Here is a 144,179-nt window from a genome sequence, read left to right as displayed (position 1 = left end):
CGTATGGGAATTTTGTAGCAGGCAAAAGAAGCTTTCGCCGTTGCTTTCGCCATTAAAATAGGGTTAACCAGAGCTAATACACAACTAATTTTTTTCAAGGTCAGTTGCAAGACATAACAAAACAAAATCGCGCCAAGCAACTGATGAAGCAACGTTCAATTGTTTCAGGCATATCATAAAGGCGGCGGTTCACAAATTACACAAAAATGTCCTTTTTGTAAGGCTAAGTTTTTACCTAAAATATTTCCAGTTGTAACATAGAAGAAAGTCTGAGCGTAAGGAAAAAATAAGGGTTTTCGTACTAGCGAGCTTTGGTGTCCTTTCAAACCACTTATACATCGAGCTAGAAAGGGAAGGATTGAAAAATATCGAAATTATGTCTTTACGAGCGCTTTCGTAACACAGAAAACAACAACTGTGTTCAAAAATGCCCTGTCGGAAAGAATACAGCCCATAAAAAAGGACGACGAGCGAACTTAAAGGGCATCATGAATATGAGCAAAGCATTGATTAAATTTATCTGCAGAAAACCTCGAAATACTGGGTGGGGTATACCACGAAAACCATAAAGCGGGCAACTATCTCCAACGCATAAAGGTGAACTAAACGTATCCCGCCGGCACTGACAGGTCGGAAAATGAAATCGCGTTGCATGGGTTCTATGGAGGAGGCCCCACAAAAGGGGAAAAATCTGCAGGAAAGCGCTGATTTGAAGTGCTGGCGCAATGCATGATCTGCAAACGATAATTTTGTTGCCAAAACAGGATACATGCTTACATTTGGCAAATATTGAGAGACTATATGGTACATACGTCTGACAATAGCCCTATAGAGCCGATGCCCACAATTTCAAAACGGTTGCAATGCGCGTGTGTGCTTTTAATGGCACGCCAATGTACTGCACGGTACACGCCCGCATATTGTCACGTAGGGATGACAAGCCCGGTAGGCAGAAAGGAAGGCACTGGCGTTACACTTTTATGAAACTCTTTATTGGGCTGACTTGCGCTCGCAAAAAGCTAAGCGAATTGGCGGCGGCGACAACAGCACACGCGTTCATCGGTCGGCGAACTAAGAATGCCAGCTTCACGCGCCAACGCTCGATTTAAAGGCTGCAAAGAAAGCACAACCTGGAACATTGCAGAAATATACGCGAGAAGCCGAAATCTTCAAGAAACATCTCGGAGCATCTTGCGTGACAAAGAAACGGGTAAACCTGCGTCTCACGACAACGAACAAGATCAAATAAAGAACACAGAATTGATACGCATGCCAGAATCAGAATGATTAAGCCGCATGCATGTGGCTGTCAAAAGAGAACAAATACAGATTTGAATGTTTTGCGGCAATATTCAGCTACCACGCGACATTTAGTTGCCATGCCCGCATAGTCAGCTGGTGTAGATCTCGAAAATCTAAACCACATACCGCGAATATGGAACGATTCAGCTAGGCACCAGAAACTATTCAAACGCCTCCTAATGTGAACAGCTTAATCTACAATAGGCTTGCCTGCGCAGAAGGAAAGCTAGGTCCTCTGCATAAGCCAGTACTTTCAGCTCACTATGTAGGGTGCGGAAGCTACGAGATGCACTACTTTGCAGAATAGTGATATATAGCCGTTGTATCCATAGTGCAAACAGACGTGGCTATAATGGACACCCCTATTTGTCAGACGAAGACAAGGGCATAGTTCGCAAAAGAGAAGCTGATAGGAACGTTGCAACCAGGGCATTGAGGAAGGTGTCGGAGCGCATGTTTTGTATTAGCGTTCAAAAAGGTTCCCACGCATCGGACAGCCGATAGAGCATTTTTTGCGGCTATAAAAAAACATTATGAATAATCACTGCAAGTAAATTCAATTTCTGCGTTGACGATGCGGTGAAGGCGCTAGCTCGTTTTAACCAAACTGCATCAAGGAAAAATTATACGAGGCACTTAAAACGTTTCAGGTGCTGCGTGGCGGAAGGCTTTTTCTGTAGTTTTATTTTTCATTTCAAAATTTTTCTTTTTTATTTATATCTTTTATTTCCGTTTTAAAGTTTATTTTCGTTTTATCTTTTTCTTATTTATTTTTTGCACAACTTTTCGCTATAAATTCCCAAATAATTAATTCTTCAAACAACATAGCCAATGTTGCATTTTTATGTGGTTACCGTTGGATTGGCTATTGATCTGTCTTCGACACATTCATCGTTAAGGTATATAGCCAGGTAGTCATGACTGAATTCGGCGATTTGTCTTTTTAACTTATCTGGATTGTTTCCAATTAGCTTTGGATGTGTCTTCTGGACACACCTTCCGCGGACAGTCACTTTGTTGATGAGCCTAGGCCTCTGCCTCAAAATCAGGCGTCGGTATTGCAATACTCAACTTAAGTAAAGAATCGTGAGCACGATTTTTGCAGGCGGCAGTTTATTTATTTATTTATTTTGCCCATAAGGCCCGAGGAAATTACAGAGGGGAGTGGGATACATCAAACCACAAAACCACAGTAATGACAAAGAGAAAACAATGCTGGTATATAGAAGAATATTCGAAGTGCAGCAGAGATAAGTGCAATACATTTTCAGAGAGTGAAACGCAGATATTCATATGGTTACAAGCATAAAGACATTCAAAGGTTAACGATAGCCTTGGGACATAATTTATAATCAGAGATACAAACAAAATTGTGGGGAACGCAATTTCCAGCTGACACAAATTCTGAGCATGAATGAATCATGAAAACATTTTGTGTGACAAGATGAAACCAAACTTTATGGCGGTGATCAAGCATGTCAATATGTAAGATGAGTAGGCAGGTAACTCGGCCAGGAATGACCTGTCGGCTAGATGCGTGAGGCCACGCCACCTCATGACGTGGCCGCGGTGGAGAAAACTCCTAACTCGGGGAACTGCTATGATGTGGGAAATGCAAAGAAAATTTAATCCTCTGGGATCCTTGGCTCCCAGGCAATGTATGCGGCCCCGAGGCCAGCACCAACATTCCAATGACTTCGTCACAGAGGTGCTTTGCATATACGTCGCCGGGTCTGCCACGTTACATCGTAGCTTTAGAATATATTCCATTGAATCTGAAATAATTAGGTTGGTTGGTTGGTTGGTTGGTTGGTTTTTGGGGTTTTACGTCTCAAAGCGACTCAGGCTATGACGGTGTAATGTAGGACTCCGGAAATTTCGACCACCTGGGGTTCCTTAACGTGCACTGACATCGCACAACACACGGGTGCCTTGCTTTTCGCCTCCATCGAAGTGGCCGGCGAAGTCTGGATTTGATACCGCATCTTTGGGAGCAGTAGTCGAGCGCCGGAACAACTGTGCCACCCCGGCGTTGCAATCTGAAATAATTAAAAGCACCCAGTAAGGTATTTGTAATTATGTCCATTACAAACTTATGAATGAGAAAACGCTAAGAAGCCCTAGGGCTGGGCCCTCCTAACTCAGAAGCGTTGGCGCCGCAGTACAGGTGGTGCCGCCGACGCTTCTGAGTTGGGAGGGCCTGATTTGGCCCAGATCCGTCACCGCCGACGTGTGCCGTTGACAACGCGGCAGCAGGACTCCTTTAAGGCCTCGTTTCGAGCAAGCCCTCAATGTGCACGCGGGGTCGCAGCACGCGATGCGCCGACCAAAGCCGGGAGCCCGGAGAGCAAAACATATGCACCTGCTGCTGCCCGCGTCCGTGGCGATCTCCTCGTTTGCCTCCCGCGCGCGGCCCGCGTCGAAACACGAGCTTATTACGTTAGTAAGAAGTGGCCCATTGGGGAGGCGAGACCAAAACGGGAAAAATGGAACGGATGTTGTGATAACAGTTATCGGATGAGCTCTCTTCGAGAGGGGTCAGCAGCGCGGCTTCCCTCCCTCCCTCTCTCAGTGACACCACGGGGGGTCTCTAGCTTTAGGAGCAACGGCTGCATGCTTCGCGTCGCTCCGGGAACACAATCCCCACAAAATAAAAGAGAAACCGCAATAAAGGTGATAAAGTTTTACTACCATTTGATAAACTGCTTATGAATAGACAAGTCTACGTTTGGGGTGATGAGAAGAGCGACAAGTTCCCACTGAAGAAAAAAACTATCGCAAAAATAAGCACGTTCGTGCGCGCCTTCATGGGCTCGGTCAAAACATTGGGCCACAAACTTTTATGCAGTCAGAATGCTTGTGCTCCTCAAAACCGATTTTCCCAACATAAACGCATTTGTGGTTATAAGGTGAGAGCTGCGAAGGATAAGCAGCTCCGAATATTTAACTATAACGGCCGATGCATTACTAATTAGACTGAGCAGATTGAAGTCCTCGTTCTTGACCATGATCCTCACCTCTCGATTACAGCGGAACTGTGGCTGCAAAGCGAAATTCCTGAGGGCATTGTTGTCCCCCTCGACCATACAGTGCATTTTATAAATATTGGGATTGTGGAGAAGGCGTGATTATTAAAGACAACATACAGGCTGATTTGCTGGAAAAAATGCCTTTGCCTGAAGCTGTTTTCGTGGGAACATTCCTTTATTCTGTATGCAGGCTAAGGTTTACGTCACACACGATTGTCTAACAGCGCTAACACTGCACGCGTTCAAATATAAAAAGGAAAAAAAAATCTTATTTAGTGACTTCAACTTGCCCGAAGTTGACTGGGAGCGGCTGCAGTCGCGGCGAGGTAAAACAAATATGTGGAATCCTGTTGTATATAAATGCTTACGCACAACTTGTGTAAAGTAGTTTGTGAGCCGGAGTGTGAGTTTCGTACAAGAATCTCCGGTCTAGGTTTAGCATTTGTGTCATCTGTCATGTCTTCTATGATCGTACTGTGTTTGTTAAAAATGGGCTTTCCTATCATCTAGTTATCGCGTCTATACCGATAAACCCGCTTACCAGTCCAAAAGCTAATAAGGTGCACTACGCCGCGTCTTGGGATTCAAACTCGCGGATGACGCCTAAATTATCTAAGATTTTAAAACATACTTGCCGAATTTGATAGCCCTGACGCATGCGCAAGGTGGAGTCAATTTAGGAACACGTATCACTACTGCCTAGGCAATTTGGTGCTTGAAAGATACGAATTCATTCGCAAGAGACGCCTCGGATGACTCGGAATATAACTTGCCTAAAACGCAGATTTAATGGACTAAAACACATATGCAAAGCAGTGAATAATCGATCAGGTATGAGAAAGTCTTGTATATTCTGTACTCCGATAAAGAGATAATCTTTTGAGGACAACGTTGCCAAGTAACGTACGAAATTACCCCAGTAACCTTTGGCGGCACGATAGTGCAAAAACACACACACACATATCTCAAACGTCCTTCAACAATACAATAGTTACCAATCAGAATATCCCTGTTCGGAATTTTAACAGTTACTTCAGCAGCGTGTTTTACAAAGCCAAATGATGATTTAAGCCCGACAGCAGCATATTCATCACAGGTTAACTTTATCTAGTATAACGGTGGGGTTTCCATGTTTATATACCTCAAAACTAAACCTTTTCACGGTTCTGAAGATATCCCACACTCATTTCTTCCTGGGTACGCGGAATCACTGACCAAATATCTCCTCATCATTTTCTTGTTTCTTTGTTGACAGGGAGGCTACCTGATCATTTGACAATAGTCCTAGTTGTGCCTGTGTATAAAAACATCGCCCGCCGTAATGTAAAAGCTATCGACCCATATCCTTAGCATTCTCTTTTGCTAATTGCTAAGAACATTATATCGCTATTAGCACTAATGAATTTTTGAATCGCAACAGTATTCTGACAAACATCCAGCATTGCTTCCACAAAGCACTTTGACTGAACTACTAGCCGTTATTCATCCTTTTGCAGCAGCCCTTGACAATAACAGCGAAATTGACGCAATGCTTCTAGATTTACGTAAAGCATTTGGTTAAGTTGGGCACCACTGCCTAATTTTAACCCTAAAATTATTGGTTTTTCTGGCATCCATATTTCGTGAATAAATTGTTATTTAAAAATACAGCAATCAATATGTCGCACTTGGCCGACATCACTATGCTTGTCTCGCAGCCACATCGGGTAGGCCTCAAGGAAGCCTTTGGGCCGCTGCCATGCCTTGTATGTATAAATAATATTGTGAGTGAGGTTCGCCCCAGTGAACAAATTTGACTGTATGGAGATGACTGTGGTTTATTTCTGGAAGTTATTATTATTACAAAGACTAATCTGACATCCGAGACCTCCTAATGATATTTACACTGATCCAATATGATATCCGTGCACTAAGTCTAACATCAAGAGGCTCGAAAGAATAAACAAAGAAGTTAGGCTTATATATTCAAAGTTTCCCCGCACCTACTCCCCATCCGTAATTGCCCTAGCTTGCCCGAGCCTGCCAATGCTTGCCCATGCTTGCCCATGGTATTGAACTACTGCAGATAAGAAGGCAAACGTTTGCGAAATTTAATCTCCTTATGAAGCATAAAGAAAGGCTTTACCCTTCGCTTCAGCTTTCCCCGATGCTAGCAACAAATATACGACATAATGACAACGTTTGATCAACACAATTGTTTTTTAAACCAGTTTTTTTTTTTACATTTTCCTCTTTGTCTCGCATTACTAAAGAGACTGGAACTCTATACTCGAACCATCACGGGCTTCTTTAGCCATGTTTGAAGTTACTCTGTTATGTATTTTCGCTTTTAATATTTGATTCCACAAATCAAGTTTGCCTACGTTGTATGTCATTGTAGTATATTTTTTTATTATTCGCTGATGTCGCCTTTCCTTCTTGGTCTTGCCAATGGCGTACAATGTTCACGCAAACAAAAAATACTGTAGAGTGCCGCTTAGAGGCAACGCTTGCCGGCAACTGTGGGCCAGCGCCGTACTCATGTGAATTACCAGTACCTCTCGACTCGAGTATATACTCTTCACATGGCTGTTCAGTGCAGATTTGTGCCAGGCGCCTAGCAACTTTTAATTTCAGTACATGATGATCACAGCGACACAAACCTTGGCTGCGTCATTTTCTGCATATTTGCCACGACCGAAGTACAACCATCAGCTTTATAAATGTACTCATACCTTCGCTATAACGTTTTGCATTAAGGAGGTGACATTTAGTAAAGATGACTAATGCCGCAGTCTTTCTCATGGGACGCCACATGCATTTTGGCTTCCTTTGTGACTTGCATGCGATTGAACTCTAAACAGGCTTTTCAATGCAAGGAGCACGTGATCAAGGGCAGCTGCAGTCGCAAAACGATGGACGTAACAGGGTGGTAATTATTTCCTAAATTGTTTGGCAAATCCACTAAAATATTCAGAGCAGAATGGGTGGTTCATGCGTTTTATAAACATTTCATGAAAAGGTGGCGTTTCAACTGTCTTTTTTTTTAATTTTAATCTTACAAAGTACGATGGTGTGGTCATCTGCGTCTCTTTTTTTTTTTTTTTGCAGAAAGCCTCTGAACCAGTATCCCGCAGATGTCAGAGAAGTTATTGAAAAATGCGGTCTTGTAAAGGTAGGTGATCCTTGTAGAATGCATGTATCCATCACGTGAGCCTCTGCGACGTTCTTTTTGCATAAATGTGAAAACTGACTGGCATAAGCACACCTAGTCATTGATGTTCAGCTCACAATCTGCACTATTGGCTGAACCCCAACAGATCAGTAAAGAACGCTGCCATGGGGTCATCCCTAGAAATGAGCGCCTTCTAGCGTTTGCTTGTGAACACTGGTTCTGGGCGACCAGTCTCCTAAAATGATACCCTCTCCTACCACATATCCTACACCATTGAAGGGAAGGCACCACCAGATCCCCCCTCTACGTACTCATCTGCAACCTTCACATGACAGATATCTCATTCTTCGGGCCCACTTATTTACCTTCCTCTAATTTTGCAATTTTCTGCACTAGATATCATAGGCTGACTGTTGTATACCTGTAACACAGTCGGCTGTCTTCTATCTGCTGCTAAACCTCGTAATTCTGAAGCCTAATCTCTGCAATACATAATCAGTGCCACATCCAAAAGCCCTGGGAGACCATATTCTGAGCACAAACAATCATTCTCTATCCCATAATTCACAATAAATGTACTCATGGATTAGAGTCCCTACCAGCAGTGTACTCTCATTAGGCTTCATTCCTCGACCTAAGTAAGCCAGCCGCCATAATTCGAAATAGCCCCGCAGCAATGACACGTTGGTTTCCTTTGAGACGAAGCCAAGAGGGACGCAGTGCACCCTGGTCCACATTGTCCCTACGTGTAGCGGCACACAATATGAGACTCGGGTTTATTGAATAGATTCCTGCTACAAAGCTCTGCATCCATGCTTTTGTGCAGGAACACACAGCTTAGTAGCAGGACTCTATAAACCCGCATCTAGAAACAGTATCGGGATAGCCATACACACACGGCGTCATCTGAGCCCCAGCACATGCGGGACTAGAAAGAAAGGAGGCCGCAGGCGCTTAATTCCGCATGTCTAACCACCGGGCACCGCCTCAAACCCAGCCGCTTGAGTAACTAGAACCTAATCCAGCCCTTACTTAAAAAGAAATCGCTACTTGTACAAAACCCCATACTGCCTTTATCAACCCCTCTTCCCTCGCAAAAGGGCAAAACAAAATCGAGGAGCGTTGTCGCCTTCGTTTTTACATCAGTGCAGCACTGTGCCTGGCAATAACACAATATTTGAAACCCGGCTTTTGATGAGCAATACACGCAATATGGGTGCGCGTTTTTTATTGGTACCGTATGGTCGAGGTTCGCCCCTCTAACCGCGCTTACTGCCATTGCCCTTCACTTGCCAATGAGAGATACAAGGCGGGCCTGCTTGGTTGCTCTACATTGGAGAGCCATCGTGCTCTAACCAAGAGTCATGGTCTCTGGAACCAAACTATACTTTGTAAGGGGCTGGCCTTTGGGGCCTGCCCCCCCCCCCCCCCCCCACCGTGTTTTTCTCTCGCATGTAGGTATTATCTAATAAATGTTTTAACCACCACCGCCTGCTGACAGGGGAGTCAGAAACATTTGAGGACGCGAAATGCTAAACGCTTTTGAGCTCTCCGGTAAACAGTCGTATATGTGAAAGGTGTAATAAAGCATATGAACCTCAATGAGATCGAATCACTTTTTTGCCTGTTAAAAAACGTTAACATAGAGACTATTTAATAGGAAGTAGATACCAGGCAATTCGCATGTGCCGATTTAGGATCCCAAAGGCAGCATATGGGGGTTGCGTTTTACTTTGTAATCTATTATATTTGAGGTTACATAATTATTTCATATTCTTGCACACTAATATCATATATCATTTAATTTAGGATAGTTATCATTTTCCCTCTTCGTATTTCTCTCGTAATGATCCCCTCATTTTACTAATGTAACTTAGATACCTGCACACAAAGAGTGGATGTATTTTACAGATATTTAAGAGGGGTAGCTGACGAACAAAGGCCAGCGGCGGCGCCCAGCACGAGCCACATAGACCTACTTCGTCGTCCTCGCGTTCCACACGAGCATAGAATTCGTTGTTTCTCGTTGTTTCTTGATATAACTCTCGGCAGCGAAAGCACCATCCCGGTGCTAAGTGGGAAATGGAGCAGGTGCATGGTACAGCTTGAGGCGAAAGAGCTGAACAACATCAGTGGCAGGGCGGATGGATGAAGCCGGAGAATTGAGGCGGGCAACCTCATATGTCACGTCTTTTCTACCGATGGAGCACACGGTAAGGGTTGTTCTACTGACGAAGGAGTTTCTCGGAAAGACCGACACGGCGAGGAGGCGGCCAAACGAGAACGAGAGGCCGTGGGGCATAGCATACAGGGCAATAATGGCGGTCGTAGACAGACTTCTGGTAGGTCTTGGAGGTCGTGAGACAATCACGGGCGATTTCGCGGGCCATAGTTGCTACGGTGATGGCGTCACGTGCGTACTCCGTGGTCGAGGCCAGAGAAAGCGGCAGCAGTGTATCAATATGCCTGGTTGCGCTCCGCCCGCCAGTACCCAGCACAGTCCTGCTCTGACGGTGTCGATAGTTGATGTCAAGCGCAGACAGCATCCTACGTCATGCTCAGGAAAGAGCAACATATATTTCAGAACCCCTGACAATTGTTTTCTCTAACCTGGTTTCTGTTTCGCACAGTCCGGCGTGCACAAACGTGGTCGAGTGTAGTTGCCTGTGCATGCGTGTGTGCGTACCTGCGGTTATATAGTTTAATTAACACCCATGAGCGACTCATGTTATGGGGACAGTTTAGTGATCGATAGACTAAGCAATATTTCTCACAACCTTGAGATCAACGTGAACCCACATTACGCTGCACAAGGGCGTCTTGCGTTTAGCACCGTTGAAAAGGGCTCCCAGAACTTGAATTTCATATTTTGTGTGTGTGTGTGTGTGTGTGTGTGTGTGTGTGTGTGTGTGTGTGTGTGTGTGTGTGTGTGTGTGTGTGTGTGTGTGTGTGTGTGTGTGTGTGTGTGTGTGTGTGTGTCTGTGTGTGTGTGTGTGTGTGTGTGTGTGTGTGTGTGTGTGTGTGTGTGTGTGTGTGTGTGTGTGTGTGTGTGTGTGTGTGTGTGTGTGTGTGTGTGTGTGTGTGTGTGTGTGTGTGTGTGTGTGTGTGTGTGTGTGTGTGTGTGTGTGTGTGTGTGTGTGTGTGTGTGTGTGTGTGTGTGTGTGTGTGTGTGTGTGTGTGTGTGTGTGTGTGTGTGTGTGTGTGTGTGTGTGTGTGTGTGTGTGTGTGTGTGTGTGTGTGTGTGTGTGTGTGTGTGTGTGTGTGTGTGTGTGTGTGTGTGTGTGTGTGTGTGTGTGTGTGTGTGTGTGTGTGTGTGTGTGTGTGTGTGTGTGTGTGTGTGTGTGTGTGTGTGTGTGTGTGTGTGTGTGTGTGTGTGTGTGTGTGTGTGTGTGTGTGTGTGTGTGTGTGTGTGTGTGTGTGTGTGTGTGTGTGTGTGTGTGTGTGTGTGTGTGTGTGTGTGTGTGTGTGTGTGTGTGTGTGTGTGTGTGTGTGTGTGTGTGTGTGTGTGTGTGTGTGTGTGTGTGTGTGTGTGTGTGTGTGTGTGTGTGTGTGTGTGTGTGTGTGTGTGTGTGTGTGTGTGTGTGTGTGTGTGTGTGTGTGTGTGTGTGTGTGTGTGTGTGTGTGTGTGTGTGTGAGAGGCATAACGTCACAAAGCGACTCAAGCTATGACAGACGCCGTACTGGAGGGCTCCGGAAATTTTGGCCACTTGTAGTTCTTCAGCATGCACTGATATCGCACAGCACATGAGCGCCTTGCTTTTCGCCTCCATTGAAAAGCTGCTGCAACGACCGGGATTCAATCCCGCTTCCCTGGGCACAGTTGCCGAGCGCCCTAACCACTGCGGGCTTGTGAAAGGGTGGAGGGGAGGGGGGCACGGCACTTTAACTTTTGGGACTTTTGCGTGGACTTGAGTTTTACCGTCTGCATCATCAACAGACAATTTTTCCTAACTCTCCATTACTAATATCATTTTGCTTCCTGAGAAGTTGGCGACTAAACATTTGAAAAATACGGACCGCCAATGTTTGTGAATTTTGCTGCGATGCGTTGCTCAACAATAGCATCTACAAGTTTTCTGCATTTCCTATACACGTTTTAACGAACAGACGCGTAATTTGCGGAATTTATGGCATCGGGAAGCTTCTGGAGATTCTAGGATGGTCGTCAGCTTTTCCTCACTGGAGATTAGGTGGAGATGAATTGAAGTTTGTGAAAAGTGGGAGAAGGTATGTGGGTGCCGGCTGTACGTTCTTAGAATACAGCTGAAGTTTGAGTTTAGTGAGTGCCCGCAATGTAGACGTTACACACCCATGCCGATGTTAGACAATTTTTGAGTAGTGGGGTATCAACTGATAATGTAATATAAAGATAGCAATAGACGACACGCATGGAGAATGAACCTAATCGTTCAGAATGAACATTACTCAAACGAATAAATGTAGACCTGAGAAAGGAATCTTCAGGCGTACTATCTTACTCAAAGTTTTACAACGCCGTACAGTGCATTCAAATGAAGACGTAAAATGAAGGTCAAGTTGAAAGTGCTATTTTCCTGTGTCTCTGTTTCACTTCTAATACATGAGTGCGTTGCAGTACTTCGATAAAGGAAATATTATATTTAAGAAAGCAAAAGCAAAAAAAGCGCCCGGGGAAAAAGCGCCAGTAATTACTGTTCATGCTTTTTGTCATACTGAATTCCATTATTAAGGCGCAACCCTTTCTTGCATTACGTGTGGCGTGTACAGAAATAGTCAGCACAAAACGTACTTCTCACTTGCACTTCAAGGAAAAATATTGGTCTTATTGCAAATCGAAGCGTTAACCCACCCTTGCCAACTGCGCAAACCACTACTCAACGCCGGGCTCGCAGGAACAGATCACAATTCATGACAAATACGATGCAGTTAAAGATAATGATAATGATTACAGTATTATTCTTAATGATGGTGAATTTATTTGATAATTATGATAGTTGCTATGATAACTCCGATGCAATTATTTAGATTTAACTAAAAGAACGACAGATCAAATATTATGCAGAAAGTATTTGAATAGCATTAAAACTCACAACAGAGGAGTTTGCAGATCAGGCTGTAGTCCTTTTCTTCCTGAAACATGCTCAATGTCCCGCTCGTCCACCGACGAAGGACATGGTTGATAAAGGCAATAATATCGCCATTTACCAAATTGGAGTTATTGGCTGCTATCAAAGAAGCAAATGGTAAAACTGCACATGGGCATGAGAATGTCCCTCATAAGGTATTCAAGAGTTTAGAAAGAGACGCATTTGGGAGATTGCTTTATGTGATAAATGAGGTATGGTAAGGAGGAGAAATTCCAGTCGGCTGGAAACATTCGGTGATGGTACCAATACCAAAGTTTGGAAACCTCCTACAAGCCTACAATCTTTGCAGCCAATATCGCTAACGCCCAGAATTTGAAAGATTTATGAAATAAAATGATGATAGCCACCCGCTTCTCATGGTGGCTGGCAAGGCAGCAAAAATACCATTCTCGGCAATTTCGATTCCGCGCACAAGCCTTGACACAGGAACTGGCTCTGCTATACTAGCACAGGAGGTCGTACATGTGTCGCTTCATTGCCACCTTGTACACACTGTGGTTGTTACCGACGTGGCAAAGGCACACGATAACATGTTACATGCCAAGGTATTTAACAACATGTAAAGTATGGACAGTTTCCTTCAGGCCATAAAGATTTTCTGTCCGGATAAATGACAACAAATCGGTGATTTCACCTTAGTAAGAGACGTGCCACAAGGATCAAAACGGCATTGTTGTTTAATATCGCACTCATTCCATGGCGTTGAAATTAGCTAAAATACCAGAGGTGCAGTTCATTATTTACAAGACGATGTCACAATATGGTCTACTCATAAACGCCTTGAGACACAATACATTATTTACAGAAGGCTGTAAATACAGTAGATGAGTGCATACGCGATGCAGTGTCACACCAAAAGTCCAGCTATACATGTTGCAAATAAGAATTGAATAAAACTATTGGTAACGAAAAGAGCACCTCTGAAACTGGAAATTAGTCTATATAAGAGGTGGACAAGCTGAGTTCTTGGCCTAGAGATTCATAAATATGGCAAAGGAACACAATGGCTCCATGTGATCAAAAAAGCAGCTGCGCCTTCCTTACACCTAAAAAACGAATTTCGTCAAGGAGAGCAGAAGGCCGAATGGAGATGGCAAGACATCTTGTACAATCGGTGCTTCAGCCTAGGATACAATACCATGCCCTCTTCTAAAGATTCACAAGGCGACAGTGGGCGGAGTTCGAAACAATAAATAGGAACGCAATGCGCACAATAACTGCCTTACCAAAACTTACCCCCATCCCTATTCATCAGAATTAGGCGCCGCTCAACACACTGACAGAGCTCATTGATCAGCGCGATGCCGCAAGATATATGAAACGAAAATATGTTATACCAATGGCATCCTTGATCAATGCGGTGACAAAGCAAATACCGAAAATGGCTGACCTTCCTCCATGGGAGTTCACGACTATTACTGCGAACAAAACGACTAAGCTACGTTGTAAGAATAAGCCGGCGTCTCGACCTGTGGTTGATGTACTCCCAGGAACTTGTATTACATAAACAGACGCATCGGTTATAGAGAATGGCTGCAGAGCATCAGCTACCAGCCCTACTCACGAAGAGCTAAACGTACACAATGAATACAAAACAGAACATTCGGACGCGGTTCTGATGGAACTTTATGCAATTCACGATGCTATAACGGCCTGAACAAAATAGAGTCCATAACAGAAGCGAACATCTATACAGACGGCTAAGCTGCCATAAAAAAATAACTGATAGTGACAAAGACACTACATGTAACCCAGAGGATTCATGCACTTAATAAGGAAACAAATATATGCTTCCAGGTGCACTGGACACAAGTTATTACTGAGAACGCTGAGCAGAGAAAAGTTGCGACCTCACACGCCAAGTTGTAAACACTATTGCACTCCCTCACCAACCTACCCTTCGATGCCCACTCCGTTATCCCCATCGTAGCATCCTCTTTGCGGAAACGTACACGTACCCTCATCCTACCGTGTACTTACCGCCTCCCTAAAGACTTAAGTAGACTGGAGGAGGTATCCCTTAAACGGATAAGGGCTGGGGCGGCCTTACCCCGTCGGTCAAGTGTCGATGGGACTCAAGACATAGGACCGACCACCTGCCCGAAATGTTCAACACCGGCTGCAGAGGTGGATGTTCATGTTGGCCACCTCCTGTGGACTTGTGCAGGGAGGAGGGCGTCTAGCACACGAATTCTTCAGGAAATAACACTGTCGGCGACGAGGGAGGATGATTTCTCCAAGAGGAAAACAGATAACATTAAAGCAAAAGCCTTCTTTAGTGTCTGGTAGAAAACGAGTTGCATGACTTACTATAGTATGCCTTATGAGAAGTTAGCGAAATAAACTAACTAGCATTGTAAAGTGGCTTTTGCCATTTTTGCTCTTAATGAGAATTAAATGCAGTCCTGTAAGGTTTTGTTTTCTGTCAGAAGAATGGCGACAGTGCTTTAGAAAAATGTCAGTCTTCACGGATATATTCTTAGTGGTCGAGGTGCTTGTCGTTGCTTCTTGTATCTAATCTGGAGATCTTAATGCTCTCGCCAATATAATAATTTGGTAGCCACTTCGCAAATATTATAGTTCTGATACAGCCGAGTGTCTAGCGCACGTGCGACTTGAAATACTGCCCCTTTATTATTCTTTGGATGACGTTCCAACGTCCCAAATGATCCATTTTAAAGATGCCGGAAAACATGCTTTTTATGTTCTGGATAGCCTTGGACATAACGACATGACAGCCTTGCGAAAATGACAGCAGCTGTGGGATGAAGCAAACGAAAAGTTCAATTGAATATACTCCTGTATATCGCGCTCATAATTTTATTTTCTCTGCAAACTTCTGCAAAAATGGCAATATACATTGTACCTAAAATGATTTCCGGCTTACGCTCTAACATGTTTGTTCATTTTGCTTTGTTGGCTGGCATAACGATTATTGTCTTAAAAATGGAGGAAGTGATGGCGATTTCCTGAAGGGCCAAATACGTGAATAGCGAGACGTATTTGTTCTTTTGCTAAACGCATGCAACTTTTTTCAGTGCCACGATCCCTATAATGGAGGTGGATGCAAGAAAGGCTGCAAATGCTCACCAAAACCAAATTACGCTACAATAGGAATGTGCACTATAGCGGGCAAGAAGGCACCAAGCTCTCTATATGACGAATACCAGCATCTCACATTGAGATAGTTCTTATACGAGAAGTTCGCACTGGCTTTAAATCACTTTTCAGCTATTCACGCAATAAAAGTTATTCGACAACTGTATGGTCATGGCGATAAATGAATGAAAGAAAATAAGGCCCTGTTTGTTTGGCAAAAACAACACCATTCAAGTTGCAGAAACGAAGCTTCTGCAAGCAGTGTTGGCAAACGTATAACACTTTCCAGAGGAAATCTCTATCCCGGAAAAAAGAGCAAGATAATGCGCACAAACCGCAAGGTAATAACGTGATTGGTTGTATGTGAATCATTTCGAAGGTACTCTAGGAAATATACTTTTCTGTTAAAGTAACTCACAATAAAACGATAAAAGACAACTTGCCTCTCCGCTGAAAAAAAAACGTTGATTCTTTTGCTAAGAGGCAATCGTAGAGTTCATTTTGTATGCCCTTTGTATGCACTGCCATTGTGACATGAAATAAAGGCGATATGTTCAGATCTTGAAGCAAACAAAATTGGTGTGTGAGGGGTGGTGACATATTTCTTGCGAAATGTTGCAATCTGGATTGTCCTACACCTACAGTGCCACACTCCAGGCAACCATGCAAGTTACTCGGTGTTTTCATTTGACTGGGGAAGAAAAGTCTGGCCTCGCCGTTGTGAGCGAAAAAACACAGGCATAGCTAAGGCAGGTGCTCGTTGGTGACTGGCATGGCCGAGCACCGATTGAAGGTAAGGTTGCCTGACGTAACGAGACCACATGGCATGTCTGATTTGACAGGAGCTGGCAACTCAGGCCTCCCCTTTCTGATGGAATGGTGAGCTATCAATCAACCTCCAGGACCTCTGGATTCCGAGGTACACAACCTATCCTAGATCACGCAGGCACACTCATACAGCTTGATTAAGTGCAACGTTATATCCACGTTGGTTGGCCGTTCACATAATTCACATAAAACAGTGTGATAAAATGTATGTGTGAGATGGTGGATGAAGAAATAAAGGATTTAGTAATCGAGCAAATAGCAAAATCGATGTACACAAGGACATGCATGGAAACTTCGAAAATGGGAGTCATTCCCGTTATCACGTCTCATCCTTGAGGTTAAGTCTAAATTCTTCTCCAGATTTTTATTCGCTCTCTGTGCTATTTCTTTAGTATAATATGAGATTAACGGTTGCCATTGGTTAATGAGGACTTCTCATTATGTGCATATAAATGCAGATAAAATAACGAAGTTCGAAATTGATACCTGGTTTCTAAGCGAGATCTCGAGTTGAACACATTGTTGGAGCGCCATGTTTGATAGAAAAATATGACTCTATGCAAATGTTAGTAACTAAATGCACTAAAGTACTATCCATCGACACGTACGGTTTGTCCTGTCCTCTCTATAATCTCCGTCCCTTAGCAAAAATTTAGTAATCTCCGTTCCTTAGCAAACATTTATATATACAGAAAACGTGCATTTCAAGAAGGTAGTCTTCTGTCTCTCACTCTCCTATGACCACCTCGTCAACATTAAGAAGTTGACCTAACTACAAAGCTAAATTCATACTGGCCACACTTTACAGTTATAAAAAGGTTTGCTCTTCACTTGAGCTTGAACCTGCTTTGTTCTTCTTGTGGGCGAACATAGCAATGCCAATAACTGGGAACCCATCCTAGTGTCCTTGATCTAATCGTCAATAAATTTCTCATCTCGGTTAAAATTTACCACAGCCTATGCGGGGCTCCAAGCAACATGCCGATAGGCCACCAATAGGAAACTTTTATACCAGGTGTGATTCCTGTTATAATTTTAAAGTTTACCTTTGGCAGTTTTATGAAGCAGTCTCTCACAACTAAGCCCCTCACAAGGAAACTCAGCGCAGGAAAAAGAAGGCACAGAAAATACCTGGCCGCAGTGTCGGGTGATTTCCAGGCTAACGAGGAAGCCACGTGGAAAGCTTAGTACATATTAAAGAACACTGCTTTCTGTGTGAAGTAAAATTAACGGCAGTATAAAAGAGGGCCGGGAAGTGGAGCAAAATGATTTGATGCTTTCCTGCGACTCATTTTCTTTATTTTCAATAACCTCAAATGTATAGAAACGACAAACCTGACTTCTTAACCTCCGCGATAATATTGTTACTTAGCTGTATTCGTGATGAGGATGAAGAAATGCAACAGAAAGACGACGACGCTGAGTCTTGTGAAATCGGTGCCCTCATCAACTTAAGCTGTGTGGAGAGCTTTCGGATGTAGATCTTCCACGTAACGGTAAAGGTGAATCTTTTCGATCCCCTGTCTCAAGCTGGACCTCCGCAGCGGCCGCACGTCGGAACCACTACAATGACTACAGACGCCTCTACCTCTAAAGCCGCCGCACCGGCTGTTGTAATGGCCCACCCCCGTGACCCCGGAACCTTCTGCGGGACCGACGACGTCGATGTATACGACTGGCTAGCCCGATACGAGCGCGTGAGTAAGCACAACCGGTGGGATCCCACACTCATGCTCGCGAATGCAATCTTCTACTTGGCTGGAACCGCGCGGGTGTGGTTTGAAACCTACGAAGACGACCTAACATCATGGGATATCTGCAAACAGAAGCTACACGACCTGTTTGGAAGGCCTATTGGCCGCCAAATCGCCGCCAAGAAAGCGCTCGCCTCTCGCGCCCAAACGTCTACGGAGTCTTATCTCACTTACATTCAAGACGTCCTGTCTCTATGCCGCTTAGTCGACCAAGGCATGCCTGAGGAGGATAAAGTTGGCCATATAGTGAAAGGCATTGCCGACGATGCCTTCAACCTCCTGTTGTGCAGGGATTGATCCACTGTGACCTCGTGCTGCAGGTGCGCCGACGTTTCGAACAGGCGAAACAGAGGCGCATATCTCACCGTTTCGACCGGCTGCCGAACACGGCTGCTAGCTCCTCCTGTATCGATCTCCCGACTCTTCGACCGCCTGCTATCGACAGCACTTTGACAGGCATTGTGCGCCAAGAGCTTGAGGCAATGACTCCGACGGCCTCACTGTCGCATAGACCGGACAACACCCTGGCTACTATATCACTTATTAAGGCTGTTGTTCGCCAAGAAGTTGCGAATATGGGCCTCCTTTGTGCCAACGCCACCGACATCGTGGATTCAGGACGTGCCCCTCCAGTGATTGCTGCTGCTTCATCGAGCGCCGGTTTCTCGCCCCGATATCGGTACCGCAGCATAAATGAATGGCGTACCCATGACAATCGCCCCATCTGATTTACTGTTCTCGCGTAGGCAACATTTCCCCTCACTGCCATAGCCGCTGATATACGCCATCTCGTCAGGTCACCTACGTCGACCGCCGCGGAAACTATGCCCCTCGCTATTCCTCACCTCGCCTCGACCAGACCCATGCTGAACCCGGTTCCACTGTCCGTGCTGCCAACCGTTCACCATCCCTGCAAGCACGACGTTCGCGTTCTCCTCTTCCTCGCCGCAGTTCGCCACAGTCCTATTCTGGCCACTTACCGGAAAACTAGCCAATGCAAATCGCGGAGGTGACGCTGCATTTGCGACCCGGACCGAAAAACCTCTGTTGACCCTTGCCCTACAAAATAACCGTATCGTCGTCTTTGTGGATGCAGTTCCCGTTTCTGCTCTAATTGATAGAGGCGCCCAACTGTCCGTTCTCAGCCCCTCATTTCCCGTCGCCTCAAGAAAGTCCTTACGCCAGCCGTCTCGTGCACAGTTCGCGTCGCCAATGACAGCACTTCTGCCGCGGTTAGCATGTGTGCGGCGTGAGTTACAATTGCTGACCGTCATGCCCCAGTGTTGTTCACCGTCCTACATGAATTCCCCCACGACGTTATCCTTGGCATTGACTTCTTAACAGCCCACTCTGCCCTTATTGACTGCTCTAGCAGCCTACTTCGCTTGGACCTTCCGCTCTGCTCTGAAGACCCCTCCTGCTCACCCCGCCTTCGATCAGCACAGTTTAGCCGCCTTCCTCCTGAAACTGCCGTTTACATCCCTATGTCGCCATTTCCACCCGTCCCAGATGGCGACTATCTCGCTTGTCCCATTACTGATGTCATGCTGCAGCGGCACGTCACCCTTCCTCATCTAATTGTGCACATCTCCCAGAACCGCACCACTCTCCCTGTCCTTAACTTCAACTTTTCAACTCAAGTTCTGCCCGAGGGAATTTCATTAGCTGCGCTGTCCCCGACGACCGATTCTGCCAATTCAGCTCTGTCTACAGATCATACAACTGCCATCCCTGCCAACACCCCCTGGTCGTCCACATCGCGCCCTGATCCGCTTAACAGCATGATTGCAGCTGATCTGCAACCTGAATTTGCCCCTGAGTTACACAAGCTTTTGTTTACCTACAGTGACCTTTTTGCCTTCGGTACCCGCCCATTGGGTCAAACGACAGCTGCCACCCACCGCATTGACAACGGGGACGCCAGTCCTATTCGCAGGCAGCCCTATCGTGTTTCGCTTGCCGAGCGACGCGTCATTCAAACGGAGGTCGAAAAGATGTTAGCGAACGACATCGTCGAGCCTTCCAGAAGCCCTTGGGCATCTCCTGTCGTGTTGGTCAAAAAGAAGGATAACAGTTGGAGATTCTGCGTTGACTACCATTATTTGAATAAGATAACCAAAAAATGTATATCCTCTTCCGCGCATCGACGACGCGCTTGATGGTTTGCACGGAGCCAGCTACTTTAATACATCGACCTTCGTTTCGGCTACTGGCAGATTTCAGTCAACGAGAGAGACCGTGAAAAAACAGCGTTCATCACCCCTGACGGCCTCTATCAATTTAAAGTCATGCCTTTTGGCCTATGTAATGCCCCTGCAACTTTCGAACGGATGATGGACTCGTTGCTCCGCGGCTTCAAGTGGACGACTTGCCTTTGTTACTTAGACGACGTCATTGTTTTCTCGTCCACTTTTGGCAGCCACCTCTCTCGCCTTTCTACCATTCTCTAGCTATTCCGCAGCGCCAGTCTTCTCAACTCAAAGAAATGCAGTTTCGGCCATTGGGAAATCAAAGTCCTTGGTCACTTGGTTAATGCTTCCGGCGTTCAGCCTGACCCTGACAAGATACGTGCCGTTAGAGATTTTCCCACTCCGCGTTCATCCAGCGATGTCGGAAGCTTTATTGGCCTATGTTCCTATTTCCGGCGATTCGTCCCGAACTTCGCAGTCCTTGCTCGTCCGCTCACCCAACTCCTCAAGAAAGACGTTTCATTCTATTGGGGGCTTGAACAAGTTGCAGCTTTCTCAGAGCTTATTGCTGCTCTAACTACTCCACCAGTCTTGGACCACTTCAACCTTTCCGCCGATACTGAACTCCGTACCGACGCAAGTGGCCGTGGAATAGGAGCTATACTCGCTCAGCGACAACACGGCCGTAGAAGGGTGATTGCGCATGCCAGCCGCCTCCTCTCAAGACCCGAACAAAATTATTCTATCACAGAGCGAGAGTGCCTGGCGCTTGTCTGGGCTATTACGAAATTCCGCCCTTATTTGTTTGGTCGCCCTTTTACTGTGATAACAGACCATCAAGCCTTGTGCTGGATTTCCTCTCTGAAATATCCAACTGGCCGTTTGGGGCGCTGGGCGCTACGATTACAAGAATACATATTTTTCGTCGTCTACAAGTCCGGCTGGCTTCACCAAGATGCAGACTGTTTGTCACGTCATCTCGTCGACTCCCCTAGTCCTACAGACTCTGACGATTATGCATGTGTCTTGTCTGTCTTGGCCTTTGCTAACATTGCCAAGGAACAGCACTTAGATCCTCCTCTGCACTCCATTATCCTCCGTCTTACCTCCGACCACCCTGGCCCATCTCTCGCCTTATTTGTGCTCCACGATAACACCCTATACCGACGTAACATGCGACCAGATCGCACAGACCTTTTGCTGGTCGTTCCCCAACACCTGCGTTCCCCCATCCTTGAACAGTTCCATGATGGTCCCACGGCTGGCCACCTGGGTGTCTCTCGCACATACGACAGCCTACGCCGACGTTTCTACTGACTGGGGCTCTACCTCTCTGTCCAGCAGTACATTGCCGCATGTGAACTGTGTCAGCGTCGGAAAAAGCCAACAATTTTGCCTTCAGGTCATATGCAGCCGATACCCATACCAACTGACCCGTTTTCCCGTATAGGCGTTGACCTCCTTGACCCCTTTCCAGTTTCCGCCTTGGGGAACAAATGGATCGCCGTCGCCACCGATTACGCTACTCGGTATGATATTACGCGAGCCATCCCGACCAGCTGCGCCACAGCGTCGCTGACTTCCTTCTAGAAAACGTGATTCTTCATCATGGTGCTCCTCGTGAACTACTAACTGACAGTGGCCGCTGTTTCCTTTCGCGAGTGGTTGAAGAAATCCTCCGTTCGTGTTCTGTCCGTCACAAATTCACCACCGCCTATCACCCCCAGACCAACGGCCTCACGGAACGCCTAAACCGTACACTCACAGACATCCTAGCCATGTATGTGTCTGACGACCATTGAGATTGGGACGTTCATCTCCCCTTTGTGACATTCGCCTACAATTCATCTGTCCATTCTACCGCAGGATACTCCCCATTTGACACTTGTTACTACGCTTCGACACCTCCCTACCCGCGGCAGACGCCACCAGTACTTAAGCCAGTGATGCCGTGGCCCGCGCTCTTGGTGCCCGCCGGATAGCTCATGCCAGGCTGTCTGCATCCCAAGACTCCCAAAAGTTCCAGTACGACAGCCGCCAGCGTGATGTCCACTACACTCCTGGATCTCTCGTTTTGCTGTGGCTCCCGTGCCGTCGAGTGGGCTTGTGTGAAAAACTTTTGCCCCGTTACACTGACCCTTACCGTGTTTTGCGCCCCGTGACCGATGTCACCTACGAAGTTGAATCTGTGTTTCCGAAGTACCTGTCCACAGCTCCAACCTCCGAAATAGTGCATGTGTCCTGTCTAAAGCCCTATCAACAACGTTCTGTTTCGCTAACATAGACCTCATCGGGACGGTGCTTTTCCAGCGGGGTGGTAGCGTTACTTAGCTGTTTTCGCTGTAAGGGATGAGGATGAAGAAGTGCAACAGATTCCGAGAAGACGACGACGCTGAGTGCTGTGAAATCGGTGCCATAATCAACGTTAGCTGTGCGGAGAGCTTTCGGACTCCAGATCTTCCACGTAACAATATTACCATTTGGTATATTACTATCAGCTGTCAGCCAGGAGTATTAGGTTTAAACTGACCACCGTGATCACAATTTTAAAGCGAAAGCCTTACTTAGCTCATTAATGGCTGGACGGAAGTTCTGGACTAAGACGACATACCACGTCCGCAAAAGTCCGCACGAAGTGTCGGCCAATCGTTGTATGTAACAATAACTCATTTGGTAACCATTATATTTGGAGCACGGTCATTTCAAAGGCAACCGTCAAATAAGAATGGGCCAGCCCCAACATTTAGCCGCCTGGACCTCCAAAATTTCACCGCGGGATAATTGGATGAATATCGCTGTCTAACCTAATTCGAGTATGGTCAATTCAATAGTGATTTTCAAATTTGGATGGGCCGCCTCCGAAGTTTACCCTCCCTGGAAATCTGAAATTTGACTTAATCGTCCGGATATGAGCGAAATCAGTCATTCAGCTACTTTCAGTGTTGCAAATCAGTAGCGACACCCACATTTTAGAGGTAGGAATGCGCAGTTCCGTGATCTACCACCGGCATCGAACAGTACCGGGACACCGCCTCTCCCTTCCAGCCCGTGCCGGTCTTCGTCACCTGGAGCCGTTCTAGTTGCCAGAGAGTCAGTGGGCCCGACAGATGGAGACGTGGTCACTGGACAATGTGCACTGGTGCCTCGCATTTCTCCTCTATTTACACGAAGAAGAACAAAGTTAACGTGCTTGTCGACGGATGCTCTAAAATGGCGTTAGTAGACCTGGTATTACCTTTTCATTAATGAATACAAGCTTTTAACAACTTTTGGGGAAGAAAGTTAAATTTGCGCGGGAAAAAGCTCCTTTTTATGAAGTGAGTGAGAAGTTGTTTCCGGTCAGGGTGCGTAGCGTTAGCGTTTCTTGGGCGGCACAATATTTCCGGCAGCTTTCACGGTACTGTCTTTCTCTACACAGGACACGATCTTGGGAATTCACTTTCTGCCTATGTGCGGCGCTACAGTTATTGTCAAACGCGATTGTTAATTGTTAGCGATTCTTCTGTGAAAGAGGGCTGTGCCAAACTGTGAACTATACATTCACCATCGAAATTTTTTTCGGTGGTCTCGAAACTTGCCTTAGGTAGAGTAGCTATGCCAAACAATGCGACTTTCATTACTCTTCACTTTACAAACCCGCTGCTCACTTTAATGCTGAGCAGGAACTTCCTCCAATGATCAGCTCACCGCTGAGCCCATCGCAATGCCAGACCTTGATGAACATCTCGTCCCAGCACGCCTGCCTCTTCAATTTTGAGCAGTTCGACGGCTCCCAACGTTTTCTGCCGTCTCGAGTCCGCCATAGGATTGGCACTGGATCTGCGCACCCGATCCACCTAAAGCTTTACCCCGTGTGGCCTTCAGAGTACAAGGTCATTATCAAGCAAGACCAAGACATGTTGAAGAAGGCGTTAAGGCGGAACATAGATGTTCTGCATCGACTACCATTGCCTCGACTCTATCAATAAAAACAATGTTTATCCTTTCCCTCGCATCGAAAATTCTCATCTTTCTCATCTTTCGATTTGCAATCGGGAAATAGGCAGATTCTGGTTGACTGCATGGACAAGCAAAAAGAGCATTTATTACGATAGACGGCCAGCCTGTATAAATTTAACCTAATGCCCTTCGATGTGTGTAATGTGCAGGCTAGATTCGAAATATTTATGGACAGAATACTCCATGGCCTGCAATGAGAAATGTGCATGTGTCACTTATACGGCTTTATTTTTGCAGCTGGCTATGACTGCTTGCAGAAGGCTGGGATTGTCCTGAATTTTAAATAGTACCATTTTGGCGAACGCCAAGTGCTGGTACTCGAACATGTCGTCTACAGCGAAGGCGTTTTACCCTATCCACAGAGGACTAGTGAAGTTGAATCATTCCAATGACCGCGGACCCGAAATGAGCTCCAGTTGTTTTCAGGATTGCATTCTTATTTCCGACCGCTCGTCTTGCGATTTTCCGATTTCGCCTATACCCTCTGCTTACCACCCTGGGTTAAAAATCTAATAGCGGTAAATGAATTTGAAAACAAAATTGCATCTAAAAAACCCACATTTGAGGAGCATCCTTGCCGAATTCAGCGTCATTTGGACTCTTCCCCAGGTCGTTTGCTTTGTCTAATGCAGTGTGTTTAAAATAGCCGCGCCAGATCATATGGTTGCGACGCCATGATCCTGCCGGCCCCAGAATGTTTTTGGGAGGCCGTTTATGATGCGACCAATTCTCAAACCAATGTCAAGATACCCCAACAGTGGCGACTTTTCGAAAGAACGCGGTGTTTAGGCTATCGCATATCACCTTTTTACATCATCCGAGACGGCTGGGTTTGTCGATTTCCTTAACCTAAAACTTTGTTAATATTATATGTTAGGGAAGCCAGGAATCAGAGGCAGCATAACCAGCGCCGCAGAAGCGGACGAAGACATGTCCACTTGTCGAAACGTTGGCTCATCTGCGACCTGAGGCTTACCCTATTTACCCTTGTTCAGTTCTTCTTTTTTTTTACCGTGCAAACAATCTTCTTCATTTCGTTCTACCTCAATCCAGCGCCGCACAGGGCACGCAAGAGTTGTATGTGCGGCCAGTTTCACCTCGCTAGCTCGTACCGGTGGTATCAAACTGCTCGAGATCTCCCTGTGCCCCGCCCCGAGTTCATACACACACAAAAAAAAAAGATTAACAGCAAATCAGATTGCGACTGTCGTTGTTTAGAGTAACCGCCGGAGCAAGGTTCGTTGTTACAGGAGTGCTTAATTTGAGTTCCACCGCATGTTTAGTTGCATCGCGTAGTTAGAAGCAGACGACACCCGTATTCCGCCGCCGGCGCCGACACCTCGCGCTCAGACAAGCATTGATGTAGAGACCCGTGACAGCAAGCAGCCTGGGCCGCACCTTACTGGTGTGTTGTGAGGCTTGCCTCACTCCCAGCCCGTCCACCCTCCTGGTACGGCGCGAGCCTACTGCATACCGTGTGCCATATACGGTAGGCGCTGCATGTGCTGTCGCTTTGTATATTCAATTCTATACGAGCCCTTTTGAAAAAGAATTGGACCCAAGCAGCTCCAGGGCACACCAAGAGGAGAGAGGAGGCGTGGTTGTAAAGACATTTTTACCACAATTCTATCGTTAGTTGGTTTGGTTTATGAGGTTTCACGTCCAAAAGCATCTCAGGCTATGAGAGACTCTGTTGTGGAGGACTTCAGAAATTTCGACCACCTGAGATTCTTTAACATGCACTGACATCGGACAGTACACGGGTGCCTAGCTTTTCACCTGCAACGAAAAGCGGCCGCCGAGGCCGGGATTCGATTCCGCATCCTTGGGCATAGTAGTCGAACGCTGTAACCGCTGCGCCACCCCGGCGGGATCTATCGTTAGTGTTGAGCGAGGAAGAGACATATGAGGTCATACATTTCCTAAATGTGCTAAACACCAAACAGTGTGCATATGTGTGTCGCAGCGTTGGAAAGAAATCTTCCAGTCCAATTTTCTTTTCGATGCCATTTTAGCCCACTGCAACTGCGAAGCAAACTTTTATTTGTGGCATGACATGGAGCTGAAAGCGCCTGAAGCATAATGCTACATTAAAAAGCCCGAGAAGAATGACAGCCGCCCCTTCACAAAGGGAGGAACTGAGAAGAAAATTGCATCTTCCATACAGAAGGAACAGAATGCATTGTAAAAAAAATATTGCACTGCGTAACTTATGTTGAACTCAAGCAGTTTTCATGGAACATATAGCATTAAAGAACAAGAACAGTTCTAATATATCAATTCCCTTTTGAACTAATGCTTTGGTGTATTCATATCATTTTGAGTATTTTTATTGGAAATAAAAAAAAATGATAGAGTTATCACTCATTGCCATTCAGCTGAGCGTAGCAATACCGCTAAAGGGGAGAGCTTTGCAGCTCTTTCGGAAGCGTCGAACTTAAGAAAAATTGACATAACTTCCAACGAAATATTATCTCGAAGGCGAACCGGGGGGTAACTAATTTGGAAGCACACCCGTCTTGCTTATTCCGAATTTGCCGCTCATTTAGCAAAACGGCCTTCAAGCCGCATATTACGCCTAACACTGACAGACAAATTAATGCGTCACTTATTAAACTTATCATGCCAGCATGCAGGAATATGGCGGAAACAGCCCAGAGCTTCATTAGTGACACGTGATCGAAATGCTACATTTGCAGTGCGTTTTGTTAAGCAACAATTGAAATTTAATAACAATGCATATGCCCCAAAGGAAAGCGCTTACAGGTCCCGTTGCCAGCAAGTAGGAACAGCGCTCCTGAGCTTCCCGTTTTTTTTTTTTTGTTTTACATTTCCAGCAGTTACGGAGGAGCGATTTGAACGATTCCAACTCGAGTGCAAATGGCCTAAATCGCGTCACAATGCAAATAATGCTGTGGATTCGCCGAAGGGGGGGGGGGGGGGGGGGAGGGGGTAGTATGTGCTATGCTGAAGAAAACAACAGCAGGGGCAGTACAGCGAAGAGTTAATACTACAGTCCGTTCAGGGGGAGGGGAGCCATGGAGAATTCTCGCGGCAGCAGCTGTTTGGAAGGAAAATCACGAGTGTAAATAAACACGGTCACAGCCCAGCTAAGTTCGCCTACGGGCAACGGCTCAAGAGGAAACCGACCATGGGCCGTGCTGCGGGCCCGCTGGCATCTCTCAGCTATCACTCTGCTCCCTGTGTACGTTAGCGAAGAAACCTCGTGTAGCTGTAGAGCGCCTTGCTCCAATTTTAGTGCGGTTGCATGGCACGGAAACATCTAAGCGGTGAATATTTGAGTATAGGAGGCGCTCGAAGAAGTGCTGACACGCAACGCTTTCCATGAATTTATCATAAGGTGTCAGAAATACAACAAAAAATTTCGACCTCTTGTAGTGCACATGAACTCCCTGAATAGACGGCGGTGATAGCAGCATGCTTTCTCGGTGGTCGTTGAACTACCACTGCCCGCTCCACTTCTCAGCGCTCAATTTATATTCTCCGCAGAAACATCTAGATAACGCTGCTAATTGTGACTAGAACAGCCGGAATCAATTTCTAAGTAGACGCGAGCGGCTGCAATCATTCGACATGAATCTCGGCGCCTGTTTCGCTGTAGAGAAAGTGATAGATCCGCGTCTTTGGTTACACTCAGCATAACAAACAATAAGCACACGATCCTTTTGAACGCTGAAAGCAAACTGATTAGGCTGCATTTCAGCGGGCTGTACGACAAAACAAATAAAGGTTAGAACGGCTAGCGGCCGTATTTCTGCAAGAACGTTCGTTGCCCATAGTTGTTTTCGGCATGTGGTACCAAATGCAGGCCGTTTCAGCAGAGGCCGGCCTTATCTTCGTTTTTAAAGAATACTGGATTGCGGCTTGTCCTCGACCAAGTTGCGTTGCTTAAAATGAATGTAAGTAAACGCACAGTGGATTGCAGAGTTTGGAACAATTTATTTATTTGCGAAAGCAAAGATGGCGCTATATTTTCTATTCCTAACTGCTTCAGCTGGGTGATTTATATTTTATCTACAAAAATCAGTGACCTGTCGGCAGTCTTCAGGAGTATCAGGACCAACTTTATTTCCAGCAGTAGTATGAGGCAGAGCACGAGGCGTGCGACTGTTTCCGCTTTCTATTCCTGGCATCGTACCGCTTGGTAGAAAGAGAAGGACAATGCCTGAGTTCGCGTGCCTAAAACTAACATCCTTATTTCATACCCCATCCTGCACTTCCGCTTGCTCACTACATCCTCTCTTACCTTTTCTCGATGGAGGGTTGCCAAACAGACGCTCTCTCTCCTTTTCTCTCCTCTCGCTCTCTCTACAGGATTGCATGCAACAAATGCAAGAGTAGCGTTGCCAAATAAATGACGTGAGCACCCTTCTTGATAAGTGACGTCATTCTAGCTCAAATATTATCTACTAGAAATTATGTACGGAGTGTTTATTAGGATTACTACGTTATGTCAGAAAGACCGCGTGTACAAAGCGTGGCCGCAGCCGTTGTATCGTTCTCAGAAGAGTTAGGATCGAACATGTGGTTGTGATCGATAGAGGATGATACGAGGGCGCTGCAGAAAAAACCAGCATGCTAATGGGATGATTAGTAAATAATTAGAGCCAGAGAACTAAAATGTAAATGTAAAATCAAAAAGAAGTTGCAATAACAATTCGAGTAATGTCGACGTTGAAGGGATGTGACGTCACAATAATCAGAAGTGGATGTGTTTCTGACTTAATCAGCCAAATAAATGCGTGATAGTGATCACAGGTGTGTTATAAACGTCAATTAATCAGATAAAAATATAACTGGCGCGTAACAGAGCGAGACCACTGCAGAGATTCCGCGAGTGATAAGTCAACTTCAGAGTTAACGTCAGCTCAGGTGCCACAACAGATTGAGTCTAATCCCTCTAAAAGTACTCTTGCTGTAATGTCGCAGACAGTGTCACATGCCAAGGATCAGACAGAGGCTGTTGTGTTACCTACCGCCTCTGATGCTGAGTGGCCAGCTCTACCATCAAAGGCCAACGCCAGGCCTAATCCCAGTTTGGTTGCCACACGTACTGAAAATTCCGACAACCCCGACAGCCAGCAGGTAGAAGAAATGCTGAAACAGCTGGTTCGTTCGATGCGGGTGCTGCTCTCCAGCATCAACACGCAAACAGCAAAGTTTGCTGTTCAGTTTTTGGACGCATTTGAGCCGCTCTTGGCGGCATTGCAATAATTCACAATGGCGCAACAAACTAACCCCACCTCTGTGACGATGCACTTGCGCCGCAGTGTTGTGATGCAATGGAATGCCCGAGGCCTGTGTGGTCGGCTGAGTGACTTCCGACAGCGGGTACAGAAGTACCGCTTTCCTGTGATTGTGATCTGTGAGCCCAACATGCCGGCTGCTTTCCGCCTTTCTGGATATGTTCTGCTATGGTCTAGAGAAGCAAACGAAACAAGCAAAGTGCTGGTATGTGTACGCCAAGACATTGCGCACGTCCGCCATGCTCTGCAGCCCCACAACACGAACCACTACATTTGTTTGACGTTAACCCTGAAAGGACGAGTATGTTCTGTAATTGGCGCTTATATTCCACCGAGGGATGGCTTGGACAAATCATATCTATTTTCAACAATCCAGTGTTGTGCAGCTCCTCGTATTATTGTGGGGGACTTTAATGCTCACCACCCTCAGTGGGGTAGTGCAATAATGAGCAATAGAGGAAGAGACCTGGCAGACTTTATGCATACGCAAGATCTCGTCAATATAAACGACGGCTCACCGACGTTTCTACGCGGAACAACCTACAGCAGCTGCTTGGATGTGGCGTTTGTTTCCAGAAACCTCCATCCCTCCGTTTCTTGGTGTAGTGATGTGGAAACACATGGGAGTGATCATATACCAACGTACATATGCATCAAGTGGTTTTCACCTGCCACTTCACCTCGTGTGCAATACACAGACTGGCCCGCCTTTAGGGCAGCGGTGGAGACTTCCAGCGTGGACCTCCAGTCACCATCTCAAATAGAGGGACTCATTACTTCCTCTCTCAGTGAGAACACTCGCTATGTTAGTGTGCCGGTGTCAGTGTCCAGCATCGACGTGGAATTCGAGCGGCTTCGCGCGATCCGTCGGCGGGCTGAAAGGAAGTACAGAAGAACGAAATCCGCGCAAGATCTCGCACTTTCTCGCCGAGCTAAACGTCAAGTTTTGCGTCACCTGGAGAGGTTAGGACGACAACGTTGGAGACAGTTCTGCTCATCACTGGATCCCCGTAAGCCCCTGTCGCGTATCTGGCATGTTGCGAGAAGCTTGCGCACACCTCCGCGAGAAAGGCACCCTTTTCGTGCCCTGGCCCTTTACCAACGCCGCAATGAAGTTGACGTAGCTGAAGATTTTTGTAAAATGGTTGTGGGCGCAAACCAGGCACAGTTACCAATTTCAGAGGTTTTTGCACCACCTTCGCCGAATGATCAATACGACGTGCCCTTTACAATAGCTGAATTAGACGCCGCTCTTGCTTCTTGTCGGCATTCATCTGCACCTGGTCCTGACGGGATTACTTATTCAACCTTATCGAACCTAGGCAAGGATGGTAGAACTGCACTACTTAATTATTTCAATGATATATGGGCTTCTAGTACTGTTCCTGAACACTGGAAAATTAGCCGCCTGGTTGCTCTTTTGAAGCCTGGAAAGCCTCCTCTCGAACTTACCTCATACCGGCCAGTTGCCCTAGCAAGCTGTGTTGGAAAAGTTATGGAGCGCATGGTGCTGGCAAGACTTGAATGGTATCTAGAGAGTAATGATCTTTATCCTAATATGATGACTGGATTTCGCCGCGGACGCTCTTCCATTGACAGCGTCATCGACCTTGTGACGACAGTAGAACACGAAAAGCGTCACCGTCGACTAGTAGCTGCTGCATTTTTAGATATAAAGGGAGCTTACGACAACGTCCTCCATGAAGCTATTCTTGATGGACTTGACGACGTGGGAGTTGGTGGCCGGCTGTACTTGTGGATTGTAAGCTATCTCAGCGGCCGTTCTGTTTACATGACTACGCCTGAAGGAGATACTACCCACTTTCAGGTCGGTCGTGGAGTTCCACAGGGAGGAGTTCTCAGCCCAACTTTATTTAACGTTGCGCTAATTGGCCTGGTGAGTGAACTGCCAACTAACATCCACATAAGTGTATATGCTGACGACATCTGCATCTGGGCCTCTGGTTCGACGCGCCCACAACTACGTGCGAGACTGCAACGAGCTGTGTCATTAACATCGATGTACTTACGGCGTCAAGGTTTATTTTTAGCGGCAGAAAAGTGTGCAGTGATCGCGTTTACGGGAAAATGTGTCAGCCGCTACCCGATTACCCTTCATGGAGTCGTAATGCCATACGTCTCCAGGCACAGATTCTTGGGAGTAATTATTGACCACCGACTATCTTGGTCGAAACATATTGCTATGGTGAAGAAGAGGCTAATTAATTTTTGCCATGTACTTCGTTACATAGCTGGCATCAAATGGGGTCCAACTGAGCGCTCCTTAATACGCCTTTACGAGGCTCTGTTTGTTGGCTACATCCGGTACAGTCTCCCAGTACTCTCTAGTATGAGCATTTCCTGCTTGCGGACTTTAGAGAGCGTGCAAGCGCAGGCACTGAAAATATGCCTTGGACTGCCCAGATGCACATCTAACAAAGGCACTATTGAAGAGGCACACGCTCGCCCAATGTCCATATACTTGTCACACGAACCACTTCGTGTATATTTACGAGCACTTACAAGACACCGTTTTCACCCACTCAGCAAGATTCTGGATGAGAAGCCGGACTGCAGTTTTACAACTGCACTCCGCTGCCATCAGTCGCAAGTACCGACAGGATATGCCCTCCCATATCATCCCACCCAACCACCATGGACGATGGATAAACCTTTTGTGCACCTTCGTGTTCCCGGAATACTAAAGAAATCAATGGTATCAATTAGTGGACGCAAACAACTTACTCTGGCACACATCTGGTCAGAATATCCCAGTTATATTCACATATACACTGATGGATCTGTGTCAGCACAGGCATCCGCTGCAGCTGTGGTCATACCAGCTCGGAAAACGACTCTGCATTTCCTTTTGGGACATACCTCTACATCAACCGCTGCCGAACTTGTAGCCATTCGAGAATCTATTCGCTATATATGTGGGGAACCACCTCAAAAATGGTGTATATTCACGGACTCGAAGACTGCATTACAAATTTTGGAAAACTTCTTACGCCACACTGCCTATCAGTCCCTGGCACTAAACATTATGGATCTCATCACATCTGCCCAGCTGCAAGGCCACACGATAATGTTTCAATGGATTCCTGCCCACTGCGGCCTCCATGGGAATGAGCAGGCCGATGTTGAAGCGAAAAGCGCACTCATCAATGGCTTACAAACAGCTGTGCCTTTTTCAAGAGCGGATACGACGTGTCTTCTAAAGAGTTATATGAATATTGCTACAGCAGCTTACTGGGCTCAACCAGACGCCCGACACATCCGTCTAAGAAGGCTTGATCGAACATTTAAATTTTATGTTCCGCGTGATATTCCGCGTCATCAGACATGCTTGATACATCGACTTCGTTTAAACGTGGCTTTCACGCGCAAGTACTTACATTTAATTGGACAGCTGGACTCACCGGAATGTTTAACTTGTGGCATCCCAGAGACTGTGGACCATGTATTGTTGGTGTGCCCAGAGTATGCGAACGAAAGAAATGTGCTAGCTGCTTCCTTGAAGCGTTTAGACAAGAGGCCTCTGTCGGAGGAACTGCTGCTGGGCGCTTGGCAGGACAAGGGGAAGGGCGTCCAGGCAGTGCGCGCTCTTTGCCGTTATTTGAGCGCCAGCGGACTTGATTCACGTTTGTAAAGCAAGCTGCTGTGTCTGTATATATATTTCATATGCCTTCTCCCACATCGTCACCCATCATGACCTTCTTTCTTCTCTCCTTCCCCTTCCCCAGTGCAGAGTAGCAGGCCAGATTTGAATTATTCGGGCCAACCTCTCTGCCTTTTCCTTTCAATAAATCCATCTGGAATAATCCGCGAGTGATAGATACTTCGCTTTTCCTTTCCTGTACATCAATTATTGAACGCCGGTGCACTTTCATGCGTTCAATGAAACGCTGGTTGTGTTCGAAAAGGGAGCGCGCGATGTACCGCATGCAGAAGCAACGCTCAGGCTTTCACATTTCTCCACTGCAGATTCTGCAGTGCTCTAGCAATTTTTCATTCTGGCTGCTGGCTTAAATACTCGTGAACACTTTTTAAAGGATTGTTCATGTCGTTGCTTTTTTTTTTCTTGCCTAACAAATTTTTCTAGTCAGCTATTCCACCCTTTTAAATTCCAAGCTTCTGATTGCAGTGTTTTAAATAAATTACTACACAACTCCTCTTCAACCGATGAGTAAGTGTCGCATTTCTTTGTGTATAGTGCCAGAAGTGCAGATTGTCAGATTCCGGTCAATTCACGAATTGCCTGCCATGTGACTGTCATACGACAGTATCAACCACGCGATCGGCGTCAGGCACGTGAGTGTGTTGACATTGACGATTGTTGTGGCAGGCCACATTGCCTCACACTCAGTAGGTATTCTGCTTTTGCTACAGGTCTTAGAAACGAACAAAAACGAAGCAGGAGCTCGGCAACAACTTTCGTTTATTTTGGCATATTAAGTTCGCAGAGAAAAATCGCTTCCAATAATGCATTCATTTGCAGTAACTAAAGCATTTTGCATATCGCACACAAAAACACTATATCTAAAAAATTCGCTCTCGTGACACAAACGGCAAATTTGGCTTTGTTAGATCAAGAGGAAGGCACTTTAAAATTACCGCAAAACTTAAAACTTCAAGTATTACAGGAGATTGCTCATTGCTCATATGAAATTCATGAGATTTAATATATCGTGTATGATAAATCAATGTACGTTTGTTAGAATTTTTTAAAAGCACAACAAAACGAACGCCCTCCAACTCGACTGATGGTTGAGTCGGCGGAAGGGCTTCCCTCTCGGTTAATGGTGACGAGTACGAGAGGAAGGCCTCGTGCCAGACCCTGGGGGACTTACTCTGCGACTGACGCTGCAGAGTTGAGCGCACGTCGTCCATCAAATGAGAGACCACCATCCGATACTTTTCCAATGTTGACTAAGCATTTATTAAATAATAATAAAACAAGCAGAACTAAAGCACTTTACATTCAAATTATACGACGCCGAGCCTACTATCGGCCACCGCCATGAACTTCCTCTCTACTCCAGTCACCCTCTTCTCTGACCTACGGCCCGAGGCCACCGCCAGTCACACACGACTGGCCCGCACGGCTGTCGTCCACAAAAGGCCGCTCTCTCACTCCCGCACACCGACCTCTTCTCTCATCGCCTCGCGCGCAGCGTCTCCGAAAGACAACAACACGCTTCTCGGCTGTTTAGGTCGACAAACCCGAAACCACAGTCTTGGAAACCCCGGCGCACCAAACACCCGTATTTCCGGGAAGCGCGACGTCGTTTTGTGAGGCAAGCTACAACGCCTTCTCAAGCTCAAGCCCCCCTTCTCCTTGCGTCCCCGCAACGCCTTTCGCAGGTCCAGCCCTCTCTGATTTTCCGTCCACATTTGACCGGCGTGCACTATTTTTCTCCTCTGCGTTCTCCACGAAGCACTTTGGCTGCGTCGTGCCACAGTTAGCAAACATGCTTAATTCCAAATGAAAAGTAATGAACCTATACATTCGCGATTTACTAAAAGTGATGACTTTTTCTTTTTAAACAAGAGGAAATTATGATATCAAGTGACATAAACGTTCACAAGATCAGCAACTAGCACGCCTTCTGCATCCAACAATGATTTTATTAACACCAGGTTTGAGCTCACCCCACATGTGATGCCCCTAAACCAAGCCGCACAAGCCATCTGAAAATAATAGAATAAATAAAACAACTGGCACCCCCTAAAAGCAGAATATGTTTGGCTGTGTAAAGTGGGACCCTAAGAAGTAGCGGTGGGTTAAATGCAGAAAATCGTCTTGTATGCAAAGATGATTGTGCTGTGAATCCGGGTGTTTCGTAATTATTCACCAGCTTTGGCTCCGGACAGGCCACCATTGGAACCTGAACTTGTCAACGTTTAACGCTAAAATCTTATCTACAAAGGCTAGTCTAGGAGTGCTATCGGAGAACCAGCGGGAAAAAAAATAGGATATCATAGCGCTTGGCGGAGTTGAGACAAATGAATCCTATACTGTAGTAAGGGGCAGGAATGAACTGTTCGATCGATATTTACTGGAGAGACGAGAATGAGAAGTAGTATACTTGGTCCATAAGCACATAGCTGGAAATATGGAGAAATACTATAACGTTCACGAGAAAGTGGCACGTATCGTAACTATGCTAACTAAATTTAACACTACAGGACTTCTCACCTACAACTAGTCATGAAGACTATGACCATTTAGTCCAAAGCTTCTATGAAGGCGTAGAATCAGCAATGAGTAAAGGAAAAACACAGTATACTGTATTGATCGGCTAATTAAATGCCAAGGCAGACAAGCAGCAATTGAGACCAGGCAGTATGAATGTGGTACGGGTGGTAGAAACTAAATGAGGGGGGGGGGGGGGTATTACTAGAGTTTCTACACCTCAATCATTTACGAATCATGAATACCTTTTTCAGCAGCCGACTCAAGACGAAGTAAGCATTGATAAGCCCAAATTTCAAACTGATTTGCTCAAACCTCTAATATCTCATTTCCACAGTACGCAATTAAAAAACTGCAATTACCGCCTGGCCATAGCTAATCTCTCTTGTGGGTATGAGCTGTTTTTATGAGGGCACACAACAACAATATATGTGGAGGCAAACAATAATAGAGTTTATCGAGTGGTCTAACTAAAGCATTCTATAGTATATCGGCAATTATTATAGATTTGAAGTAGGAAAAGGAAAACTAGTAAAGAAGAAACTCGTCAACAAATTATCGGTAAGACGGACAATATATGAAGTAAGTATCTATTAAAAGAAGAGGTATTAGGCTTTAACCAAGGAAGACGACCCATTCGTAGTAGCAATGAACGATAATTACAGAGATATAGTCACTGGCTGCGCTGCAGAACTATGCGGTGGGCTGATTAGGCAAGAACTGGCAAGCTATATGAAACGAAAAAGTATAACAAAAGCCAGATCATGAATGGTTTCATCTAGACAGACAGGAGAGAACCAGTAGAGCACTTAAAGCTAATCAAAAACGCTTATTGACCAACACAAGGCTGTATATCACGAAGACGATTCGGTATACTCTAAAGAACGTCAGTAGCCTAATGCCAGTGAAACGGAGGCTAGGCATAAGCGAAAATCAGGTATATGCACGCTCGAAGATAGGGCGGGCAATATCATTACCATTTTCAACAAGACAGTCAAAAAAGCCGAGGATTTTACCCTTATCTATAAGCGTAAGTATTATTGAAAGTATGCCGAGAAGTGTGGATCGCTTAGACATTCCGCCAGTACCGAAAAAAGGAAAAGCAAAGACAGCCGCTGAGGAGGGTTAAGTAACTGCGGATTTGGTGGAAAATGCAGAGATCATGCCTAATTTTATGTTTGATGTCCTGCAAGCATGATTTCGCCTCTTCTGATTGGGCCTAGGGTAAGAGCTTTCAGTATTTTGTATATCGGTAAAACTGGTTGTGTCTGCCTACGCAATGGCTTATAACTTCGCGAGTAGCGGAATCTTAAAAGAACGCTAAAAGTATCCTAATTTATAGGCAAGGGGACATCGAGGACTTGAAAAATTACACACCGATAAGATCAATATCCGTTCTGTGCAATGTACTCGCGAATGTAATCAATAAAATAATAAGGGCAACCTTTAACCACAATTAACCAAAGGATCAAGCAGAAGTTTGTAAACTCTAGCTACAACAGATCGTATCCACACTCTCTTCCAAGGGACAGAGAAATTATTAACGTTTAATTAAACCCTGCACATAGCTTTCATGGATTATCAGAAAGCATTTGACTTTATCTTAACATCAGCAGCCATGCGAGCATTACGACATCAGGGTGTAAATGAGATATATGTGAAAATACTGCAAGATGTATATAACTGCTGCAGAGCAACCATTCTAGTCTTAAAAAGAGTAATTAAAATTCTATAAGAAAGAGTGTTTGGCAAGGAGATGCGTTCCCTGCGGTAATTTTCCCCGCTTGCTTGTAGAAGCATTCAGATTTCACAGCAGTAAGGGAGAAAAGTTGATGGAAAATACCTAACTGATCTGCAGTTCGCTCATGGCATTGCCGTGATAAGTAACTTACGGAAGAAACCACAAAGCATAATTAATGACCTAGAGGAGCAAAGTTGAACGTTTGGCCTAAAGGCTAATATGTAGATGATTAAGTAATGTTCACCTTATCAGTTCCCTCAAGAGGAAGGAATATAAGAGCTGCATCTTGTACTCCTCTGCGGGAAAGAAACGCGCAGACTAAGGGGGAAGGGGGGGGGGGGGGGGGGGGCTCTACTTAAATAGAGGACAACTCAAATATCTATAGAACACAAATAGCAGCAGGAAGAGCTAGTTGGGGAACAAGCGAGAGTGATAACATTCTAGAAGATATCAATAGTAGATAGGAGCTCGGGAAGGGCATGTACTGCTAAAGCGACATAACCGATGGTCTCCGAGTATAAAAGAGTAAATTCCAAAGGGGAAACCGTAGCTGGGTGGCAGGACGTCATATTCGCGGGTGAAATAGGACATTTGCGGGAATCAAGTAGATGCGGCTGGCACAAGACCGAGTTTATTCGAGAGACATCTACCTTGCGGTGAGTATAGCTAGACTGATAATGATTACGTAAAGATAACGCAAAGCCCTTATCCAAATGGTCTTGAGGTATCCTAAATAAATCAATAAAACAAAAAACAGGCACCACTGAAATGCAGAACACAAATTTCTGCAGTGCAAAGCGTGAGCCTATGAAGCGGTATGAATATTTCAAATCCGGTCTTCCTCAGGGTCAGTGCTATTTACGGTAGTAACTCCCACTTCATCCGAATGCGATTGTCTTCAACGTAACCGTCAGCGGTAATTTGCTCGAGGTTAAAAGATTCAATAAAGTAACCAGGTTCGTTGCTTGCTTTTGTTGGCTTTCGGTTACCACCAATGCTCCGATGTGGTTTGCCTTCCAGCGCACGTTCTGGACCTCCTGCCGGATGCATGATGATTGGCCTAACTGTGTGCTCGAATGGCCACTGAACGACGTCGTCCATCTCGCCCTTATGCAGACGGAAGCAAGGAATCATTGCCACATATGTATCTAGCTTTTTAAACTTTAGTCCAGGTGACATGCAGTAGCCGCGCAGGTATACTTTTTCGCCGTAAAACTCGGCCTGCGCGCCTCTAAGCGCTTCTTCGCCTAGCGCAGAGACGTCCTTGACAAAGAACTCGCACCTTCCTACCTGTAATTGTGTGTTTCGGTAAATACTAGTGATACAGTACAATGTCTTGTGACTATTTTTCTCCATTTCAGCGTTGAATTCTCCTACGGCAGCTGCGATCTGCGCTAAAATCTCCCGTGTTTCAACCAGGTCCCCTTTCAGTGTTCCTTCCAGATTGTCAATGCTTTTCAGAACGTCGTCAATTGTGCTGCCATACGTGGTCGAGCTTCCTTCCAGTTTCTCCCTGGATGCACCGATTTCCCTCACTGTTGTCTTCAGACTGTCGGATTTTCGCTTTACCACTAAATCCTTTACCACTGTTTCATCGAAAATGTTGATGCTGCCACCGATGGTTTTTAGTTGCTCACCGAGTGCACTGAATTCGAGAGCTATTCGCCCGAGAGATTTCCCTAGTTCATTCGACTGCCCTTTAAATGTCGTGTCCTTGAGGCCTGCTTGCACATCGCTGTCAGATACAGGTGGCGCCACGGGGTGGCAGGAGCCAGATTTCAGATGCTCAATGATGCTGTCTCCACGAACGGAATCAGAACACTTGGGGCAAACTACAGCGTGGTGCCTACATTCACGTACGAAATGCTGGATGATGTTTGAGGCTGCCGTCGCATACTGGCAGCCATTCACTTCGTTCCAGCACTTGACCTGCGAAGAGAAAAGCGGTAGCGTTTAGAGAGACGCCGCGAACAAATATAAAGCGCTAAGCTATACATTATTGCACCCCTTACCAAGGTAATATGGAACTTGGGTTCGCACCCCAAGTGCAATATCATGTTTTATGAATCTCTTTCGTTTACGTTTATTTTATTATACAAAAATAAATGAAGACCATTTATGAACTCAAACCCGTATCGTAACAAAACTGTGCACTGGACATGTTTTAATTCTAGTCCGGTGTGCAATTAGGTAGAAATGTCAGCTTTTCAAGCTCTTCAGATATTACAAACGATTTACTCAAGTAAAATATATTTTTTGAAAAAAGCACAGAAATTTCTGCGGCAAAACCAGCTGCGCTCAAAAGAAACAGCATCGCTTGGTCCCTAAAGTCACCACAAGAGGGACCTATTACACTTTTTCTATGGAAGTTGATGCAGGCGCAATCACTGTTCCTGAAGCTCTGGGGTTTAGAGATAACAGTGGCCGGGTGAATAAACCGGCGGTGGAAACTAGCAAAAAACGACTGGAAGATTGGTGGCTTAAAAGCAGAGAAGTGACATAATGTTAGTATTGTAGGAACACAAATTTAATAAATAGAATGATGGTTTAGTTAAACATTCTAAATCAATAATTAAGATATTACCGGTGGCGACGGATTCTCTAATATCTTCGCCAAAGCATAGTACTCTACAGGTACAAATTTTGACCAAGCTGTGGGACACACAAGCAGCAGCTCTTTAAAATGAAGGGAAACAGGTTTCTCATTTTTTTTTTTCGAATAAAAGGGGAACTGTTGAAGTGAAATGACTTTTTTCTTCATGTGTAGCGAAACCAGGTATGAGGGTACCGCCATTTTGTGCCATTGAGGCACCCGGTACATCCCAAATACAGTTCGTCCCAACAGAGGTTTGAAGGCAATGAGTGAAATAGATGTTGTTGTGCAGATTTACTCAGCCATCATCCAGATTATTGTCAGGAAGGCATATTTTCGCAAAGGCGACACGGCTCAGAAGTATTTTATGACTGCTTCACATCAACAATCATTGTTTATAATTTATTTATTTGTTTACACATAGATACCTACAGCCCCCAAAGCCATTATTGCAGAAGGGACGTACCACAAAATCAAGCATCAGAAGTTCTATAGCCATGGGATATGAGACATTCAAACAACACACGAAACAGCCATAAAATACAGCAAAATCAGCCACCCACAAGCGTACAATAAATGATAAAAAGTTAAGATTAAGTGATTCTATGAATAAAAACACGAAAATCTTCCACAGATGTGCAGTCGATGACATTTTTGAGGAGTTTGTTCCAGACAGACCTGACATGCAGAAGGAAAAGTTCTTATTAACGTTAGTTCGCTATTTGATTTCTCGTACCTTAAAAACATGATCACAACGTGCAGATACAAAATGTGACCGCTGAACAGCCAGAATTCTATAAATCCCTGTTTTGCTGAAATAACAAGATAGAAAACTTCTACTTTGCTGCCCATGCGCCAGTTACCGAGATGTTCCCAGCCAAAAGATTCATTCATTGCTGAAAAGCTGTATTGAAGGTCGTAACCACTCGTGACAAAAGTGGCTGCGCACTTCTGTACGCGTTCCAAACCATCCAATAATGTAATCATACATGGATCCCACACCGCGCTAGAATACTCAAGAACAGGTTTAATGTGTGAAAGGTACAATTCTATTATATTTGTTGGGACTTTATGGAAAATACGCCTGAAGGAATTCAATATTCTCGATGCTTTTCTTATTACTTAGACAATGTCGGTTCTCCGTTTAAGGTCCTTCCTGAAATTCAGAGACAGAGAGGTACTTAAATTCAGAAACGTTTTCCAAAGGAATACCATTTAAACAGACCACAGAGTTTCTGGTGTTATGTTTTCGTGTAAGAGCAACGTATACACATTTATTTGAATTCAGCGTCATCGCTTGATGCACCATTCATGGATGCTGTCTAGATTTTGCTGCAGGGTGCTAACATCATGCGCGGGGACTATTGGGCTCTACGAGACGCCGTCGTCTGCGTACAAGCAGATTTTGCAGGAAATGTTCTCGACGATATCAATATTATAAATCAGAAACCAACAATATCTCGAAAACTGACATCTGAGGTACACTGGAAATAATATCTGCAGAGTGGATTGTAACACCATTAATTACACCATATTATGACCTATCGGAAAGGTAGTCGCAAATCCATGTAATTATAGCGCTATGGATTCCGAGGGAAGCAAGTTTATGCAATAAAAGGGCTAAGGCATGCGGTACGCAGTCAAAAGCTGTTTTAAAACCCGAAAATATGCATTCAACTTGATTTTCACAGTCATCAAATGACATAACCCCATGACTAAATTCCAACAACCATGTAGACATGAAAGTTCAGACCTGAAACGATGCTGTACATTCCCAACGAAATTGCTATTTTCCAAGTGTTTTATATCGGCAGTGAAAAAACTATGTTTAAACTCCTGCAGTTTACGCTTGTGAAAGAAATCGGTCGGTAGTTTGAAACCTCAAGAGCAGCAGTAATTCAAAGCGTCTACCTCGCCAGCTTCCAGATTATGGCCTTTGAAAAGCGACACCCCGTTAAACACACAGCTAGAGTATTCCCGTTTCGCAAAAAATAAGGCTTTAATTGCGCATTGTCAACGCCGCTTCCCTACTATAATTTCTCTCTTACCATAACTACTGCATCGAAGCGACAGGGCAGTCAGTCAGCATAAGAATGAGCGGTCATCAAATCAGGAAAAAAATAAAAAAAACGCTTGCCAACACTTTATTCACGCTGGCCATGAATTTAATGAAATTAGGTTATTTATTCTCCAATCAGGCTTACAATAACCAAGGGATCTAAAATACAAGGAGGAACTTCTAGTCTGCAAATCTAAAACAGTGCAACCGGCAGGAATAAACATCCCGAAAGGAGAACTATAATTTTTGAAACATATTTCATCTTCCCCATAGTCTTTCTGCAAGCCAATCACATGCAGCGTCCATCATAAATTTTTTACCTGATTCGCTGCATCCATATATCGTGACTATCATGCTTATTCCAAATTTCGTTTTTAATGTTTATTACTCCTTTTCTCGCATTTTGATAGCATTTGCTTTTGTCTTGAATAGCTTGTTTTCGATAGACCCTCGCTTTAACGTATCGCCTGTACTAATATTTTTCTTCATCGAACGTGCTTTCCCTTATTTTTTAGTTTTGTTTTGTTCTAGAGTTCTGACTAAAGCCTTTCTTAAAAAACCATTGCACTTGCATTTTTTACCACCGTCCCTAACCCACCTTCACTATTAGGAGGTATTCATATGACGTTATGGCCGCCATTTTGTGGTGCAAAACAATGCGAAAGCAGTGCCAGTGTCGATAAGGTGTCTAAATATGCCCGAAGCCTTTCGATGTCCTACATGTACCACAAAGTTGCAGCTTTCGCGAAGTAGGACATACTTCGTGTTCTTCTCACCTTCCTTTTGATCAATCAATCAATCAATCTTTATTTCAGTTTGTACATACAAACTGGGGATGGTGAGAAAAAAGCAGTGAATTATGCACCTTGATGTTAGCATTCGGTCTATTTCTCTTTACAAGTACAGCTCTTCACAATTTCTCTGTTGCAGCTGTATTTCTGATCAGGTCCTTTTAGAATAAAGAAGTTAAGAGTGGTCGTATTTGGTGATCCATACCGCTTATGACCTGTTTAATATTTTCTTAAAGGTATAAGATGGGGGGGGGGGGGGCGGAGCTAGCAGGATCCGGACAAGGCAAAGCATGAACTGATTACTAACAAAAGACGGATTTTATTTTTGTACAAAGAGGGGCCCATGCCAAAGTCTAGTAGTGAGATGCCTTAAGCCAACAGGCACCAAGGATGAAAAAAAAAAACATAAAAAAGCCGTGCCTTTTTAGAAACAGGTGCCAAACCCAGAACCTGTTTCTTCAGCCGGTTCATCATATTCGCACCAAGTGTTTGCCTGCTTTTTCCACTTTTTATGTTGTTTTTTTTTTCCAACTAAAAGAATCACTGTTTCCCACTGCAGACTAAGTCATTTTCAACGAAGGATTCTTTCATTCCTTATTAATAATTTCATCGCTACGACCAGGGCTTTGTGACTGGTGCTGTGAGCTCCAGACAATATATACCATCGTACAGATTGCTTAATGCTGCTGGTATCTGCACAGATAAATTAACGTTCCCGACAAATTAAGTAACATTGTAATATTTTCCAACCTCATATGAAGAGCTGTTGATTTCTAACTGTTCTTGAAATAAAAACTTAATACCATCAAGAAATTTTCAAGCTATTTTCAGGTAGGTAGATTATGTGACCACCTTAGACCAGAAAAGTTATCCCAATGCTATATTTGTGCCCACGGCTACACAGCTGCTGCGGTAACACAAACTCTTACTATTTAGACAGCAGGTGCATAAAGTAAATCTGGGCTCAACCTTCCACGTCGTTTGCAGAGTGCGGCGAAATCCTGAAACTACCTTGCCTCGCTGGCAGAATGTGGCACGCTAGACTACTGAGTCAAGGGATCCGAGTTCGCTTTCGCCCACGGCAGCCGAATTAAGATGCAGAATAAACGCAAGACGGCCGCTTAGTGCACGATTTTATTGCGTGGTAAGACTCCCAAACGGTCTAAATGGTACTACGGAGCCCTGACCTACGACGTCTCCCAAAGTTTGATTTGCTTTAGGCAGATAGATCCAGTAACGTTCCCTTTTCGATGTGGTGGGTGTCCGATCGTGGATGGGAGCGGCTACCAGGAAAGCACTCAGCAGAATGCTTAGATCAAAGTAGCACAAAAGAGGTACATTTTCTTGTCTTTAATATAAAAAAAGGCCGCAGCAATTACGCAGTACGCCGCAACCTACCGACGTGCATGGTACACTGAAGGCTCGCAAGCAGTTAAAAACCGGGCAGGGCGTACACGAGTGCTCTAAGTACGCGGAGACCTCGGGCGACCTCTGAAGCTTCAAAACACGCGGCTGATCGCATCCGCAGCCCCATTTAAACTCGAGTTCCCTCTCCGTCGCTGCGTATCTTGCAACGCGCAGCGCGCCCTTTCTCTGTTTGACAAGCCGTCGTGTACTGTTTGCTTTCGAGCGGGCAGAAAGCCAAGACCATCGCCTCTCCCCACGGGAGCACCGTCCGCAGCTCGCAATGTTTAGTCTGGTGAAAGCTGGCGTACCGTTCCAAGAAGATTCCGGTTTTGTTTTTGTTTTTTTTTTTTTTGAAGTAGCAGATGGGTGTGAAACCTGCGAGGGATGCATTCACACACTCCCAGGGCTCTGCCTCCGGACAACACGGCTGTCGCATACGGGCTGAGAGCGCGCGCAACGGGGCCTGCTCAGCGGAGGGGGGGGGGGGGGGGGGGGGGGGGGGGGGATATCCCAGTGCCGCAAGTTAGAGCAATGAAATTTGGAACAAACACAAGGAGGCCGCTTATGCTTTGGCTTAAGATTCGACGGCGTAGCATACGTGCTCATTGCCTGAACAGTTGCTACTTTGATCGCACAGCTTCTTAACCCATTAATTTATTGACACGTTTTATAATTCCTGCCCCGTCCCAGCCTACTAATTCATAAATCATGCGCATTGTAAGAGGCCTCCAATTGCCAGCCACAAATCGCCAATCATTATTCAAAAAAACTGCTAATCGCCGGTAACTCATTCACCAATAAGCACTTAAAAATCACCCAATCACAAATCAACAGCCACAAATTACTAATCTTCTAAACACCAATCAATCTAACATTACCAAATACCTTATTATCAATCAACCAACCTTCAATCATAAGTCACGATCACAAATCCCCCAAAATGCAATTACCTGTCCCTGATCCCGAATGACCGTTTTTATCACCACTCAACCATCCCCAATCACGAATAACCCGACCAACCATCCACATTAAATCATTCAACCCAACATGTATCAGCCATTACCTCACAAGCATCGTACCAGGCCTCCATAGTTTTTCCGAGGGGTTTCTCCCTTTGCTCTCAAACTAAGATACTGTGATGGCTTTTCTGCACAAGCGGCCCAATACGCTACCACGCCACACAAACACTCAACCGAGATCCTAAGTGGCATTATCAGCACAGCCCGCTTAAAATGTGCGCAGAATCAAAACAACGCGCTGCAGTAAGTGACTAGCGCATTTCCGCAACGTCGTCCTGACGCGCTCGGGCGCGATCAGACCGGTTGAGAAACACTTCACAACAAAGCAGGCACGATACTCTTCTGGACTGTTGCGGACGACACAAAACATCCGTCTCAAGGCTCCTGCAGTACGCCAGCTCCGGATCGCTCAAATGCGCGGCACCGCCGGATGCGCTGACGCTCCGCGGAGCGCTTCCATGCACTGTGAGCCGTGGTCGCTTATTGCGAACGGCTCTGCACCTTTTTTTTTTTTTCTAGAGTGGGAGCTCAGACAATCACTTTGATACTGAAGCCTAGTACAGCATGACAGCATTTCAAATCGTTCCTCCCGTCCTAATTTAAAGTCATACTGCCAAAACAGCTCGTCTCCCCACACGCACTATTTTCTGCACACTCCCATATTCTAAGGGGGTGCCCTAGACACAGTAGAACATTCATTTTACCATGCCTGCAGCGAAGATGCGGAGGGAGAAAAGCTATAAATTACTTCGGCGCAGTACATATAGCACCTACCTCCCTGCAAAGCAGCTCGTCAGCAGGGCATTCTATCAGACCGACGTCCGCCTCTTCGTATTCTTGGCCGTCAAGCGGACATGCGTGGTCGCCATCATGCCCGCACTGCTCATAGCACGGCTCGCACAGCACATGTGAGCAGGGAAGCAGAGCGGTCTTCTTGCGCACGAGGCCGCAGGCGCAGCATATATGGCTTGGAGAAAGAGGTTTCACGAAATGCAGTGTCTTCCAATCGAGCTCACGGGTAAACCCGTGCAGCACATATCGCAGGCTCGTAGGAGACATCGTCAGAGTGTGCGTAGTAGGTCTTCGCCAAAAGCACTGCAAGAGGAACTGAAGAGCAGCACTGACGCAGTACAGCTGATGAGATACGGAAACGCTCGAATTCTGCCTCCCTATCGATTGCGCCGAAGCGGGCAGTAGGTCTTCGCCAAAAGCACTGCAAGAGGAACTGAAGAGCAGCACTGACGCAGTACAGCTGATGAGATACGGAAACGCTCGAATTCTGCCTCCCTATCGATTGCGCCGAAGCGGGCTCAGCGGCGTGCGGCGGCGCTGCGGTTGCCGGCGCTGCGGCGCTGCCTTTCCCTCGGGGGGGGGGGGGGGGGGGGGGGTTACGAGGAGAGGTTATCTGCAGTGTCGAAAGCGCCTACTCTGCGCATGCGTTGAGGTCGTCTGGCAACGGAGAACCGCGCGCTTTCTTCAGTCTTCTGTTCTTGCCCGCTATTATACCGCTACTTTTCTCCCGAGTGCTGCGCCAAGTTGAAAAAAAAAAAAAAAGAAGAGACGGCGCTATTCCGCCTTTAAGGTTGTGCTGCATCGCTTGCAAACGCGATTGCAACTTCATCAAGTGGGCTTCACTACGTTGCGCTGCTGGGGCTACTGTGGCTTCTTTAAATAAAGCCCCTGGGTGTATGTATCACGCTTATTTGTACGAGCTTCTAGTTCACGCGAGCCGTCCATGCGGCAACATGCACAACACCTCGAACAAAGAACAGAAAGTAAAGTTAGTAACCCTGTTGACCAATTTAGGAGCGCTGGCGGATCGAAGGAAAGTTGCCGTTTTCTTTGTTTGCCAAATGTACGCACACTTCAGCTTTGGCTGCGTTATTTTGTCGCAGTAATGGACATGCGAGAGGTTAGGCAGCGCACAATGGGATAGCAAGATTCGGGCTATATCTTCTTTTTTTTTTTTTTTTGTCGACGTATACTTAGTAGTAAACACAGGGCAAAGAAAACCGTTCCATATTCGAGGGCATGCAGTTGTCAATACCATGCAGCAAGACGAATGTTGCCATCAGGAATCTGCATCACCGATATCACATATCTGAAACTCGTAATGCAGGCCGATACAAGAAAACTTCGTTCCTGGCGAGACAGGAGATTGAAAACAAAACAAAAGGGGAAACAGTCAGTAAACATATGTGTAACGTAAAAACTAAAAAAAAAAATAACAGTAAAACCAATAAAAAAATTCTCAGAACGTCTTGTTGTCTGGCAATACGGGGGCGCTCTAGCTCTACCTAAACGCTGGAAGATCGCCGCTTCAGTTTGGCTCTAAGAAAGTTACTCTTCTAGGAAGTGCAACGGGTAATAAATTTCACTGTCACTTATCAAATTAACAAATATACATACTTGGAGATGATAAGGGAGCTGGTGCACGGCGTCTCGCTGTTTAATGCAGCTGACATATGTCCGATGTTCACGCAGTGAACGTTTTCATTTCCCCAAACAAGCGAACTATCTGAGGACCATGTCTGTTTGTTGATTTTTGTTTGGAAACGTGTCTGATTGTAAACCTACTCGTGATGCTTGTAAGAGCTTTCAGGACAAAGGTTTATATTTTCGGAGTCGATGAGCCGCGTATTTGAGACCCCAGTTTGCATACCATTGTTCTGTGGTACAAATGAATTTCACGAATTGCTATAATACAAATAATATTAAAATTTGTAATTGATGAGAAATACATGAGAGGATTAAATACACACGGGCAGGGCAGGAATGGTTGCAAGTAGCAAAATAATACCACGCCAACAATCTCTATTGCACCAATTCATGACAAACGATGACTAGTAAAAAATGAAATGCGCGGCAGATGCCAGTGAAACACGGTGTAGAAGAGAGGCATCACGAAACAATCTTAATTGAGTGCGAAGAAAAGAAACAAACAAATGTATGTCTCTTTAGTGACAGCAACTACAGTCTGCTAGCACACCATTATTTACAATTTTTAGCAGTAGTAAGCAACAAGGAATATAATTTAATTTTGTTCAAAATCGTGAAAAAAGCTATGCATGAAGTGGCACATGCGGGGGAGCATTGGGATTAAGCATGAGAGAAAAAATATGCACACATATCAATGCGTCCTACTTGAGAGTTCGATTTAAAGCTCCAACAGTTTGAACCAATAAATGATGATACATAAGCCTAATTAGAGCAAAGAATATTACATGGTATGTCTAGCAAAACATAAAACTTTTCCATACGTGCTATGAAGTGTGTACATCTAAAATACCACTTTATTTATGTTTAACTTTTTTTTCTCAAAAACTCCAAGCGTTTTCTGTCGGCTGACAAATCACACAAAAAACATTTTTGACTTCCCTTGATGATTTCGGCCTTTCTGCCCACCCTTCCTCCGATACACTATGGTCCTTCTGGGGCAAATGCACCTCGTTCAACCGCAGTTTCTTCACCGCAACTCTAATTGCTGGTGACATCAGCCTTTTTTTTTTTACTTCAGCTCCCGAGAAACCTTTTCATTTGTGAGGTTCTGACCGGAACTACATATAATGTGATAACATTTTCGTCAGCTAGGATTCCTACCTCGTGTAACTTGTCAGACTACGGCTGTAATACTATGTCACCATGAATGTAGCTGTGGGGCTTTCTGCAAACCACACTGAAGCTTTTTAGCCGCTATACCAACCGGCACTTAAGTGTCTTCTGTATCAACAGATGTGCAACCTATCACAACAAAGGCAGTCATTTCCAGCAAGCTTTAGGCAGACGTGAGAACGCCTGCCCTTCAATAAGCATACAAACAGCGCCAAGGGGCTTGCATAATATTTCCAACTCCTTGAAGTCGAAGTATTTCTGGCAGGGAGATCTGAAGTTTACTTCATGAAAGTCCCGACTCTGGTGGGAAGAATGACTGAGAATAGCTTCTGATTGACTGCCAACATTCCCACACACAGATCTCTAACCAGACACTCGTGAGAGCCATTCTCTAATGTGCTTTGCTACAGCTGGTGGCCTCCTTTAAAGAAACTCGGCCACAATATGATGATACAGCCCAATATACCCAAAACAGTCACAAGAGATTCTCATGCAGTCCAGGTCCAAAGCTCATTAAACCAGAGCCGGCCTGCCGAGGACATCTTTGCAGGCTAGCTCTTCAGAACAGCCCACAACATTAAAAAACACCTATTCTAGGTGGTGAGCCCTACTGGTTACTAGTAATTAAATCACTCCAGTAGTTCAGTAAGTGACAAAAAAGAAACATTTTGGAACACCTTGTGTGAAAAACTAGTGTGCGTATGCTTGAGCTAGCTAACAGTAAAGCACAGGCGGATAGCCAACAGCAACCCAAGAGTTTCAAAAAAAACATGAGCACTTGCAGGTGGCAAAAGTTCCACATCTCACTACAGCTAAAGCTCTGACACGATAAGAATACACACTCCTCCAGCTACCACAAGCCTATATCCAAGCCTTGGTGCTCGCTTTTGCTAGCAATACACACTCGCCGAGTTCGTTCAAACCAAGGCAAAAGGCAGCTTTTGTCCGGCGCACGGTAAGGTAGATAAGCTGCCATTGAAACTCGCCACAGCGTGAGGTCATGGAGGAATACAAATTTTCTTTCCTCTGTACTTACGACCGAAAAAGGCACGAATCATGAAGAAAGAAGGTATTATTCTTTTCTCCATGGCACGAATTGTTGCGCCGCCCCACCGCCCTGGATGGCAATGTAAGTACTAGAACGAATAATTTACAAAATTATCGTCTCAAAAAGACTCATCTCGGTGCGTTTCGAATTATGAAAGTAAAACCAACACTGACGAAGACAGAACGGCAATCGGCCAAGTCGGCAAAAGATTATTGACCTCATATAAGTTAAGGCCACCTAACTTGATCAGGATTTTGAGTGCCCAGTTATTTAAACTCGTGCTGCTGAGCAGGTCCAGTTCTTAGTAGACCTGCCTAAGCACCGTTTACCGCATAGTCGATGGCCTCGTTTGGTCGTGCGAGAAGTTAAGCCATGCTGTGGCATGCTGATCAAGGCACTTTCCGAAATAAATATGGCTTGTGAATACCATGGGCCTATGAATGTACATTAGTGACACCAACCAAATTCGCGTTACAAAGAAAGTCGTGTTGTGTTAAGTTACGCTTGTACATACAGATGCGCCTCTACACAAAAAACCTAAAATGAAATCATCTGTAAGAAGGTGGACAGCATCCTTTCGGTCGCCGCGAAGTTTTCAATCGCAGAACTTGATGATAGTAAAATGACCTTAGCGTTGCGCCTGCAAGAGACACAGACTATCATGACACTTGCAAATAAGTACTGTAACATCAACGCCAAAAAAAAAATTAAGAAAGACAACGCGAACCGGGTGACTTCAACACGAGTTCGAAAACGCCGAAATATCTTCTGGATCAGAGATTTAAGTTGATTTAATTGTCATTCACACTTAAGTGTTATACTGCACGCACTAACTGGAAATCAAATGCACTGCAGTTCAATTTCCGTCTGTGAATGCCTTGTCATTCGAAAGGGTTGTCAATTTGATGCTGAGAGAAGTAACAATCGGCAACAATGAGCAGAGCTTAAGGTGCACTGGACACTTGCACTTGCTCAAGGGTGAAATCCAAAATGGGTAGATATTCAATCCAGATCGATCTATCACGTCTTTGTGCATATGCTTGTTCAACGCCGCCCTGACTGCAGAGTCGACGACATTGGAGCAACTGTCAGTACGGACAACAGACTGGTAAACGTAGCTCCCTCTGAAAAAGACACGTTTACCACAGTCGCAAAACATTCTACAAATATAGCTCAATTTTGATTTTCATATAACCGTGTTAACAATGTAAAAGAAACATTTCCACGATGACTAGACAACAACTGCTCGAACGTAATGCGGCGTACTATCGGAAACGCGTAACAAATGGAACTGACGGAGGGCTGTGAATAAGGCCACGCTAGTCCTTAGTGTAATATAAGCTTATCGACTACCTTCAGGGTTAAATTCCAAACCGGTGCATTCAGACACAGTTTGGGCCGCGCACACCATCATTTGCAGCAACGCGACGTCTTCGGAAGAAACTCGGACGTGTGCGATGTCAGCGCACGTTAAAGATCCCCAGGTGATCGAAATTACTCCGTAGCCCTCCACTACGGCTCCCCTTTCTCCCTTTCCACTTTCACTCTCATCTTCCTCCCATCCCTTATGGCACGGTTCGGGTGTCCACAGGGCAAGTGTGACAGATACTGCGCCTTTCCCTTCCTGTGAACCAATTTAATTCAATTCAGCAACGTAGGAGCGTTCGACCGTCGGAGAAGCCGTACGCCTTGCTACCCTTAATAGTATTCTTTTTCTCTCTCATATAGGCTTTAGAATCTTGGGCGGCGTGTCTACGTCGGCGAAGAGTTAGTTCGTCTTGCGATAACCGTTTCGGGTCCCCGAGGGAGGGCACTGTACGTAACATGGAATGCTACAAGGCCTTGCTTGACGACGTAATGTTGGCAGTTCCTGCGTATCTTTCATTACACTGTAGTGGGGAGTAGAGTTAAACGTATGTCAGTACAATCGTCAGCAAAAAGGCTCTTCTCTCTATTACACAGTGGAACATTACCTGTTAAACCTTAGTTGAAGGAAAAAAGCTTTTGTCAAGTGTTCTGCGGACTTCTTGATTTGCCATAAATCGAAAACCATAGAACACACTTTCCTTGACTGCTGGGATGTAGTATTTCTCTGGGATATCTCGCAGATAGAAATAAGAAAGTACCTGCGGAACACTCTGTGTTGTAAGAGGGTTTAAGGTTTTGCCTGTCCGTAATCAGGGGGGTGTTCCATATTAATTAGTAATGCTGATTTGTCTCAACAGTGTATGGCAAACGAGAACGGCTGTGAAACACAGCGGCGAGGATACTCGATCAGCGAGGGAGTGTATCCTTGATAGTGTTACTTCAAAGCAAACTATAATGCTAAAATGAAAGATGAAAGTCCTGACAGATCTGGCTAACGTAAGGCGTTTCTGAAACACAGCGAAGCCTTTCTGTTACGACACTGTAATCTTCTCTGAGAAAGCAAATCACGATAACATTTCCTTTGGTGGCTTAGCCGGTGGCATATCTGCTTCCTAAGCCAAAGGACGCGCGTTCAAATCTCGCATAAAGTCGAAGATTCCTATCGCTTTCTTTCCAGCCAAATCAAGTAATTTATACAGGTTGGTCGCCTGAGATATTCGGCAGCCTTCGTTATAAACACGTGGTACATTTTATTCATTTTGGTTTTATATGCGGCAACACGTTTTTGTGTCAATTATTTATTGAGTTTGTATCTGTCGCGGACAATCCCGTGACGGTAAGGACAAAACCCTGTTGGGCAGAGAAAATTGTCACGGCACAAAAACAAAGACAAATCATTTCCGACATTTCTGGGGCAGGGAAATTTACACCACAGAGCAAAACGTATAGGCATAAAAAGGATTGTACAAATGATATACCGTGCATAAACAAAAAAAAAATTTCGTTTATTAAGGACAATTCTGAAAATTGGAGAAGGGTTCTTACTTAAAACTAGAGATAGAGACACGAATGCAACCTTCACTAGACAAGAGTTTAAGATAAGTTTCAATTCGTCCAGCATGACCTTCAGGACTGATCTAACCATATCTAACCATATCTTCTATGTCAATGCATTTATATCCTTTAGACGTAGCAATATTAAAAGCGCTATTCATAGAAGCACCTCCCATTTTGCCCGAAGCTGGTCATTTTCTAAAAACCCATCGCTGATAAGAACCTTGACGTCCAATGGACGTCCTGTAAATGAAACTGGACAGTTACTGGCGGCTTTTGGCTTTGCGTAGAACCCCAGAGAACACAGTGGTTTTACTTCAGACACGCGTTCTCCGCCTCCTTTGGGATGTATAATGGTCTGCTTGATCTTATGCTCGAAAGGCCAGGGAAGTGCATAATCAATGTCCCCTTTGTGCAACACAAGCCGAACATAGAGGGTTAAAGAATCTCCCTCTTTCCTTAGCTGAATTCCAGGGGACATGCAGTACCCGCGCAGATATACCCGCTCATATTCATATACAGCCCATCCTTCCCTCATTGCGGTGTCTTCGAGTGACTTGAATTTTTCTACAGAAAAGTAACAGTGTGCCACACCTAGTTCCACGTGCCGCAGAATCCTCTGCACCTTGTCCAGCGCCTTCTGACTGTTATCATCACTCCTTGTTTTTACAGTTTCAATGGCAGTGGCAATCTGCGACAGGTGATCTTGAGTACGACCGGTTGCATTAGCCAACTCATATTTAAGTGTTTCTTCCAATCGCTTGATGTTTCCTGAAATTTTATGGGTATTGATGCTAGCTGACAATATTTTCACCTGCTTCTCGCACGCACTGACTTTACACGTGACTTCCGCCAAACCGTCACTATTCAGTTTGTTTCCATCCGCCAGTTCCTGTCTCAGCGTTTCCTTTAAACTATTTATGCCATGACTGATTTCGTTCAGTCGATCACTGAGGGTACTAATATCGCTTCCTATGCGAGTCATGAATTCCTTCACCTCGCATGCCTGTTTTTCAAGCGCTTCACAAAAACTGGCTGAAAATGTATCTTCTTCCTTCAAAACTGACTGTTCTTCGTTGTAAGATGCGAGCGGAGTCCCAGAATTGCAGAAGCTCGATTTCAGGTGCGCGATCACCCCGCTGCAAGGAACTGTGGCCGAGCACTTGACACAGCAAACTGAGTGGTGTCCACAGTCATGCTGGAAATGCTGGGCGATTCCTGAAGCAGCCGTCACGTGCTGGCAGCCGCTTTGTTCGTTCCAGCACTTGACCTGCACAGAGAGGATAGTTAACAATTAGGCAGTTGCATGAAATTTTCAAAATGAGGAAATAATGTGCGGTAGTTTCTTTTCAGAATAAAGCAGCAGGAACCAACGGAAATTCCTGAAACCAAAGTTGTTAATACTGATGTAGGGTAAGGCATGCAAAAGAATCCCATGCCGAGTTCGTTCTAAGGAAGTCATTGTATGCAAGATATGGGTTCACAAGTATTTCTTGAATTGAAAAAAATATATTTCCAGTAATATACAGGAAATGGACCTCGGGCGAAAAGCTACAACGATAGCTTGTGAGATTCTCGAGGCCCAGTAATAGCAGAGCAACAAGACGTGTGACATTAAGGCTAAGATATACATATATAGCATGAAAATTATTTAACTTAAATGAATCTATCGCCTGGGCGGATGAAAGAGGCGGGCACTTTTCGTGACAGGAAATCCAACACCGTACATCCGGCATGTGAACCAGCAGCTCAGACACTTAAACGCCACCGATGATGTGACCAGACTCATAATTAAAACTTGTAAAGCCAATACCCTGAATCGCTACCTGGATTGAAAAGCTCTACACTAATAACAGTATTAAAAGTGTGTGGAAGAGTGCCCGTCCTTCAAAACTCGCCCTGATAACAGTGTCAGGTGAAGTACAACAGCGCACTGTACCGTGCACTGCACCCTATTCATGGGCTTCGGCCACTTTTCTAACAAATGATTTGACTAATTTATTCCTTAATACTATTCCCCTACTCTCCGCAAGTCGGCGCATTAATTCCACTTCAGTTAAGGGACGTCGCTAACACTTAATTACGGACCGGATTCGATACTGCTTGCAACTATCCCTTGGACATTTTAACTTGCGCAAATATGCCTTCGAGGAACCGCCTAAATCTTGTATAGGCTGTCGTAAGCGACATTAGACAGCGCTATAAACTTCGCTACTAAAACTTTGGCCAGCCTTATTAAGCTGTGTATATTGCTATCTGTCCACAACATAGAAAACTTTGAGGCAGGGTGCTCTTTATGCACTGCTTGGCTAAGCTTTTCTACTGTTGTAGCTGCCCCGATATCTTTTTCCTCCCTGCTTAAAGGGACACTAAAGAGAGAAAGGAAGTGGGTTTGCATCGATAGAATGCCAGTTCCTAATTACAAAAAGACCACTCTTACTGAAAACAGAGCTGTTATAAGGCAGTAAAGAAGAATAACAGAAATACAGGTATCGCCACCACAGCCAAACGGCCGAGGCTCGCAACTACAAATCACGTGACGCGCTAGGGATCCCGGAGGCTGACAAATGCGAATTACGTTGTATGTTTGAATGCGGTAGTACGTTTTTTCTCAAACATGATAACACGCTTTTATCATACGTAAACGACGGCGAAAAGACAACGTAAACGTTGCAAGGCAAATACAAAAATATACTTGGAGGCGCCACAGGCGCCCACTTCAGTTTTGGTTATGTTTCGGCTCAGGCATTTCGTGCGCACTCGGATAGTTTGTTTGAACCTGCAGCGCCTGAATTACGAGCTTGGAGCAGCAGATGAGCCTTGATGGTTCCCATTTGAGCATTCGGAGGCATGAGCGAGCGAAATCCGCTACCGCCGACACACTCCTTCGTTCACACTTCTGCGCCAACATATCGCCGCCGTTGCCGCTTCGACTGCGACCTGACCGCTTGACTGCAGCTACGTACGCCACGAAAAGCATACATATGCTAAGTACCGAAGGAAAAACGCATTATCATTCAATTGTTCACTAAATCATGGTACATCTGACCAACACATACTGCGTCAACAAGACCTTCAACGTGCTATTTGCAGGCGTCGTAAACAAAAGGGGCATACTTGCCGCTCATACCAAGGAGAGCGTCGATATATTGCGCTCGTCGCCCGGCGAAAAAAAGGGCCTCGGGTAAAAAGTAAAAACTTAAAATAACGAAGCACCAGAAATACATTACAAAAAGTTAAAAAAAATCGATTGTAAAAAAAAAAAAAAACCGCCAGAAGCGGTGACTCGAACTCGCTACTGCTTGCTCCGTAACGTTCGGCGCTAACCACTCGACTACGGCAGCCACAAGAACCTTGGAAATATTTTTAGTTTTTATGTCATGGCCTTATTTACAATAAAGTGTTTCTGCTGCCGGTCTAAAAATTACAACTTCTTGATCATCGGCGCATGCTGCCTGCTCTCACGTCTTGCAACTAATGTTCTGGATGCCTATGCGCACTATACTGTGCACTGGATCCCTTCATTTCACAGCGCTGGCAAGTGTAGTGGCGCCGGCACTTCGGTCATGTTCTGCTACCGTGGACGTAATTTTCGCTGAACACGGAGCTGTAGCACAAACCTTGAAGGAAAAAAGTGCGACGAAGCTTCAAAACTGACAAGCGCAGCAGCGAGGACACTATTTTGCTGGTAACTAAATCTTATTTGTATGTAAACATGTCAGGAAGCGTTGCGATGACCGAGGGCTCGGTTTGTTTATACACAGTGCAAGATGGAGCGCAAAAGCTTGAGAAACATGTACAGTATTGTGCATTACAAGCGCTCTATGTTTTTTTTTCTTCCTTTATGGGCCCATCGCTCCGTAAATTACTCTCTTCATCGTTTTATTTATTTCGGCTGAGGCCGTCATTGCGAGAACGCTGTTGCCAAGTTGGCCCTTGAGGGATGCGACGCCGCGGGCCGCGCCGGCTCGCCAGCTATCACGGAGTCTCCGCTTACGTCATAGTGTGCGTCACTCAACTCCAACTACGTAGTTGGAGGCCACAGTTTGAATTCGACCGGCGGGAACAAGAAAAAACCTCAACTTCTTATCGCAATATCTCAGCAATTATTCGATTTTTTGCTGCCGGATATGCGGCGACAGTGTCACCAAATGTAGTTTATTAGATTTGCATACCATCTTTGGCTGTCTTTAGTGTCCCTTTAAAGAACTAGCATTTTTCACTGCAAATAGAAGGCGCTGGACCTTTCTGGCCAAACAGAACCCAAAATCTTTTCCGAGAAAACCTTTTATTTTTTTTACGAGAGGAACGTAGATATTTTCCTGAAAAAAAAAAAAACAGTTCTATGCCGACAGTTTTGGCTGCCCACAATGTATCAAAGCATCTGTGTAGTGTCACTGTAAGCTGTAAATGAAGCATCATTTCTCGCTTCCGTTTCCACATACCTGTCGTCTGAGTAGATCATCAGCAGCTAACTGAATCCATTCCACATCGTCTTCCTCGCACTCGCAGTTGCCCACTGGACAGGCGTGTGGGCCTTCCTTCCCGCACTGTTCGTAGCAAAACTCGCACAGTACGTGCATGCAGGATAGCAACACCGTCTTCGGACGCACCAATCCACAGACACCGCAAACCATCTTTGGTGCAAGTGGTTTGACGAAGCGAAGCGGTCTCCAGTCGAGTTCCGCAGAGAATCCGACAAGCGTGTACTGCATGCTGCCAGGAGCAGTCGTTCACTGCCACTTGCAACTGAAGAAACGGCTGCGTTCTCCCTGCACAAGCGCAGGACAAAGATAAGAGCATCTTTCTCTATCCGATCTGGTTACCATAACAGCAATCGCGAGCTTATTTACTGAATCACAATCAAGCCAGTCAGCGCCGTGCAGCACGGTAGATGCCAGTTATCAGTTCGGCTACTCTGCCTCCTGGCTCATATTTTACAGCGCATTTCCGGCCATTTGAAAGCGGCTTTATACAAGGTAGATGTAGCCTTGGGCCCTGTTCTAGACAGTTCGTCATATTGTTTAAGTCATCACGTACGCGTGATAATTGTGGTAGGAGGGTGTCAGGTTACGTAAGCACACAATCGGGTTACGCATTCTGAAGAATTATAGGATCGAAATAAAGCACTATCGTATACTACTACATATTCGCGACAAGTATGTAAACTGCGGCGCCTTCCACAATGCGAACGCCTCGAGTTACAGTGAGGACGAGTGAAATATGTGCGCGGTCTCAGTGTATCATGACACAATTGCGGTCGGACATTAGGCAGCAGCTAGCACGGTGAGGCCGAGCGAGTTGCGACTCGAGGAGCGTTACAGCTGGAGAGCAAGAACGGCTTCGCAGTCACTCGGCACGGAATGGGAACAGTAAGTAGCACATTGCTCATCACAAGCGCCTATGACCTTTTACATTCACTTATTAGCTGCATTAAAATGCAAGAAAAAACATTTAAGGACCTCGTCGTAAACAGAACGAATCTACAGATTTGCGAACTAGCTCCAGCACTCGCAAGGAAGAGCTCACCCAGCCAGCATAGTCCATGTCCGAGGACAACGCTCGCAGTCTCAGAGTATCATTTTTTATTTAATTTATTTTGTAGGTATTAATTCAAACACAGTTGGTCTTGGGTGATGGGGCAAAAAGCCAATACTCTATGCCTGACGAGGGCCCTGTCACCCATACACAGGTCGGCAAGCGCAAGTGATGGATTAAATTGTCATACAAGTGTACACAAAGATAATCGACTAATTAGAAGGCGCACGCTGGGCCTTACACTTAGGCGATTACATTTTCATGCGTTGGCGTGCGAGAGATGTCTGAGAAAGAGACAGAGAAATCGAAGAATGGAAAAACAGGGCGGGTAACTAGGCCAGCGTACACGTGCAGAGGGAGACAAACGGAGAAACTGGAAATAAAGCGAAAGATGACTGAGGAAATCGCGGCACGAAGCTGAGGCAAAGACGAATGCAAGTATCTCTTTGTGCCGAAACGGTGAAATGCATAGCAATGAACGGATAATATTTTTGGCTCTATTGAAAAATAAATCAACACAAAAGGACAGCTGGCAGCATCGTATTATTAGAGCGTGTCGTCATAACGTGCTCTCGAATGGGTATTTTTTATGAAAGAGCAAATGATGAGCCTGCATGCACACCTGGGCAAACCTTGACATGAAATGCATCACATGTGACAGTGCATAACATATACTACTTTATTAAACAAAGAAGCTGTCAGTAATTTATCTTGCTTCTTCCATAGTGGAAAGGCTCTTCATTTCATTACCATTTAAGTGAATGAATAGTGCTACACAAAAAGGCAATGCTTAGACCGACGTTCGAGGCAGTCCTTTGTGATCCCTCGCTGCCTGCCGCCGCGAAGCTCCTTTCACAGCCAATGCACCATATGACTGCTCAGATTGTCGAACTCATGAACCGTGTGAAAGATAGAGAGCATAGCGTTGCTCTCTGAAATGCCTATAGTCTCGCGCAGACAGCCGCTCGAGTTACCACACCGCCATTGTGCGCTCGCCAACAACAGCGCGGATCGGGGTTTTCTCGATAAGGGCAGAGCGTTTGCAACAGCAGAACAAGTAGCGCCCTCGTGCGGCTGTAAATTTTCACCTTCATTATTATTCCTCTATATGATTGTGCAGCAGTAAAGTACCTATTGACGTCGTTTCTTTGATTTCCTTATTTACAACAAAATGTTTAAGCATACTTCACGTGAACACTAAGAGTAATTGCCTATACCAAAGGGCGATGCATGAATAGCTCTGCTGAAATCCATTTGCGAACTCACGTCCTTTTGATGTCACCGCAAGAGGCCATTTCGACAGTTCAGAATTTCGTGCCACAAAATTAAACGGGCGACTATTCTGAGAACAAATAAGACAAGCAATATGGCGCCAAATAGCGGTTATTCGTCTAGAAAATAGGGTCCCATGTCGCAAAATAAACCTGAACGCTCTTCCACCGAAGATAAATGTATGCCGTGTTTCATTGGGCGTGACACTGAGCCGAATTATTTTCGCTTTGTGTGAGCAAAATATTACTTGCAGGATGAGGCCTCTGCACTCTCCTAAATATGTAATGAGCGTTCGTGCTCTCAATTGAATTCGGCCTGACAGCAGCCTCAAGTTTGCATCGCCATTGTACGAGTACTAATAATTGTAACTGGATTATGGTTTTGCTAATTTGTTTAATGCTTGCTAGAAAGTGTAAGTACTCTTACGACCGGGGAGTAAATATTTCTAGTGCATCATTCATTGCCAGAATACTCAGATCTCTTAGTCGGTACAAATAGCTTCATTAGTGTCTTGCATGCGCACAACGGTATTTATTTTCTATTTTATGCGATCGCTTTTAACGCCCTCTTATCCTTTTTTGGCAAATGCAATAAATGACGGATGATGATGTAACACATTGTGGTTATAAATGATATCATTACGCAGAGTTAACAAATGCTGCTTATAACAAGCAACACAAATATTTCTCGCAAAGGTTGCGGACGTGCCCTTCGGCGAAGTGTGGTTCAGCCATACTATTCTTCAGTAAATGGTCTATCTGCGACTTTGATGCTCGTTATTCAGCACTGGGAAATTATGTACACGTGTAGACAATTTCTATTTCGATACCTAAAGCGGGGCTAAAATTAAATAGTGAATAAAGGTTTTTTTCAACCAATAGGTCTTTAAACCGTGGTTATTCATATTATTCAATAGATCAAGCTCACTAGCACAGTAGCGCTAGGTGTTCTTGAGCACACCTGTGATTTACTTACATTCTTTGGAAATTGGAGCATGATAAACTCGTTTATTATAAATGTCTATAAAACGAAAGTTGTTCTCTTCCGCCCCAAAAGCAAGCCAGCAAATGTAAGCTTCAACCTTAGCCTATCTGTATCCAATGCAGAACTGGTGTCCGTTGTAAGAATTATCAATATTCTTTTCCAAGAAAACCTGTCGTAGGACGCTCACGTTCAGATGACTTCTTCCAAAATATCTGGTAGGGTTGGGATGCTATCGCACCTGTGATTTCGCTTGCCCAGAACGTAAAGTTAATGCTTTACTATAGCCTCTGTTGTTTTCTGCACTGAAATATTGCTAGTTTGATGCACTACTACTGCAACCAACGTAGAAAAAATACGTAAGTTACAAAAGAACGCAGTATGCATATCTTCTAATGCACACACGGTTTACTACGCACACACCAAGCTCATTTTTTTAATAACTGAACCTTATCCATTACTCAATGTCTATAACTCAGTGCTTGCATAATTCTATTGGGCCTCGATAAAAATAACGACCCTTGTCTCAAAGAACTTCAAGTTCTGAAAGCACAGCACAGTTTATAACACGAGTAACGCAGAACAATGTCAGTTACCATGTACGCGAGCAAATCACATTCGCCAGGTGTTACGGTACACCTTACCGAATGCATTAAATTTGTGAGCATTTGGATGATTTCTTTAAAATATGCTCTCTACTATTTTTACCTTTCTCTGATTTCTATTTTAAATGTGTAGTATTGCTTTCTCTGGAGTTTCCAATCTCATACAATTTCTCAGTATTAGCCTTCCTCTGCAGCCAGCTTTGTCCACTCTTATCTTGATGTTTTTTTCTTCATCATTTTGGCTTTCATCTGTAATGCTTGTCTGGGTGTCAGTGTACTTGGACTAAGTTTTGGGTTTTCACTCCAATATGCGTTATTATATTTTTGCTTGTTTCGCTGAAACTTGCCTGCATTTCTTTTCATGTCGGCTCCACGTGGCTCTGCTACTTGCAAACGGGGTGCAATGCCTTTTTCAAACATTTTGAGGCTTTTTCTTTCCCAGCTCAACATCACATCTGTCCAGTGGACGTTGATGCTGAAATAAAATTTGACTCACTTTTGCGCGTTGTCCTGTCTCCTGTCTTGTGTTCGTCTGCTTTGCGCTTATTTTTCTCCGGCACGATCATGAACCAACTAGCCCAGCAACAAGTTTTACTTCAGTATCCGTCCCATGCTGTAGCCATTTTTCTATCTCTGTCTTCGCATTCTTCACAAGCCTCGGTCATCGTCACAAACATCTCATGGGCTTCCTGCAGTGGCAGACGCATCGCATTTTACATCAAGAAGGGGCTGATACCAAGGGAGATCAACGAGGTTCACGACTGGGCAAGTTGGTAAGGGGTCATATTTAGCAAGCCAAAGGACGAGACACAGGAAGACCAGCCTTGTCCTGTCCTCTTAACTGTGTCTCGTCCTTTGGCTGGGTAAATATGGAGATCAACGCTCTGTTCAGCAAAGTCCGTCATTCATATGGTCACATTAAACGTGTGTGCCGCATTTTGGGGTCAGAGCTGTGTTAGGACCGGAGTTGTCAAGGTGCTCCTAGGCTCCCCTGCCGGAAGAAATTAGCATGGTCTTGGCTAAAGGACCAAAGTTCAGACTCGAGCCGTCAACAGACGCTCATGAGCTCTTGCCTCTCAACAGAAGAGTGGCCGGTAAGGAACCAAAGGAAGATCGGAAGCGTTGCCTGTTGGGTGGAGTGGATGTGTTCTTGAAAACAGCGTCCAAGAGAGGGACTGCATTTTGGTCTGCTGTCAACACCGTGGTCAAGTAATTCAAGGAGAACGGTCTGCGGTTGGTGCAAGCAGAAAAGGAAGGAGGTTCAGTTCCGGTACCATATAATGCAAATGCCTATTGTGCAGTGAAGAAAAACTTTGAACCTTCTAAACTCAAGCCTACCAGGGCGATGTCAAGGGCCCTCGCGCTCTGCAACGAACTGGACCTGCAGGGGTTAGCAAAGTCTATAAGTGACTGCAAGGGCAAGAGTGTTAGCATATTTTTTAGCGGCGAAGACTCATAAAGGAGGTGCGCCTTTTCGTTGCATTTTAAGCGAGCGAGGGTTTTGGTAGCGCCTTCTAAGTCAGTCCCATTTGAAGAGTCGTAACCAGCTTGTGGTTAAAAATCCTTTCGCCACAAAAAAAAAAATAACAGGAAATAATTGTCTTTCTTCTAAACAGTCAGCAGGTTGGGAATTTCTTTTCTATTGATACCAAGGAACTTTTTTTTATTCCATTCCCCATAAAAGGACTGTTCATAACCGTTCGCGAATGCATACAAGAGAATAGGATCGTGTCCTTTCTTAATACAGCCGGTGTTTCTCTGAAACTTTTATGTCATTATTAGACCTTTAGCTAGACACTACAGCTGTACCGATTAAAGTAAGGGGGGGGGGGGGGGGGCTCATTCGGAAAAAAAATGGATACGAATTGGCTCTTGCGTAGCGCTTGTACTGAGCAACATTTTTCTGTGAATGATTGATCGAAGGATGGAAGAGCATTTAGATAAAGAAAGAGCCTTGCAAGTTTTCAGACTTGTAGATAAATTTTTATTATTTTAAGTATGCAAGATAAGCGCTTCTACCTAGGCGCAGTTAACGAAAGTATTGAAATATTTTGTGAGCATTGAGAAAGATTAGAAATTTTGCAAGAGCAGCCCGAAGGCGATAATTTACAGTTTTAGACCTGCAGCTATCTAAAGCAGGTGATAAGTTATACTGGATGTACCACTCCCACGCGCAGAGTGTGTCAGTGAGTGAGTGAAAAACTTTATTTAGCTCTAGATTGGCTTGTTTTCTGCGGTTTTCAGATGGCTTTGTCCATTTTCTAAGACAAAGGTCGGTTGCCCTTTGTCCAGAGCTCCGCTGGATGCTGCTGCCAGTTGTGCTCGCCGAATCAGACCTTCTTGGTCGACTCGGCGATCGCTGGAGAGCACTCCCTCCCATTGGGTTTCTCGGGTTTCTTATAACTCGGGTTTCTTATAACGGGTACCACGCTTATCCTCTGGCATGCCCACGTTATGTGGTACAGCGTGGGTGGTTCTTGGCACCACGGCCATTTGTCAGTGTACTGTGTGGGATACATTTTGTTGAGTACGTGTAGGTTCGAGTACGAGCCCGTTTGTATCTGCCTCCACGCGACTGAGTCCTCTCTGCTAAGGGAGTTGTGTGGTGGTGGGTACCGCTTTCTGCAGCCCTTGTAATCGTTTAGTATCGCCGAATTATCTTTGGGTACAGGTTCGTTCCCGTCGAGGTCGCCTACGTTGGATGCTCGGTAATAAGTGTACCCTCGAGCTATCCTGTCCGCCTCTTGGTTCCCTGTTACTCCCGCGTGTGCCGGCGTCCGTACTATCGTATTCTTGATTGGTTCTTCGTTTGGTTGTCGTTGTGTTATGTGGCCTCCAGAGCGGAGTATGCGGAGCGCTCTGTGCCCGCGAAGATAGTTGCGGCATGCTGCTTGTGAGTCTGTAAGGATTTTTAGAGAAGGTTTAGATCGACAGCCCTCCGCTGCCGCTAGAGCGACGGCCGCTTCCTCAGCCTCGACTATCGTACAGTCTTGTAGTGATGCGCTGGTGATCTCGCGTAGCGTCGAGTCAATCACCGTTGCTAACAGATTGCTGTTGTGCGGCCCCGCTGTTCTGGTGTATGTGGCTGCGTCCACGTATACCGTCGTTTCTCGGGGTGCTAATGTCTTTTGTAGGTATTCAGCCCTTGCCTCTCTGCGTGCTTTGTGTAGGTTGGGATTCATGTTCCTGGGTATGGGCGTTACTTTTAGTGTGTGGCGATATTCGTTCGGGATTGTTCGTGTCCTCTGTATTTCTTGAATTTGATCGGAGCGGCCCAGTTTCTTAAACAGCTCCCTGCCAGGTGGGGTCTGCTGTAGTCTGCGCACTTGGGAGACTAGTTTTGCCTCTCTCAATTCATCGAAAGTGTTGTGTAGTCCTAGGGCTAGGAGCTTTTCGGTTGAAGTGCTGTGAGGAAGGTAGAGTGCGGTTTTGTAGGCTTTGCGTAGAATCACGTCCGCCTGTTGTACCTCACTCTTGATGGGGTTGTAGTAGGGGAGGCTGTATGTCACTCGGCTGACTACCAGGCTTCTAGCCAGCTTGAGTGTGTCCTCCTCTCGCATGCCATGACGCCTGCGTGAGAGGCGCGTGATCATGCGGGTCACTTGTAGAGTGGATGCCTTGAGTAGGGCGAGAGTGTGGGTACAGCATTGGTTTGACTGTATCCACATCCCCAAAATTCTGATGAGTCTTTTTTCTGGTATCGACTCCCCCTCGAGGTAGACGTTTAGCTTTAAGTCGTCGCTAGTGGGGACTGTGAGGTTGTGTCTTCCTCTCCAAACTCTTAAGAGCTCGGATTTCTCGGTGGAGCATGCTAGCTCTCTTGCCTTGACGTAGTTCTATACGCAGGTGGCTGCCTTTTGTAATTTCTCTTCTTTCTCTCCGAGCGAGCCTGTGTTGGCTCAGATTGTGATGTCGTCGGCATACATGGCATGGTATATGCCGTCGATTTCTTTCAACTGTTTTGCCAAGCCAATTATGGCTATGTTGAAGAGCGTAGGAGAGATGACCGATCCTTGAGGTGTTCCTTTGCTTGGCGTAAGGAATTTGTCTGATCTGAGGTCCCCCAGGCCAATTGTTGCCGTTCTGTTTGACAGGAAGGCTTTGACGTAGCCGTAGACTCTTTCCCACAGTTCAGGTCGTTCATGCCCGTAAGGATAGCCTCGTGACTGACATTTTCAAAAGCCCCCTTGATGTCCAATGCCATTATTATGTTCTATCCGCTCTTGGGAACGTTCCTGAGTACTTCTTCTTTGATTTGAAGTAGTACATCCTGTGTCGATAGTTTTGCTCTGAAACCGAACATGCTGTGGGGATACAGTTCGTTGTCCTCCATGTACTGTTGTAGTCTCAGCGTCACTACTTGTTCGTACAGTTTCTTAAGGCACGATGTTAGCGAGATCGGTCTGAGGTTCTCAATTTGTAGTTTCTTGCCCGGTTTATGAATCATGACTACTTCCGCATGCTTCTACTCCTCGGGGACGGTCTCCGCTTCCCAGTGTTTGTTGAGAAAGTCGGTTAATTCAGCGACTAGGTCATCACTGAGGTTGCGGATGAGTGAGTTAGTGATCTTGTCCGCATCCGCGGCCGTGTTTCCAGTTGTGTTTTGAATCGCTGCGTAGACCTCTTCTCGCGTGATGGGCCTGTCCAGGGTAACGTTTTCTCTTCCCCTGTAGTGCGCAGAAACAATTTTTATCCTGTGAATGAACTCACTCGAAGACAGTGAAGCGAGTTATTGCAAGATCAGCCCTACAAGCAGCCATTGTGAAGTCCTGTTCCCGCACTATGCAAAGAAGTTTCCAGCAGCAGATAGCTAGGCTTCAAAATGCAGGTTTCCCTCAGTCAATTATGAAGCGAGTATTGGAGCCACTTCAAGGCGTAAAAGAATAGCAAAATGAAGTCTAATCCTGATACAAAAATAAATAAGCCAGTGGTTTTTCCCTATAGCCATCGAGTAGTCATAACTTGAAGAAAGTAGCTTCAAAGCTTAAAGCGCTAATAGTTTTCTCAGCCCCCTGTAAACTAGCCGTGTTGTGTCCTCGTATAAACACGGAAAACCTGAAAGACGAAACATGCGGAACAAAGCATGGGCATAGGTAAGTAGAGTGTAATGAAAGGTTTATTTGTCAGGTTCCTCTCATTTGTGGCAAGATGTACTTTGGGCAAACGGGCCGTTGAATGAAAGGTTAAGGGAGCATGAACGCTCAATGAACAATGGAATGGGGTCTAATCTGCCATTGCGTCGCAAGGACTGTGATCAACGCCAGTGCAAACCCATTCTAGAAACGACGGTGGTTTTAGACCGAAGCCACGAACGTGTTGCCCGTGAACTGAAATAAGCTTTTTTTTTATTAGAAAAAAAGGCCAAAATTGTGTAAGCGATGCTTCTCTTCCCTGTATGCATGTAACGAAAGTTACTTGTGTAAAGAAGACAAAGAACAAACAACGCTGCGGCATCGCCATCATCATCGCTTGTCTACGGCGCCCATCTCTCTCGCGCTGAAGCTGTGCCCTGCGGCTGGTAATTCGATCCTGCTGTGCCCGAATTACTGCCACGTTCGAACCATCTATTAAATCCACATTTCACTTGGTGGAGGTCAATCTGAGGTTCCCTGTACCCATCTCGCCCTGGAACTTCGCAGCAGAATGTTGACTACCCCAATGACGGAGCCTACTTCATTGCATCTACCTCCGCCAGTCACCTGCACAGGTGCCCTTCGTCAACGGGACCCCGCTACCTTTAATGGAAGCAGCGATGACGATGTCGACGATTGCCTGTCCACTTACGAGCGGGTCAGCCGTCACAATAGCTGGGATGACATTCGTAAGCTCAATAATGTCACCTTTTACTTTAGCGACGTCGCTAATCTGTGGTTTCGAAACCACGAATCGGATTTTCCACCTGGTTGAATTTCAAAACAAAATTTTCTGATGTCTTTGGCCGCCCCGCCGTCCGAAAACTCCGCGCGGAACAGCGTCTTCGGTCGCGACTACAACTGCCCGGTGAAACGTTCACCAGTTACATTGAGGACATTGTTGATTTGTGTCGCCGCGTTGACCCGACCATGACCGAGGCCGTTAAGATACGTCATGTCCTCACAGGAATTGATGATGGCGCTTTCAACATGCTCGTCGCCAAAGGCCCCACTACGGTCAAGGAAATCTACGACCTCTGTCAAAGCTACGACGAACTCCGCAAGGAGCGTGTTTTGATTCGCCAGCCTCAAGCATCACTTGCTGGACTGGCCGCGGAGAGGGAGTCATCTAGCCTCTCTGAAGACATCGAGGCTTTTGTACGTCAGGAGGTCGCGCGACAACTGTCCCTGCAGCCATATGTTAAGGAGTCGCGTCACCAACTGGCCTTGTTCCGGAGCTCCGCCGTGCAATCCAGCAACATGTATCTGAAGTCGTTCCTAATCCTGCTCCTCAATCAGCTCCCTCCGGTCGCACCCTCAATGCCGTTCCCCACGCCCACAATTTCATCGTCCGGTGTTGCGCCACTGAAATACGCTCCAGTATTCGCGCCGGCTCCTCCTCATGTATTGTGTCGCACGTATGCCGAAGTTACTTCAAGTCCACCTCCTGAGCCAGCATATGCCTATTCTTCGCCCCCTATGCGTTCGGCACCAACAGCTTTTGCTCCCCCCTTGCGCCAGACACCATCTCCATGGCGCACTGCAGACAACAGGCCTATTTGCTACCACTGCGGCATCCCTGGGCACACTACACGCTACTGCCAGCGCCGAATAAATATGGCCATTGCTGCACGGCCTGCGCCACCTTATTTGGCCCCCCAGTTCCCCGTCCCAACGGGTCCTCCAACAGCACCCCCTGACCCTCCGGACTTCCTGCCTCGTCGTTCGCCATCACCACGTCGCCGCTCCATTTCGCCAATGCGCCGACGACCCGCTACTCAGCCGGAAAACTAACCGCCGCAGTTCGCGAGGCACGAACTGCGTATTCGACAGAATTTAAAAGTCCTCGCCTTAATCCCGCGAATGTTACTGCTGTCATCGTTGAAGGTGTTCATACTCTTGCGCTCGTCGACACCGGTGCTGCTGTATCAGTTATCAGCCAAAAACTCTGCCGCTCCCTCCGAAAGGTGACTACGCCTCTCGAGGGACTATCACTTCGTACCGCATCCGCTCACAGTATACAGCCGACAGCTGTCTGCACTGCTCGCGTCGTCATTTCTGCAGCCTTGTACATCATCGAATTCGTCGTTCTCCCCACATGTTCTCATGACGTCATTCTCGGCTGGGATTTCCTGTCCCAGCATCATGCTATCATTGACTGCGCCAATCCTCAAGTAGAGCTCATTGAACCAAGTGATGCACCGTCTGATGCCCTGCTCCACGAGTCGTGTCCTCGTTTTGCGGCCAAACTCCTCGTAGCTCATGACACAACCATCCCACCCGTTAGCGCTGTCCTGGTTCCCCTCACTACCCCTTTTACCACCGCCACTACAGTCCTCTTTGTGCCCTCTAACGTTGTCTGCCGCCGCCGCCACTTACCGCTGCCGTTTGCCGTCCTTGACATGAACAACGGCGCTTGCACACCTCTGGCAGCCAATCCTCTGGCATCTCCCGCTATGTTGATCGAAGGGGAGTGCCTCGGGCGCATCGAGCCCGTGGACCTTCTGTTCGCCTTTGATGATGTGTCAATCCCTGTGTGCCAAGTTGACGCCTTGACCCCAACTCGTGTGGCTTCAGATCCGCTACAGCGGGACATTTTTGACCATTCTGTGGACAGCGCTCTAGAGCCGTGCCGCCGCGAGCAACGTCTTGACTTTCAACACCAATTCCGCTCCTCCTTCGACATCCCGCAATCTTCCTTGGGCCGCACGACGACCGTTTCCCACCTCATCGACACTGGCGCTCACCCACCTCTCCATCAGCGGCCATATCGGGTGTCCCCGACTGAGCGCCGTTTTATTGCCCAGCAAGTCGATGACATGCTGCAACGCGGAGTAATTAGAGAATCCTGTAGTCCATTGTCGTCTCCTGTGGTCCTAGTTAAGACGAAGGACGGCTCCATACGATTTTGTGTTGATTATCACCGCCTCAACAAAATTACCCGTCGTGATGTGTACCTCCTCCCACGAATCGACGATGCCCTAGACTGCTTGCAAGGCGCAGAATTCTTTTCCTCACTCGATTTGCGCTCTGGGTATTGGCAGGTGCTCATGGCAGAGGAGCATCGCGCTAAGACAGCCTTTATTACTCCAGACGGCCTATGCGAATTTAATGTTATGCCATTCGGACTCTGTAACGCCCCAGACACACTTGAAAGAATAATGGACACTGTACTGCGTGGGCTGAAATGTAACATCTGTTTATGCTACCTCGATGATATCGTCGCCTTTTCAACCGACTTCCTGACCCACCTGACTCGACTTCGTCAGGTCTTCACCTTCCTAACCCGCGCCGGTCTTCAACTGAACCTCAAAAAGTGCCGTTTCGGCGCCCGCCAGCTCACAATACTCGGACATGTTGTGTGCAAAGATGGAGTTCTGCCTTATCCTGAGAAGCTGCGCGCCGTTGCTGACATTCCGAAACCGACCACTTTGAAACAACTGCGAAGCTTCGTGGGCCTCTGCTCGTACTTTCGTCGTTTTGTTCGCAATTTCGCAACCATCATAGCCCTCCCTACACAGCTCTTGAAAGGCACCCCTAATCTCTCCACTTGGTCGCCAGCCTGCGATGATGCATTCGCGACGCTGCGCAATATTCTGACATCACCGCCAATCCTTCGCCATTACGACCCTACTGCACCTACAGAACTTCACACCGATGCCAGTGGTGTCGGCCTCGGCGCCGTCCTCGCCCAGCGCAAGCCTGGCTTCTCCGAATACGTTGTCGCCTACGCAAGCCCTGCTCTTACCAAAGCCGAGTCCAACTACTCCGTTACCGAGAAGGAGTGCTTAGCAATCGTGTGGGCTATAGTTCCGCCCTTACTTATATGGCCACTTCTTCGAGGTAGTTACAGATCATCACGCTCTCTGATGGCTCGCGTCTCTCGAGGATCCGTCTGGCCGTCTCGGGCGCTGGGCTTTCAGGCTTCAGGAATACGATATCCGTGTAGTGTATCGCTCTGGCCGCAAGCACTCTGACGCCGACGCTCTTTCTTGGTCACCGGTGTGTTCGCCTAACTCATCATCCCCTCCTCAAGCCTACTTGTCAGCACTCACCATTCAGGATATGCTTTTCGAGCAACGACAATATCCTTGGGTTTCTAACCTGCTAGATATCCTTGGCACTACTTCCGCGGCTATGCATCGGGCACTCCGCCGACAGGCCTCCCATTTTACCATTCAGGACGGCCTCCTCTACCGAAGGAACTACAACTCAGACGGCAGAAAATGGCTTCTTGTCATTCCGCGCCACCTCCGCTCCGAGGTTGTGCCCACCATCACACTGACCCGCAAAGCGCTTATGCCGGCGTCCTGAAAACATATGATCGAATTCGTCAGAGGTATTACTGGCGGGGAATGCACAATTTCGTACGTCGTTACATTCGCTCTTGTACCGCCTGTCAACAACGCAAGATTTCTGGCCACCCCGCTGGCCCTCTCCAGCCTTTACCGTGTCCAGCTCGCCCGTTTATCGCGTGGGAATCGGTCTTTATGGTCCGCTACCATGCAGTGCCGCCGGTAATCGAGGGGTCATCGTCGCCGTCGACCACCTGACCCGTGATGCGAAGACTGCTGCACTTCCGACGGCGACAGCCCGAGAGGTGGCCCATTTTTTTCTGCGCCACTTCATTCTTCGACACGGAGCCCCTCGCGAGCTACTGAGTGATAGAGTTCGTGTCTTTCCGAAGTAGTCCAAGAGCTCCTGTCGTCTTGCAAATCGATACATTGGGCTACAACTGCGTACCACCCGCAAACAAACGGCCTCACGGAGCGCTTCAACCGTACGCTTGGGGACATGCTCGCAATGTATGTTACATCTGAGTCTGGGAGCTCCAACTGGGCCAGGTTCTGGCATTCGTAACGTTCGCGTACAACACTGCAACCCAAGAACAACTGATTTTTCGCCCTTCTTTCTCTTATACCGCCGTGAACCGTCTTGTACTCTGGACACAATTTCGCCATACCACCCAGATGCCTCTGAGTACAGTGCTTTGTCAGATATTGTACAGAAGGCTGACGAATGCCGTCAGCTAGCTCGCACGTTTACCTCCAACACTCAAGGCTATCGCAAAGCTAGCATGATAGCGATACCCCTGCTCCGACGTTCCTGGCCGACAGCTTCGTTTGGCTATGCGTTCCTGCCACCAGCAAACTAGAAAAGAAATACCACGGACCTTATCGCGTCTTGGAACGCACATCCCCTGTGAACTACATCATCGAGCCAGTCACCCCTTCTTCCGACCACCGCCGCCGCGGCCGTGAGGTTGTCCATGTTAGCCGCCTCAAGTCGCATTACAACCCTCTGGTCGTCTGTTCTCCATGAGTCGCCAGGATGGCGGCTTCTTCACGCGGGGGAAATGTAAAGAAGACAAAGAACAAACAACGCTGTGGCATCGCCATCACCATCGCCGGTCTCCGGCACCCATCTCTCTCGCGCTGAAGCAGTGCCCTGCGGCTGGTAATCCGATCCTGCTGTGCCCGAATTACTGCCAGCGCTAGACGTTCGAACCTACTATTAAATCCACATTTCAAGTACTTTATTCTCGTGTATGCAAACCTATTCATTTGGCTTTTGGAACTTCTGAGTTCCTGTATGTTATGCAGCTACCAGATCACAGTTCAAAGAGCCGGCCTGGCTAACGCTTCTAATTATCGCATATTTTTGTCTTACATGAACAACCAAATTTGTTCCAGCGTTAATACGTTTTCAGCTTCATTTGAGGCCAGCATCTTCATTTACGCACTAAGAGAGTTGTGCACAGCGAGCAACTCACCTTCTATGACAATGTGGGAATGGGCTCAGGCTGGGCTCGGCCCGGTCCTCGGCTGCACTTCACTATGAGCTTTGCGCTTCGGACTGTGGTTAGTAGAGCGATAATTTAGGGCCGGGCCCAGGCTTGAAGCCTCGGGCATGGGCAAGGCTCACGCTTTGCGCGAAGGTTATTTTAAACTAATAAACAAGCAAGCAAACAAACGTACAAATAAGGGAAAGAAGTGCAAAAAGTCACTCAGTAAATAAATAAGGAATATTTAAATAAATAAATCCCTCTTTTTCTCGTCCTGGAGCTACAAAGTTGAACCTTACCCAACTCAATCCCCATAACCGACACCACGACCCAACGTGGCCCGCTTGAACCATAGAGCTCCACCAAGTGCAATGAAGCGGATTAGGCAATTTCCCAAGGCAATGTCTTCCCTGACACGCTACTGCTGAGAAGGCCACTACGCTGTTTCGTTAAACAATTAAAGTTTACTCTCTCTCTCTCTCTCTCTCTCTCTCTGTTCCGCAGAGTGAGCTCAAGGTTGGTCGTCTTCGCCATCATCTCCTTTTACGCTTCTTGCTGGTGTTCCAAATGTCAACTATCTGTCCTAGCAAATAAATAAATACTTTAATCCATGTTCACCAGTATATAAAATATATGCAGCCTTTATATGGTTCCTGGCTTCTATTTACTTTTCCTATGTTTCGCTGGAGTTTCTTAGTTAATTTTCGTCTCAGAGGTTTCATTTAGAAATCTGAAAGAAAAAGACCGCAAATTGTTGTTTTTTTACAGAAACTACACTGTAGCAGTTTCATTGTGTCCAATGTGGGGTAATAAAAAGGAGCCGGCCATATTGTGTAATCACAGCCTTGGATGTTATTCATATTTTCGATACCTCAAGGCACTTCAAGCAATAACCTAATTGAGAAACAAAATTGTTTATTATGGTCTAGAGTGCATATTGTGTAGACATGCTCAATTCCCGTTTCTCTTATACAATCATCAATTTGCAGACGCAAAATTATGATCAGAAGTTTTACCTTTTCCAAATTTTGTGCAAGAAAAAAACTTTGCCTGCAAAACTTCAGATCGTGTTGAAATAGAATAAATTCAATAATACTTAGCCTCTCTAGGAGATTCTTGTCAGCAGTTTCGCATTTTATCAGTTCCAACTATTTGCGATTTTTCTTGATAGGAAAAAAGAAAAGTCACTGAATCGGAAGACGCATCCAAATGTTCCTAGACGACATTCCTGAAAATGTCGTTATTCATGACTTTAGAGCACTCTTTTCATAAGCAAGAAAAAGGATCAACAACATAAGTCGCAATATCTCTTTGACAATGAGAAGCATGAAATAAATATGGAGTTCTTGCTTAAGGTCGAGCTGGCACTGATGTGAAGATGCGTAAACTGCCAATACGAAACCTTTAAACTTGATAATACCATCACCCGGCAGAAGAGAAGTTTCCAATAAGAAATGCTTTTATTTTTTTTAGAAAACATTGAAATCGGCGAAAAAATTATTTATTATGACAAAACGCTTCGCGACTGCCCTGATCCCTTTCTCAGGTTGCACTGAAGTACGAGCCCGCAGTAGCAGACAGAGACCTTCACTTCCTGTTTCTCAACACATTGCAAAGTCGTTGGTGTATGCTGAGGGTATAGTCTTGCCGATTTCGTATTCACTGTTCTTTCTTCCTTTCTTTCTTTCTTTCTTTCTTCCTTTCTTTCTTTTTTTCAAAGTAGACAAGTGATTACATCAGACACTGATCCGCCGCTGTGATCCGGATCGACGTGTCGCCTTTGAATGGATTGGTTTCCACGGCCAGAACGCTCACCTGCTCAAAGTGATTTTTGTGATCGGTGCATTCCCAGTGCTCGGAGGAAGGGTTGATTTCTCAGTTCATTAACCGGACGTGGCTTTTGTGTTGCCTGATTCGCTGATCGAGGTATTTTGTTTTGCGAGTATACGAAGTGGGCACTCGAACCACGGGACCGTACGATGGCACAAAGAGTATATTTTTTACTTTTAGAATTTCAATAACATTTCAATGTGTACTGTGGAGGCCTCAAGTAGAACAATACACTGCGAAGAAGCTGAGGCTATGAAACAGGTGTCGAATTACTTTGGAAGCCGTAGCTTTTTGCACAAAGAAAGAAAACAAGGCCTGCAATAAAGGCCAAACCTGAGAACAAAAAACTAGAACAGGTTTATAGTTTTGTACTTTTTATCGCCCTAAATACATTCCTCATATGAAGAAAGCCGTACTTAAATGCTCTAGAATTTCGACCACTTAAGGTTCTTTAACACGCACTGACATCACGCAGCACACGGGCACCTTACATTCGCCTGTATTGCAAAGCGAGCGCCGCAGCCGAGATTCGATCCCGAATCATCGGAATCAGCATTCGAGCGCCCTCACCAACGAGTAACCGCGACTCGGCAAATGCATAGGGTATTACAGACACTGCGACATGACTGCGAATGTGGCCATCATTGTTTTTATGAGTTCAAGCCCTTCCTTTTGTTACGACTTCAAGCGATGGGCTCAAACCTGGCGCTGTATTGCTCACGCAATAAAAAGGCAATGTTAGCATCTTCGCATTGAGCAAAATGTCATGGCTCCGGCAAGTCTTAACTGGCAGCGGACACAGCCGTGCACTGATTGGTGGTAGGGTTGCTCGACGTCACGCGACCATGTGACATTGCCGATTTTGTAGAAGCTGCCAACTCGGTATTCTTAGTCGGGATGGCAGGGTGAGAGTAATGGAGCCCACCACTCCAGGAGCCTTGCATTACCAGTCAGACACGCTGTCCCCAGGCACGCAGGCTTGCTGGCGCAGCTTCGTGAAGCGAGGCTTGATATCTGTGTCGGGTGACCATGCACCAGACTGTATGACTGTATGCTAAAGAATATGTGCGGTATAATAGAGGAATAAAGTAAGAGATTAGTGGTTGAACGTATAGACCCTATTCACTATCATGTTTGGCAGGCGGCAGTTGTGGCAACCCTGTATTGTGGAGACGCCATAACGTTGGGCGGTTCGAAACTGCAGCGCCGTCCAACCAGAGCTCGGATTTCACATACGCCGTGTCATGATTCGCCGTAGGCCCTCTCTCTCTCTTTCATTTCTCCTCCTTGATGTTGCGTTGTGCGTGCCATGGTTGCCAGTTAAGCTGCAATGACTCCCCGTGAATAAGCTCTATACGTAAACGAGCATCCGCACTGGAGCAACAACAGACTCACGAAAGTAGTCGCGTCATTCTTTAAAGACGTACTTTAGCTGGTGGTGATGGCGCTCACCCTTGCCCTCAGCCTTATTCATTTCTTAATTTTTTTGCTCTCTGACGATGGCTCCAAGTACCACGGATAACTTCTGTAATAAATTGAATTTTTTTTTTCGCAAGTAACCATTACGATTTTCTTGTAAAATCTGCTTGAGTCTATTTTGAAGAGTAAGACTGGTCCAAATCCGTAAATTTTGCGCAAAATTCTAGAGTTGCCAGATAAGAGGTGTATATGTATACACGTTTATACACTAGTACGAATGCGGTCCAGTCTGGCCACGCTGCACGGAGCGTCGGCGTATCAGGCCGACACCACCGAGATTTTAACAAGGCCTTTCAGCGAACGTCATGACAAGCGGATGAGCGATAAAGGATCAGCCACTGAATCTGCGCGTACAGGCTTGGGTAAAAGGGCGAGATGACATCATGTGACTCGACACAGATTCGCGCTAGCACCTTCATTTGCTGGTACTTTATCACCATCCGCCTGTCGTGACGTAGGCTGCTGGTGTGCGCAGGCCTTGTTAAAATCTCGGTGGTGTCGATCAGGCGTGGCCGCGCATGGAATCAAAGTAGCGCGGGAGCACAGGGACCTGCAGGCGTTGCTTCGTGTCATCTGCTGCAGCGCGGGAGCACACAGTGCTTACACTGTTACAGCTTTTTTTATTATTGGGGCAGCATAATAAATAAGCAGCCAATAAAAATTTGGCGTAGGTTCTTTTTAAAATACCGTGTCGTTCGTCATACGATGAAAAAAGAAAGCTTAATGAATCAAGCCTTCACAATTTATCCGAGGATAAGTCACTAGGTCGGGCCCACCGCTTAGTTTGGCACTCGATTGCAGGAGCTTGTCAGCCTCGCCAGTGTAATAGAGATAGCCGTGCTCAAGCTAGCATGATTCGCCAATTGATAACCTACACATACTACACAACACGCTCCTGTGACCACCATGCCCGCAGTCTAAACGAATAAGGAAAGCATAATACACCGCAGTTAGTAAAAAAAATGCCAGTGGCTTAGCTCTGCTGTGCTTGGATATACGTAGCCCAAACCATGCGCAGTAGTGCGCGGCGCAACTGGCGTTAACATGGCTAGTGCTAAAGGTCACGCATCGCAGAGGCGCGCAGGCCGGCTGCCGCGACAGCGAGGAGCGCCCACCCGCTGTGACGAGGAGGCGACACACCTCCACCTCTCGTGACATCATGCGGCTCTCGTGCATGCGCATAACGTGTGGCGCACACTCACGTGACACTCGGCTCTGACCTGCATAGTGTAGCTTTACGCAACAAAACTTCGTGGGCACTCTAAGCCTCTACATGTATGTCCACCAGATGCGGGCTGCTCAAAACACGAAAAATAGGCGTTCCTTTAAAGACACAGAATCATTAGTTTGAACGCTGAGCAATCCCTTAACCTGAGCCACGTGGGGGCCTGACTTCAACTACAACTACTCCGTCACAGCAAAAGGCCTGCGTCTCCTGCAAATAGCAGATGAAGGCAGCCGCCATCTTACAGTCAACAGATATTTTTGTGTGCTAGAAAGCCACTTTCGAAACTTCCGAAAGGAATTCTGAAGCAAAAGATAAAACGAGACAGCAGAGCAGCTGAACTGATAATTCGCTTTCACTCTTGCCGTAAGCAACGGCCTCAAGGTAGAAAGAGTAAATGGTAGGGTAACTCCCATAGAAGCCTGTGTGTCGACTCTGAGCGAGGCTTTAGTTTCTTGGCGTCCCCTGCGAACTATGCGGCAAAGCAAACACGTGACGTTGTGACATCATAAAAGCTCGTGACGTCATAGTGACGTTCCATTGAAGCGGAATTTGATTTTTTTTTCTTTTCGACGGAAAACAAAGCCAATGACGCCGGAGGTAGAAGGATGCTCGGATAAGACAAAAATGGACACTGTAACTCTTCCGCTGACTTTGCTTGACATGGAGTTCTACTGTTTTACATTAAAATATTACGGCACCTTCAACCACCTTATCAGTCCTTGCTACATCGTCGTTAGCCTGGCCTTTCGTCACGCGTAATGTAAACACCTACTTGGGCTTACTTCTTCGGGCACGTTACTGAACATAAAGGCGCTTCAAGTGAATTCGGCAAGCGCATGGATAAGGATCACATGGCTTGAGGAATTTCACTAAGGGCATAAATCAGTGAAGCTGTGCTGCGCCGAAAGCAGGACTTTATTAATTCACGATTACTTACATTGACGCCTCACGACAATGCAAATCTTGAGTTGTCGGAAAGCAACTAGCGTTCATTCGTCTGTCATGGTCTTCATGAAATCCTAGTGGTAACAATATGACCTAAGTGTAGGGCTCCAAACGAGACGCGGGGACATTATAAAAGGGGAAGAGATATTGCGAACAAGCAAAGTGCATATCAGTGCCAAAGAGCAAAGAAAAACGAACGGAGCAACTGCAACGCTAGCGTTAAAGCACTCGGCTTTAAGAGCTTAGATAAGACATTCAAGTGGGGATCGCTATTATTTAGATGTTAATGCATCTGAGAAGTGAAAATAACAGCGATAAGCTTCGCTCTATTCAACTAAAATCTCGCCCTGTTCAGGATTCCATTCTTTTACTCGCGTTTCATATGTCGCTATGAGGGAGTCACTATGAGGCTGCACATTTACAACTAAAGCACTTCAAATATTCATGAGAAAGATCCCACTGATAATAGTAGCATCCGCTGGTACCTCCTAAAGCACATTCAGCGAACGTTGGGGCAGTAATGCGACGTAGCAAGCATAACACGCAGCAAAGGGAGCAGAACGGAAGGCTTTGTGCAATGCGACACGCGTCTTGAGGGCGATAAAATCTCACTTTCACCGTTCAATTAAAATAGATGCAGCGAGACGCCGCTCGTGCAGACGTGTATCCGTAAAACATGCCGCCACATTTGCGACGTGCCTAGGAATCCGAGCTGGCCAAGGCGCGGAGATGTGGCGCATTTTCCCATCGTCTCTAAATGCGCAAATGAAGCGGCAGTAAGTTTCTCATCGAGCAGGCACAGTCTTCGCCTTTCTGTGAAGAACGAAATACTGACTGATACAGATAACCCACTTTGCACGCAACACGCAACACTGAACGTTGTACAGGGGCCAATTAAGCACCCAAACCGCGGACGAAAAAGCATCGGTCTGAACCATATTTAAGCTTTGGACAACTACGTCGCGGATATTAAATGGCTGAGACGTCCGCAAAAACAAGGTAAAATAATTTTTTAAATATAACACGTTTTTTCTTGCCCAGAAACCAAAACCTGCATTCCTTTTTGCGCGTCATTATTATATTCACTTTATAGTTCTTAGGAGTAATCTTATTTTTTGTGCTTTATTACTTTGCACACAGTTCGCAGGGGCCCTTTGCATCGTTCATCATCATCATCATAAAGTTTCTGCCGCCAGCAATAATGGTCTCCACGCGTTGTCGTGCAAGTGGCGCGACCTGTTGAATTGGCCTTGATGCCCTCGCGTGATTTTCTGTAAGGAAATGAGCTCCCGATTGCCGCCATGGCAACCAGACCGCATAGATAAAAATAAGTGAGCGTTTGTGCCCAGGCCAATTCTTGTGCAGGTAGAACGCTGCCGCTTCTTCAGCTGCAAGTGTCTGCGAACGATGGCTCCTGGCAGCATGCAATACACTCTTGTCGGATTCTCTGCGGAACTCGACTGGAGACCGCTTCGCTTCGTCAAACCACTTCCACCAAAGTGGGTTTGCGGTGCCTGCGGACTGGTGCGCCCGAAGACAGCGTTGCTGTCCTGTATGCACGTGTTGTGCGAGTCTTGCTACGACCAGTGCGGGCAGGAAGGTATACATGTTTGTCCAGTGGATAACTACGAGAACCAGGACGGTGACGTCGAATGGAGGGAGTTAGCTGCTGATGACCTGCTTAGAAGAGAGGTAAGGGGAAATGGATACGAGATGCGGCCTTTTTTTCGTAGGGGTACCATAGACCGACACCGATATGTGACGTAAGCAAGGCGCGGTTGCACTCCTGTCGCCAGGTGGGGCCGACTTGGGGTGATAAAGAAGGCTTAGCGCCCATACGAATACATGCAGCGAATAGATTACAAACCAATTTTTTTTATTAATATTGCCCCCATGATGTCGCTGTTCGGTGCAGAGTAACCATGAGCACCGATAAACAGATTGTGAAAGTATGAAATCTCCTTACCAAGACGTATTTATTTTTAAACAACTTTTAACGTAGGGGAGGGGGGCACAAGTCGGGAACACGGCCGATAGCAGAACATGGACGAGAAGCTTACCAAATAAACTTTCCGTTTTTGCAAAGCACCTACAAATGTTTATGCGGTCGATAATTAAGAGTTAGCCTGTGTTTCGAAGCAACATATGGGACAAGGTATGCTGCGTCATGTTCACCTTGACCTATTTGGCGTTTATGGTACGGCTTGGGTACTTCATAAAACTTCAAGGTTCGGACGAATAGACCTCAGTTGAATGTTGGCTCCTGTACTGCATTTGTGGTATTCCTTTTCTCATCTACGCCATCTTGTGTTGAATGGTACCACTATATGCTAATGAGATGTTTGCAGTAATACAAACATAAATAAACGAATGAGGGACTAAACGAGTATCCAAGTGAACGTAGATGAACGAAAGCTTGCAATTGTTGTCTTAGATAGGAACCGCCACCTCTGTCGCCTCATATCCTAACGGAGAGCTCGAATGCCGAAGTGTTTCTCTTTGACTTCGATTCTTTCATGTCTGTGGTGCTCTCAGTAAAAATTTCTCACTATTCTGTCAGCGCTAATAGTGGTATGTGCAACTAGAATCGGAAAGGTTAATCGTTACATGAGCAAGTGTCTTATCAGTAACATTGTGGGTTACCTGCATATCAGGAATGCAGCTTGGTACGGGGACTATTGGGGAGCGTGAGATGTCTTGCTGTTTTCGAGCAACTGTTTGGGTGCCGTGGTTACGGCGACACTAGTGCTTTTTCAATCCTTTGTTCCTTATTGGGGGGGGGGGGGGGGGGTAAGGAATGCTTGTATCTTCAGCAATTCCTGAGCCGAACCTGAGTTTTGCAATGCAGCTGTATCAGGCAGTAATTGTTTTTTGTGGAGCCTTTTTTTTAACTTCTTTGCGTTGCCGCCCAGCAGCGACAGCAGACCATTAGAGCCATTAGAGGATTCCCCACTTTGGAATTTTAATAGACGAACTCCCGGGACCATTCTTCTACCAGGCAATTTTTACGTCCCCAGCATTGTTCGGAGCGACTCCTATTATAATGTGTTAGGCCAAGAAATATAAGTGCTTATTTGATCACCTGGCTGACATTTGTCCAAAAACACGAATCCGCTCACTATTGGTTCCGCCCAGAACACATATTCTTCAGTTGACTTAACAATAGGTAGCGGATAAAATTAAAGTGGGTTTCGATAACTCGCCAACAAAGTTCTTGAATTAATCAGCAGACTCATTGTCAACTGAACTAATCGAATGCTTTAAACCATTCTGGCTATTACCAAATGAAATAGCCCTGTGGAGGCTATTCAATATTTTTGCCGTTTCAAGAAAACTACATGTGAAGAGTTCTAAAGGATCGAAAAGCGCATATTTTGTTGCTTATGAGATCGTTAGAATGATGTTCCTGGTACCAAAGTAATCAACAATGATGCGACTTTCTTCACACATAAAACGCTCGCGATCCTCATGGATATACCCAAGATATTAGAAAACAAAACAACAAAATCTGTATTATGAGCTTAGTCGCTTAGTATTGTCTCAGCACTCTCGGTTGCATGGAGAAATATGAATGCCATTTCGAACGCGCGGTTCAAACGTATAATGGAGACATAAAAGAGAGGTCTGCCGATAACGTTCTGTTGGGTCCCTAGCCACCGTGGAAAACGTAGAGAGGAAGAAGCCGACAAGGCCATCAATACTTGCGGAACCTATAGATATTACCCATATTCCTTACCATGTCAACCCGGTTTCATCATGCGCAGACTGCGTTACTGCTAATTCGTCCCCTGTATACACTCTGAATGACAATGAACTTGATAGCGTCAATTCTTATAAATGCCTAGGTATTCACATTTCATGCTTCGTATAGACTACGTCATCAACAAGGCTAACAAAACGCTAGGGTACCTGCGATGTAATTTTTCCCGTGCACCGTATACTTTGAAAGCAGTCCTTTATAAAACTTTAATGCTTCCAAATTTTGAATACTCATCAGCAGTCTGGGATCCTAGCCATGAATACTTAATTACTGCACGTGAACGCGTTCAAAATAACTCTGCTCGTTTCATTCTTTATAACTATAACCGAGGAGCAAGCATCACAGAAATGAAAACTAATTTGAGTCTTCCATCATTGGCTTCACGACGAAAGATTTGCCGGCTAACCCTATTCCACAAATTATGTTATCATTCCGTCTTACACAGCAATGTTTTTGACAAGACTCTATTACATATCGCGTTGCATTGATCATCCCTGAAAAGTAGCCATCCCCATATGAAAACAGATTTTTCTTACGCTCGTTTGTTCCTCGCGCTTCGAAAAAATAGACAGATTTTTCAAATCAAATTATATCTAGAACTGCTACAAATAACTTTGGTAAAGCTTTAGCTTGCATTGTATAAGCACCACCAGTTTTGTGTTACTGCCAATTTCATAACTAATATTGTATATATATATATATATATATATATATATATGATCTATTATTTATGTACCCGCTTTGTACATGTTTTCTCTGTATTTCGTTTTGCCCACTCCCCTCTGAATTGCCTGTATGACCCTGAGGGTAAATATATATAAATAAACAAATGAGGAAGATTGAATGTGATAAATAAAGGAATTAATAGACTGCATGCTATGAAGCCACACTAAGCGAATGGAAAGAACAGCTAAAAGTTGCTTCGTTGAAGTGGCGCTAGCAGGATTGAGGGTAGGCCAAAATCACCGAACCCACTCATATCTACTCATGCCCAACCCTCCCCCTCTATGCGATAAGTGTGGGCAACACGACTCTGTTGTGCGTGCACTCATCGAGTGCATCCGATGTGAGAAGGAACGAAAGGGCTTGTTTCCCATAAGTGTACAAGCAGTGCCTTTCACTCCATCTGAACCTCTTCCCTGCACTCGGTTCATTACTTTCATTGACGAGAACTCTTAGCCTTTTAAAGAAAATTAATTTTCCACAGTCCATCTTTTCAAGTGAATTGAGGAGAGTTATACTATCTATTAAATGCGGCTTTATAAGCTTTTCACCATCCTCGCCCGTTACAGATGGGTGTGTGTCATAGCCTCTGGAAGCCTTGTGTGTTAGGATAAACAGTCCGTTGCCACAAACAGGAGTGCGCCGTAGCTACGCACGGTGACCATTTCTCTGCACTCTTGCTCATAACAAATCCTGCAACTTCCTTCAATTAAAACATGTTACCCCTTTCTTCACCGGAAGGATGATTATCATATTTAAACTTCCGATTATATTATACGGCTAGCACAGCAAACCACAGCAGGTGATGAGCAAGTGTCCACAGCACAGCAGAGCAGAACACAGCAAGTGTTCAGGCAAGCCCCAACGGTTTCTTCAGCTTCGTCGTCTCTCACTCTATTTTCTATCGTCGTCCTCTTCGGTGGCATATACGTAACATTACCCCGCCACGAAAAGCACCGTCCCGGTGCGTATTACGTCGGGGAACTACAATTGCATTGGTAGGCCTTCATGCGAGCGACATAAACGATTTCGCAACGTGGCATATCGAACTGTCGGCATGGGTGTACAGGGCTGACTTCGTATGTCACAGAAGTGATTGGCCGTAAAACACGGTCGGGGCCTGTGTACCGCGGCAAGAGCTTCTCAATTCTACGAGCGGAAGTCCAAAGCAAGACGAGAGAGTCAGGAGAGTGTGAACGTCGCGATGTCGAGAATTATGGCGCTGTTTTTGGGAGTTCTGGGAAGAAGCCAGTCGGCGGCGAGCAACAATACGGGCGGCGTCAGCTCGGCATATGGCGTCACGGACATAGGAGCTTGCATCAGCGGTGTGAGGCAGTACGCTGTCAAACGGAAGTGAGGGGTCACGGCCGAATAGAAGATAGAAGGGCGAGTAGCCCATTGTATCGTGACGGGAGGAATTATATGCAAACGTGACAAACGGTAAAGTAATATCCCAGTCACGGTGATCAGCCGATACATACATTGACAGCATGTCCGTGAGTGTGCGATTGAGGCGTTCGGTGAGGCCGTTCGTTTGTGGATGGTAAGCGGTGGTGAAGTAGTGCTTAATGGTGCAGTATCGGAGAATTTTTTCTACTACTCGAGCAAGAAAGCAACGGCCACGTAGCTGGCGTGGGGCACCGTGGAGCAAGATAACTTCGTGGAGGAGAAACGCAGTCACGTCAGTTGCACAGCTGGTGGGTATCGCTCGTGTAACGGCATAGCGCGTAGTATAGTCCGTAGCCACAGCAATCAATTTATTCCCCGAAGCAGACAGAGGAAAATGCCCGAGGAGATCAAGGCCAACTCGGTAAAATGGGTCTATTGGGATGTCAATAGGCTGTAGGGATCCAGCAGGCACAACCGAGGGCTTCTTCCGCCGCTGGCACCCTTCACAAGAAGCCACGTAACGACGAACAGAGCGGTAGAGGCCTGGCCAAAAGAAAGGCCAGCGGACGCTGTCGTAAGTACGAGATACGCCAAGATGACCCTCAGTGGGCGCGTCATTGCAGCTGCTGAAGAACGGTGGCACGCAGGTGTTCAAGCACTACGAACAGAAGCTCAGTGCCATCTGGTCGCATATTCCGCCGATATAAAGTGCCGTTGTGGAGCACAAACAAAGCAAGAGTGGCGTCAGGGTGATCAGTGCTGAGGCGGTTTATAATGCCGCAAAGCTTGGGATCTAAGCGCTGCTCATGACGAATGTTTAAAAGGTCAGAAATGGACAGCACACAGGTGTCATCGTCACACTCGTTTTCAGGCGTCGGATCTACCGGGTTACGGGACGGGCAATCGGCATCGATGTGTAGCCGGCCGGACGTGTGAACGACAGAAAAAGTGTATTCCTGAAGACGCAGTGCCCAACGCCCAAAACGACCAGTAGGGTCCTCCAGCGTAGAAAGCCAACGTAAGGCGTGGTGGTCGGTGATGACGGAGAACGGGCGGCCAAACAAGTAAGGGCGAAATTTTATAATGGCCCACATGAGGGCTAAACACTCACGTTCTACGATCGAATAATTCCGCTCAGTCGCTGAAAGGAGGCGACTGGCATAAGCAATGACGCGAGTGCGGCCCGTCTGCTGTTGGGCGAGAATGGCGCCAATACCGTGGCCACTGGCGTCGGTGCGTGCCTCCGTTCGTGCTGAGGGGTTGAAGTGTGCCAGGACGGGCGGGTTGGTGAGGGCTGCGGCGAGCGCAGAAAATGCTTGAGATTGTTCTTGGCCCCAGCAGAATGGAACGTCTTTCTTCAAAAGAAGTGTGAGTGGACGAGCCGTGTCCGCAAAGTTGGGGACAAACCGCCGAAAATACGAGCAAAGGCCAAGAAAACTGCGAACGTCACTGGTACAGTGGGGTGTAGGAAATGCACTTACAGCACGAATTTTGTCGGGGTCGGGTTGAACGCCGCGGGCATCGACCAGGTTTTCGAGCACTTTGAGTTCACGTTGGCCGAAGCTACACTTTTTTTAATTCAGCTGAAGGCCAGCTCTTCGGAAGACTCCAAGAATGACATCAAGACGATGAAGATGGCTCTCGAAGGTCGAAGCAAAGACAATGACGTCATCTAGATAACATAAGCACGTCGTTCATTTGAAACCACGTAAAGGAAAGTCCATCATATTCTCGAATGTAGCAGGCGCATTACACAGGCCAAAAGGCATCACCTAGAATTGGTACAGGCCATCTGGTATGACGAAGGCGGTCTTCTCTCGGTCCCGTTCGTCGACCGCGATCTGCCAATAACCGGAAGGAAGATGAATCGAAGAGCAATAACTAGCACCATGCAAGCAGTCGAGGGCATCATCTATCCTGGAAAGTGGGTAAACGTCCTTCTTTGTAGCTTTGTTGAGATGTCGGTAATCAACGCAGAACCTCCAGGTATTGTCCTTCTTTTTAACAAGCACGACAAGGGACGCCCAGGGGCTGCTCGAAGGCTCTATAATATTTCTTACCAACATCTTGTCTACCTCTTCTATGACGCGACGTTCAGAAATGGCTACTCGGTAAGGTCTTCTGTGAATTGGTTTGGCGTCTCCTGTATCGATGCGATGAGTAACGAGGGAGGTTTGTCCCAAGGGTCGGTTACCAAAAAAAATGTCACTGTCCGAAGTCAGAAGGCGTGTAAATGCTTGAGGACGATCAGGACACACATCAGGAGCTGCCATTCCTGATATGCGGGCCTCCGTATGCGGGGACTCTGCAGTTCGTGTCGATGCTCCAGCAGTAGTGTCAGGTAAAAGGGCAGACACATAAAAGTCAAACAGTGGGGTCAGTTCGGCGAGAGAAATGCCCTCAGGAAGAACTTGTGCAGAACAGCTGAAGTTCAGGACGGGAATATAAGTGTGATTATTGGCTACGTGCACGATATTATGAGGTAGAGCTATGCTACGCTGCACAGTAACGTCGGTTAAGGGGGAAACCCATAGTCGCCATCTGGAAGGGAGGGAAAAGGTGGCATGAGCACATGCACCGCGGTTCAGGTGGCAGACGAGTAAATGCAGTAGAGCGAAGACGGGGAAGTTTCATGAGGTTGTTCGTCAGGACAGAGCGGCAGGTCTGGATGAAGCAGTCAAGAAGAACAGTCATTAAGAGCAGAGTGTGCAGTTAAAATGTCGAGGCCTAATATAACATCTTGAGGGCAACTGGTGAGGACTGTAAATAACACAGAGATGTTGCAGCCGGCAAAGCTAATTAGTGCAGTAAACATACCAATAACAATAGCTGTGTTGCCATCCGCAACACGGATAGTAGATGAGGTAGCAGGTGTGAGGACTTTGTTGAGGCGTCGGCGGAGCGTTGAACTGAGGGCAGAAGTGTGCGCGCCAGTGTCAATAAGTGCAGAAATTGGGACTCCATCCACTAGAATATCAGTGATGTTACGTCTAGGTGCGGTTGTCAGTACCGAGTTGGCCGTCCCGGTCGCGTATTGCCAAACCATATCCCGTAGGCGCACTGGAGGAGACGACGCTTTCAGCGAGTTAAACGGCGATTATTTCTGAAAGGTCTATCTGAAAGCAACCTAAAGGTAACATACACTCACTGTAAACGGTGATTGTTGCTGAAAGGTGTCTATGAACGCAACCTAAAGGTAACATACATTCACTGAGACAGGAAATGATTATGAGGAGGGTAATATCTTAGTGTAATTGTTGTCACACCGATTGCTACTTAAAGGTGTATGTGAACGCAACCTAAAGGTCACATATACTCACTGAAGGCAGGATATAATTACGGTGAAGGCAATTACAAAGCAAAATCTTCAGAAAATAAATTCAACACAGGAGTCGAACAGATATATGTTTAAGTGGCATCAGTGCAGAGATGGGTGGTGTTAATCCATTGCGCCACCATAACGACGGGAATGGTGGCCTTTAAATGCGTTCTTATTCGTTCAGACAATATATCCACTATTGGTCGCCAGGTGGCGCTGCTCAAAGGAATCACGCGCCAGAGCGTAAGGGAACGAGTGCGCCCATACCGCTGCCCGAGCTCTCCTCCCCCGGGACTCGACCCCTCCATCCTCCACACCGCCCTATCCCGGCCCTCTGGCGACGTATGCGGAGAGGTTACAGCACTGCAGACTCTCTCGCAGAAAATATCTACCCCCAGCCAAGGGGCTCTCCAAAGCGGAGGAAGTTAGATGGCGACGCCTACAGACAGGTACATATAACACACCAGCCCGTTTAAACACAATACACCCCGGGTTCTGCGACCCCAAATGCAAATATTGCGGGGAAAAGGCAGGCCTGCACCACATGGTGTGGACCTGCCCACACAATCCTCCAGATGATCCGAATGCAGTGCCAGCAATTGAGGGGTGGGAGGCTGCCCTATCCAGCTCTGGACTAGAGGCCCAACGGGCCATCGTGACACGTGCGCGGGTAGCAGCGGCAGCCGCTGGAGTCCCGGACTAGGGACCCCACCTACCATCCCCCTCCCTTAAATATACTTAATAAAGTTTTTCACTCACTCACAGAGCGTCGTCTGCTCGAGTTCTCCTACGGGATATGGTTTGCTAATAAGCGTCCGGGTCGGTAATGCAGCGTCACTCCCGGGCGCTGCATTCGCTAGTTTCCCGGGTAGATGTCGGTGTATGATGGGGAGGAGCGGCAACGAGGTACCGGTGAACGGGATCGACAATCGCGGGGAGATGGAGATCGACTGGAGCGACGAGAAGTTGGGTCGGTTTCAGTGTGAGGCTCATCCGGTTGAGGAGGAAAGTGTCCAGGTCCATCATAGGCGGGGCGGAGCTCGGCTGGTTGGGTAGCAAAGCGTCGAGGTCCATAATAATACCGACGGTCAGCGTTGTAATAGGAGGGAGAGGTGGGGAAGGCACGGCTACGGCACTAACGCGAAGTGTGGCCAGCGCGACAGCAAATAAAATAGATTGGCCTGTCGTCTGAGCTGCGCCACTCTGCAGGATTATGACCAACGTAGCGACGTGGGGAGGCTGGGCTGGTGGTTGCAGCAGCCACTAAAGGAACAGGGTGCGATGGTGGCTGGGGCGACACGGGGCTGGAGGAGAGGCCGACGTTTGCATGTTCCTGGCGGACAACGGCTTGTATGATGGCCACGGTGTCTGGGAGGGGAGACGGGCGTGGTGCAGGAGTTAGGACCTCAAGTTCTCTCCGGACGATCCGAGTCATGGTCGTGGGATGGGAGGTCTGGTGCAAAGGGCCCAGGTCATTGCAGGATGATGTAGCCGCCGTGTTTGGAAGACGGTCAAAGCGATGTACGAGACGTCTTTGTTTTGCTTGCTCAAATTTTCGGCAGACTTGAATCGCCGAGTCGACAGTAGAGCAATCCATGCAGAATAGGATGTTGAATTCATCATCCGCGATACCCTTGAGGATATGCCCTAACTTGTCACTTTCCGGCATAGAGCTGCTGACCTTGGGACACAACGCAAGAACGTCCTGAATATAGGCGAGGTAGGACTCTGTGCGGGATTGAACTCGAGAAGAAAGTTCCGTTTTGGCAGCAAGAGCCAGCCCAATAGGCTTCCCGAACAAGTCCTGAAGCTTATGCTTGCAGATGTCCCAGGTAACAAGCTCTTGTTCGTGGTTTTAGAACCATGTTCGAGCTGTTCTCGCCAAATAGAAGATGATATTAGCTAGCATGATGGTTGCGTCCCAGTGGTTGTTGCGGCTGCAGCGCTCATACTCATCTAGCCAGTCGTCAACGTCTGGGTGGTCGTCGCCATTAAAGATGGGAGGGTGGCGAATTTTTGTGAGTACAACTGGCTGAGGCGATGTTCCCGTGGTAGTAGGGGCTGCTTCAGAGGTCATCGTGGCTGTTTGTGCCGTCTTTGGGATCCCAGGTAGGTGGCGGCCGCTGCGAAAATCCAGCTTCTTGCAGCGTAAACGGGCTAATCGGGGCGTACGGGGACCTTGATTCACATCCACCAAGATGTTACGGGGCAGAAGGCTAGCACAGGAAACCACAGCAGGTGATGAGCAAGTGTTCACAGCACAGCAGAGCAGAACACCGCAAGTGTTGTTCTTGTTGTTACTGTTGTTGTCTAAATAACTTATGGCACATATCCAAAGAGGGGGATCGGCCAAGAATTGGGTAGCAAAGAAAATTTTTGAAGTACACTTGCATGAAAAAAATTGATTTCAAGGGTAGAGGAAAGGAAACAAAACGGGAAATAAGTGACATATAAAATTAAAAGTGGTAACACTCACGGGAGATTGACACTGCAATTGTAGAACAAGTGATGTTTAAATGTTTAGCAAGGCAAACGATTTGATTGCAGTAAAAAATTTTGCATGGCGGTACAAACAGACCTGTGACTGTGCCCAAGGATGGTGGCGCCAAATGATAACAATGTCGGGCTGCTTAAACTAAGGCCAAGCTGTTGCAATGGCCTTTCCATCAACTGTCTTCTCAACGTAGTGAAGCGGCTGCAGAGCAATAAAAAGTGATCTAATGTTTCTTGTTCACCGCAAAATGCGCAGACGGGACACAGTTCCAAACCAGACCTGTAAAGATAGAAATTTAAACGTGGGATACGGCATCGCAGCGTTGTTAGAGAAATCTCAAGTTGCCGTGAATGACATAATTTTCTATTCCAAGAACAATTTAGATGCAGGTAGTCATCAGGTCTTAAAAGATGTCCATTTTTTCATATTTAATAGAACGTTTCTCCGAAACCTCGCTGCGGTGATGTACGCTGTCGCCGGAAGGATAGATAATACGGGGCCGTTGAGGGACTCTTTTGCCAAACTGTCAGCATATTCATTTAAAGTCACATTGCTGTGGCCTCGTACCCATGCCATATGTACAATTTTCAAATGTCTAGGGATCAGGGAGACAAAGGTTTTTACTATTGCAGAATCCACCGACGAAGAGAGGGATGAACACAAGGATAGAGAGTCGGAAATTACAGCCACTTTAGAAAAAGAGTCTAATTTCCGTAAAGCAAGTACCACCGCCAGAAACTCCGCTTCAAAAATTGAGGTGAAGTCCGGAAGCCGGACAAAAAAAGACCAGTCTGAATGCGGACAATGTATACCCACACCCGCCTTTTCATTACTTTGAGATGCGTCAGTAGCTACTACTAAACTAGAAGAAAGGCTTCTTAAATGATCTTCTAATAATCCGTTTAAAATAACGGATGATAAGTCTTTAGCATTATTCGGGAATATGTCGTCAAAGACAATTTCATAAGATGAACCAAAGGTTTGTATTGGTAGAATACTAGGAAGGGAAACATTTAAAGGGTCCAGCAAATTTTTGATCATAACAACCTGCGGGGTGTGAAATTTAGGCCAATAGACACCGAAAAAGAAGGTCGGTTGACAGCAAAAAAAAAAAAAATAGACATAGATAGGTGAAACTCTGATTCATATATCCTTAGGTAAGTCTGAACCGTTAGAATTTGTAATCTATATATCAAGGGAGAAATCCGGGCTTCAAGATAGAGCACATTGTTGCCAACAAATTTTGGAAGTCCAAGACACACCCGAAGCGCTTCTCGCCCCAAGAGAACAAGCGGTCGAATTTTATAAGCCGCTGAACCAGAAAGCAAGACTGAACCGAACTCTAAAATTGGACGCACATACATAACATAAACCACTAAAAGCGCATCTCTTCGCATTACAGACCGGGGACGACTAATTCGGCGCAACATGCCCACGGCTCGAGCCCCTTTCATAGCAATATGATTAATGTGGGGCTGCCATGAAAGATTATCATCATAAGTGACCCTTAAATACTTTAATGATTTAACCTGTGGTATTATTTGCTGCTGATACACTACAGACAGACTTGCAGAATCTTTTATATTGAATACGAGGACCGCGCTTTTGTTCACATTTAATGCGAGACGCAATCCACACAACCAATTCTCAATAGAGTTTAGGTGCATTTGCAAGCGGTGATAAAGGGATTAAATATCTGATGCAGTTGCAAAAAACGCAATATCATCGGCATATACGCAAGTGCGAAAGTCATGATTAACTGATATTGAGCTGAGTAGTATGTTGAAAAGGACTGGAGAGAGGACTACTCCTTGTGGCACTCCCCTGGCTTGCTTATATCTGCCAGAATGAACGCCATTTAATGCACAGTAAAACTCTCGGTTTTGGAGAATTTCAGATATCCAGGCTACTGAGTAATGTGCAAACTTGAGAGATTATAATTTTTGCAATAGAATGTTATGTTCAACGCTATCATAGGCTTTGGCTATATCTAGCGTTATCAAGGCAGCGCGCATTTTTTGGTGCCGCGCTAAAAGAACTCGACTCTGGAGGTCAGCATGCGCATTCCAGATGGAACACTTTTGACGGAAGCCAATTTGACAAGGACTGAGGATATTTTCTTTATTCATGAAGTACGAAATACGTATAAGTATGACTCTTTCAATTAATTTCACAATGTTTGATGTTAATGCAATTGGTCTAATATTATCAATGGACAAGGCACCGTCTTTATTCTTCAGTAAAGGAATTATTTTGGAAAGTTTCCATTCTGGGTGTATCCAAGCGTGTTTGATGGAATAATTTACTAGCTCTAATAACGTCTCAGGTGACTCGTCAAAAAGAATTTTTAACATTTTTAAAGTTACGTTATCAGGACCGGGAGCAGCGGCTGGTAATCTCATAACTATAGGAGAAAGCTCAGAAGCGGAAATTTGAGGATCATAATTAACCGGTTCCATTGGCATTACAGATATCGACCATGAAGGAAGTGTAGACGAGAAACGCTTCGCCAGTCCTTTGGCAATTGTTTTAATTCTGTCTATTGCTTCATGGGGAGTCAAAATAAGGGAATGTAGATTTTGTGATTGCGGAATCGTTTTCCGCGAGCGTAAAAAAACCAAAAAGAGCAGTTCGGTTGCCAGATTTGGACAGGAAATCAAAATGCTTACCATCATACTCATCCTTCGCTTTTGCATCTGTACGTTTAAAAGTAACTGCAATGAACTTATATTCATGCCAGTTTTTCGGGCACTGGTTGTGGAGAAGCTTTTTTCATGCCGCCTTTCTACGTCTGTAATCTCGGGAACAATCAGTATTCTACCAAACAGCTGAAGTATTCCCCTTTGAGCTCCGTACCAAGATCTCAGACTTCTTACGGCAATCCTCAATCACCGAGCATAAGCGTTTTGATTTTTGTTCTTCCTCCGTGTTAGTCACTGACTCAAGATAAGAGCGTAACGTTAACTGAAAGTTATTATAGTTGATCAATGACTTCAACTGAGAAGTCGCCGGAGTTACAGGGCGATTAACATCAAACGCAATCGGTATGTGGTCACTAGAGGTGCCACAACCAAGTGTCGACCAATTATTAACGAAAAGACTGGGATTGGTAAAAGTTAAATCTAACACCGATTGAGTGTGTTTTCTTATGAAAGTGGCCGAACCCGAATTTCTGCAGGAAAAGTTATTATGTGTTACCCAATCCCAAAGGCGCTTGCCACAACTGTCTCGTAGACCCATGACACATGATGCGAATTAAAGTCACCAGTCAGAAGAACTGAGTTTTGACAATTAACTAATAGCAGTTCTAGAGGTTTTGTATCGTGTACACCGCTAGGGAAATAAGCATTCACTAAGGGAAACGGAGAGTGCCCTGGAATTTCAAAGTCTAGGGCCAATAACTCACAATCAATAGAAGATAGCTGGAAAGAAATCTTAGCCCTGTGACAGAATTTTGTACAGACCAATATAATTAAGCCTCCTCCTTTTGATTGGCGCTCTTGTCAGAATGAATGACAATTATATAGATAGAAATGCTTTTCGGCTGCTAGCCAAGTTTCTTGCAAAATAATTATACGTGGAATATATTCAGAAGAAATGTAGACTAAATCTGTTGAAGCTGTTAAAATTCAACGACAGCTCCCCTGGATAACTTTTAGTGCCCATATGATTGCGAAATCTGGGCAGCCGCAACTGCCGCCCCAAAATATTATCCTTTGGCTTTGATGCATGCTGATGTTTCTTTGATTTTGGTTGGGACCGCGGAGAATAATGGTTGGACATGGGAGACCCACACCGTTTTAGAATTCTTACATCTGATTCCACCATCTCTGCGTCATTAATGTCTCCATCCTCATCTGGAGAAGTAGTCCTGTGAGGCGAAGCAACAATAGTGCTTTCAATCAGTTTAAAGCTTTCAGAGGGCATGTTTATTAAGAAAAGGTCTGTTCCTGATTGCAGGGCTTGTGTTTGCTGAACTGCCAACACGTTAGAAAAACACTCTGTGACAGTAGCAACTATTCGGTCGACCATTTTAGTCATTGAGGCTTCCACTGCAGTCATTATCGCCTTTGAGATTTATGCATCCAGAGGCACACCTGATCGGGCTGACACACCTGCATAACCGTGCAATCGCTAACTTCTGTTACAGCGTCACGACGAGAACAGCGTTTTCTATCTATTACTTCTAGAATTTGAAGCTCCTGTTTTCGAGATGGACACTCCAAGGAGTTTGCAGCGTGGGCTCCACCGCAAAAGCAGCATTTGTCATTTTGTTGTGAACATGATGACGAATGATGACTATCGCCACATTTGCAACACCGCACGGAGGACTTACAACCACGAGCACTGTGACCATATCTCCAACAATTAGTACACTGCAGTGCCTTAGATTCAAGAAGATCCACACGGAAGATCAATGGCCATGCTTCTATCTCTGACGGGCATGAAGTTCCCACAAATGTGACAGTCACTGACTCTGTTGGTACCCGCGTATTATTAGCCCCCCGGCTGCAACGATACACCGATACCACACCAGCCGCCGAAAGAAGGTCGAGGGTCTCAGCTGGCGTTAAAGAAGAGTCTACTCCTCGGACCAATCCTTTTGTGCATGCAAGATGAGTAGGGATAAAGGTGCTCACCTGAAGCGATTCAAATGAATCGCATTTAAGTAGATCCTTACCGCAATTCAGGTCTTGAGATCGTCACAGTATCCCGCCACGCCCAAACTGCCTCACTTCTGTGATCGAGTCATACAGGGAAGAGGCTGCCTGGAGAGCAACTCGAACAGTTCCAAATTATTCATTTTGATAAATACGCCATCCTTGGGCACCAACGCCACAGGAATGTTTGGAACGCCAGATCGTTGGAACGCTTCCAGAGGTAGATCGTGAGGCATAATGAAAGCCGACCAGGTGGAGCGCCCCTGGCCGGGAGACTGCGTAGACATCACTTTACAGTTGCAATCTCTCTGCGAGCGTTATCAACACGGTGAAAAGCGCAAATGCGTTGGGGAAACCAGAAAAAGAGGACCAGCCGCCCAATACTTAGCCGATTCACGGCTTCTGCTCGTAGCGGCCACGCCTTCTTCGCGTCGTGCTGCGTCGTGTTCGGTTTCTTCCCAACCCACTCCCCCTCCCCTCGCATTTCGAGTGTAGATGAGCCATATGTGAAAGTACTGCAAGATATTTATAATGGCTGCACAGCAATTATAGTTCTGCATAAAGAATGTAATAAAATCCCCATAAGGAAAGGCATTAGGCAAGGAGCTATGATCTTCCCAGTACTATTCGCAGCTTGCTCATAGAAAGTATTCAGGGAATTGGAGTGGGAGCAGTTAGAGGTAAGCATCGATGGAGAATGCCCCAGTAACCAGAGATTCGCTGATGACTCTGAAATTTGGGGGAAGAACTGCAAAGAATGATTGATGACCTAGATAGGAATAGCAGAAACGCAGGCTTGAAGATCAATATGCAGAAGACTAAGGTAATCTTCTGCAGCTGGAAACTGGTAGCGAAGCACTGGAAGTGGTAGCCGAATATGTCTACTTGGGACAGGTAGCAACCGCAAATCAGGACTATGAAAAGGAAATAACTAGGAGAATAAGAATGGGGTGGAGCGTATTTGGCAAGTACTCGCAGGTTATAACTAGCAGCTTGCCGTTGCTCAAGAGGAAAGTATACAGCAGTTCACCTTGTACTCTCAAAAATGGGGCTTAAACATGCAGGCTACAAAAATGGTTATAATAATCTGAGATCAACAAAGAGAGAGTTACGGAACGCACGATAGTAGGGGTAACATTTAGATCTAGAAAGACTGCAGCGCGGGTCTGAGAAAGAACTCAAGTGCGTCAGAGAAAGGGCTCGAGTTAATGGTCCTAGTGTAAATCAAGATAATGAAATGGGTATGGGCGGGGTATTGGGTGCGTAGAGAGGATAACCAATGGTCGTGTATTGTAACAAATTAGATTTCAAGGTAAGAAAAACATAGCAGGTGTAGACAGGAAGCTAGGTGGGCGGATGAGGTCAAGTTTCCAGGAGTCAAGCGGATGCAGCTAGCACAGATTGCTGATAGTTGCAGTGATATGGGAGATGACTTAGCCCCACAGAGGGTATAAACCGTCTGAGGATGATGATGACATCTCCCATCAAATGAATATAATTAATAACCATGCTATCAGAAAATTTAGTTAGTTTTTGGCGATTTGTTGTGCAAAGGAGCCGCCACTATATAGAAAAATTTAGCCCTTCCTAATTGTTAACCACTCTGTATGCGCAGGTGAAATGCTGGAACGATGAAAGCGGCTGCCAGCAAGTGACCGCTGCGTCAGGAATCGCCCAGCATTTCCTGCATGGCTGTGGACATCACTCAATTTGCTGTGTCAAGTGCTCGGCCACAGTTCTTTGCAGCGGGGTGATCGCACACATGAAGTCGGAATGCTGCAATTCTGGGACGGCGCTCGCATCTGACAGAGAAAATAAGTCAGATTTCACAGAAGAAGAAACATTTTCTAGCACGTTTCGTGGAGGGTTTAAAAACGATTGTTGTGAGATGAAGGAATTTATGGCGCGAATAGTGGGTGATATTGGCACAATTAATGATCGACTGAACGAAATCTCTCATGGCATAAACAGATCAAAAGAAATTCTGAGAGACGAACTGAAGGATTTAACAAGGCAGAATATTGAGAGTTTGATGCAAACGACTTCCGAAGTCAACGCAACCAGCAAGCAAGTCGAATTTTTGTTAGGTAGCATTGATGGCCTTAACGTCTCTGCAAATATAAGGCTAGAAAAAGAATTGAAAGAGGAATTGGCTAAAGCAGCCAGCGAAACTCGAGATCACATGTCACAGATTTTCACTGCCATTGAATCGACCGAAGCAGCGAGGAATGAAAACTGTCAGAAGGCTTTGGACAAGGTGGAGAAGATTCTGCTGCACGTGCAGCTAGGTGTGTCGCACTGTTACTTTTTCGTAAAAGATTTCGAGTCACTTCAAGAGGCCGCAATGAAGGAAGGATGGGCGAACTATGAAGATGAGCCGGTATACCTGCGTGGGTACCGCATGTCCCCCGGAGTATATCTATCCAAAGAGGAGGATTCTCTGAGACTGCGTGCGGTGGTGATGTTGTACAAGGGTGACATGGATGATGCAGTTCCTTGGCCATTCGAGCACAGAATAAAGTTGACGCTGATACATCCCAAAGACGGCGGAGAACGCGTGATTGATGTCAAACCATTTCGCGCCATCAAGTGCTTCCAAAGGCCGAAAATATCGAGTGACTCGGCATATTTCTTTCCTGACCACCCTTTGGATGTGAAGAGTCTTATTAGCGACGGTTATGTGGAAAACAACCAGCTTCGCGCAAAGTGGGAGGTACTACCATGAATGGTGCTTTGGAGAAAGCGCGGTTCAATCAGACTGCAAGCGTCCTCATAGCAGCTGTGTCTGGATCATTCCTTTCGATCATGCTGACAAACTCGAAATGCAGCTTGAATCTGTCTCGTGTGAAAGCTGCATTCGTGTCTGCGTATATTTTTGTTGTTTTAAGCAAGAGCGCTTATATTTTTATGTTTGGGAATCGCGGTGCTAGTCCTTATCGTCACGAAGAATAAAGGTTTTTGCTTCCCTAAACTAATGAGTCACACTGGCTCTTACAATCATGCAAGCTTTGCGCGCATGTATCCTGTCGCGAAAAACCCCGGGAGCAATACTCTTTATTCGCGAAAATCTACAGTTAAATTGCAGGGAATATTTGAAGCTTCCAACGGAGTTCACACGAAATATGACGTCAACACGAGGTATGCGAGAGATGAAAACACATATTACCTGATACAGTTAAGTAAATAAAGTAAGTAGATTTGTTTGGGTCTAGGCAAGGCTTTATTTCCATCAGGTGCTACAGATAGAGGGCTACGGGAAAGAAAGCTGCCACTAAGCAGCTTGACGAGTCCACAGCCCCATGTATAAGGCAGCGTCTAGACAGCAGCAGGGAATGAACCCAGGACCCTTCGGTTATAATCTAGATTGTCTACCGACTATACCTATACCATTCAAGGAATGTTTTACGACAGGAGAACATACCGGAATCCAAACATTATGTGGTAGTTCACGTAAAGACGTATTTTACGACAGCTTTTTAATGAGTGCGCGTAGAGTACTGCAGGCCTGTACTCTTAGGGCGTTGTTTATGCTTGTTCCTATTTTCGATCCACCGAGTTGAATCCAAAAAAGGCTCTGCAGGACGCATCTCTTAAAACTTCCTTTTAATGCACTGTGGAATAACTCGGATTCCGGGCATCCCTCTTGACCATGGTTAGGTATCGTATCGGCACTTCCGATGAAAATGGGACCCTGGTTGAGCCGAGGCCGAATGACTGGGCCAATGATAACTTTTTTTTTTACAAATCTCTCAAGATATAAAAATAAAATAAGTATGAGAGGAAGCCTGCGCACAGCCAGTAGTTATCGCAGGCAAAACCAATTGAAAAAAAGGGGGGCAGAGGCAGACGCCCAATTGAAAATTTAGAAAAACAAATTAGCAGAAAAAAAAAGAAAATTGGAAAACTAGAGCCAACAAAATGGGGATTCTAGGGCACAGCTGCCCCAAAAGCATTTGTCATATTCAAGAAAGAAATGATAAAAAGGAAGGCTGGGTTCAGCATACCCATACGCATTATATATGCTCACAGGTGGCCAAGAGAAAAAAAAAGGTGCGGGGAAATGTGAACAAGAAGAGTCGAGAAAGAAACGAGAAAGGGGGAGGCAAGTGGGCTAAAGAATGCAAAAAAGTCTGGAAAGCGGAAATTATGCGTAACAAGCGATACAACAGAAAGCTAATGATCTAGGAAGCGGAAAGGTTCGTGGCAGGACCCAAAATATCAGGGATTAAAGAAAACAGGAATTGTTATATGTCAGCCATTAGAAACAAACTTATTTATAACAGGAATGGAAAGCAAAAACCAAGACGAGTACACGAAGAGTCAGCAAGCAGCAAGACTGCATGGCCACATGGCAGGGGCAGGACTTCAGCCTATCAAGATTGCCGACAAGATTGGCGACAAGAGTGGCGACATGGTCACGCAAGACATGTAGGCAGGCCTACGAACCGTCAGGGCAGGACTGGGCGAGACTGACAGGTGGAAATAAAGTAGAACCACGAACTGCACACAAACAATTACAGGATTGTCTTAATTCTGCTTAAGAGTGGAAATAAGAACCCTTTCTCTCTCTTTCCAAACCCATGACATTGTTCTATTACAACAATCAGTGCACGGAACCTCTGGCACTCGCTTCGTTCACTTCGCATACCTGTTACTTCTTCACGCACCTGGAAAACTATCCGTAGCGTACATATCTATACAAATATACAACATTGCCAAACACACAGACACGCAACCTCCATGTCCCCTGCGTACCCTTTCTATCAACTGTTACCGCTGTACATCTGGTTCGGTTCCTGCCAACCTCCTCCCTCCCAAATACCTCTTATCATCGAGACCAGCTGTGGTACCATTGACGTTAGCAGACAGCCATGAAGAATTCGCGCGCAGGAACCAGTGGTTCGGCGCCTTTCCTTGACGTACGCAGACAGGCATGGAGGAGTTAACCACAGCGAAGCGGGTCTGACAATGCTTAACCGAGATTCCGCTCAGTATAAAATGCTATTTACACGAGTCTAGCCTGGCTTAGCAACACAGCATAATAAAGTATAACAAAAGCTTACGCTTGCTTAACCTTGCTTAGCCGAGCCAAGTCGAATTCGTTTATTTCTTTGTTAGTTCACGTGGAAACTTCCGCCGGCAGACGCTGCTGACCCCTTTGGCTGACACTTCCGTCTACACCAGCCATCAGCCAAGAAAAGCTTTCGCCTTAGCACTTGTTGATGGCGTCACGAGAGGACTGACTTCCGACGGCACATTTTGCGGACACTTCCAGCGCAAACATTGGCTAGTAAGGCGTTCCCCTTAATAAGCAGGACGCGAGAACCAGCAGAGGACGTAAAGAAAAGAAGTCTGCAGGAAAACCTAATGTTTTAATAGTCGGAAAATCGTTCTGCTAGGTATGTGGTGAGCGGAAAGTCATTTAAGTAGTGTCTGACGTCACCCAAAGCGTCATCGCACAAACAGGAAGGAGAAAGCGAAAGGTTCAAAACAACGGAAATACAAGGGAATGCGGCAGTGCTCTGTTAAAAGAGGAACTTGGGAACGGGGTGGAGGGAAAGAAAGAGGGAGAAAGAGGAAGAAGGAGAGTGGATGGGACAAAAAAATGACAAGTGGGCGTCAGAGTGATATGCGTTCCAGGTGAATGCCAAGTGCCTGAGGATGGTTGTGTTGATTCTAGTGCGCACAGACAAATGCGACAGCCACGACGGAAGCAGGAAGCACTGTCTGCTAGCTCGTTGCCGTAGGCACCACATCGGCAGATGCACACTTTAGGCCCATCTTCAGAGGAAACACGCCTATTTGGCCCCCGTTTGCTATATGCTTCATTCTCTGCTTACCCGACCATGGGAAGCCGGCAGTCGCCTTTTCCTCTCTTCTCCTGTTTCATCTTTTATCATTTTCTTACAACTCAGCTGTCACCTTTCTAGTCTTAGTTTTCGCTGATTCAAGGCGATGAGTGTTAATATCGTGTTTCGAGACAACCTGAATTCCGCAGTAATGGGTTACATTTTTTTTCCACAGCTGCCCTGTCGAAGACTTGCTTGGAAGTTTTTATGCCGTCACCATACTGAGCACCATAATGGGCGGCTGGCATCGTGACCAAACAATATTCTTATTCATGGCTTCTTACAAACAAAAGAATTGCCTTAGTAAAAAAGGCGGACCAAAGCACACTATTCTACTGTCAAAAGGCGGGAGAAATATTAACAAAGTTACAGGTTCTCATTAGTGAAGAGAGGGAAAAACTTACTGGAACTTCCGTCATCTTAGCGTCATAATGCCTAAATAATGCTTTAGGACCAGGCTGCAAGCCATCCAAAATCTCCAGTGGCGACCTCTTGCTGCAACTCAGAGCCAGTGTTCAGGACTCAAAACTTTCCATCATAGAATCAATTTGAGAGATCACTGCCCGAATAACAACAGATACGCCTCTAAATACCGTAGATGGTAGAAGGTTCGCCGGTGGTACAAGGTTCGCCAGGTCTCGTAGAGCTGTCACTACTGTCATACATTAGCGAATTGCGCATCTCAAGAACCTCATTCTGAATACATTAAAGAAACTACATTGCTGTCTCATGGCTCCCTTTGACAAAAAAACCTCTGCATACTCCAGGTGCCATATACATGGGAGGCTAGAAAACAAATAATCCATTCCAATACAACAGAATACAGCTAGACTCAGTAAGAGAGGGAACACAGGAGCGCGTGGCCTCCACACTTTGCAAAGAGCCGCCGCCGACAGGTTATAAGAATCAGCGGTAAAGGCGCATGCAAAAGAAAGCCTGGTCAGCTACTCTTTGAGGGTATATCTCTCGTGCCACATATTCTCGTCTTCAACTGATGGCACCTTTCTGTATTGCTTCTATCTGTACATATCACACAAATATGCACGGGAAAAACTATCCAGACAATCAGCACAATCAGACAATCACCACATGGTCTAAAGAACCTGCCCACGCCACCCAAAGTGTGTCAGAGACGGGTCTATCAAAGCCCCGGGTAGAAGTGGCTCGGCCCGCTCCAGCTCGTTAAAAGCAGGTTATGCACCCTTCCTGCCGGTAAGGATGATCATCCTGCCATCCTACCGTCGGTAATCCCGACGAGACCGCGATGGTCGGAGCTGCATTTCTTCGATTGACCTTGTTTTGTTAAAAATCAGATTTCAATAAAATAACTTTACAAAACATATCAGTGAAGAAATAAACGAAATATTCACAAAACACACTCCTGATGCTTCAAACCTTCAAATTCGTCAGCCTAACAGTCATGATGAGTCCTGCCCACTCATTGTAGTCGTTACCAGACGTATCTAAGCATTGTTACTCATTTCCAATCAGTGGCGGTCATTACAAGCAGTAGTTTGATGTATTGGTCGTTACGAGTCAATATTAATCATCGTTATTAGTCATTAGCATTAGCCATTAACTCTATTGATATCTATCGTATAACGTTTATTCATTGCCTATCACCATCAACCGTTTTCATTCTTAATTTTCTTTTTCACACGTCCGCTATTCGCGAGTGACATCAGCCCACAGATGTGTCGCACAGATCACGGGCACAGCTCCAGTGCATAGTTTTGGTTACATGAGCCTAGAAAGGCTTTAGCCTTTCAAAAATGTCACGGGTTAGATAATTGGATTTCCGGTCTGTTATTGTACCAAAACGCCGTCACAGCGTCGTTCCGTGGTGTACGACTTCGCAATAACACTTAAAGAAACATTTCACGAACACGTACTACAAACTACTTGGCTGTAAAGGGATCAGTATTAAGTTATACACAATTTAGCACAGATTGCACAAAAACAACAATGTACGCATGAAGCGCTGTAGCAAAACCAACATGGCAGCCGCGTTGGATATCAATTATTTATTGCTTCTGTATTTCCCCCAGTGTTTATAGTTGTGGAGAAAGAGAACTAAAAAAGAAGAAAAGCATTATATTTTACAGTGATAGCGTGAGCCTACTTAAAATGCAATAGTCAAAAAATGCGGTTCAACATTTTTTGCGAGACATCTTAAACAAAGTAGAATACACCACAACATAAGTCGTGATGTAAGATTCCGCTGGCTCCCGAACCGCGTTGGAACAAATGGTAGCAGATGAGCAGATGTATATGCTGCGTGAGCCCAAACTACTGAAATAAACATTTGAAATACCTATAAAGAGTGAATGAAGTTACTATAGAGGGAGTTGAAAAATAAATCTCAGAACTGTGGCCACATTAGTGGTCTTGATGCCCCAGTGTTGTTCACCGTCCTAAACGAATGCCCCCCCCCCCCCCCACCTTCCGACGTTTTCCTTGAAAATTGACTTTTTAACAGCCCACTCTGCCCTCATTGACTGCTCTACCGCCCTATTTTGCTTGGACCTTCCGCTCTGCTCTGAAGACCCCTCATGCTCACCCTGCCTTCGATCAGCACAGTTTGGCCGCCTTCCTCCTGAAGTTGCCGTTTGCATCCCTATGTCGCCATTCCCACCCGTCCCAGATGGCGACTATCTCGCGTGTTCCTATTACTGATGTCATCCTGCAGCGGCACGTCCCCCTTCCTCATCTAATTGTGCATATTTTCCGGAACCGCACCACTCTCCCGGTTCTTATCTTCAACTTGTTCAACTCAAGTTCCGCTCGAGGGAATTTCATTGGCTTTGCAGTTCCCGATGACTATTGTAACATTTCAGCTCTGACTACAAATCATTGAACTACCGTTCATGCAACCCCTCCCTCGTCCTCTACATCGTACACTGATCCTGTTAACAGCATGACTGCAGCTGATCTGTAACCTGAATTTGCCGCGAGGTAAACAAGCTGTTTGTTACCTACAGTGACCTTTTTCACTTCCGTACCCGCTCATTGGGTCAAACTACAGTTGTCAGCTCCCGCATTGACACCGGTGACGCCAGTCCTATTCGCAGGCGGCCGTATCGTGTTTCGCTTGCCGATGGACGCGTCATTCAAACAGAGGTCGAAAAAATTCGAACCTTCCAGAAGCCCCTGGGTATCCCCTGTTGTGTTGGTCAAAACGAAAACAGTTTGAGGTTCTGCGTTGACTACAGTCATTTAAATAAGATAACCAAAAAATATGTCTATCCTCTTCCGCGTATCAACGACGCGCTTGATACTTTGCATGGAGCCAGCTACTTTTCGTCCATCGACCTTGTTTCGGCTACTGGCAGATCTCTGTCGACGAGAGAGACCACCGGAAAATAGCGTTCATCACCCCTGGCGGCCTCTATCAGTTCAGTCATTCCTTTTGGCCTTTGCAATGCCCCAGCAACCTTTGAACGCATAATGGACTGTTTACTCCAAGGCTTCAAGTAGGCCACTTGTTTGTGTTATCTTGATAACGTAATAGTTTTCTCCTCTACATTTGAAAGCCATCTCCTTTGCCTTTCTACAATCCTAGTGCTTTTTCACCGCGCCGGACTTCAACTAAGCTCCAAAACGTGCAGCTTATGTCACCAGCATCATGCCGTCAGAGACTTACCCACTCCAGGTTCATCCAGTGATGTTCGAAGCTTGATTGGTCTATGTTCCTATTTCCGACGATTCTTCCCGAATTTCGCGGCCCTTGCTCGTCCTCTCACCTCATGACTATCCTCAAGAAAGAGGTTTCAATCTCTGGGGGGCCTGAACAAGTTGCAGCTTTGTCGCAGCTTATTGCTGCTCTCACTAATTCAGCTGTCTTGGCCCATTTCAACCAATCCGCTAATACTGAACTCCGCACCGACGCAAGTGGCCATGGCATTGGGTCTATACTCGCCCAGCGACAACACAGCCACACAAGGGTGATTGCGTATACTAGCTGCCTCCAATCTACATACGAACAAAATTATTCTATCATATAGCAAAAGTGTCTGGCGCTTGTTTGGGGTATTACAAAATACCGCCCTTATTTGTTTGCCCGCCCTGTTCCTGTTATAACAGACCATCATACCTTGTTTTGGCTTTCCTCCCTCAAACATCTTACTGAACGTTTAGGACGCTGGGAGCCTCTATTACAAGAGTATACATTTTCCGTCGTGTACAAGTCCGGCCGGCTTCACCACGAGGAAGACTGCCTGTCCCATCACCCCATCGACTCCCCTAGTCCTACCGACTCTGACGATGACGTATGAGTCTTGTCTTTCGCGGCCTTTTCTAACATTGCTGACGAACAGCACTTAGATCCTTCGCTTCATTCCCTTATCCTCTGTCTTACCTCTGCCGCCCTGATCCATATCTCACCTTATTTGTACTCCACGAAAACACCCTATCTCGACGCAATATGCAACCAGATGACGCAGACCTACTGCTCGCCGTTCCTCAACATCTGCTTTCCATCATCCTTGAGCAGTTCCATGGTGCTCCCTCGGCTGACCACCTGAGTGTCTTTCGCACATACGACAGCCTGCACCGACGTTTCTACCGGCCGGGGCTCTACCGCTCCGTCCAGCAGTACATTGCCGCATGTGAATTATATCAGCGTCGAAAGAAGCCAACCATTTTGCCTTCAGGCCATTTGCAGCCGATCCCCGTAACCCCTGACCTGTCTTCCGTAACCCGTTTTTCCGATCCCCGTTTCTTGTTTTCCGATCCCCGTAACCCCTGACCTGACCTGTTTGTGGGCGTTAACCTTTATGGGCCCTTCCCAGTTTCCGCCTCAGGGAACAAATGGATCGCCGTCGCCACCGATTAGGCTACGAGGTACGCTATTACCCGAGCCATCCAGACCAGCTGCGCCACAGACGTCATTGACTTCCTTCTCGAAAACGTGATTCTTCATCATGGTGCCCCTCGTGCACTACTAACTGACCGTGGCCGCTGCTTCCTGACGCTAGCGGCTGACGAAATTCTTCGTTCGCGTTAAATCCGCCACAAATACACCACCGCCTATCACCCCTAATTAACGCGCTCACGGAACGTCTAAACCGTACCCTCACAGACATGCTGGTCGTGTATGTGTCTGGGACCACCGGGATTGGCACGTTCATCTACCTTTTGTGACATTCGCCTACAACTGATCTGTCCATTCTAACACTGGTTACTCTCCATCTTATCAGTTATTTGGCCGACACCCGATACTGCCCTTCGACACCTCACTATCCGTGGCAGACTCCATCAGTATTTATGCCACTGAGACTCCACCAGTATTTACGCCAGTGATGCCGTCGCCCGCACTCATGATGCCTCCCGGATAGCTCGTGCCAGATTCTCTGCATCGCAAGACTCCCAAAAATTCTGGTACAACAGTCGCCACCGGGATGTCGACTACACTCCTGGTTATCTCGTCTCACTGTGCTGCCGTGCCGTCGGGTGGGGTTGTGCAAAAACAAAATTGCCCCGTTACGCAGGCCATTACCGAGTTTTGCGCCCCGTGAGCGACGTCACATACGAAATTGAATCTGTGTATCAGAAATCCTCGTCCAGAGCTCCATCCTCCGAAATAGTGCAGGTGTCCCGTCTGAAGCCATTTATGCACGTTCTGTTTCACTAACATAAAACACATCGGGACTTTGCTTTTCCCAATAGAGACAGTGTTACTTATCGATATTCGCTGGTCATGCTGAGGATAAAGAAGTGCGAGAGACTGCCAGAAGAAGACGACGCAGATAAGTGCCGAGATCAGTGCGGACAGCTGTAAGACTGTGAATCTTCCCCGTAACAATATGTCGCCTTGCACTTTGTGCTGTACTGAACCATGTGAGAATGAGGTCACAGGATATGCTAGAAAATCATACCACGGAGCTAATGGGTTAGGTATTTTGGCAATGTCAGGTAAACAGTCCACTATGTTTATTGGTGAAAGTTGTTCTAGACGGACACTGTGTTACAACTGAATAGCAGATGTGTGTCGGAAAAGATCTTATTTTAAAGATATATGCGACTGTAAGTGTGGTTCTATTTTTAAGAGGGGGTTCGTTCGTTTCTACAAGCAGGCTAGATACAGGAGGTGTTTGTTGATTCCACGTGAATGGCGAAGCCAGGTGTTATGTATTGGGTCGAGTTTCTTCAGGTATGATGGCCTTGCCGAACCATACACTATGCATCCATAGCTTTGCGTAGAGCGTATTAGAGAGCGGCAGATGTGTAGTAGGCATTTCCGGTAAGATCTCCAGTGTTTCTTTGAGAGCACTTTCAGTATATTCATAGATTGGAAACCTTTCTTTTTAATGTTATGTGTGGCATAAAGGTGAGTTTTTGGTCAAATGTTACTCCCAAACATTTATGCTCTTTTTACCCCTAAAAGGGTTTCATTTAGATAGAGTATGGGGTTAATCGGCAGGCCTCTTTTAAGAGAAAAGCACAGCTACTGTTTTGTGCGGGGAAAACCTAAATTTATTTCTGTCAGCCTAAGTCGCTAGTTTCTTTTTTGCAAGTTGTATTTGCATCTCGCAGGTTGATACTCTCGAGTATGTGCATGCATTCTGAAGGTCGTCGACATAGACTGAATACATGATTGATTTTGGGATTACTTTGGCAACAGAATTCATGTTTAAAGTAAACAGGGTCTTGCTTAAAATGCACCCCTGAGGTGCTCCGTTCTCCTGAATAAAATCCCTGGAAAGCGTTGAAGGTAGTACACGGAATGAACGGCTTGACCGGAAATCTTTCAAAAGTGCAAAATCGTCCCCGGATGCCCAGATCTGCTAAATCACGGAGAATACCAAACCTCCATGTGGTGTCATACGCCTTCTCCGTGTCAAAGAAAATGGCTAGACTATGTTTTTTGTGAATAAACGCTTCTCGGATTGTGTCTTCAAGAAGAACAAATTTCAAGTTGAAGTCGAAGTTGTAAGTTTATTTTCGAATCAAAAACAACGTACAGGAATACACAGCGAGAGGTCCCATGGTACAAGACCGCAGGTGGGACCTCCCATGGTAATAGATTTCGATAGGCAACATAAAGGATAATATTATTGTAAGGAAAATTGAGTTATGAAGCAACACTGAAAATAATTAACGAAATACATAGTAAGGAGTGCATTGCCGACAGATTTAGATACAAAAAAAGAATACGGAAAAAAAGTACAAAAACACGTACAAATTCCATGGCACAAAAAGTGGTCAATTGTTGAACATGGTTTCTTGAAACCGCACTAATTAATGTCAAGAAGTTTACCGGCTTCAAATATAAACATTAACCTAATATTTAGGACACTTTCGAAGGAACATGCTAGAAAACTAGTTAGGTCTATAGGCCTATAACTACGAAAGACTGGTGACTTCCCTGATTTCAGGAATGATACGACTGTTGCTTTCTTCCAAGGTTCGGGTATTTTTCCGGATAACCATATTTTGTTGAAAAACTTCAGAAGTGCCTGTATTGCACGTATTACAAGGTGGGCAAGCATTTGATAGTGGATTTCGTCAGAGCCGGGTGTGGTCTACTTACAAATAGCCAGTACGCTACAGATATTTTGAACGATGTTGGGACTATTCTAAGGTTCATTTACGCTGCCACTTGTGGGAAGTTTGTTTTTCAGCGGTATTTTTGTGCTTTACAAATTCGTCTGTATGCTGCAAGGAACTAGAAACCTAGGAGAGGTACTCCCTTAGTATGTCTGCTTGTTCATCGAAATTTTTTTGTGTATTGGGGGCTACGAGAAAGCGAATCGTGAAAGGGGAAAAATGCCCATTTATATTGCGAACCTGCTCTCATATTTTTTGGAAGTTATTGAGCCTTTGATGGAAGACACATAGTTCTGCCATAATTGTTTTTCAGCCGCCTGGCGGACATACCGCGCTTTAGCTTTAGCCTTTTTTGAATTTTATAAGATATTTATGTGTTGGGTAGCACCGTAAAATTCCTCATGCTCTATTCTGTTCCTTTTTTTGTGTGTATATCTACTTTCCTTCGTGTACCGAACTTTACAATTCTGTCGTAACACTCCCGCTCTCTATGAAATGGCTAGGTGAGCCACGTCACTTATACACGTTGTCAATATTTCATTTATTTTGTCCACATCTAGGCCTTCGGAAAAGAGTGTTCATAGACCAACCTTTTCCTGGAAAAAGCACCTAGTAGGCTAATTCGAGCTTCCGACGCCGCGGTTTTGTTAAGGTGATTGATGGCGATGACATTAGACTGATAATGAAAGCAAAATTATCACTCCCATAGGGGTTGTCAAGAACGTCCCATTTAAAACCAGTAAAAACAATTGAACAAATACACAAATCTAGGCAGCTCATTTTACCAGTACTCGGAGTGCAATACGTGGGATTGCCCGTATTTAGCACTCATTGTTGTGAAGAATAAAATCTAAAATCCGGCCTATGATGTCTGTTTGTTCACTTCCCCAAAAAGAGGAGTGAGCATTAAAATCTCCAAATAAAGGATTTGGCTCTGGTAGTTGTATTGAAAGTTAGGTGAGCTTAGGTGAGGTTCGGTGTATATGGAGCATATTATTATAGTTAAATGGGCCACGGTCAAGGCACCTGCTTCATACCATGCTTTAAGGTCATTTATTCGGATTCTAACAGCGCCTTGGACCACGATAACAGCGCCTCTAGACATCCTGCTTTAGTTTTTTTTTGGCCCCAGCGAAAGACTTGGCACTTTTAAAAATGTTTTTGTTCTGACCGCCAAGAACAAGAAATGCCATAGTTAAAGGTTAGTTAGGGATATAGTTTCTCCCGTTTCTCCATTTTTCACTGAAGGGAGCTCTGCTGCCTAGGCAGCGGTGATGAAAACGTTGTGTCCAGCGCATCTTATGCGGTGGACACAACAGCGCTAGCTTTCTTCACGGAGGGCGCAGGTGACGCTGCTCCGGTCTTACTGTGTGTTATCTGGGCAGACGCCGATAACTGGTGTCACTCCGAGCCCTGCTGCTTCACAGCGCAGTAAGGAGGCTTTTTTGGCAATGAAAGTCTCTTCTATGCTTCCCCGTAAGTTATATTTTCCATGGTTGTCAAAGCGATTACTTCCTTTTCTTTTTTCCACTCTGGGCATGACAGCGAGTAAGCTGGATGATTTATTTGGGAATTTGTACAAAGGTGCGGTATAAAATCACAGTTGTCTGTGGGGTGATTGTTCGAAGCACATTTGGCACAGGTAAGTTGGCACCGACAGATCTGTGAGCTGTGGCCATCATGTTGGCACTTATAGCACCTACGGGGATTTGGGATGTAAGGCCTGAGCTGTGTGTTTGTGTGGTCTTCTTCGGCAGATTCTGGGAGAGTGCTTGCAACAAAGGTGAGTACAAGGTGCTCTTTGTTGTCCCGTCTTAACTTTATCCAGTAAGCACCTGTGACATTTTACTCTTTCAGGCCTTCAAGGAGTTCTTGTTCGCTCACGTACCTAAGGTCATCATCAGAGATGACTCCTCGGCCTGCGTTGAGTCACCGGCGCGGACTTATTGTAACTGGTACTTCTCCAAATGATTTCACTGAACTTAGGTTTTGATGCTGGTGGTTATAAATAATTCAACTAGTAGGTCGCCATTTCCAAGCCTCTTTATTCTGTATCCCTGGCCCATGGCCTCAGTCAAAGTGATTGAAACTACAAACAGAGACACAACTTGTGCAGTTACTTCCTCGTGGTCACTGTGGACTACGTGGAAACGAGGGAAGTTGTTGAGATTCTTTGAAAAAAAGATGGTGGTACCGCTGCGCCCCCTTTTACTTGGAATACAATTGAGATGAACGAGTTTAGATGCCATAGAAAAGTATATTGTTGGGCCGCGGTGCCAATTGCCCACCACGGAGTCCAACGAGGGGATGGGACAAAAATTGGCTAGAAAGTCCGGCCCATGCCAACTGTACGCCGTAACTATAACCTAATATGGCGTAACTCAGGATAGCCGGCCACACAAGGTTAACAGAAAGGCATTTGTATTTCCATTCTTAAGCACGATTAAGCGCAATCCTGCAACGTTTCGAATTCTGTTCGAATTTATACTTTATTTCCACCTGTCAATCGCCTCCAATCCCGCCCCAATGGTTCGTAGGCCTCGCGTGGTCGGGGGCATTATGTCACCAATCTTGATAGGCTGTGGTTGTCCCCCTGCCATGTAGGCATGCAGCATTACTACTTGCTGATTCTGCGTGTACCCTCTTGTTTATTACTTTTCTCTTCTGTTCCTAATATGTTTGTTTCTAATGGCCGATTGATAACATTTTCCTGTTTTCTTTTCTCCTTGATATTTTGGCTCCTGCCATTATACCTCTCCGCATTCTATATTGTTTTTCTTTTGTTTTGGTTGTTACACATTATTTTCTTACTTTCCTGACGCCCACATTTCTTTGATAATGTTCAGCTTTCTTTAGCCAATTTGTCTCCCCATCCCCCATTTTTATCACTCACCTTTTTTCCTCAACTCTTTTCCACAGTTGCCCGCATCTTCCCTCCTCCTGGCCACCTGCGAGCATATCTAAAGCTTCCGTGTATGCTGAATCCAGCTTTTTTTTTTTCATTTCTTCCTTGAATATGATAAAAGTTTTTGGGGCTGCTGTGCCCTAGAATCCACATTTTTATGTCCCTGATTGGCGCCACTTCTTTTTCCTTTTTTCTTTTTCTTAACTTTTCATTTGGATGTTCGCCCCTTTTCTTTTAATTTCAGTCGGTTTTGCCTAAGATTACCTCTAGCTCACCGCGGGCGTTCTCTCAAATTTACTTTAATTTTACATCTTGAGAGATTTAGAAAAAAAAGGCATTAAATGACTAATCAATCAGCGTCGCCTAGACCAGGGTCCCATTTTCCTCGGAAGAGCCGATACGATACTACCTGGCGGTTAAGAGAGAATGCCCGGGATCCGAGTTGTCCCACAATGCAGCAAACATGTTTTAACAGATGCACGAAAAATTAGGTGCAAACATAAACCCAGCCCCAAGAGTGCAACGCAAGGCGTGCAGTACTCTACACACACTTACTATCAAGCAGTCGGAAATAAATCTTTACGTGAGCTACCACATGGTTTTTGGATTCCGGTATATTCTCCTGTCATAAAAATACTCCTTGCATGTCCTAGCCGGTAGAGCATCTAGCTTATAATCCAAGGGTCCTGGGTTCCAATATTTACTGGAGTTAAAAATACCCACCTAAAATTACCTTTTTATTGTACCACTTGATATGTGTTCTGATCTCTCGCATTCAGGTCATATGTCCGGTGAACTCTGTTGGGAGCTTCAAATTTGCTCAGCACTTCGACTGAAGGTTTTCGCGACAAAATAGCTTCGCTCCCGCAGTTTTTCCGACAGGAGACGCGTTCATAAAAACCGCATGATTGTAAGAGACAATATAACTCATTATAAGGGAGGCAAAAACTTTTATTCTTCGCTGCGGTAAGGACTAGAACAGCGATTCGGAAACAAAATGATAAGCGTTCCTGCTGAAAACAAAAAAAATATACGCCGACACGAATACGACTTTCACACGAGGTAGATTCAGATGGCGATTCGAGTTTGCCCAGCATGATCCAAAGGATGATCCAGCCACAGCTATGAGCGCGCTTGCAGTTTCATTAAACCATTCTTTATCCTAAGCGCTCATCAGAGTACCTCCCACTTTGCATGAAGCATGTCCTCTTCCACATAACCGTCGCTAATAAGACTCCTGACATCCAAAGAGGGGGTACGAAAGTACCATGGTTCATTACCTGATGCCGCTGGTTTTCCGCAGTACTGAAGATCGCGAGTCGGATTGACATCAATTACGCGTTCTCGGCCATCATTGGGATGTATCAGCGTCAGCTTGATTCTGTGCTCGAAAGGCCAGGGAACAGCATCATCCATGTCACCCTTGTGCAGGGCTAGCGCCACATACAGATTTACAGAATCCCCACCTTTTATTAGGTAAATTCCAGGGGACGTGCAGTACCCGCGCAGATATACCCGGTCATCTTTATATACAGCCCATCCTTTCTTCATTGCGGTCTCTTGAAGTGACTGGAAATCTTTAACAAAAAAGTAGCGGTGCGAAACACCTAGCCGCACGTGTAGCAGAATCTTGTGCATCATGTCAAGCGCCTTCTGCCTGTTTTCATTCTCCGCTGCTTTGGTCGCTTCAGTGGCAGCGGCAATCTGTGATATGTGATTTCGAGTTCCACTGGCTTCTTTAGACAGTTCCTCCTTCAGTGATTTTTCTAATGCCCTATTTGCAGAGAGGAGAAAGGCATCGATACTACCCGACAAAAATTCGACTTGCTTACTTGTTGCGTTGACTTCGGAGGTCATTTCCTTCAAACTCTCAATATTCTGCTTTGCTCCATCCTTGAGTTCCTGTCTCAGCATTTCTTTTGTGCTGTTTATGCCGTGAGAAATTTCGTGCAGTCGATCATTAATTGTGCCAATATCGCCTACTATTCGCGCCATGAATTCCTCAAACTCACAACCAGCTTTTTCAAACCCTCCACAAAGAGCGCTTGAAGATGTTTTGTCTTCTGCAAAATCTGATTTGTTTTCTTTGTCAGATGCGAGCGCCGTCCCAGAATTGCAGAATTCTGACTTCATGTGCGCGATCACACCGCTGCAAAGAACTGTGGCCGAGCACTTGACACAGCCGACTGCGTGGTGTTCACAGTCACGCTGGAAATGCCCGGCGATTGCCGAAGCAGCAGTCACTTCCTGGCAGCCTTTTTCTTCGTTCCAGCACCTGACCTGTGCAGACAGAGGGATTAACAATTAAAGTGGGAAATTTTTCATAATAGCAGCAATCCCTTTGCGCGGCAAAGCGACAACAAGTAACCAAACTTCCTAGAAAAGTGGTTATTATTTTATTCATGCGAGGGGAGTCGTCATCATCATAATCATTAGCCGGATTGTACCCTCCAGCAGGGTAAAGACCTCTCCAAAATAACGGCCTGGGGGGCGAGTTGGTGCATGATGAAAATGAACAGCGGCGCAACACGGACACAGACAAGAAAGTGACACCACATGCGCACACTTGGGGCATAATTATACGAACAGCTCAAGCATGAGACTCATCGCCAAATAATCGCTGCGAACCCAGCACGTGGACGTCAGGCGGCAACATCAGGAATCCAGATAAGATCTCTAACCGCAGGAGATAAACTAACAGAAGCAGAAAAAGTTTGAAACGGAAAACAGGCCATATCTTAGCAAAAGCAGAGTAAATGATGAGAAACAACCCAGTCCGGACCCTAAAAAAAAAAAACGAAACCCAAAACGAGAAAACAATCGTAGCAAAAGCAGAGTCAAAAAAGAGAAGTAAAAGCAGTCAGAAACATCAAAAAAACAACAAAAGAATATCCCAACAAAAGTTCAGTCAAACAAATGAAGCAAAGGCAGTCAGAAACGTAAAACAAAAAAAACAACAACATACGATCGTAGCAAAGGCAGAATCAGACAAAAGAGGCAAAATCAGTCAGAAACCTAAACAAACAACACTCGTAGGCAAGAAGCAAAAGCGGTCAAACCTAAAATAACAAAAGACGCCGCTCGTAGCAAAGGCAAAGTCAAACGAACGAACGACCCGCCTGACCAAACAACAGAAGGCCGCTAAAAACTTCAGAGCTTAAAAGTCGCACAGTGCATAACGCACGAAAAATTATCAAGGAAGGAAACTTCATTTCTACGGAGGGATAGAGGCGAGTCGCTAACATAAGTGCTCCCCGTCTTTTTGATCATAAAAAAAAAGCTTCAAGATTTTGACGTGCCACCTAATCGCAACTCTTGCCCAGAACCCTTATACTGTTAAGCATTGGCTCACAATTGCACTCTTTATAATTAGTAGACAAAATCGACCCGCCTCCATTTTATAATGATTTCTCATACTCCCGTGCCCTGTCGTTAAAGAGACACTAAAGACACTCAAATATCCTATCAAAATCTAATAAACGGCATTTGATGACACTGTCTCCACATATCCGGCAGCGAAAAATCGAATTATTGCTGAGATATTGCAATAAGAAGTTGAGATTTTTTCAAACAGTTTTCTCCTACTACGTAGTAGAGTAGGATGACTCACAGTATGACGCAAGAGGAAACTCCGCGATTGCTGGCGCGCGGGGAGCGGAGAATACTTCGCAGGTGCGTGACGAGTCATGATCTTCATTCGAAACGCTCTTATGCGCGTCTGCTGCTCCGAGCTCGTATTTCAGGCGCAGCCAGTCCAAAACGAAACTATCCGATCACGCACGAAGTGCCTGAGCCGTAACGTAACCGAAACTGAAGTGGACGCCTGTGGCGCCGCCAAGTATATTTTTATATTTGCCTGGCAAAATTTACGTCGTCTTTTCGCCGTCATCTACGTGTGACCAAAGCATGTTATAATATTCGAAACAAAACCTAAATTAAAGTTAAATTTAAAACCATTCTTGACTGAATATTCTACTAGGCGGTCAATAGTCAACTGCACCTTTCTCTTGCATTCAGCCTAACTATTAGATCGAAAATTAATCTGCACGTCGTCAACCTAGATTTAAAAACAAACAGAGGCTAGAATTATGTCCTGCAAGGAATTCATTTCCAGGATTAACAGTGTACAACTCAGTACGCCGCCCTAGCGGATGCCATTTTCGTGCAGAAAAACTTTGGATAGCGCATTTCCCACCCTGACTCTAAAGGTCTGGTGGGTAAGGTAGCTTTGCAAAATCGAAAACATATTTCCACCTATTCCGTAAGTTTCCATATCTCTCAGGAAGGCAACAAGTCGTGACAGTGCCGCACCACGCTGCGTCCCGCCTGAATAAGTTGGACTCATCCAATGGGCACGTGCCCAGCAGCCCCACTGACGTCAGTGGGAAGGCTTACGCGCGGCGATGCGTCGCCCAAATAGTCTGCGAGTGGTCGCCAGGACCACTTTTAAAACGTTATTTGGAAATTATCGAACCCGAATAGTCACAAACCCATCTGTGTGATTTTCTTGCATTAAAATATCTAGTGTCACTCCAGTGACCCTTAAAGTGGCACAGCGTATGAGCTGAGGCATTCCGTGAAGAAAGAGTGGGAAACGCTGTTAAAAGTTAAAGTTAAATTGGTTCACAGGAAGGGAAAGGCGCAGTAACTGTCACACTTGCTCTGTGGACACCCGAACCGCGCCGTAAGGGAAGGGAGGAAGGTGGGAGTGAAAGTGGAAAGAGAGAAAGGGGAGCCGTAGTGGAGGGCTACGGAGTAATTTCGACCACCTGGGGATCTTTAACGTGCGCTGACATCGCACAGCACACGGACGCCACTTCGTTTCGCCTCCATCGAAACGCAGCCGCCGTGGTCGGGTTCGAACCCGGGAACTCCGGCACAGTAGTCGGGCGTCTTACCACTGCACCACCCCGGCGGGGCAAAACGCTGTGCGGACAATCGGAGCTAGTGCTGGGGCGAATTAAGTGCACCGCGATCAAAGGCAAATTTTATTCATATTTTCGTGACGTTGAAAGTCACTGTTATTTCTTTCCGTGAATAAACTTTCAGGGTACCTGTTTTCCGATTCGTCTTCCAATCATTTCTCCTTTGTGGTATAAGGTAAATTCATATCACACTACATATCTTCGTAGCCAAATAAACCAGTTTTCAGAGGACTCCAAGTTATGATTATTAAACACACTGCGACAGACTGTGCCGGAAAAGCAATTTCGACAGAGAAGCAACGCCCGCAGGAAACCTCGCCGCATCCTCGCCGCCTCTATCGCTTATTGTTCCGGATTGAAAAAGCGCGTTGCGGCGTATTGCGCCGTGTTGGCTAAGGTTGAGCAGCGCTGGGCGTAGGCGATAGGTACCAAATAAAACACAAGGCGGACATAACTCGCCAACAACACTGCTAGAGACTGTGCCGGAAAAGCAATTTCGACAGAGAAGCAACGCCTGCAGGAAACCTCGCCGCCTCTATCGCTTATCGTTCTGGAGTGATGATAGACGCCGTTGCGGTGTATTGCGCCGTGTTGCCTAAGGTTGAGCAGCGGTGGGCGTAGGCGATAGGTACTAATATGAAACACAAGACGGACATAACTCGCCAACAAAAATTAGGACGGGTCCTCGTTCCCTCAAAGCGCCGTGGTTTGATGGCCTATGTAGCCATCCACTACTGCACGACAGTGCCATGTTATCCATTAAATGCGATGCGCGACTCCCTTTATAGCGAACTTCAGCACCACAGCAACCGACCGCTGCGCTAGAATCTTATCAAGCGTGAGAGTACCCTCGCGAGAGTTAGAGTGATATTCAGCGTTATTTGCGGCACTATCGGGCAAAGCGAGCAGAGGAAGATAGCAGTGTTACGGGGCGGCGCCGTAGCCACTGCAGCTGCCGGTGCCGTGGTCTTAACGCCTTTGGTCGATAGCACCTTTGTCATACATGAACACTTTAAGGAGCCCCAGGTGGTCTATGTCGCAGCTCTACAGACTGCCTGAATAACTGTCGAGCTTTAAACCGTATAAATCAATAACTGCATTACAATCATGTGGAACAGTGCGCGTGCTTGCAAGCTCCATCTTATAATATAATGTGTACTGAAGTGTAACAACTATCTGTACCGTGTAGTTCACACATAAAAGACCGATTTTCCCAATTCCTAATACTATCTCCCTGCTGTCCACTTGTTCGCGCTTCAGTTCCACATCAGCGATATGTAATACTGATAATAATAATAATAATAATAATAATAATAATAATACTTTATTTTTTCCTTTACTGCAAGGAAAGGAAAGGTGCAGCCGCTAAAAAGCTGCTTCGAAGAGCAGCTTGACGGGGCGGCTGCCCCTGCATATGACAGCACATTCCAGCAGGGAAAGTCACGCCCACACAGTGAATAAACAATCAATGGAGAAATAATTAAAACACAAAAAAGCACTAGGTAAATCAGGAAAAATACATGAAAAATACATTTCTCACCATTATCCTTTTGACAAATTTATCTTGCACAACAGCAGCTCGAGGAAGCAGATAACTCGAGTGTCTAGGCTCATGCAACTGACTTTGGAAACTATAAACTTCACTCCTGAAGTGTTGGCCCCTCAGGTTAGGCTGTGCATTTCGCAATTGTGCCCAACAAGGCCTATTTTATTATTGCAGGGCGCCTCTTATCCACTGCTTGGCTAAGCACGTTGTCCACTGTTATAGCTTTCCCGATATTTTTTTTTTTTTGGTTTGTGTAAAGGAGTCGCTTTTTTTAGTGCAAGTAGGAGGCGTTATTTGATATTTCTGGCCTAAACAAAACTAGAGAAGCTTTAGGGCATACTCAGATTCGTAGCCTATTAGTATTAAGACAACGTTCATTTTTGAATGAGGTTAAAGCAAATGTTTTTGTGGAAGACTCCGATCGATGCTGACAGACTTCGCTGCTCACAACTTGTCACTGTAACAATGTAGTATCACTTTGAGCTGCAAATAAAGCGTCATTTCTCGCTCTCGTTTCCACTCACCTCTCTTCTCAGCAGATCGTCAGGAGCTAATTCCCTCCATTCGACGTCTTCGTCTTGGTTCTCGTAGTTGTCCACTGGACAAAGATGTATGCCTTCCTGTCCGCACTGGTCGTAGCAAGACTCGCACAGTATGTGCATGCAGGACAGCAACGCTGTCTTCGGCCGCACAAGTCCGCAGGCACCGCACACCAACTTTGGTGGAAGAGGTTTGACGAAGCGAAGCGGTCTCCAGTCTAGCTCCGAGGAAAACCCTGCCAGCGTGTATTGCATGCTGCCAGGAGCCATCGTTCACAGCGACTTACAACTGGAGAAACGGCAGCGTTCAGCGTTCTGCCTGCACAAGCCCGCTTTTATCTTTGTCTATCCAATCTGGTTACCATGGCAGCAACCGCGAGCGTATTTTCTGACTCAGAGTTCCGCCCGCCAGGCCGCGGCGTGCGGCACGGTAGATACCAGTTATCAGTTCTGCAGCTATTCCTTTTCGTTTCCTCGTATTCTTCCAAACGTCTTTCGTGCGTTTTGAAAGCGGCTTTATACAAGGCGCCCAAATATTCAAAACACAGTGGCTCATGGGCACTCCAGACTTTCTGGGTACACACAATGTGCGTGTGCGTGAGCGTGAGCTTGTGCGCGCGTGTGTGTGTGTGTGTGTGTGTGTGTGTGTGTGTGTGTGTGTGTGTGTGTGTGTGTGTGTGTGTGTGTGTGTGTGTGTGTGTGTGTGTGTGTGTGTGTGTGTGTGTGTGTGTGTGTGTGTGTGTGTGTGTGTGTGTGTGTGTGTGTGTGTGTGTGTGTGTGTGTGTGTGTGTGTGATAACGAATTTTCGAAAGCCGACTTCGCAGACATGCCGCGCTATTTTTACTACTATATTTTTTTTCCTCGCCGCGGTGGATCAGCCGTGAAGACGCTTAAATGCTCACCCAGAATAAGGGGGTTCAGTCCCAGGTGCGGCAGCAGTTTTCCCATCGAGGCAAAAAGTAAAGCTTTCGCATACTGATTGACACCGGTGCATATGCCAAGCAATCCAGGGTGCTTTAGATATTCAGGGACCTTCACTAGAGCCTCCTTTAAAGTCTGAGTTCCTTTAGAAAATTTGAACTGTTTCAAAACCGCCCTTAAGCCATCGCTCGCATACGAAAAACGGCGTTGAATACGCTAGCGAGCGCAAATTTGCGTTCGTTTGAACACGTAGCTCTACATAGGCTGATATTATGAAAGTAGTTTCTGATTCCGCTTCACTCACATTTCTTTTTTCATCAGGTACCGACCTAGAAGGTTTGGTTTGGATTGTGGAGTTTAACGTTCCAAAGCGACTCAGGCTATGAGAGACACCGTAGTAGAGGACTCCGGAAATTTGGACAACTTGGGGTTCTTAACGTGCACTGACATCGCACAGCACACGGACGTCTTCCTGTTCGCGTCTGTCGAAAAGCGACCGCCGAGGCCGGGATTCGATACCGCGCCCTTGGAAACAACAGTCGAGCGCCATAACCACTGCGCCAACCCGGCAGGGCCTACATAGAACAACTATCTACTCGGATAGAGATGGCCTCGAGTGTAAACAAAAATGGCGTCGACATGGCAACAGGATATGCTACAAATTCGGCTCCTATGAAGTGACCCTTCGGCTTCTAGAGAGAATTATTTTATTACTGCCGAAACCAAGCACCCGAAGACGACTCCACGAGCTCAAACATCAGCCTGAAACTTGACCTAGTAGTGAAAACAAAGCAAAATTTCAGTTTTAGCTAGCTCTCGAGCACTTACATCTGCTCATTCTGTGTACACGCGGTTTTATGTCCATTCTCTACTTATGGGTTTTAGATACGAGGAAAGCTCGGGAACTTCATGAGGCTCCTCCCAAAATTCAAGAGCAAGAGTGGAGCCTTTCCTGCAATTCCAGTTAGGATTTGAGCACCTAGACCTCAGAGAGAAGCCCCTTCAGCAGATTGCCAATTTTGATAGCAAGCTATATTCCATTACTCCGGTCTCAACAAAATGTGTTGTAGAATAATGCATTTCTCCAAAAGTTAGAAAACGCAAAAACTTTTGAAAGTTGAAGATGAAACAGAAAATGAATGTTCTCACCAAATAAACAGTGTTGTTATGAGAAAGGCACACCTTAAATGTACTAAATAAGATAAAGTAAAGGTTACACGGTAATCTGGTTTGAATGCATTTTGTTAGTGCAGTTTGGGAAATGGTTACTTCAGAAACAATGACGACAAGAGCCTGTGTGGGACCGCTTCTTCCCAACAGGAGTAAAAAATGGCAGTCGGCAGATAGTCGCGTCAAGTTTTCACACCTAAGGAAAGAGACAGTGGTCCATATTTTTAAGGTGTGAATTAATTTCAGTGTGCTGATTTACTTAAGTATCGTGAACTTTTTGACATTTAGGGCAATTTTCAGCTGCACCTCGGGCTGGTATTTCTTCTTCCTGTCTCAATCTATGGTCCTGAAAAACTCAGCAAAAAAAATGCTTGAAAAAATAAACGCAAGCCTTATTTTCAAATGTACAAAAATTTATGGTAATTTTTGTACGTACCTTTTCTCCCGAACTTTTTATATTAAAATTGCCTTATTTGTATACCTATGTGTCGCAAACATCATTTTTTCAATTCTTTCCCGAAGTTCGCAACAAAATACTTTTTTACAAGTTATCTAAAATGTTGAAAGCAAAGTGTACTGAGAGTAAGCAATAGCATTGAAGTGCCTCAAATATCCCGGTTGTTGAAACTTTGCAGTTGTGAGAAGAATCTTTTTTCCAAGAGCCCTCATATTCACCTGTTTTTGACGGTCACTAAAGAATTGACCCTTATAATCATATGAAGCGGTAAGCTGGACTAGTTGGTTAAAGGTCATCTTATCCGCGAAGGGGGGTACTACACTAAAGAAACACACAGACAAAAGAAGTGTTGGGCATGCACAGGTCCTGTTCCTCACGTCTTCTTTTATCCGTGTATTTCTTTAGCTCAGTACCCCCCTTCGTAGATAAGATGAAGCCTATAGACTTTTTTCTATGCGAATCCTATAAACATTTTCTATGTCTTTATTCACGAGTCCAGCCTTTCTTGCTCGCCTTTCTTTCTTCTTTGTGTAATCGATGGCGGCTTCCAATGTAATTCTACTCATGTGTTTTACACCGCAGCCTCTCTACACTGCGCTGTCATCCCGCTTGTCTATACGCCTGAGCTGCCGACAGCACCATTGCGATGAAAAGTGCCCCTGGCGGCCAAAGTTGCAAGGCAATCCCGGCGCACCCACCCTTTCCCTATGGGAAGCCCCTCCGCACGGTACACTAGCCAGTATATTCTAGGCACTATAGTTGAGTTAACAGGGGATTCGGGGCTAAAAGGTCCACTTTTGAATAGTTGTACCAATTTTGACAAAATTTACAAGGGCGACTCTCATAGCCTGAGTCGCTTTGGGACGCTAAACTCCACAAACCAACCAAAATTTACAAGGATGCCTTATCTTCCTCTTATTAGAATATATTAGAAGTTTCAGCACCTTATCACCAATAAGAAAAAGGTATAGCTTTCATAATGAGTAATTAAGAACACGTGTCCGCTTAGAAACCGTAGCATTTCAAAACTCTAGAAGATGTACTAAAAATCTGTGCTTAGATAACTTCAAGGTAGTTCATTGTGCAGGAAAAGGCCAATAGCAGGTTCTTTACGACATTTCTATAAAACTCTGAGCACATTAAAAACAAACTTACCTTTTCTGCCGTCATTATATGTCACATATTTGATTATTTCTTCGCTTAGTGAAGAATTACGAACGGAAATATACCTTATATTGTTGGCAACAAAATTTTAGTCCACAAACCGTCTTGAAAACAGCCTTGGCCGAAAGAGTTTGGAAATTGTACTTTTCCTAACGGTTCCGCTTTTTAAACAACTACGAACTGGGAAAAAATGAGTTCAAAGATTTCAGAACACCCCACTAAAAAACCAAAAGTTCTACGGGTCCATAACCACACAAAATCTAATCTAATCGCATAGACACTCATACTGTGCACATCATTATCATAAAATATCGTACATAGTTTATGACAATGTACAAGAAACTATGAGACCTTATGCAATTATATGCGACTTGTATGTGATTTTGTATATGAATAGAGTGCGATTGTGTGAGAAAATGTGAGGTTATTGCCTCATACAATTGTTTTCATTAGGGCATGGCATGCAAATTTCTGACCTAAATTAATAAATCAAAGTGGCTTAGTGCATACGTTGGGCCGTCCGTTTCAACGGGACACTGCTCTGTGGTGATTGCTTCGAGCTGCTTCGCGTTTGTTTGTTTTTTCGGCTTTACAGCTTCCGGCGTCTTGTCTGTGCTCCTGGCTTGCTTTCATTGGTTGTTTGCTGGCGTGCCTCTTCGTCTACGCTCCATATTTTATCCCCAGTTTGGCGAGTGTTTTCGCTAGTCGGGCCTCAGTAGCGCGAAGAAAGAGTTCAAAGGTTGCTTGGTGCGTTCTTGTCAATCCAAGCTTTTATTTCGCTTTACCAGCCAATCCGCTGCTTCCATGGGCCACAATTAGCCTTTTAGTTATGTTCTTTTTTTTTAGTTTTGTGATAGCAAACCCTTTTCGGCTAAAGAGCGCGAAAAACGAGCATTTTAACTAAGGGATTCACTCTGCATTGTTTCATGCGCACTCTATGGCTGCGTCTTGAAATCAGCGTTCATAGGCGCTTTCGGTGGTGATTCCCTCCCATCTCGCAAAAAAAAAAAAATAAGTTTTAGTTTTTCTCCTTGGCAGATGACAGCGAAACTTGGTTGAGAGTTTCTTTCAATACAGGCAATATCCAAAACAACCACAATTTAAAAACGCGTTTTTTTATGAAAATTGTAATTTTAGCCCAGCATCAACCCTTAAGCCACTGACAATTATTAATGCGACAGCATTAAGCGCCCGTATCGCAAGAAAGCCGCTGTCGGAGTTGTGTTTGTAACGCGAAAATAAGAAAGCAAAGAAGCAATAAAAGTTTGGCGCAAACCCGCGGAGTCGAACACGTTTCGCAGTGCGTGGCGAGCACGCCACCACTCAGCCACAGAACTATATTTTTTTTATTACACTCCAAATACACAATAGTTTCATAGGAAGCGTAAACCGTATTTGACTGACGTACCAGAGTTAAAATTATAAAGATTTCAACATTTTAATGTCCGGAAACCAGACAGGTGCCGAATCCACAAGTTTTGTAAGTTCACAATGTCTTGCAACACGTTCATTAAAGTGTATTTTCTAACTGGCCGTGCGCCAAGATCTGCATGGCCCACTGCCATCCTGCTTCTCCATATACTGTGCAGGCCCAACGCCATTACAAGGTCACATGGAGAAATGTCCTCGTTTTCAATCGGGAGATACCTGATTCCGCGAGGGTCAAGCGGGAAATCCTTTTCAGGAGTCCTTTTGAGGACGTCCCAGAAGAAAACTGTCTCCCAGCAGTCCAAGAAAACGTGCTCTATGGTTTCATCCATTTTACATAACAGCAAACTCCACATGGGACAAAAATTAATTTCTCTTGCAACAACGCTTTAACCGGCGAAGTCCCGCTGTGTAGTCGTAAAAAGAAAGTTTTGGCTGAAGGATAAACGTCCTTTTTTAACTCTTTTAAGGTGTGGGATTCGGGCTTGCTGCGGCTGCCCTTTGCGCGGCCGCCGCCCGCTTCCCAGAAGTTCTCCTCGTTCCTTTCTCCCGCCTGAGGCGGCGGAGAGAGGCTCGGACGACTTGTCACTGTCGTTCGGGCCACAGCTCCGCCCTGGCGTCCCAGTGCCTGTTCCCATTGGCGTCTTTTGGCGGGAACACGGCACCGCTTCGACGGCCGCGCTCGCAAGACCCTCTGAGCGGGGCCCAAAGGGAGACCCCTCCGAGACATCGCAAGGTGCGTACGCAACTGTTCTTCTCTGCCGGCCTTTGTCCGCGCAGACCAGTGTGTACTCGAGTTCGTCTGCTCCGGGTCGTACCTGAGAGCGCAGCTCGAGCCTGTCGAGCGTGATCCAACGATCCGCGACAGGCGTACCTTGCGGTGGTTGCCCACTCTCTCTCTCTAAGGAACCCTCTGGTCACTGCGAGAGAGAGATCACAGCACGCCCTTGCGTGCTTGCGGCGCGCACTCCGTGTCACTTCGTGCGCGCAGGGGAGCCTTGCTCCTCGTGCGCTCCCTTGACACGGTGACTTGTATGTGTGTGTACGTGCGTTTTGTATATATGTGTATGTGTGTGCGTGTGTGTGTGTATGTGTGTGCCGCTGGAGGATGGCGTTTCAATAAACGTCTCCTTTGTGAACTTGGAGGCTTGTGTCCTTGCAGCGAAGTGCTCTCCTCCCGATGGAGGTTGAGTGCGCGCTGCGGTGTTTCAGTGTGAGCGTTGTGACGGCTGATCGGGGCTTCGGCGCGCGCGACGCTCGAACCCGCGGTGGTTGGTGGCCTATGTCGACGTAGAAACCACAAAGGACACTTTGACCAGGCCCTGCACTGTACATAGTCCTATACAATGGTGGAGGGAACAGTGAGTCACATATATTTCTGCTAAGCTTTTTTTGTGTCTTGTGACTAAAATAAGCCGATGGAATCCGTGCATAAATCAAATGATAAGCTTGAACAACTTCTTTCAAATACCCCCGTATACCTCCTTGAATATAGTTTAATGTAACGACAAATTTTGTCAAACCTCTGCCCAGTCTCAACTCACTAACTGCACGTAAAAATAGGTCTCTAGTATCCCTTAAGAAAATAAAGTGATTAATTCACTGTCGCACAAAAAAATTGCATAAACGAAGACCTCCTGCGCGTACCCTCTGAAAAAGGTTGTTTCGACTGGTCCTTTCCCAAGATAAACCCCACACAAACACTGCAAACAACACCTGCTCCCGGAACTGCTGCAGTAGTCCGCACAAAATCGCCGTAAACATCGACCCTCCCCTACCGGCACCGGGTTTGATAGGGTACCCTACCATTTCCACTGATCCACAAAGGGTCCCCGGCGCTATCATGGCTGAGAACCACTGAACTAGGGACATTAGATAAGGATAGAGTGCATTTGGCAAGTACTCGCAGAACATAACTACTAGAATTACCAGTCAAAAAGGTCAAGGGCGAGAGCAAAGACGTACACCACGACGACTGTGTACATCCTTCCTCTCGTCATTGTCCTTTTTGACTGCTTCTCCTCTTCATAGTGTGCCAACCAGCCCAGATTTTCACTCTTATGCAATGACTAGAAGCTTACTGGTATTGCTCAAGATGAAAGTATGTAAGAGTTGCGTTTCACCGGTAATCACTTATTGGGCTGAAACATGGCAGGTAGCAAGAAAGGTTCTACTTAAGTTGTGCAACGCAGAAAGTTATGGAAGGCCAAACGGTATGTGTAACGTTAACAGATAAGAAGCGTGCACGGCGGATCAGTAAAATAACTGGAGTTAATGACATTCTTGCTGAAATGAAGAAGAAATGGGCATGGACAGGAAATGTAATGCAAATACCGATGGTCGCTAACAATATCCCAATGTATTCCAAGGGAAGAAAAGCGTACCAGGCGACGGCACTATAAATAAGGCGGAAGGTGGAAGTTAAGAAGCTTGCAGGCTTCAAATAGATGCAGCTAGAGCAGTACTGGTTTAATTGGAGGAATACGGCAGAGCCTTCGCAACGCACTGAGTGTAGTCCGGCTGATAATGATGACCAATTGAAAGGATCAAGAACATCATTTTATATTTATATCCCCAACTAGTTTTCGTATACTTCAGGAGAGCTACCACCGCGCTGGTCTAAAGTCTAAGTGCGCTTATATGTCTACACATGTTCAAGCACTCCAAGGCACTGAAATTAATCTGGAGCTCACGCAATGGTGTGGCTAACGGTCCATGCTGCACTCTTACGTTGTAGTATGTATGACTTCTGGTATCCTCACGCAACATCTCTGAAAATTTTCCGTAAAAATATATGGCAAATATCTAGTGAGCCTTCATAGCCTGCACAGTCACCAATCTGAACGCGTTAGCTGAAATTATTTTCAGCAGCTGAAAAGAATTCATAATATGCTTTCAACCGAAACATCTATGTAGCTAAGTGCCGTTGAATTTATTTTTTTCGTGGTGGCCTCCAGAAATGGTTTGATATTCTACGGAGAGAATTTCGGTAGGTGTGTGGAAGAAGGAACTTCCTCCGAAAATCTTAGTACACCTTTTCGTCACTGTTACGATTTGCTCGGATAACTGCGCAGGGAATTTGAAGCACTGTTGTACGATGCCAGCAAAAGGTACTAATTTCATTCCAGTCTATCAGACAACACGCTTCGAATGCGACGACTATATTGTAACCCTGAACTCACATTGAAGTACCTACAAAATATTAGGGGAACACATTAGCCCCGCCCGAAGGGTATGATGCAATAGCGCCCTTAGTCATCAACACAAGCTCGTTAAGAAACAATCGTAATTGTAACCTCAGGTTAACGACCACGCAACATACATAAAAATACCTGTTTCTTTTACTGTTCTGAGTGTTGATTCCGTTACGTAGTCTGTAGCACGTCTGCCTCGTAAGCCAATTGAGGCGTGGGTTTCCATCACGCCTAAAGCCAATAATTATTAACGCTTGCCTTTTAGCGAAATTAAGCAATTTATAACGTTCGATCCATTCAGACATGCGGTGACCTTTTTCGTTTTACGCGACGCTCATTTGATTTTATTTTTTGCCGCGCATGGTATATAGTTAGATTCCATGTGCGGCGTCATGTTCCGCGCAAGTTCTTTAATGTGGTTGAAATTGTCGAAGGAAATTATGTGGCTTTGTACACATGACCATTTTGTCGAAACAGTAATGTCGACCGAAAAGGAAGGAAGGCGAGCTCCCGTGCCGAACTTCACGGCTAGTGAAGAATTGTTTAACTTATTTCCATAAAAAAAAAATAACATTTATTCTCCATTTCGAAAAAAAACTAGCGCCATAGCTCCGAGATATACAAGGCGAAGGAAGGTGAAAACCTCACAGAAGCAAGTTTTAGCTAGTGTTTCAAGTTAGTACAGAATGACCCAGCCGCAGCTACTATGACCAGAAATTTAGTCACCTGAATTGTGTAAACAGTCAAATAGCTATTCACAGGAATATCTCCCACTTAGCGCGTAGCTTATCATCGTTGACATAACCGTCATTGATAAGATCTTTCACATCCAGCGGTTGACTCTTTATTAAACATGGACGGTTACTTGATGCTGCTGGCTTTGCATAATACTCTAGAGAACGATATGGTTTGACTTCAGACACGCGTTCTCCGCCATCTTTGGGATGTATAATGGTCAGCTTGATTCTGTGCTCGAATGGCCAGGGAACCGCATCATCCATGTCACCCTTGTGCAGGATAAGCGAAATATACAGCTTTATAGAATCCCCCTCATTAGATAGCATTACCCTGGGGGACATGCAGTACCCGCACAGGTATACCTTCTGAGCTTCATATAAAGCCAATCCTTCCCTCATTGCGGTCACTTGAAGTAACCTGAAATCTTTTACGAAAAAGTAACAGTGCGACACACCTAACTGCACGTGCAGCAGAATCTTGTTCACCCTGTCAAGCGTCATCTTATTGTTTTCCTTCAGCGCTGCTTTTATCGTTTCAATGGCAGCGGCAATCTGCGACATGTGATCTCGAGTTTGGCGGGATGCTTTAGCCAATTCCTCTTTCAATGCTTTTTCTAATCTCATATTTGCAGAGAGGGCATCGATGCTACCTGACAAAACTTCGACTTGCCTGCTTGTTGCCTTGACGTCGCAAGTAATTTCCGTCAAACTCTCAATATTCTGCTTTATTCCATCGTTCAGTCTCCGTATCAGCATTTCTTTTGAGCTGTTTACGCCGTGAGAGATTTCGTTCAGTCGATCATTGATCACACCAATATCAGCGGCTATGCGCGCCATAAATTCTTTCAACTCGCATGTCTGTCTTTCAAACCCTCCACGGAAGAGGGTTAAAAATGTTTTTCCTTCCTTCGAATCTGCCTCCACTTCGCTGTAAGATGCGGCCACCGTGACAGAATTGCAGAAGCCTTTTTTCAGGTGCGCGATCAGCCCGCTGCAAAGAACCGACGCCGAGCACTTGACGCAGCAAATTGAGTGGTGTCCACAGTCACGCTGGAAATGCTGGGCGATGGCAGAAGCAGCCGTCACGCTCTGGCATCCGCTTTCACTGTTCCAGCACTGGACCTGGGACAGAGGCAATCGTTAACAATTAGGATGTGGGAAAGAGTTGATGATAATTGACTAATTTGTTATACTTTATCTGCACAACAAAAGGCAAAAAGTAAAGCACAGACCTGGAGTTAATTATACGCATGAAGTTTATTACAAAGGGATTTGCTTTAAATGATTCCAGGTTTTTGTAAATGGGAAAATTGCTTGAAATTTGTACCCCTGGGTTTTTACCGGAGATACGGCCGAGTTGAGGTGAGAGGCACATTGCTTCAAATAACTCTGCAATTTTCCCATTTTGTTAACTTTATAAGAGCGCCCTCCATACAATTAGAGCTGAGAAATATCTAAAAAATCGCCGCTCCATACAAGGCCTAAAGCTGTCAGCCGGATAGGCGCTTCGTATCAAAACCGTAATGGTTTAGATCACTCCGTATTATCGCAGAGTAAACTAAACCGCTCCAGGGCACGTGAAGCGGTTTTAGAATTTAAAGGAGTGATGACAAGGTCATTCGATGTATTGCAGTTTTATACTGCTATGAAAAATATACAGGTCTGTGATTCTACTCGCAAAGATTGAGTGCCTAGCGCGCAACGCATGTAACAAAGAAACGCGTTAAAAATCGAAATCGGGAAGCTCCTCCCACCGAGCGCGACAGCCATTTTGAAATGCTCGTGTGACGTCACAAGAGAATCTGCAGCGGAGCGTCGTCTGCAATGCAAGCTGCAATATCAAAGGGCACCTCTTTTTTTTAACGATTGAGACAGTGATCATTCCTCATGCAAAAGTGCTTGATGGAAATGTTACCGCACGAAAGCGATTTAGAGTGCGGCATGTTTGCATCAACATAAGGCACGGTAACGGCCAGTGGGCGTCACGGTTATAGGTTCCTTAGCTTATCGACCCAGATCTTTCACATTACACCGGCGATGGCGCCAGCACGACCAATGGTCGCCGATCACCGTAGTGTGGGGTTTTCGGCCCCGCGACTTCGATGGAGCTGATCAGCGGACAGTCATCAGATCTGTTTTGGTCGGATCGTAGGCCGAGCGAGAACTTGACATCCGATGAGTGAACGGCCTGAACAGCTGCGCTTGTCTGTAGCTTCACCGAGTCAAAAAAGAAAAATGAGAAGTTACACTTTATATTTTCCCCTATCATCAGCAATGACTTTGGCCAGACATGTTAGTCGGCGCTGAATTGCCGGACCGTTCATAGACGAGTAGATCTAATGCGAGTACGCGGGGTTCGAGTCTACAGTTTCGACGATTACTGAACGCGCATCCACAAGCTTTAGCGCTTGAATGTGTCCATCGAGTGTAGTTCTGGCAGTAGCGACATCAAATCGACGACTGCTCAAATCTCAAAGCGAGTGCATATTGAGCAGGAAGCGTCGATTTGTGACTGTTTAGCGAGCGCAGCCTGCAGCTGTCGGAGCCGCTTGTGTGTATACCCGGCGCAGGCAGGGAACGTAGCATCCACTGCGTTTCTTGTAGCACAGTTGTAGCTTGGGAACAAATAAAGGTGCAACCGGTTCAAAAAAAAACTGGATAGTTTTGGTATTGCTAGCTCAGCTTGCTATTTATGCCGTGCGAACGAGCAGCACATATCCAGTCATTGCAAAAGCTATGTAAACAAACACGCGGGCGGCGCAGTCGTAATCCGCGCATCGGCGCATTCCTGCGGGAGTTTAGGGTTCACACACTCAATATTAAATAGTGTATGCTTATGTTGGAGCACTCACGAGTCATTTTTTGGAGAAGCGCTAGAAACACGCAAGGTGAGACTCGGGAGTTGGTCGTGCGAGCGGCTGCGGGGTAGGCGAGACGGAGACGGCGGCGACTAGAAGGCTCTTAAGTGAAGAGCAATCGAATCGCGTTGGGCTTTGCAAAGACGGGACTGAAGCGGCGGCACATTCTTTCAGGCGCTGGCCGTAGCCAGACTGAACATAGTTTTGAAAAATGATTTACAAGCCGAAAATAATCAAGTCTGACTAACACGCGCATATAACAGCAATACAAGAGGTACTAGTACTTATTTCAAAAGTTTTGTCTACTCCTCTAATGGCGTAAAGTATGCTCTCGAGTCAAAGTATGCTTGTTTGAGATTTACTCTTATTTTTTGGACAATGAGAGAAACGGCAAAATCTCAACAATCAGGAACATAACGCTAACTCCTCCACACTTTCGTGGCGCATGTACACGGCCGAAGGAAACGTTGGACAAGTGCCTTTTTATATGTGTCAGCGCGTGTTGCTAAAACAAGGCAACTCTCACAACGTAAGAATATTATGCTTTTGATCGCGTGCCTGAATCATACAGTATGAGCCCGTCGAATCTCGGCCTCCTCGGCAATCTCTGGGCGAAGCCCCCAAAACAAGTTCTAAGTTCACTAGGATCGCATATTATAGCGAAGGCTTCTCAATGAAAAGAGAACATATGAGTAAAATATTTTTGTCGAAGAAAAAAAAAAGAAAAAAAAGCAGACGACATGGCGATGATATCTCGTTGGGACGTCAGCGGCCAATGGCTACGAGACCAGAAAGCGCATTGCAATATTAATAATAAAAATAATTTAAAACTATCCACTGCATGGAATGAGCTCAAATTCCCGGGATTTATAATTTAACTTGTGAGGAGTGAAATGCATTAACAGTTTATGCTTAATTGTTAGCTGTCATGACCCTTTTAACTGAACTATAGGTGCCTATTGTGTGAAGGCTAGCGCTAAATCATGACAAATCGTTTCGTGCTAATAAGAAAATTAATCACGTAAGCACATAATAAAACTATTTCGGTGTTCAGGGTTCTCCACAGCACACGGTACCGAGCATAAACACCGATGATGACACCATCTGTAGAAGAGATGCCTTTACAGCGCATAAATGGTTATATTAAAGAAGAAGATCAACACCAACGATGTTAAAGACAGCGAGGCGTTGTTTGGCGGCATCGGATCAGACAGAAAAGGGATTCACCGAAAGGAACTGAAATGTTAAACGTCAACAATAATGAAGCTATTGTATGGTTACTCCGCAATGCAGGAATGCCATGAGGAGAGGCCTGACGACTGTCGGGATTTCAGCAGCCTATTACGAAATAACGGAACACCTTTAACTGGTAGCACGAAACCATTTGGTGAGCCTGATCAAAAAGTTTCATAATTCGAATGCGTGTATCTTGTGGATTCGTCAGATGGATTTCAGCTTTGCTTAAAAGCCAGACTGCTACCTGCATTGTGTACCGACGCAACTTAATAACTTGGAAATATAAACTAATTAACTAATGATTTATTTCCGAGAGAAATAATTGCCTGTGGTGCCTAAGGCCGCTGGAATCTATACAAATGATTTCCCCGGGCTATCTCAAATATTTAATTTTTAACCTTTGGTCCAAATTAGCTAGGATACCCTGTATATTGGTCTACTGTCGTTGACGCGTACCGGCGGAATGGTGTTTAAAGATATCCGTAGGAAAATACTGATAGATATAGGTGTGTTGCAGCAATACTATTTGTGTAAGCGTTTGCGGCAGTGATAGATAGTGCCCCCCCCCCCCCCCTCCATGGAAAAGGCCTAGAGATCTTGTGTATACTGCAAGCAGCACAATGACGGCATGCTGCAAAGCAGAACCCCCCTCCTCCACCCACTCACCCTCAGAAGCTGTTTCGTTATGCACAGGTAGTAAATACTATTACGCAGAACACACTTGATGACGTAACGACTGTCCTTTCCTTTTCATGCTGCACTGATATGTTAGCACTGTAAAACACTACTGTGAAATCTGTATACCCATGCGAAGCCAAAAACCGCAAGCGAATTACAGATATATCAGGGAAACTAGCCCTTCAAAATTTTAGGGTCCCCTTGAACCCTGATAAGGGCTTCCCCTTAAAAATATGACGCGACAACGTTGATGGTTCCCGTCTGAGGCTCCCCTTACAGCTCTTCGTTGGCCAACGTGCACCTTTCCACTGCTTTAACAATTCATTTACATATGCACGTATTGTGGCAAACATTTCATTAATATAGTCTTAACATACGACATAATGCTTAAAACCACTCGACTCCATACGAACGGGCCAGCGTTAACACCAGGTAGCGCGCTTAACTTGGTATTAAGGGGTGTTTGTGGGCTAAATTTACCCCTCCAACGAGCCGCAAGAGTTAGCAGCTCTGGTAGTAGTTGCTTTTGTGACGCAACACAACTCCTATACCAATTAGTGCCCGGCCACAGCACCCGCCAAGTACTTGTGACCGACCATTCGCTCAAAATGCCGATATTGGATTTTTATAGAATGGAACTGTAGCCACGTCTCGTCAAATTTCTGAACCTCAAGCACTCGACCCATCGGAGACAAGAAATGGCCTGCAGGAGCAAATTGCGAGCTGGGCTCAAGAATGGGCACCTGATTCCGGCAATGAGCTACACGTAGTATGCGGCAGCTATGCTTGAATTCCGGATGTAGTCTTCTTATACTATATTACTAACAAAACTAAATTCTAAAAGAGCTTTGCTGTTCACTTAAGAATATTTTGAATAATGCTGTCGGGACAGTGCCCGCAATCTCAGTCCAGGAGGAGTGTCATTGTAACGTGGTACATACGCGGAAACAGCCACTAACAGTGCAACAATCACAGCGCGAAAACGTTCTGTAGACATTATTATTGGTGTGCTCCTGGGAGAACAGCCTATACCTAATGACGCCATCTCCTTAAGCATAATATCTCGGCATCCTCCTTGCGATCCGGTGCCACAGAGAAAAGCAATCAGCGCTTGCCGGATAGTAGAAATTTCTAGCAAAGCGGATTTACGTTTCGCTCTGTTCAAAGCACTCGAGCTGAAGACAGTGCGAGTAGGGAGTTTTATCACCGCATCTACAGCGCCCAATTCATCCTAGAAGAGCGGAGCGCTGAGCAGCCAAATCTTTTCATAACAAGATCATAGTTACGCTGAAACAAGTGTGAGTCAGGCTTGCATTATCGTTCTGCCATTTACAGGTACAAGAAGGGACACACGATGTTCTATAGAGGGAAGCGCGAGCTTTCGGTCCACCACCAGGCTAAAGGTTCAAATCAATAGCACAACTGTGATTCGCAAGTGCGAAAGTGCCTTAACTTTCGCGAAAACACTCGTAACCGAACAGCCTTGTCGAGGCCACTTGCCGCAGAATGCACACATCTTGGGCTTTAGTAAAGCCTATGCGCAACTGCATTTGCCGGCGTGCTTGCGTAGCGCCCATGCTCGATGAAGATGACGCATCAACGCTCCCTTTGAAGCGCGCATGCGCAAGGGTGTTCCCACTCGTCCGCTCCATGCTCCCACCGGCTGTGCGTTTGCTCTGCTATTATTGATAATTGCACGACTGTATCAAGCCTCGCGTCATCTTTCTAGTATCTGCTTAGCCGCGGCCTCACCTAGAACACACGACACTACATTGGAAGTACGCCCTCCCACCTTTTTAACCTGAACACACGAGCGTCGACCGCAGAGTCGATAAGAGCCGTACGACTGAACACAGCGGCGAAATGAGCAAGAATACGCGCGTGCGCTCAATGAGTACACCGGTGCAGCTGTTCTCTGCCAGACTGTTACGGGAACCGGGTCGAACCCCACCTGCATTTTTGTGCGTTATCGTATTTCCTTCCGTTTTCTGCATGTCGCTGGGAAAAGATTAGAAAAGACCACGTGGTACCACCTGCTTTCTTGTATGAGAGGAAGTTGTGAATTGATAAGCGAAGAACCTTTAATTTGCCGCAGGAAAGTTCCGTGTACTCATAGCAAAAAGAAACAAAATGCTGATGTGCATCTACTTATAATCAGCGGGCGTATATCGCATTCCATCGAGCGCTAACACCGGACTTCTTATATATAACTTGAAGGAAGCGTTCAGAAAAGAAAACGGATGACGATAGCGGTGCTAAAAAGAAGCAGGAGTGAGGCCCCGTTCCCAAAACAGCCTGGCAGAGGAAAGCTGCACCGGAGTGCTCATTGCGCGCAAGCGCATATTCTCCCTCATTTCGCTGCTCTGCTCCGTCATACGGCGCTTATCGACTCGATGGTCGACGCTCGTGCGTTCAGGTTAAAAAAGTGGGAGGGTGTACATCAGTAAAACATAATTGCGCAGATACAACGGGGCAGTCGAAACTCAACACCTGTCCTATAAAGGACAGATTATGTCAAATGCCGGAACAGGAGTGAACGCCTGGTACACGGCGCTCAACTCTAAGCACGAACACGGCTCAGAGTGGCCGCTTGGAATTACTACATAGGGTTAGCCACCGTTGCACGAAGGTGTCGCATAAGCAACCAAGTTGTGCAGCAAAGCCATACGTCATCGTTACAGGAGCCGATCAGCCAGACTGGAAAGCAGCCGTGAAGGAATTGGCTGTCCTATCAAAATAAGTGCTAGTAGCTACAGATCGCACACAGCAGAGCACGCTGTACCCGCGACGGGTGATGCAATGCAGCCGGGGTGCTCGTCGGGTTGGCATCACGTTGCTACACGGTTGTTTGGCGTCAAACGAAAGCGAACGCGGAACTCTGCGAAAGCCTATACAGTAACTATGGCCGCGCTCCGCGGAGAGTCGGTGTATCCGACGCAGCCGCGTATCAAAGCGATGGTGCTCAGGAACCTTGAGGCGGTGCTTCGTGCCGTCTGTTGCAGCACCGTAGAGTGCCGTGCTTGCACTGTTACAGCGTTTTTACCACAGACAACATAATAAATAAGCAACAAAGAAAACAATCGCGTCGGTTCTTTTAAAATTGTTAGCCTGTCGTTTATCAGAGAACAAACAGAAAATGTGAACTGATCGACCTTTGAGAAATCATTCGAGGATTACTGACACACCAGCCGCTTAGCTCGGCACTTATTTGCAGGAGCTTATCAGCTTCGCCCGCGTATAACAGATTGCCGTGCCCAAACTAGCATGGTCCGCCAGTTTGATATCCTTCCACAGAATTGAACAACGCCCTGCAGGGAGCGAAGTGCGATAACGCCCTCCCGGCTCGTTTGGCTACTGCCAGCACAGATGGGCACGCTTTTCTGTAAAGAAAGTAGAATGCGCTTGCAAGGTCAATGCAACAGGTCAAGCTACTTAGAAGAAAACGCGTGCAGTTGCCTATTTCCAGCGGCATCAACTCGGTGAAGATGAATGATGCAAAGGCTCCCTGCGAATTGTGCGCCATAATATTAAAAGACAAAGATAAAATAACTCCTAGGAACTACAAAGCGAATATCCACGTGCAGAAATAAATGTAGTTTTCGCTTCTTGCGCAAGAAAAAAAGATGTCATATTTATAATATTTTACCCTGTTTTTAGCGACCTCTCTGGGCCACTTTGTATCCCCTGGGTAGTTGCCCGGAGCTCGAATATGGCCATATTGGCCATCTGGAGAGACCGAAGTTTTTTTTACCCGTGGCATGGGTGCGTCATCGACCCCGGTTCAACGTTCAGCGTCGCGTGCTGCCTTTTGCAAGCGTCTGCGTGAAAAGTGGCTTATCTGTATCAAACAGTCAGTCTTCCGTTCTGCTGCTTGTGGTACAGCTTCACAGCAAGGCTAAGGCTGTGTGCGCTCGTTGAAAACCAATGGCCGCGGCGTGTGCGCATTTTCGAACGACGAGACAGTGCTGCGTCGCCCCTCGGCGGCTCGGCCAGTTCGGCCTACCAGGCACGTCGCAAAAGTAGCAGCTTGTGTTACGGATACACGTATGCGCGAGCGGCGTCTCGCTCCATCTATTGTAATTGAGCTAAGAAGATGAAATTTTATTGCCCCCCAAACGCGTGTCACATTGCACAAAGCCTTCTGTTCCGCTCCCTTTGCTGCGTGTTATGCTTACTGCGTCGCATTACCGCACCAACGTTCGCTGAACGGGCTTTAGTTGGTACCACAGGGATGCTAGTATTATCAGTGGGATCTTTCTCATGAATATGGTAAATGTTGAAGTTGCAAATTTGTAGCCTCACATTGACTGCTCTCCGCGACAAATGAAGCTCGAATGAAACAATGCAGTATCGAACAGGGCGATATCTTAGTTGTAGAGAGCGAAGCTGTATCGGAGTTTACTTCGCAGACGAATTAACTTCTAAATATCAACAATCCCTATTTTAATTTCTTACCTAAACTCTTATAGCTAGGTGTTCTAACGCTAGTGTTACCGTTCCCAGTCGAAAATACTACAGAACTGTCAAAAATACGACAAAATATCCTGTAGATCTGTCGTAACCATCAGATTTTTCTGTAATTCTGTGGTACGTTCTGTTGTTTTTCTGTAGTATATTTCTGTTGTCTGTAGTTCTGTAGCACATTTTTGTTGTAACTACAGAAATTTGTGATGTTACGACAGAATTTTATATTGTCGGAACAAGTTTTCCGTCAAAAACCGCACAGAAAATTTATCGTAACATTAGAAAATTCTCTGTATTTTTTTCCGACTTCGTTATCCCGTTCGTTTTACTTGGTTCTTTGACACTGACATGTACTTTGCTTGTCCGCGAAATCTCTTACCCTTTTATAATCTCACCGCGTCTCATTTGCAGGCCTACGATCAGATTATTTCGTTATCACGAGAATTACATGAAGACCATGGTTGACGAACGAAGGGTGGTCGTGTTCCTAAAGTTCACGATTTGCATTGTCGCAACGCGTCTATGTACGTAATAGTAAATTAATAAAGCCTGGATTCTATGCAGCACAGCTTCACTCATTTATGCCCTTAGGAAAATCCCTCAAGCCATGTGGTTCTTATCCATGTGCTTGTCGAATTCCCTTGAAGGACCTTTATGTTCAGAAACGTTTGCAAAGAAATAAGCCCCAGAATGCGTTTACATTCTTCCGCGCGTGGAATTGTAAGCGACGTAACAGAGAGAACTTAAAAGCTTAATTTGGGGCAACATTCATCTGGGATACTCCTTGTAGTCGGATGGAAAACACTGAACAGCCTCCATCGCTCGTTCAGTTGTGATATCAAGGCGTATCACAGGCTAGACTACCAATGTTTACTCCCCTTTTTTTTTTTACTTTTGCCTCTTGTTCTTTCATATTTTGCCTTCGTTTCACACTTTTACTATCTTCACGATAGGTCATCTTACTCTGCCAACACTACAGCCACCTCCTTTTCTGCAGTAGTCAAAATTTCTTCTCGCGATGTCACTCTGTCTCAGCCTTTTCTTAATCTTCGTTGTCGTTATACTCTTAAGGGTTGTCTTATACCTTTTCATAGTCGAATGCCGCTTCTCATCGCTCGCGCATTTCTTTGCCTTGGGATAAATAAGTTTGTTTTCCTTGAAATATACAGTGCTTGCGGTATAGTTATTTGCATGTAAGCTTCGTCTTCCTTCGCTTAATTTCTAACTCCTCTTTTGTGGTAATCAGCATTGTACTTTTCAAAGCGTCCACTGGATTCTTCATTCCACTGCGGCGTCTATGTGCCGTCTACGTGACTATGTAGCCAATGCATGAGATTAGTCTAGGATAAACTGCCTGAGAGTGAGGTTTATTCCAGACAAATCTCATGCATTCGCTATTCGGTTCTCGCGAAGGGAACCGTGCTCGAGTCGAACAATCTGACCAGGCTAGCGCTGAACTGACCACCTTCAAATCGCTTTGTAGTGCCATGTCACGACCGCTCTATGGCCTTTGTCTAAGAAAAAAAAATCCTAGCCAAGTTTGCTTGGTAGGTTCTTCCAATCCTAGCAACAACAATTATGAAATTATTGTAAAAGCGATTGTTTGAAGCCACGCAATGTCCACAGTGCTTCAGCTATCGACGCATTCTTCTATACTATGGTCACGAATAAAAGGCCGTATCTCCGTATCCATTTCCACTCACCTCTCTTCTCAGCAGATCGTCAGGAGCTAATTGCCTCCATTCGACGTCTTCGTCTTGGTTCTCGTAGTTGTCCACTGGACAAACATGTATGCCTTCCTGTCCGCACTGGTCGTAGCAAGACTCGCACAGTATGTGCATGCAGGACAGCAACGCTGTCTTCGGGCGCACAAGTCCGCAGACCCCGCACACCCACATTGGTGGAAGAGGCTTGACGAAGTGAAGCGGTCTCCAGTCTAGCTCTGCGGAGAACCCTGCCAGTGTGTACTGCATGCTTGCCCGGGCCATCGTTCGCGCAAATCGCAAATGAAGAAGCACCAGCCGACTCCCAGCACAACGGAGCACTTAACTTTTAACTGCTCCGGTTGGCATGGCAACCATGTGAACATATTTCCTGCCTGAAAGTCACACGAGGGCGTCGCGTTCGGCACAGTAGACGCGAGTTATCAGTTCAGCTGATCTGCTGTCTCCTTTTATCTTGTTCTTCAGAATTCATTTTGCGATTTTCGAAAGCGGCTAGAAAGCACGCAACTGTCGGCTGTAAGATGACGGTTACCTTCATCTGCAATTTTCTGGAGACGTTGGCCTCTTGCTTTGACGCAGTTAGTTTTAGAAGTCAGGAGCATGCGTGGCTCACGCAAAAAAATTGCTTGGCGTTCGACTTGATCATTGAGTATCATTGAGCTATAGGCTTGAAATACGCAGAAAGCTTTTACTAACAGCGGGATTCTGCTTTCACTACTAGCTTTGAATATGGATCAAATGGTTAGTGAACCCACCTGTGAAAGTGCTCTTCTTTATTTGTTTTTCGTCAGTGAAATAATTTCTAATGGCTTATGAAATTTGAGCGTGGTCTTTCATGTCTTGACTGGTTATCGTTTTGTTGGTCTCTAAACTATGCACGGGTTTTGAGAATATGCCATTGTACGTATTCGAGACTTCAATCAAGCAGACTACACGGCCTTAATTGATTATTTAGAAACATTTTTGATTAATAACGAGTGCGAGGATATTTATGTTTTGTGCAATAGCTGTTTAAAAATCAATACTATCTGCTCTTACAAGTTTCGCTCCTCTGAAAAAAAAAAAACTATCGAAGCAGTCCTTGGGTCGCACAGGTAATTATACACCTGAAACGCAAAATAAGGTGACATCGTAGGCAAGACAAATCTCCAACTGCTGATTTTTAAGAATAAAAGCACGTGTTAACAAAAACGTTAACAATGACAAAAACCCTTACTAAAGTTATTCTTCCTTAATTTACGATACTAATTCCAGTATATTTTGGAAGCATCTAAGTAAGAAAAAAGAGGTGATAGATAGAGTGAAAACTGATGAAACCATGTTAATTGATAGCCAAAAAATTGCGGATTCCTTTAATCAATACATTCAAAGTGTTTTGATTGCGAAAGCTATCCTTACTAAACCGAAAGAATATATAAATCCTTGTAATAAACCTTCCATCTCAACAGACGGCGTGTTATCATTGCTAGGTCAGATTGATAGAAATAAAGGCTGCGTACAGCGTATGGCATTCCAAATACGTATTTGAGACGCGATGCTTCACAGGTAGCTGAATATTTAGCCAACATGTTTGCAGTTTCCTTCCGTACAAGCGACTTACCTTTTGACTGGAAAGTAGCACATGTAGTGACTGACCTGTATCAGTGATTAGCAGCTGTTGCAAAATTCTAAAAAAACATTTTGGCGGATATCGTTACGAAATTTCTCATTAACAAACGCATTTTACCACCATTTCAGCATCGATTCCGGAAAGTAATGTGAGCAGTTACCCAACTACAATTCCTGTCAAGTAGACATATTGTTCCTGGACTTTGTCAAGGTCTTTTATACGGTCCGAGACAATAAACGTACTTATAAAATGAAGTTACCACATACCTCAATAGATACACGCATACTTAGAAAAGAGGAATCTGTTGAGGTGAATGATGACGTTTCGACGTTTCCAAATTACTGGGCGTCACTTCCGGTGTACCGCAGGGAAGCGTATTGGGACCAATACTGTTTCTTATATATATTAATATAAAAGTTTGCCCGATGCTTCATATTCTTTATCCATACGATTATTTGCAGATGATTGCATATTGTTTAAGCAGATAAGGGAAACTTTTGATCACGGTATTCTCCAAGCCTCTATGACAGCTATTGACCAAAGGTGTGTGGAATGCAGCATGAAACTTAATGTGAAGAAAACTGTACTCCTACGTGTAAAGCGAAAATAACATATTAGCTCATTCAATTATTCTCTACAAGGCTCCGGTATTAAATAAGTAGCAAGCCATAAGTATTCAGGTTGGGCACCAATCAAATGAACTGGCCACGGCGTATCGCACAGATTAGTTCTTCAGCATTCTCAACACTCTGTTTCCTAACACTCTGTTTCCAACACTCTGTTTCCTGTTTCCACGGCTTTTGTTGACGCCAGCGAAACTCGAGCTGTGGCAGCACTGCTCGCCTGGGCTGCAATGCCCTTGTTTAGCCTTTACTCAATCCCAGTCGCGCGACCTGCTCCGGAAATTGCGGCAACTGCCCACACAACATTGGTGCACAAGACTGCCGCTCTCTCCCTTCCCCACTGCTCACAAAGTGTCATCTACCCCTTCCACTGATCTGAAAGGGGTCCCTGACACGTCCATAACTGAGAACTGCTGCTTAAGTTATGTTGCAAGAGACCTAATGATCAAAAAACCCCACGAATATTCTTGTCTTAACCATGCAGTAAACACTGCGACCGAGAGGAAGCGGCAAAAATGCTTAATAGTCTAGAAACATACACGCTACTGACCTCAAAAAATCAAACCTTGTATTTCATACTGACATAATATTCACCCAGAAAATACCGTGTTCTGCCTACCATTCAGTTACACTGAGCAGAGGACAGATTGCGCCAACGAGAGATCATGAGGTAGTTCTATGAGAAGATAGGGAAGGAGAAAATCAACAAAGGACAAAGACAACAAAACAAACCACCACAGGCACATAAGACCGCCTGTGTGTATGACAAGAACGTTCTCTCGCGCTATCCGAAGCCGCAACATCCGCTCCCCGCGCTTGCTCGTGTAGCGTAAGCCAGCACGTGACCCGGCCAATCGTAGCGTCACGCCCTGCTCCTCCCTCACCTCTCACGGCACCGGCTGCTCTAGGTCGCGGGGTGTGGTGCGGAAATCAAGACATGCAGTTTTAGTCATGTACATAGTTCAATTCATAGCGTGAACTAGCCTCCAACTTGACTCAAAGATGCACACTATGCGGGATTCGAAATTTAGGCATAAAAAGAACGGAGACGACACAATCTGCGCCATATGAGCTCCCTTAGTGATGCCATGCAAGTAAATGGTGCATTAAAGGCAATTCCAGGAGGTTCTCTGGTAAAGGTCTTTTTTTTTTCTCCGTGCGGCCTCCCCCCGCCGGTGCGTTGGCTAGACAACAGTCTTCGCGAGGCCGTCTTTACAGGTACCCTCGAGTGTTCACCACAACGACCGATTTTATGGCAATGGAGCCAGAAAGGCGTTTGCTTTAAATAAAGTACTGCACAGCAAATGCCCCTGATGGCTCAGCCACCCTTTCCTACGGTCGACAATGGTTGTAGCCTTTATATCTCACCTTTTACTCTTGTTTCCCTACTCCGTTCTACATTTAATTTTTTTGTGGGACATTAACCAAACGTTAGCTCACTTTTTTATCTTTGGCTTCCCCACTAAACCTGCGATACATCTGTGGTAGGCAAGAATTTCTGGTGGTTTAGCTACGGTTAACCCTACTGTGTATGCGATAACTTCATTCACATTGTTACACGTGGTAAAGCTTTATTGTGCTGAACGGTTTTTCTTCACTATGCCTAGAAAGATTCTGCGGTGATCCATGAACAACTTTGTCTTAGTTTCAGCTTGGGGCACCTGAAATGAGGACTGCGCGAACTCTGTCTAAAAGGTCAATTATATGCACGAGCCGCACTGCGTGTTAAACTTATCTCAGAGGCTCGGTTCAACGGCTTGTCCCTCCCATCGGGCTCCATGCTGCAGCAATGGCCGGGCGCGGTGCGCGTTCCTGTTAATATACTCAATCACAATGTGGCATAAAAAAAATGCCAAATCATGGTTCATGGCTTTGACCTTTGACTTTTGACCTTGATCTTTGTTACCATGGTGTGCGATAGCATAGCGACACCACAGGTGCTTCGTGGTTTGACCTCTGGCTCACTTGGTTATATTGCTCTGCACGGAGGCTGGTTTTTACAAGCTATCGTGCCAGAAGACGTCCTTAGAACTCATTCCATATTCTGTAATTGAGGAGCCATGTTGGTGGCATTAACAGTTAGTGCAAAAGATCCTGAGAATTTTATATGCGGTGCTTGATAGGTTCAATAAGAAAGACCACTGTTCCCAATGCACAAATCCTAGACCTGTCGCCTTCCCATATGAAGGCCGTCAAACTTTACGTCCCAAACCAACTCAGGCTGTGAGAGACGCTGTAGTAAAGGGCTCTTGAAATTTCGACAACCTGGGGTTCTTTAACGTGCGATGACATCGCAGAGCACACGGGAGCCTTGCTTTTAGCTTCCATCGAAAAGCAACCGCCGCATATTTCGATCCCGCATCTTTCGGCGCAGTAGTCGAGCGCCCTAACCACTGCACCACCACGGCGGGTGAGAAGTTCTGTAGCCTCTCGGCACACGCCATTTGAGTTCCACGAGGCGCGCTCCACGGACTTAAGTTCCACAGGTAGCGCGTCGCCGCCCTGGTGCGAAAATGGCCGTAAAAGCTGACAATCGCGAACAATTTGAAACTTCAGGGAATCTCATCAGTTGCCTAACGTGATCGTCTGCGATAAGTCCCTAAAGTAGTAGTAGATGCGGTTTTTTTCTGTTTTTGTGCGTTTCAAGGGTACGGGAGATATATGCGCTCCAGAGCTAGAAAGAAAGTTTCTTGCACGAGCTCCCTGTACACATCTCGTTGTTTTGCATTCGTTAACGTACTAATAAAAGTACACCGCGTTTGACCTGCCCTGGGTGATATTCGCCTATAACTGCAGCATTCAAGAAGCGATCCGGTCACCAACATATCATATGAAGTTTTGCAGAGAACGCACAACACTGTATGTTATGTTGCCGCACGTAACTTACAAGAAAAACTACGACTTCGCAGCCTACCATACGCGCGCATAGGCAGTCCGACGCAGTGATGTGACGCCCGGTACGAAATACCAGAAACGCACTAACGCACACGTAAACAACGAACTGGGAGGCCGAGTGTTGGTTTAGACGTCGATTAGAGGCAGCAGACTTAGTGCAAATATTTTGCGCGTTACTTCGGCTCGCGCAAGATGTAATTCGTTTAGTTGCAGGGGACTGTGAAATCGTCACTCATGAAGTGAGAACATACGAAGGGCTATGTGCGCGACCGGAAATTGTACCCATAGTGTGCCCAAAGCCCTAATTCGAGAGCTGGTGGACATCTTATTTTTACTTGTTTAGTAAATTGCTTTTGGTTCTTCGTGTCTATTTTTGCCCTGCTTTCCTTTTACTCCGCATAATCGGGAAGATCCTTATTCAAGATCGACTAATGACCCAAACCCTTTTTCCGGTTCGCTTTGTTTTTCACGCTAACAGTCTAGGCTATAAGTTTAACATAATTCTGAGACGGGAGATGCGTCTAGAGTTGTCTTAAATTATCGCAGCCACAGCCATCTGCATCACACCTTTCCCAGTTCGTTCTAGTTGTGTTTGGCGGCTCTGTCTCGATGCTTCTTTGCCGGCCAAAATTGTGCAGTTCCGAGATAAGCGTACGCTGCGTACGCCAGCCGCGCCTAGTGCACTTCCTGCGACCACCGCCGCTGAGTGCAATCCCTGTTGCTTGTGCAAGATGATCCTACAAAAAAGTTTGCTTCAACGTCTTTCAGTTCTTTCGCGGTTACCGGACTTCTGCCGCCACAGTGTGGCAATTAAAACCTCAAAATTCTTTCCAATATCTGAACAAATCAACGACCGAGTTCTCTTCTAAGCAGTCTGTAGATGGCTTTCTGTGCAGGAGTTTACTGCTTTGGTCAAATATATGATTTCTGCAAAATCTCCAATAATTATAATAACAGAGTTAATAATGTTCAAACATTCTATCACTATTCAGGCGGATTTCACGCGGACGTGACTTTGTCGGAGCTATATAAAGGAACTACAGTATTTCCCGCTCAATTTAATCCAAACGCCAGACTATTTAATCATAGCGCCATAGAATTTAATCTAGGCGTCACAGAAAATAATCCAAGCGCCAAAACATTTAATCTTGCCGCCACTGATTTTAATCTGGTCGCACTTCAACAGTTCCTGGACAGCCAAGACCATTAAATCTATTTCATCAACCCTATAATCATGCGCATCAAATAATTGGTCTTTCTGAGCGTATTAATATGAATAATGTTGTCAAGCGATGTTGGTGGGTCATGTGACAGTGTAATGTGATTTGGTGTGACATGTGCGATAATGCGCCCATTTTTCAACTGTACCATCATGGGTGTCAAATGAAAGGGCTTTTCGAGCTTAATAAGGCGAACATAGCAGTAAAACG

At 45.7% G+C, this 144,179-nt stretch overlaps 5 protein-coding genes across 5 annotated transcripts; 1 reads left to right on the top strand and 4 right to left on the bottom strand.

Moving 5' to 3' along the window:
* Positions 1 to 38,041: 38,041 nt before the first annotated feature.
* LOC146173750 (TNF receptor-associated factor 6-like) lies at positions 38,042 to 46,733 on the bottom strand. The gene is made up of 2 exons (XM_084583793.1): positions 46,331 to 46,733; positions 38,042 to 39,616 (listed from the first exon to the last, which is right to left on the bottom strand). The coding sequence occupies exons 1-2, from the start codon at positions 46,613 to 46,615 to the stop codon at positions 38,546 to 38,548; spliced, it is 1,356 nt and encodes a 451-aa protein (XP_084439919.1). The 5' UTR covers positions 46,616 to 46,733; the 3' UTR covers positions 38,042 to 38,545.
* Positions 46,734 to 52,135: 5,402 nt separating this feature from the next.
* On the bottom strand, positions 52,136 to 57,928 carry LOC146173749 (TNF receptor-associated factor 3-like). Its single transcript, XM_084583792.1, has 2 exons — positions 57,584 to 57,928; positions 52,136 to 54,408 (listed from the first exon to the last, which is right to left on the bottom strand). The coding sequence occupies exons 1-2, from the start codon at positions 57,851 to 57,853 to the stop codon at positions 53,296 to 53,298; spliced, it is 1,383 nt and encodes a 460-aa protein (XP_084439918.1). The 5' UTR covers positions 57,854 to 57,928; the 3' UTR covers positions 52,136 to 53,295.
* Positions 57,929 to 75,195: 17,267 nt separating this feature from the next.
* Positions 75,196 to 97,004, top strand: LOC146173748 (TNF receptor-associated factor 6-like). The gene is made up of 3 exons (XM_084585258.1): positions 75,196 to 75,330; positions 79,299 to 79,625; positions 95,895 to 97,004. Exons 1-3 carry the CDS (start codon positions 75,196 to 75,198, stop codon positions 97,002 to 97,004), a joined length of 1,572 nt encoding a protein of 523 aa, XP_084441384.1.
* Positions 97,005 to 111,511: 14,507 nt separating this feature from the next.
* On the bottom strand, positions 111,512 to 117,921 carry LOC146173747 (TNF receptor-associated factor 6-A-like). Its single transcript, XM_084583791.1, has 2 exons — positions 117,577 to 117,921; positions 111,512 to 112,861 (listed from the first exon to the last, which is right to left on the bottom strand). The coding sequence occupies exons 1-2, from the start codon at positions 117,859 to 117,861 to the stop codon at positions 111,755 to 111,757; spliced, it is 1,392 nt and encodes a 463-aa protein (XP_084439917.1). The 5' UTR covers positions 117,862 to 117,921; the 3' UTR covers positions 111,512 to 111,754.
* Positions 117,922 to 126,265: 8,344 nt separating this feature from the next.
* LOC146173746 (TNF receptor-associated factor 6-like) lies at positions 126,266 to 137,985 on the bottom strand. Its single transcript, XM_084583790.1, has 2 exons — positions 137,602 to 137,985; positions 126,266 to 127,784 (listed from the first exon to the last, which is right to left on the bottom strand). Exons 1-2 carry the CDS (start codon positions 137,884 to 137,886, stop codon positions 126,681 to 126,683), a joined length of 1,389 nt encoding a protein of 462 aa, XP_084439916.1. The 5' UTR covers positions 137,887 to 137,985; the 3' UTR covers positions 126,266 to 126,680.
* Positions 137,986 to 144,179: the final 6,194 nt, after the last annotated feature.

This window comes from Amblyomma maculatum, chromosome 11 (assembly GCF_055883805.1).
Source record: "Amblyomma maculatum isolate TAMU_Amacu chromosome 11, ASM5588380v1, whole genome shotgun sequence".
Lineage (NCBI taxonomy): Eukaryota > Metazoa > Arthropoda > Arachnida > Ixodida > Ixodidae > Amblyomma > Amblyomma maculatum.
Note: the sequence above shows the minus strand (reverse complement) of the source record. Positions and strands in the feature narration are given on the sequence as shown.

Bases quoted from the DNA above. Each gene is read 5' to 3' on its own strand.
- LOC146173748 (XM_084585258.1), top strand. From the start codon at position 75,196: ATGGAGCCCACCACTCCAGGAGCCTTGCATTACCAGTCAGACACGCTG. The intron at 75,331-79,298 runs GTATGCTAAAGA...ATTCTTGTGCAG, and splicing joins ATGCACCAGACTGTATGACT to GTAGAACGCTGCCGCTTCTT. The intron at 79,626-95,894 runs GTAAGGGGAAAT...CTGTATGCGCAG, and splicing joins ATGACCTGCTTAGAAGAGAG to GTGAAATGCTGGAACGATGA.
- LOC146173746 (XM_084583790.1), bottom strand. From the start codon at position 137,886: ATGGCCCGGGCAAGCATGCAGTACACACTGGCAGGGTTCTCCGCAGAG. The intron at 127,785-137,601 runs GTGAGTGGAAAT...CCTCTGTCCCAG, and splicing joins ACGATCTGCTGAGAAGAGAG to GTCCAGTGCTGGAACAGTGA.
- LOC146173749 (XM_084583792.1), bottom strand. From the start codon at position 57,853: ATGCAGTACACGCTTGTCGGATTCTCTGCGGAACTCGACTGGAGACCG. The intron at 54,409-57,583 runs GTATGTGGAAAC...CTCTCTGTGCAG, and splicing joins ATGATCTACTCAGACGACAG to GTCAAGTGCTGGAACGAACA.
- LOC146173750 (XM_084583793.1), bottom strand. From the start codon at position 46,615: ATGTCTCCTACGAGCCTGCGATATGTGCTGCACGGGTTTACCCGTGAG. The intron at 39,617-46,330 runs GTAGGTGCTATA...TTCTCTTCGCAG, and splicing joins ACGAGCTGCTTTGCAGGGAG to GTCAAGTGCTGGAACGAAGT.
- LOC146173747 (XM_084583791.1), bottom strand. From the start codon at position 117,861: ATGGCTCCTGGCAGCATGCAATACACGCTGGCAGGGTTTTCCTCGGAG. The intron at 112,862-117,576 runs GTGAGTGGAAAC...CTGTCTGCACAG, and splicing joins ACGATCTGCTGAGAAGAGAG to GTCAGGTGCTGGAACGAAGA.